The sequence below is a fragment of the Pongo abelii genome, chromosome 1 (assembly GCF_028885655.2).
Source record: "Pongo abelii isolate AG06213 chromosome 1, NHGRI_mPonAbe1-v2.0_pri, whole genome shotgun sequence".
Taxonomy (NCBI): domain Eukaryota; kingdom Metazoa; phylum Chordata; class Mammalia; order Primates; family Hominidae; genus Pongo; species Pongo abelii.
In genome coordinates this window covers 87,269,871-87,396,632 of record NC_071985.2, presented here as the reverse complement: position 1 = coordinate 87,396,632, position 126,762 = coordinate 87,269,871, and the positions used below count along the sequence as shown (strand labels likewise).

The following is a 126,762-nucleotide window of genomic DNA, read 5'->3' as shown; positions in this document are numbered from 1 at the left end:
ACAAGATAACATGTTCTTAAGTTCCTTGTGATTCCTAGAATTGCCTTATCTTGCTGATCTCTTTCTGTCCAGATTTTCAGTTCTCTTCCTATAGACTATGCCAAATGTCATTTTTAGTCCAAACTTAATTAATTTTATTTTTCTTTATTTTGGGACCCAACTGTATTAGTCAGGATTATCTAGAGGGACAGAACTAATAGGATATACATACATGTGTTTATGTATATACATATATATCCCCATAATATATGTATATAGGGGAGTTTATTAAGTATTAACTTACACGATCACAAGATCCCACAATAGGTCGTCTGCAAGCTGAGGAGCAAGGAGAGCCAGTCCGAATCCCATACCTGAACAACCTGGAGTTGGATGTTTGAGGACCGGAAGCCTCCAGCACGGGAGAAAGATGTAGGCTGGGAGGCTGGGCCAGTCTAGTCTTTTCACATTTTTCTGACTGCTTTATATTCTAGATGTGCTGGCAGCTGATTAGACGGTGCCCACCCAGATTAAGGGTTGGTCTGCCTTCCCAGCCCACTGACTCAAATGTTAATCTCCTTTGGCAACACCCTCACAGACACACCCAGGATCAATACTTTGGATCCTTTAATCCAATCAAGTTGACGCTTAATATTAACCATCACACCAACTTCTACTTCATTTTGCTTGTATTTTTCAGATGGACCTGGATAAAGACACTGCCAAATATTTTTACCCAAATTTGCTGGGACTTAAAAAAGTGTATTAGGGCTGCCATTCATCCTTAGTTCCCTGAAACATGATCACCTCCCACCAGCATACTGATAGCTAGCATACTGCGGGTATGAGCGCTTGTAGTGAACTACCATCTGAGTCCTTGGGGGCACCTTCTTTTTATGGTCATTTTTAAAAGGAGTGTTGTGGGTCTGAGTGTCTGTGTGAGTGTGTACTCCCTAAGGAGAATGAGGGGAAAATCCTCTAAGAAAAAATATCATTCAAATATGAATTCTTATACTTCTTCTGTAAAATTGTATCTGCTCTTTCATTTGATAATATCAAAATAATTACTAGCATCACTATTATTCTGCTCATACTATCCTACTTGCTGGAGCTCCAGGGGAAGCTAGGAGGGAAGTAGGCTGAGGTCTCAGTGATGCAGGCAGACGCTTGCTCACTTTCTGTTGCTCTCTCCACAGCTGGATCAGTCACTTGGTTTGGCAGTCCTAGCTCTTGTCCTTTAGTTTTGAACACTTGGTCTATGCTGTTTGTCTCATTTCTTCCATCTCACTATGAACAAATAGTCCTCAGCAAGAGTGTTCAAAAATTTTTCCAGTAGTGAATTGCATAAACATCTATACAGCATGTATACATTTTATCACTCATTTTTAAACTGATTTATTTTTATTAATAATTTTGAGTTGAGAGGGTTCATGCGAGTATTCAGTTTGATTCTAACCAAAATGTGCTATGTGTATTTGGAGTCTTTGTATGTGTATTCATATGTGTTTTCCTTTTACCAGGAAGGTTTCCTCATTGCCCAGTTTCATGCAACCAGTTCAATGGGATTAAACTTGAGTAGTTCAAAATAATTTAACTAATAACATTAAATTTCATTTACAATTTTTAATGATGGCTACTCTTAGGACATATAACAGCAACATATTCAAAATAGTGGTGGGAAGGTGGAAAAGTTAGGGTATAGTTTGCATTATGTATAGGGTATAGGGTATAGTTTGCCTAATTATGTAAAACATTTTTTTTCCTATAAATCTTAAGGGGGCCACACATGCCCCAAGCCACATTTGAGATGAGGACCATATAATAAAGACCTGTATTTCTTTTTTTTCTTTTTTTTTTTTTTTTTTGAGATGGAGTCTCGCTCTGTCACCCAGATTGGAGTGCAGTGGCGCGATCTCGGCTCACTGCAAGCTCCGCCTCCCGGGTTCACGCCATTCTCCTGCCTCAGCCTCCCGAGTAGCTGGGACTACAGGCGCCTGCCACCGCGCCCGGCTAATTTTTTGTATTTTTAGTAGAGACGGGGTTTCAGCGTGGTCTCGATCTCCTGACCTCGTGATCCGCCCGCCTTGGCCTCCCAAAGTGCTGGGATTACAGGCGTGAGCCACCGTGCCCGGCCAAAGACCTGTATTTCTTATAGTCAGTGCAATTCAATGCAATGCATCTTTATATAGGTTAGGTTGAGAAATCTCAGTTTGGTGAGGTGTAAATATGGAATGGTTATCTTTTCTTACCCCCAGTAACTATGACCAACTTTGCTTAATATTTTTTCAGTCTGATCTGATAACTTCCATGCACTTCTGTTTTAAAAGTTTTATTTCTGGTAGATATTCATTTAACTGCATTTAGGTTATTATTACTTACGGTTCTCGTCCAGTTTAAAGTCTTTCTTCTCCACCCATGGAACTTCTGTTCTACTGCAGTGGCCTCACGAAGAAAAGGAGGACCTGGCTGCCCGCTCTCCCTTGTTCTGTCTTCAGTGCCTGAATGCCTGACCCAGTAGGTGTGGATGGAGGTGAGGGAATGAGTTGGTTCACGCAATGGTCCACACACCTCTGGCTCCTCTCCATTTTTTTTTTTTTGCAATGGTTGCTTGCTATTCTGGCTGTCATTGGTGAGGTAGAGCTGCTGACATCTGTTTGGATTGGTACCCCCTGCTTCCCTGGTACTCTTGGTGTGAGGGCAAAACACTTGCCCAAGCGTGATTCCCTCTGCCCTTCCTTCAAGGCTCATTTCACCCTGAGAGGAGCTGGTCCCTCCAGTGTTCCTGGTAAAAACTTACCCAACTTTCCCCCAACACTGAGGATTGTGACACCCTTCAGGGTGTTCTTCAGTAGCCTCCAGAACCTGGGTACGCTGGGTGAGAGACTGAGCCTCTACCTCTGGAAGTTTCCAGCTGCCTCTGCCTCTAGGTGGGAAATGGAATCTCTTCCTATTGAATGAGTTAAGGCAACAAGGCAAAAGCCACTTCTTCCTCATGGGGGAGGAAATGGGGAAGGGATCATCTGTCCGCAATACATCTCTGAATGAATGAATGAATGAATGAATGAATAAAAAGTTTCCTCAAAATTGAAGTATAAATTATCCCTTTTAACCATGTGTTACTAATTTGAATGTTAAAGATTTGTATCTGTAGGGTTGAAATCATTTCTTAACTGAAAACAAGGGCAGGAGCCATCAGACATGTGTCATTCCCCATCTTCTTTGAGAGGACAGTATGGGAAAAGAGTATCCTGGTCTTTGTTCCTCATCCACATTCTGTTATGGAGAAAGCTATTTTACTTATCATGTGCCTCAATTTCTTCATCTGTAAAATGGCAGCAAGTATCTCCCTGATTTTCTGTCTCAGAAGGTTTTTTGAATATTTAACGTAATGGTACAGGGTGGAGTTTCCAATCTTGGCACTATTGATGTTTTGAGCTTGTTAATTCTTTGTTTTAGAGGGCTGCCCAATGTATTATAGAATTTATGGTCCCTACCTACTAGACTCCAGTAGCAGCCCCCTCACCTCAGTTATGACAACCAGAAATATCTCCGGACAGTGCTAGATGTTTTTTGGGGGCAGGGGGCACATTTGCTCCTAGCTGAGAACCACTGGTATAAGTAAAGTGACCGTGGACTGGTCGCCAGCAAGACATCCTAGAGCACTGTGTGCCACATGAGGATTAAGGATTTAAACTGTTCTTTAGAATTTAATGAGTTACACAAGAAAGGCTCCATGCAGCAGCGTTCTCTTTGATTGTGTTAAGTTGTACTAATCAGAGTATTACATCCATTGTATTGAAGAAGGAAAATGTATTAGACTAAATGATAAGAAGATAAAATCTAGGTGGTTAGGAGATTTTTAAATGTATAATTTTGTGGCAATGCATGAAATATTATTTAAAACAGCATGTACTAAAATATTGATTTTAGAAGTGCAGACAGATCTGGGTCTGTCAGATGTATATGAAGACACAAGCAAGATACCAAGGAGGAACATGCAGAATGTTCACTTCTGTAGATGGCAGGAGTGAGGTGGACCTGGAACAGAGGGCATGGAACCAAGTGGAGCAGAGGCCTGGGCTGAAGCTGGCTTCCTCCTGCCTTGTGATGGCCCCTTCCCGCTGTGAGAGCTAGTACAGTGAAAAGACCCACTTAGCAGTGACAAACCATTCACTCAGGACTCAGCCTTGAGGGAGAATTGTGATGACGATAGGCAAGGCTTGCGTAGAAGACAAGAAGAAAGAACTTTTAGGAAAGAGCTTGCGCAGTTTACAAAGGGGTTCTCTAATTGGTGTATGCCTATTCCTGTTGGCCCAGGCATGGCTGGTGCAAATAAGTTAAGTTTTCGTGAATCAATCAGTTCTGTCACCTATGGCCAGCCTTCTTCTGTTGCTTTGCTTCATAGAAGAAAATGTTGGAGGAAGCAGATTTCTTTTGTTGCTTTCACTATAAAGTATTGTCTCCCCATTGAAGGCCAGAGGCTGGGCTAATGAAACTGACTCTCACGTGTTTGATCTAAGTTTTTGTCTTCAGATAGGTGGTAGTGCGGTGTAATGAAAGAGCGTGAGCAAGGAAATTGAGTAGAGGAGAGATCAAATGCTAGTCTGCCATCTATTAGCAAGTTGCCACCACTCTTCCCTCAATTTCCTTATCTGTAAAATGGGGATAAAGAAAACTATTTTGCAAAGAAAACTATTTTGCAGCATTGTTTTGAGGATCAGTTGGCATGCTGTGTGGAATGTGTCAGGATGGGGGGAGGTACTGAAAAATAGGAGCTATTAGGAATTACTATTTTTAAACACAAGGAATTCTAAATCTGAGTTGAATGAAATGTTTTCAAATTAAATATACTTCAAATTTACATTTAATGAACTATAAATTTAATCTGAATTAATCTTCATTTCAGGCCCTTTGTAATATTAGTAGGTTGGGATCCTTTATCATTTCTGAGCTAAATAATCTTGTTTCATCAAAATATCCCAGGCTGGGTTACATCAACTATTGATGCCAGATATGAAATAGGCCCTCAAGTTTATTCTTCTGGAATTAAAGTTTGTTACTGGGCTGAAGATTTGAATTTATCCACCGTAGAGGCATGATTTCTTTGAGATCTACGGGGCAAGATGGTTTTCCTAATAGAGTCAGTGTAGATAAAAAGTGGTGATGATTTTATTCTACACTTCATTAGGTAGACAATAAGTTTAAAATGCATTAACAAAAAGCTATTGTTTTCTGATGACTTATGATGCTACTTATTTTTAGTGTGATATTTGGATCCATTGGATGGGAAACAAAATCTAATCGATTCTTTTACAGTGCAGCCCAAGTCATAGAGACCTACTTGAAACAATAACTTGTTAACAATGTTAGTACCTCTCATTTTACAGTGAAATCATTTTGATAGAGTCTGCTATGCATTTGACAGCATGTTGGGAGATGTTTAAAAGTTTTTTAAATCCTTTGATTCTAGAAGATACGAGAGGGAAAAGATTGCCCATTTTTCTTTCAATAGGATTCAAAAAATTTGATATGAGCAGGTTGAAAGTGGGAAGGTGAAAACTAAAATGGAGCTATCTGTAAACAAAGGAAAGAAGGAAAGGGCTTCCAAAGAGAGCACGTGGGTGTGGTTAAAGAGCAGATTTTCTTTATAGACCATGTTACAGTACATATTTACAATCACATTCCTATTCCTACCACTACTATATATCAAACTAAAACAAAGAGAATAGCTACGCCGTTTTGCCAGCAGGTGGCACCATGAGAATCTTCTAGAGGAAACAGGAAGTCCCTGAAAGCAAGACTCTTACTGTTTTCCCAAGTCCAGTCATCAATATATATTCATATTTTTGATGACATCATAAACATATCACTTAAAATATTTTCAGAAGATTCATTCCTCCTCTCCTTTTTCATATATTAGCATTGTTCCTTCAAGAAATATTATATTCCTGGAAAATAATATGGAGTTTAAAATAAAATTGTAATTCAATTATGTTTGTTTGTTTTTCTCTGTATTGCTTAATATAGTCATTTGAGGAACACATTTCCTTAGCAATAATGGCATATGTTATTGTCAGGCTATGTTAAACGGTTAGAGAGGAAGAAACTTAGAGGGCACCCTGTTTTCACACTCCTTTCCTGCCCTGGACGATGAGGATTCCACATGCCCAAATATCTCCCCAATGCTAATCAATCTCTCAGACTCAGGGGGGACCCTGTGCCGGAGATAATGGGCATTTCTGGCCTTTGAAAGCAACTCTAAGAAGGTTGGCTTTGTGAACTCGTCCTTGAAGCTTCCTGCACATTCCATGTGATTTGGGGGAATTTGTTTTCCAGTGTTCCCATCTGGATTTACAGCAACATCTTTTGATCTGGTCTCATCAGCACATGCCATTCCACTATCACTAGCTGGGCTGGAACTAGGACCTTGTTCTATGGTGTTGGTGGAAACCTCTTGATTTTGGCACAGAACAGAGATGCCCTTGCTGGAGTCTATGTCCTTAGGTGGATTCACAGAATCTTTCTCTTGGGCTTTTGGTTGCTCTTTTATGAAGCAGGCAGTTCTGTTATTTTGAGAGAGTGGCTGCTTTTTGCTCTTCATGGGGTCTTTGAGACCAGCATCATGTGAAGGAGGCACCTGGGACTTGCTTTTGTATGTGTCTTGGGTCATACGGGTTGCCAATGCTCTGAGAAAGGAGATAAAAGAAAGATCTCTGAAAACCAATAAAGAGGCTCTTCTTTAGACCTTTCAACTTATTAGAATGTGGCCCCCTTCAGTATCAGCCAAGGTAATATAGGTGGGAATGGGGTGGAGGGTGAAACTGAGTGGTAACAATGGGGTGGGAAATGTAGGGAAAGTGTCTCACTTAAGAAGGGGAACGGAGCATTTCTTCAGGGAAACAGTTTAAAGAGGTTGTTGGGAAGAGGGACTTAATGTCATACCTATGAGTTTAGTAATCAATTTCTTACCTCATCTTCTTAGCCTGTGGGGCTCTGTGCTTCTGTCCTCCCTGTGGTGAGAACATGAGAACATCTTCTGGTCTCTTCTGAATTCCATTCCCCAAATAAGAGGAGAACTTTTTCTTCATGGTTTCTGCTTTGAGTTAATTAAGAAGTGTTATGAGTTGGATTGTGTCCTTAAATTTTTTATGTTCAAGTCCTAACCCCCAGTACCTCAGGGTGGGACCTTATTTGGAGATAAGGTCTTTACAGAGAAAATAAAATTAAAATGAGGTCATTAGGGTGGGTACTAATCCTATATTACCGGTGTCCTTATAAGGAAAGGAACTTAGAACACACAGACACACACAGGGAGAGCACTAAGAGACACAGGGAGAAGACAGCCATCTATCTGTAAGCCAAGGAGAGAGGCCTGAAACAGAGCCTGCCCTCACAATTTTCAGAAGGAACCAACATGTCTGACGTATTGATTTTGAACTTCTAGACTCTAGAAATGTAAGGCAATAAATTTTTGTTGTTTAAGGCACCCGGTTTGTAGTTCTTTGTTATGGCAGCCCTAGAAAACTAATATAAGAAGAAGAAAAATAATTCTGCAAACTGGGCTTTCAGAGAACCAATGTGTATAAACCTTGGTGTATATTACACATTAGATTGATCTGGTGTGATAGATGGAAATGGAAAATTTAAAGCAGTTTTCCAGTGTTTGCCTAGTATATGTTAAAGAGGATTTAGAAACACTAAGATCAGAGGTTTAAACTGGCTAAGCCCGTGGAGGTTTCCTTTGAACATTTTACTTGGCAAGCACAATGTTTTCAAAAACAAAATGACTGGGTGTGAGTGGATTGTCTCCTTCACCACAATTATGTGACCTCCTACCCACCTGTGAGTTTGCAACTGCCAGCCATGACTAAGTGGACTTTTCACTTGTTGAGTTGATGTTTTAGCATCTTGCAGTCATAGCTGCTATGGAGAACTCAATTAGTTTTTAAGACATCTCATGAATTGGTCATTTAGAGTTGAAAGTCTTGGACTAGTTTTGCTCTAGTGGGAGAGAACTCTTTAAATCTACAGTTCAGTCAGTAGGCACTAAGCAGACGGAATATGACCAGTTAGGGAACCTAGAATTCACATTGATCCTAATACTCTTTCATATGATCACTTCTTTGTGAAGTGATCAGAGCAAGGAAGAATTCGTGAGCCTCTCTTCCTTTGCTGTCTCCTTGGGGTCTTTCATGGGGGTTTCTTCCATGTAAGAACTTCACCTATTCCATATAAATTGAGGGATTTTGAGCTACTTCTCCCAGCAAGGTCTGTTTTCTGAAGTTTAGACCTATGGGGCCAATAGGTTCAAAAATGAACATATCTTCTCTGAAACTTGATGTTTCTCCAACGTTCGCTCTGTGAAGGTATGGTACTTCTGCCCACCCAGCTACCAGATTTGACAAGCTCATTTGAGTGCCTACTTTGTGCCAGGTAATATACTTTTGATTCTGGTTTTCTTTACCCTTGGATATATATTTAGTCTTAAAGCTCCGACAATTCTACTTTCTAAATATCTTGAGATGCTCGTCTTCTCATTTTTGTCACCTAACCGATGCCCTAGTTTAGGCCTTGAAACCATGGCCTGAACTTTGTAATTCTATCAGGTCTACTCTGACTATAGCCTGAGGTCTATTTTACCTTAAACTTTGCATCCAGAATGATCTTTTTAACATTTGAGCAAGTAATTTTCACCAGTCTCAAACCCTACAGGGTGAACTCTCAACTCTTTTGCAAGACCTGTGAAGCCATTCATGATTGAATTGGATTGGAGACATTGGCTATTTTGTGTTGTCTCTGAAAACTGCACCTACACCTTCTCCTCTTCCCCACTTCCATGTCACATACCTGCAGTACTGAGCTATTTGAGGCAAGCAGTGCTCATGTATGTGCCTTTATACATACTATTCCTTCTGCTGGGAGTGGCCCCATTCCATACGTCCTCCTGACAAACTTCCCACCCTTTCCCCCATTCTTCTCCTCCTCTAAGATTCTGCTCACACACTGTGTCTTTTGGGAAATCTTAGCTAAAGTCCTTTGATAGACACAGGAACCTTTTTATGTTCCTGCCCTACTTTGTGAAGAACTCAATTAGCAGTTTTGATCATCATTTTTTATAAGCAGAACTACTGTCCAATTTAAATATGAGCACCTTGAGGGCAGAGACCATGGTTTTTCATATTTGCGTTCCAGACTACCTGAGTAGCTGTTTTGCAAAGTCTGGTCTGAAATACAGCTGTCCCAGAATAATCTACCTTAGTATCATCTCAGTTAAAAATGTGGATTTTTAAGCCTGATTTCTAACCTGCTGACTCAAAGGACTGGCAACATGCATCTTAAATAATCCACTCACTGGCATATCATTGAATCTCAATAACAATTCCATTTAAATGAATCGTGGAAAACTATTGCCTAGCACAGTGCCTAAGAAATATTGAGACTTAATACATATTGCTTCCTTCCTGTATCCCCGATTTTACTGTCAAGAAGTCTGAGACTTAGAGAGTATATGACTTCCCAAAGGACATGGAGGCAGAAGCACCTGAATCAAAGTTTTCTGCCTCCTGATTCATACTCTTTCCAACCCAACTCTTTACTCAGCCAGGACAGCCACTTACTAGGGCCTGGCCTTTTGTACACCCTCCTGAGAGTAGGCATCTGATCTTCAGTGTCCTTTTTGAATAAGAGTGGGAATCAACCAAATGGCTTCTAAGACCCTTTTCCAGTATGTAAGCTCTCATTCTAGGTTGGTTTAACCATTTATTGCAGACAGGGAAATTGAAAGCAGAGGAGTTCAGTTAGTTGCTCAGAGTATCTTTCAAACCCAAAGCTGGAGGTTAGAAAGAATTCCCAGCCTAGACATTTGGCTATTACTCTTGGCCTTTATGTCATGTATAAGCTGTGTTGACCTGAAATATTTTATGTTCATTTATAGCACCTGGCCTTCCTCTTGAACATGGTCTGTCCATTTCAGACTCCTGAGTTCTGGCACTTGCCTTCAGTAAGAAAGGATGTAGTCTTCAAGAGCCGAGATATTTCTTTCCTGTGGTGAATTTTTAAGTAATATTAAAATCTAATTATTTTAATGATGAACAAAGGAGAACCAGTTTCTACAGACTGTACAACTGTGACAATTTTCAACAAAGAAAGACAGTAGAAGGGTTTCAATTGTGTAACAATTTTTAATTGCTAAGAGTGGGCACTTATATAGCACTTTCTTTATGTTTTGGTACTATTCCAAGTGCTCACTGAATCCTCAAATAACTTCATAAGGTAGGAAATACTTTTATTTTACATTGGAGGAAGCTGAGGTACTAATTTCAGAGAAATTTTTTATTTCTTTTCTTTTTTAACTTTCATAAAGTGGGCTAGGACAGTGACTTGCACATGAGTAACTGCTCAATAAATTGTTGTTAGATCCAAAAGAGAAAGATCAGATATTTAAAAAGGGGTGAAACCAAATCAGCCCAGATAATGAAAGAAAAGCAAAATGAAAAATAAAATTTGAAAGTAGAAAATGAAGGATTTAAGCAAGGAAGAGCTAACTTGAAAGATGGCAGTGACTGGAAGCCTGAGAAATGTTAGCTCAAGAAGGCTTATGAGTAGGCTGCTGCGGGGAGCTATGTAATTGACAGGGGAGGGACAAGGAAGGTTAGGCAGCCTCAAGTCCTGGCTGTGATCAAAAGCTCTTGCTGTCTTGGCACTCAGGGCTCTGAAAGGGCCTCAGCGGAGTTATGGGCCTGCTGTCCTGCTGTGCCTCTGGGGCATCCTTCTCCCCAGTCTGAAAGTCTTACCTTGCTGCAACCTCTGCAGTTCTTTTTGGAGCTGCCTCTGCTCCCAGGTCAGCAATTTCACATGGTAGAGGCAAATATCCTTCAGTCTCTGCAGCCTTTGGTCCAGTCTGGCTTCAGCCTGCTTGGCATTCTTCCTCTCCAAATCAAAATGCTTATACAATTGTCCCCTGACCATGTGCCTCTCCATCTTCTTTATGGTCTAGAGACAATAAGGTATCACAAATAACCTGATAAATGGGAGACTGGGATAGTGACCCCCGGCTTTTAATCAGAGATCAGTGGTTGAACCTGGGTATTTCTGAAACCACAGGTGCCTAGTCAGATGAAATCACACTATTGTTAAATGAGTTTCCAGAGTAACACAGAAGGATTGAGGGTAGTCATTCCTCTGAGTCTCAGCCTCCCTGTCAATAAAATAGTGATGCAATACAATAGGCTCTCCCAACACAGCTCCCAGTCAGATTTCCATGAAGATCAAGTGAGAAGTGTAAGAACAACTCTTTGGGAGAAAAAAGGCAGTCTACATATATCAGGCATTATTCACCCAATAAGAAAAGCCTCTTTTACTGTTTCTTAAAGGCTCCCAAAGAGGCTGCTCAGAGGTCTGGAGAGGATTTAGGAACTTAGGACACAGCCATTCCTTCCCGCACCATGCCAGTTCGTTAATTCACATATGTGTAGGTTCATTTAGCCTGTAATCCTACTGTATGCCAGGTGCTATGCTAAAAGCTAAGAGTAATGGTGAATGAGACACAGTTCCTACTCTCAAGGGGCTTTCTCGAAAAGTGGAAGATTGGGGTATCCTGATTATAAAGTAGAACAGCATCCACGACGAGTAGTCTGGGCAACACCGGGGAAGCTGCTTAGATTGGGCGAAAGCTCCACTTCTCGTCCTCACCCATCTTCTCAGACTTTAGATGCTTTCCTCCCTCCATGTACCCTGATGTCTAAGCCCACACCTACTTCTTTCTCCTCTAAATAGCACTAAGTAGGGACACATTTTTCTCTCCTTTGAGTCTCTATAATACTTTTCTCAGAGCTAAGAGCACAACATGTGCTCAGGATATAAACAGATTGCTGTCAATAAAAGGTTTGGTGATTTTTTTTTTTTTTGAGACGGAGTTTCACTCTGTTGTCCAGGCTGGAGTGCAGTGGTGTGATCTCAGCTCACTGCAACCTCTACCTCCTGGGTTCAACCGGTTCTCCTGCCTCAGCCTCCCTTGTAGCTGGGACTACAGGCCTATACCACCACGCCTGGCTAACTTTTTATATTTTTAGTCGAGGTGGGGTTTCGCCATATTGGCCAGGCTGGTCTCAAACTCCTGACCTCGTGATCCGCCTGCCTCGGCCTCCCAAAGTGCTGGGATTACAGGCATGAGCCACCGCGCCCGGCTGAGGTTTGGTGATTATAATACAGAAAAAAAGCTTAACGTTAAAAAGGAAGATAAGGTCAGGACATGGGAAAGAAATGCATTTTAAGGCACTTGTTTTAGAGTCTAAAGTATAGACTAAACTTTTATTAAAGAACAGGGCCAGTAGAACTTACCTCCAAATCCAGAGTTTTCACCATGAGACTATGTCTTGTTTCTTTAGCTATGTCAGGCTGAATCTTGATTAATGAGCTTATTTTTCTTCAGTAAACTTAGGAGTCTGGTGCTTGGAGAAAGGACGGAGGGAGACCGATGGAGAGGGCTGCGAGGAGAATGTTAAATACACTTGAAAGCTCTCTTCGTCCCTCCCTACCTCCCCTGGTCAGGAATGCTGGCTCCTTGGGCCATGGCACCAATCCCTGCTGGAGAGGCCAGAGCTCTAAATAGCTCTGTGGGTAAAAGAAGCCTGCCAGCTTCTAGCCTGTCCCTAGAGGGGCCCACAGCGCTCCTTCTCGGCTGTGTCCATGGGAGCCAGGAATGAAAGCAAGGAGTGTCTAACTGTGTTCTCAATCTCTCTCTCTCCCACCCTTTCCTCCTTTCTCTCCTTTTTTTTTTTTCTCTCTTTGGCATACCTCCCTTCCCTAGCCTTCATTCCTACTTCTTGAAAACCAGGTCAGCCTCAAAAGAAAGCACCCTGTTTTTTCTGTCATGACTGTTCACACTTCGTGCAGGAGAGAAGTTAATTTGTTTATTATGTGTTATTGCACACCGTACTGACCTTCCCCAGGCCTTTCCACATGCTCAGAGCACTTTGGTGCTTATCAAGATTTTCAAAGTGGTGAAAACAGCACTAAGCAAAGTAAAATTAAAATCAACTTTTGTGCCCATATTTTGAACAGCTACAGTAGAAGGCTGAGCAGAGCTATTGTTTATATAACAAGATACTGAGTGGGATTTTTACTGTTGCCTTGGAGCTTTGTCTGAAAATAAGACGCACTGATATGCCACAGTCTAAATACAGCTGCCAACACTGGGGCCTGATAATCCCCCCAGAGTTTACTGAGAGGCAGGCAGCTAAACAGGCCCTACTAACCACAATCATTGCCCAGCAAATAAATAATTATAAAGAGATTACGAGGGGTGGCGGGGAGGAAGAGCATGCTATTTTCTCAGTGGGAGGTAGTTCCTTTCCCATCCTTTCTCATGAGGTAATTCCCTCACCTCCAGAATTTAAATGAATGAGATGGGATTCCAAGAAAATTATCTGGGAGAATGAGATGCCACACAAGGAGAGACTGGGATTGGGATCTTACCCCCAGCTAGAGGCTTGTTGACTGCAGAACAATAGAGCAGCCCCCATTCCATCCCTTTGTTGCCACTATAGCTGATGATAGTGAGGGATTTCTTAGAAAAGCTTGGTTCCTGCACGGCATTTTGAGAGGGTACTGAAGAGGAAAGGCTTGCAGAAATAATCTATGGCTAAAGGGCAAGAAGGAGCCTTAGTGTGGAGTGCCTAGGAAAAGAATGGTGGCCAAAGCCATCCTAGTTGCTCTCAGCCCTCTGAGAATGCCAGAGAGGACCATGAGAGGGAGCAGAGGGGTTATATGAGGCAGCGGAAACCATGGCATAGTCATCACATTGCTCTTCTTGGAAGACAGTGCTTCATCTGGAAGGGAAATAGAATCACAGGTGGGGCCAGAAGGAGGCAGAGACAGAAGGGATGTGAGTGAAGATGAACTCCCTCATAAACCACACATCTCGAAAGCAGAGGACATGGGAACACAAAGAATAGACAGGAAAATCTATCTATGGGAACATAGGAACACAAGAATAGATAGGAAAATACCAGTCATGCCTTAGCATCACAAATGTGGCAGTTATATAGGAAGATCTCTGCCTCCTCTATTCTCTCCTAGCCCATGACCTTAAAATGGTTAGTGTTGAAAAGACAAGGGAGAGGAGGTATACACAAAGATCATGCCTTTTCCACTCCAAGGGTTGGAGAAGGAAGAATGATAGAGCAGATAATCCTCCTTTCCCATCTCCAAACCTCCTGGAGTCCAGCGAGGAGGAGTTTAAATTATATGTGAAACTGGAGCTTCAAAGTAGAATGGACCTTTTTTTTTTTTAAATAAACAAAATGGCAAGAAATGTGTAGAATTTGCCCAGGATATCATTAAGGAACAAGAAAGAAAATCAGCAAAGATAGTGATTGAAAGTGTAAAGCTATCATTCTCAGATTATGTTCTTGCTTCCACCACCAGAGAAAGAAATAGTTCAAACTGTTCAGTAAAGTGGTTTTGATTAAAATAAAATTTTACAGAATAGATTTTTAATGCACATCCATGTAGTTTTCTATAATTCTCTCTGTTTTACATGGAATCACATCCTTTTGTAGTCAAAACACATCTGGAATCAAAGAAGCTGTCATTTATAGAATATGTGACTTTAGTCATTAATACTGTCCTATCCCTTGGTTTCTTTATTTGTAAAATAGGTTAAAAGTAACTTTATCATAGGTTTTCTGACAGAATTGAATGAAATGATGAATTTAAAGTAATTCGTGTATAGTAGATGTCCAATAAAAGTTAGCTCCTGATTTTCAGCAAAGATGGAGTAATAGGAACTAGATTTACTTTTCTACATTAAACAATTTAAAAAAGCAGAAAAAAATCATGAAATTAAAAAAAACTGGACATCAGTCAGATACGATGGTGATCCCTGAAAGAGTGGAGACAAACCAGGGAATCCTTATTATTGTTACAGCTAGCTGACTGGAAAGGGTTTCCAGACCACAGCACAAGAATTGACCAACCAGGCAGTCGTTCCTGACTTGAGGAGACAAAGGTGTAAGTTCAGAAAGGCCAAGGTATCCAGAATTAGCAGGGTAGAGTAGCAGATCTAAGAAGCTCAATGAGGCTGGGCACAGTGGCTCATGCCTGTAATCCCAGCACTTTGGGAGGCCAAGGCAGGCAGATCACAAGGTCAGGAGTTCGAGACCAGCCTGGCCAACATGGTGAAACCCTGTCTCTACTAAAAATACAAAAATTAGCTGGGTGTGGTGGTGGGCACCTGTAATCCCACCTACTCAGGAGGCTGAGGCAGGAGAATCATTTGAACCCAGGAGGTGGAGGTTGCAGTGAGCTGAGATCACGCCATCATACTCCTGTGAGACAGAGTGAGATTCCATCTCAAAAAAAAAAAAAAAAGAAGCTCAATGAATCTCAAGCAAAAGATATATGAGTTAAACTACTCCAAGGTATATAAAATAAAATTATTTAAAAAAGTAATAAAGAGATAATCTTAAAAACAGCCGAATTTAAAAAGATACATTACATACAGAGGAACACAAATAAGAATTACACAGACTTCCTACCAAAAATGATGAAAACCAGAAGACAGTGGAGCAAAACTTTTAAGATTCTGAAAGAAAAAAAATCAACCTAGAATTCTATACTCAACAAAAATATCTTCAAGAGCAAAGGAAAATTGAATAATGTTTCAGTCACACAGAAGTTTAAATAATTCTTCAACAACAGACCTACAGTTCAAGAAACGTTAAAGGTAATTCTTCAGGCAAAAGAAAAATTACACCAGATGGAAATCCAAAGCTACAAAAAGAAATAAAGAGCACCAGAAATAGTAACTGCATGAGCAAGTATAAAGACTATTTTTCTTGTTATATAAATCTCTTTAAAATGTAATTAACTGTTCAAAGCAAAACAGAAAAATATAGTGTGAGATTTACAGCATGTAAACAGCATGGGAACAGTAGTACAAAATTCAAGTGAGAATAAATGGAAGTTTACTGTTATAAGGTTCTTATAATATATTTGCAGCATTATAATATGACTTGAAGGTAGAATGTAATGAGTTAAAGCTGTATACTCTACACCCTAAAGCAACCACTAAAATAATATAACAAAGAATTATAAGAAATCAACAAGTCAGATAAAACTGAATTATAAAAAATACTAAATTTTGAAATAAAGCAGAAAAATAGGAAAGAGAAAATAAAAGAACAATTTGGATAAACAAGAAATAAATGGCAAGATGATAGATTTTAAACCCAAATATATTAGGAACCATAATAAATGTAAATTGTCTCAGTGCCCCATTAAAAGGCAGAGATTTTCAGATCAAATAAAATAACAAGGCCACACTGTATCATGCTGACAAAGAAACAAACTTTTTGTAAAGTATGAACAAATGAATAGGTTAAGAGTTAATGAATAGAAAAAGATATACCATGCTAACACTAAATAAAAGAAATTAGAGAAAGCTATATTTATCCCAAATAAAATAGTGTTCAGAGCCAATAATATTAGTAGTGATAAAGAGGTAATTTCTTAATAATAAAGGGATTAATTCATCCATAATAAAATCCACAATAGTTTGCACCTAATATGGGAAGGAAAAACAAATAGAATTACATGGAGGAATCAACAGACCCACAGCTATTGTCAGTGGCTCCAATATCCTTTTCTCAACAAGTTATTGAAAAAGTGTAGAGAAAATTAGTAAGGCTAAAGGAAATTGAAACAATATTATCAACAAACTTGACCTAATTAACATTTATAGAATGTTAATTATACCCAACAACAAAATACTCATTCTTTTCCAGTGCACAAGGAACATTTATCAAGATAGACCACAGGTGGCCCATGAAACAAGTTTTAATACATGTGAAAAATTAAAATAACAGTGTATTCTGTTTCATGTTGCTATAATGAAATACCTAAGGCTAAGTAATTTATAAGAACAGAAATGTATTTTTTCGTAACACAGGGTTGATTTGATGTTTAAAAACCAACATGATTTAACCATATTAACAGAAGATAGGCAAGAACCATAAAATCATTTGAATTAAAAATCATTTCATGAGATCCAATATCAATTTCATCAAACTAGGAATAGAAGGAAATATCTTCAACCTGATAATTAGCATCTATAATAAACCCACAGTAAACATTATATGTAATGAGAAAATACCCCCAAAGAATTAGAACAAGGCATAGATATTTACTCTTACCACTTCTATCTACTATTGTACTAGAGGACTTAGCTACTTCAGTGAGGCAAGAAAAAGATATACAGACTGGAAAGGAAAGTACAATTGTCTTTACTCACAGATGACATAATTTTCTGTGGAGAAAATAGTAAGGCACTTACATCTTGTGTGATTTTAGTAAGATCACATGATAATATATCAATATACAAAATATGTTTAGATATATTAACATAAAAATATTGTAAATTAAAAATACCATAATGAATCACAAAACATTTAGAAATACATTTAATAAAATATAGAACTACAACATGTTTTATAGGGAGATCAAAGAAGACCTAAATAGGCCAGGCATGGTGGCTCACGCCTGTAATCCCACCTCTTTGGGAAGCTGAGGCAGGTGGATCACCTGAGGTTAAGAGATCGAGACCAGCCTGGCCAACATGGTGAAACCCCGTCTCTACTAAAAATACAAAAATTAGCTGGGTGTGGTGGGTGAGGCAGAAGAATCGCTTGAACCTGGGAGGCGGAGGTTGCAGTGAGCCAAGATGGTGCCACTGCACTCCAGCCTGGGCGACAAGAGTGAGACTCCATCTCAAAAAACAAAAAACAAAAAAACCCTAAATAAATGAGGAGATATATCACGTTTATGGGCTAGAATCCTAAGTATTTTAGACTGCCAATTCTTCTAAAAACTATCCGTAGATTTAATCATGATCAAAACCCTAGCAGACTTTTTTTTTCTGGCAAATAAAGGTGACTCTAAAATTCAAATGGTAATACAAATGACTTACAGTAGTCAAAATAATTTTGAAAAGAATGAACAAATTATATAGGACTTAATATTATCAGATTCAAGACTTATTCTAACGCTATAGTCAATAAGATTGCGTAGTGTTGGTATAAAGGTGAACATGTAGGATCACTACCACAGAGAAGAGACTTTAGAAGTAAACCCACACATTTAGTCAGTTTATTTTAGAAAGAAACACCAATATAATTTAATGGGGGGAAAGAATATTCTTTTTACAAGTAGTATTGGAACAATTGGGTATCTATGTGGAAAAGAAATCAAATTTCAATTTTTATGTTACCCCCTACACAAAAATTATTTTAAAATTGATTATATACCTTAACATGCAGGCAAAACCTACAAAACTTCTAGAAGAAAAATAAGAAAAGAAAATTTTTGTAACTTGAGTTTGGCAAAGATTTCTTATATAGCAGGCAAAAAGACCAAAGAAAAAATTTGATAAAATTGACTTAATAAAAATTAAAACCTTCTGTTCTTAAAAAAACACTACGAGGGAAAACAAAAGGAAAGCAAGAACCTGTTGGAATATATTGACAACGCAAAAAAACCTAACCAAAAAACTGTATCTATATCTAAATAACACCAACAACTTAACATTAAGGACACAAATAACTATTTAAAAATGCAAAAAATACTTGAATAGACAATCCAAAAGAATATACAAATGGCCAATAAACAAATGAATATATGTTTAATGTTATTAGTTACTAGAAATTTAAAACAACAACAACGAGGTATCCCTTTTTACTCATTAGCACAATTTAAATAAAAAAAAGTGGTAAAACCAAGTATTGGTGAGAATATGGAGCAACTGGATTTTTATGCATTGGTTTTGTGAACATAAAATGATACGACCATTTTGGAAAACAGTTTGGCAATTTCTTACAAAATTCAACATATACTTACATATGACCCAGCACTTCCACTGCTGGATACTTAACCAAGAGAAATGAAAGCATGTGCTCATAAAAAGATTTGTGTAGAAATATTGTATAGCAGCCTTATTCATAATAGCCTCAAACTGGAAACAACCCAAATGACCATCAACAAGTGAACTGATAAATTGTAGTTCATCCATACAATGGAATACCACTCAGCAATAAAAATAACAATACATTGATATGGGCAAAAGCATGAATGAATCTTATAGATAACATGCTGGTGATAAGAGGCTGGATAGAAAAGAGAAGTGGATTCCATATATTTGAAATATTATAACATGCACAATTAATCTATGATGACAGAGATCAGATCAGTGGTTGCCTGGGTTGAGAGGTATAGATAAAGACTGATTACAAAAAGGAATGAAGGAACTTTCCTGGGAGACAGAGGTGATGATTACTTGCTGCATACATTTGTCGAAGCCAACAACCTAAGGACTTAAACTGTGAATTTTAATGGATATAAATTATATCTCAGTAAAGCTGATTTTAAAAAAAACTTAATTTCATAGTAAAAGAAAGTCATTTTCAGACAAGTAAACAAAAAATAGAGTTTGTCTCCACTAAATAAAATGCTGCAGGATGTATTTGAAGCAGAAAGAAATGTTTCTAGATGTAGGACTAAGATACAAGAAGGAATGAAGGGCAAAGAAAGTGGTAAACATGTCGGTACATCTAAATGAAGATTGAATGTATAAAACTGGGACTTGGAAAATGATTAATTCAAAGTAACACAGCACAGAGCTTTCAAAAAATAAGAACAGTTAATTGTTCTGAGGTTCTTTTTTTACCCTGAGAAAGGTAAAGACATTAACGTTATACTTTCATAGATTAAGATTCATGTGGTCAATTGTGAATTTTAGCTCCAGATCAACTGCCAGAACAAATCAACAATCCCAAGAGGACCCACAGACCCTCTGGAGAAAGTGGACTGCTCCTGCAGGACCCGGGAGACACCCCAAATACTGTGAGTGTCCCAACTGTGGAAGTGGGAAAGGGAGACTCTCCTCTCCCAAACGCACACCCCCACTGGAGAAAGTGAAGGCCTCTTTGTGGGAGAAGTTACCTGGAGCTGAGTCAGTTTGGAGAGTCAAGTGAAATACAGGGGTGGTGGAGGCAGTGGAGAGGTCCTGGGGGCTCACTGCGTCTCCTAGCAGGCCATTCCTGCCTGGCACGCCATTCCTGCCTGGCACCATGGGATCCATCAGGAGGGTGGCCAGAGCAGCAGGGGATAGAACTCCATGGGGAGAGGGAAATGTCTAGCTGAACTTTTTAACAACTTGGATGGGGCGAGACGCCTCAGGGTCAGAACTCAGGGGAGGGCGCAAATCTGGTGTGCAGACTCCACAGGTAGGGGACGAACCAAGCCCTTTTCTTTAGCAGCCGGTAGCCCAGGGCAAGTTTTCAACCCTGTTACAGCCTCCACCTGGAAACAGACTTGGGGCTGTTGCGGTGGGGGGGCATGGTGGGAGGGAGACTAGCCCTTCATTTTGTATGGGAGCTGGGTGAGGCCTGTGACTGCTGGGTTTCTCCCCACTTCCCTGACAACCTGCGTGACTCAGCAGAGGCAGCCATAATCCTAGGTACACAACTCTATTGACCTGGGAATCTGACCCCCATCCTCCACAGCAGCCGCAGTGAGACCCACCTAAGCAGAGTCTGAGCTCAGACTTGCCTAGCCCCACCCCCACCTGATGGTCCTTGCCTACCCACACTGATAGCAGAAGAAAAAGGGCATATAATCTTGGGAGTTCTAGGGCTCCACCCACTGCCAGTTCCTCCTGATACTACCACAACTGATGCTTTCTGGAAAGCGCCACCTCGGGCAGGAGGCCAACCAGCACAAAAATAGAGCATTAAACAACCAAAACTAAGAACCCTCACTGGGTCCAGTGCACCCCACCACCTCCGCTGGAACAGGCACTGGTATTCATGGCTGAGAGACCCATAGACAGTTCACATCACAGGACACTCTGTAGACAACCCCCAGTATTAGCCCGGAGCCGGGTAGACTCGCTGGGTGGCTAGACCCAGAAGAGAGACAACAATCACTGCAGTTTGGCTCACAGGAAGTCACACCCATAGGAAAAGGGGGAGAGTACTACATCAAGGGAACAGCCCTTGAGACAAAATAATCTGAACAACAGGCTTCAACCCTAGACCTTCCCTCTGACAGACTACTGAAATGAGAAGGAACCAGAAAACCAACCCTGGTAATATGACAAAACAAGGCTCTTCAGCACTCCCCCAAGATCACACTAGTTCACCAGCAATGCATCCAAACCAAGAAGAAATCCGATTTACCTGAAAAAAAATTCAGGAGGTTAGTTATTAAGCTAATCAGGGAATGACCAGAGAAAGGTGAAGCCCAATGCAAGGAAATCCAAAAAATGATACAAGAAGTGAAGGAAGAAATATTTAAGGAAATAGCTAGCTTAAAGAAAAAACAATAAAAAATTCAGGGCACTTTGGACAAACTTTTAGAAATGTGAAATGCTCGGCAAAGTTTCAGCCATAGAATTGAACAAGTAGAAGAAAGAAATTCAGAGCTTGAAGACAAGGTCTTTGAATTAACCCAATCCAACAAAGACAAAGAAAAAAGACTAAGAAAATATAAACTAAGCCTCCAAGAAGTCTGGGATTATGTTAAATGACCAAACTTCAGAATAATCAGTGTTCTTGAGGAAGAAGAGAATCCTAAAAGCTTGGAAAACATATTTGGGAGAATAATTGAGGAAAACTCCCCTGGCCTTTCTAGAGACCTAGACATCCAAATATTAGAAGTACAAAGAACACCTGGAAAATTCATCACAAAAAGATCTTTGCCTAGGCACATTGTCATCAGGTTATCCAAAGTTAAGAGGAAGGAAAGAATCTTAAGAGCTGTGAGAGAGAAGCACCATCATTCTTCACAGAATTAGAAAAAACAATTCTAAAATTCATGTAGAACAACAACAAAAAACCCTGCATAGCCAAAGCAAGACTAAGCAAAAAGCACAAATCTGGAGGCATCGTACTACCTGATTTCAAACTATACTATAAAGCCATAGTCACCAAAACAGCATGGTACTGGTATAAAAATAGGCACATAGACCAATGGAACAGAATAGAGAACCCAGAAATAAACCCAAATACTTACAGCCAACTGATCTTTGACAAAGCAAATAAAAACACAAACTGGGAAAAGGACACCCTTTTCAACAAATGGTGCTAGGATAATTGGCTAACCACATGCAGGAGTATGAAACTGGATCCTCATCTCTCACCTTATACAAAAATCAACTCTAGATGGATTAAGGACTTAAACCTAAGGCCTGAAACTCTAAAAATTCTAGAAGATAACATTGGAAAAACCCTTCTATGCATTGGCTTAGGCAAGGATTTCATGACCAAGAACCCAAAAGCAAATGCAATAAAAACAAAGAGAAATATCTGGGACCCAATTAAACTAAAGAGCTTTTGCATGGCAAAAGGAACAGTCAGCAAACAGACAACCCACAGAATGGGAGAACATCTTTGAAATCTATACATCTGACAAAGGACTAATATCCAGAATCTACAACAAACTCAAGTCAGTAAGAAAAAACCAAACAAACCCATCAAAAATTGGGCTAAGGACATGAATAGACAATTCTCAAAAGAAGATATACAAATGGCCAGCAAACATATGAAAAAATGCTTAACACCACTAATGATCAGGGAAATGCAAATCAAAACCACAATGAGATGCCACCTTACTCCTACAAGAATGGCCATAATCAAAAAAAAAAAAAAAAAAAAAAAAGGTAGATGTTGGCGTGGATGTGGGAACACTTACTTCTACACTGCTGGTGGGAATGTAAACAAGTACAGCCACTAACAGCCACTATGGAAAACAGTGTGGAGATTCCTTAAAGAACTAAAAGCAGAACTACCATTTGATCTAGCAATCCCACTACTGGGTATCTACCCAGAGGAAAAGAAGTCATTATTCAAAAAAGATACTTGCACGCTCATGTTTATAGCAGCACAATTTACAATAGCAAAATCATGGAACCAACCCAAATGCCCATCAATCAATGATTGAAAAAAGAAATTGTGGTATGTATATACAATGGAATACTACACAGCCATAAAAAGGAATGAATTAACAGCATTTTCAGTGAGCTGGATGAGACTGGAGGCTATTATTCTAAGTGAAGTAACTCAGGAATGGAAAACCAAACATCATATGTTCTCACTGATGTGTGGGAGCTAAGCTATGAGGATGCAAAGGCATAAGAATGATACAGTGGACTTTGGGGACTTGGGGGGAAGAGTGAGAAGGGGCTGAGGGATCAAAGACAATAAATATGGTGCCGTGTATACTGCTGGGGTGATGAGTGCACCAAAATCTCACAAATCACCACTGAAGAACTTACTCATGTAACCAAATACCACTTGTACCCCAATAACTTATGGAAAAAAAAGACTCACATTGTCATTTCTGGGGTAACAGCTAAAAGGATTAAATAAAAGGATATGACTTACAAACTGGCAGGAGACAAACATTGAAATGATAAAAAAAATCTGAAAATGGAGAAAGATAAAACGGAAAGTACAAAATAAGACAGAAACTTAAGTCCAAATGTATCAGTAATTATGTATATAAATGACAAAATATACCAATTAGAAGTCAAGAATCGTCAGACTGAAATTTAAAAAAAGAAGCTCTACTTTATACCAAAATGGTTATGAATATAAAAGCAAATGAAAACAATGAAATCATAAGGCATTTCTCAGTTAAATCACAGTTACTGAGATGATTTAAAATATTTCATTATCACTCCCAAAACATGGACTTGAAATGTATAAAGTGAAAATTAAAATAACTCTAAGAAAAAAGTGACATCCAGAATCACATTGGAAAATGTTTCTTTACTTATTTACTTTTATGAATAATGGATAGATTAAATCAGAAATCAGTAAGTACATGGGATATTTAAACAATACATCTGATGTATGTTTAAAATCACCTGTGTCTATAAAAAATCAACATGTGTTTAAGGAAGGTCCCCAGAAGCTGTTACAAGAAACTTGTTTAAAATTTATTGACTTGAACTTATTCATGTGGCCACATCTAGCCGCAAAGGAGTCTGGGCAATGTTTTGTTTGTTTGTTTGTTTTTCCTGGGCAGCCATGTACCCATCTAAATATTTGGGGTTCCACTACTTTGAAAGATGGAGAAATTTATATTAGGAGTCAACCAGGACTCTCTGGCACAGATACTACTATAAAGATAGAGAGCTAAGATTAATTTGATGCTCAGCACCCTTAATATACAATAGGCTACAATTAAATGAAAATTAATTATTATAAATATAAGTGAAAATGCAAAGTTTAAAATGATGTGGCAGTACTACCTTAAAAGATGATTATACAAACAGTCAGAATATGCCAATGCTATTTTTTTAAAGATTATATTTGAAATGAATCAAATGCACTTGCATTCATACATTCTTGTAGAGGAATTCAAAATGCCCCTCCCGACTGTAAACTTGTTCAACCCTTGTGGAAGTCAGTGTGGCGATTCCTCAGGGATCTAGAACTAGAAATTCCATTCGACCCAGCCGTCCCATTACTGGGTATATACCCAAAGGACTATAAATCATGCTGCTATAAAGACACATGCACACGTATGTTTATTGCAGCATTATTCACAATAGCAAAGACTTGGAACCAACCCAAATGTCCAACAATGATAGACTGGATTAAGAAAATGTGGCACATATACACCATGGAATACTATGCAGCCATAAAAAATGATGAGTTCACGTCCTTTGTAGGGACATGGATGAAATTGGAAATCATCATTCTCAGTAAACTATCGCAAGAACAAAAAACCAAACACCGCATATTCTCACTCATAGGTGGGAATTGAACAATGAGAACACATGGACACAGGAAGGGGAACATCACACTCTGGGGACTGTTGTGGGGTGGGGGGAGGGGGGAGGGATAGCATTGGGAGATATACCTAATGCTAGATGACGAGTTGGTGGGTGCAGCGCACCAGCATGGCACATGTATACATATGTAACTTACCTGCACATTGCGCACATGTACCATAAAACCTAAAGTATAATAATAATAATAATAATAATAATAAAAGAAAAAAAAAAAAACAAAAAAAACCAAAATGCCCCTCCCTGCCTTATCTATTTATGAACACCAGTTCGAAGAAAATTGGCTCAGAGAATGATACCCACAAAAGATTTTTCAGGATCTGGCCCCTGCCTCATCTCTCACACTTTCCCACACCTCTTCCCTGCACTGTTTGCATTTCTCCAAAGACAATATGAATTCACAAAGCTCTAGGTCTTGTATATTTTTCTCTTCCTGGCTCCTTCTCCCTACATTGGCCTTTTGTTCCCATTGGAGAAACAGGAGTGTGCCAAGAGGGTATGTAGGCAACCTTATTTTTCCAGAGGTAATTAGGCATACTTTTCTCTCTTCCCCCTAATTCACACATGTAAAACATATAGTATTGACATTACTAATATCATCATCATTATTAAGTCTTTGAACTGTAACCAGTATTATGTTGCAATTTTTAAAAATATCAGTACCCTTGCACTGTTTGTCTATTTCCCCTAATGGTGTGCAAACTGCTTGATTGGAGGGACTTATTTTATTACCATTCTTGGTATCTTCAGCATACAGCACAATGCCTGGCTCACAAGAAGTGTTCAATACATTTATGTCGTGTGAAGTATTAATTAGAAAAAAATAGCAAGTTAAATAAGCTTCCTGAGGAACTTAAGTAACTCAACGTTTTAATTTTCCTAAGTAAACACTGAAGTGCTCTTTAATGCTTCTCTTATCAAACTGAAAAGATGAGAGTGTTTTAAAAATAATGCCAAATGCCTTACTAATATTTTGAGTTGGGAAAACCATAGTCGACACGGTGTACCATGCTTGTTGAGGTCATCTCACATTCATTGTAGGTTGATTCATTTCCATCCTTTCATACTCCCTCAACTGACTCATTTTTGATTTAAAGCCGAGCTTTTTGCCCTTTGTCTTCCTATTTTGTATTGAAATAAACACTTTGTGAGCTTGTCAGTTTCCTAAAAACCAGCAGCCTTCACAAGAAAAGGGCAATGAGGTGCTAAGGATGCTTCGTTTCTAGCAGGGATGGTTTGTGCCAGGAAAGAAAGCTGGACGGACCTCTTTATTTCTAGTTATAAGGCTTCAGCCTTCTGTCACACAGTGTTCAGATAACAGCAGTGGCCACCCTTACGGAGGAAAAAGTACACAGAGTTATTTTGTGTACTTACCGAGGAAAAAGTACACAGAGTTATTGTGTGAACTAACACACTCCTAATCTCTCCATCTGTTTAATGGGTAACTTTATACAATAGTGGATCTCCATAGAGACATAGTCCTGCAATATTCACGCCACCTGGCAAACTAAACATCTACTTCTTTTCCCCTACTCTGAAGACTGAATAGAGACTGCATTAATTTGCTATGGCTTCCATAACAAAGTACCACAAACTAGGTGGCTTAAAACAATATAAATTTATTTTCTTACAGTTCTGGAGGCCAGGAATCTGAAATCAAGATGTTAGCAGGGCTGTGCTCCCTCTGGAGGCTCTAGAGGCAGATCTCTCCTTGCGTCTTCCAGCTTCTGGTAGCTCTAGATATTCCTTGGCTGTGGCAGCATAATTCCAGTTTCTGCCTCTATCTTCTCGTGGCCATCTTCCCTCTATGTCTGTTGCTGTGTTTCTTCTCCTTTTATAGGGACACCAATCACATTGGATTAGGGTCTACCCTAATTCAGTATGAACTCATCTTAACTTGATTACATCTGCAAAAACCATATTTCTTTTTTTTTTTGACCCAAACATTCTTTAATACTATTCCCATTCACAAATAAATGAATTTATTTGCCAGAGAAACTGAATTTCAAGTGCACAAACCAAGTCAGCCTTTATACCACTCTGAGTTCCTGAGTTATTATATAAATTAACAGAAGTTAGGTGCTATTTTTAACATAAGCCTTCCATTAAAAAACCATATTTCTTAATAAGGTCACATTCACGGCACCAGAGATCAGGACTTTAACATATCTTTTTGGGGGCCACAGTTCAACTCATAACAGCAACTTTGTAAGAAGTCCTGTGAAGCCCTTCACTTTTAGGTCAGTGTTATCCACTTTTTATTTCCAATATTCACAAATATATAATTTATAGATTTTTACGTTAAAGATTGTTGTTATCTTAATCTTTACTGTATTCACTACTAGGAGTCATGCTATTTTAACATGTCTTATTAATCTATTGTTATAAAATTTCCAGCAATATGACATGTGTCTTAACGTACCATCTTCACCATTTGATTAACTTATTTCTGTTGCTGATACCCTCATTATTCCATATCCTTGGGCTTGTCATCATCACTGATCCCTCTGTTTCCCTTGATACTTGTATCCATTACTAAGCCATCTTAACTGCCTCATTACAGTATCCTCTGCTTCCATTTCTTCCTTAATATCAATGCCATCCTCCTTTTAATTCCTTATGTCTAAACCATGATAATGGACTCCTAATTGATTTCTCTACTTTGGTCCCTTCTCACAGTACCAGATTAATCTTCATGTCATTCCATTGATTAAAACCTTCCAATAGTATGCCTTTGCTTGAGAAATAAAATTCTTTAGCCTTAGAATTAGATGTTTGATATGGAAATGCACCTCTAATTATGGCAGGGGTGACAAAAGGATTCAGATTCCAGATTCTTTATAAGTATTGTGTAATGAAAAATTATATTGACATCAGTGAATACCATGCCCTCCAATATCCCCATCTCAAAGAAAAGTTAAATTTTGTCACCATCTACTATCAAAGGCAGAAAATAGAAATCATTATAACTTAGAAATAAATTTAATAAATACTGATATAAAAGATTTTTTATTCATAGTCATGTTTAATATTTGGTGAGTATGAAATTGAGATTTGTTTATTGCAAGAAATCTGGAAAATAAAGTTTAGGAAAAATAGTCCAAAAAATCATTGTAATCTCATCAACCTATTATCATTTTGAAGTACTTCTGCCTGCTCTTGAAGGAGAAAAAACTTGCTAATGAAATGCTTCTGTTTTGGCCACTGGGTACCTCCCTTTTTTATTATCCCTAACCCATTTGTCTCAGCCTATTTTTTTTTTTTTTTAACTGAGCCAGCCCATGCTCATTCTATGCCCAATATTTTTTACAAATCCTCTTCTTATGCTTGGGAGCTGGGTTTTAGAGGCTTCCTCTTCCCAAACCCATCTTTAGAAGAATTGGGGTCTTAGAAAATTTCCAAAGCATCCCGAGTTTTACTGCAGCACCTGATAAAGAGAAAGAAAGTGGGGAGGATACCAACCAGCAGCACCTGTGAACCTTACAGAAGCGATCTTCTGGGAATGGAGTGCAACAGCATCAGAGAGGAGGGTCATGCCCACTCCCCAGCAAAACCCACAGGTCTCCCCAGAAAGCCTGACCTTCTTTCTTGCTTCAAGGGAGCCAAGACCAACTTTGAACTCAACTACCCTGAGTAGAGAATCTGATGTCACCACCCTACGTTTTATGATCTTATCTGATGCAGTCCCTGAAATTGACAAATTAAAGATTCCCTTAGCTTCAAACTTCATTGAGTCTTCCCTCCATTAAAGAAGAGAAGCCTGGGAATGGCTCAGAAATGCAAACAGCTGAATTTGAAGCTCTTAAAGGATAGAAGCAACCGGGGCAGAGCACCTGTGAGTGTTCCCCCACACCACATCCTGCAGATGAATTTACTGGTTTTGTGCTCTTCACTGCTGTGTCTCTCCCCTTACTTCCATCCGATTCTCATTCGCTCCATCTTTTGCACGGGGAATGCAGTTCAGGTGCTATGGACTAAATGTTTGTGTCTTCCCAAAATTCGTATGTTGAAACCTAATCCCCAATGTGATGGTATTTAGAGGTGGACCCTTTGGAAGGTGATTAGGTCATGAGGGTGGAGCTCTCTCTCATGAGTGAGATTAGTGTCTTAGAAGGCAGGCCCCAGAGAGCTCCCTCCTCCCTTCTGTCATGTGAGGACACACAGGAAAATGGCCATCTGTGAACCAGGAAACACTCATCAGACACCAAAAACTGTTAGCACCTTGGTCTTGGACTTTCCAGCCTACAGAACTGTGAGGAATGTTTCTTTTGTTTCTAAACTGCCTAGTTTATGGTATCTTGTTATAGCAGCCTGGATGGACTAAGGCATGCAACTACACCTACTGGGTTATTTCTCAAAGATGTTCCTGGGAAGAAACCTGAGCCCTTTAAGATTGTACATCTTTTGCCTTCACATCTGTTAATTTCTAAAGAAGTTCTAGAGCCAGGGATTCCGCTCCAGCGCTTGGTCATCCGTTCTGGAATTCTGGCACTGCCATGGTTGGGACCATTTGTAATTAAAGAAAAGAAGCAGCCAAATTTACTTTAAACGCAATAAAGTCAGAATAGTTATTTTGTGAGTGGAATTAAAGGCAGGTTTTTTTTTACAAGGAATATGCAAGTTAGTCGGTATGGTCAATGGGAGAAAATTTCTGATTGAGCAAAATGTGTTACCATTTTAAGTAAATTAGGAAGCAATATGATGGAGAGAGTGTGTTAAAGTGGAAACACCTACAGCCCATACCACATCATTACACTCCCCTTTACAACACCTACACACCCTCAGCCATCGTCCACTTCCTCTCCTCATACCTAGGACCAATGCACATCATTTCCTGACTCTAAATTCAGAAAATGCTGGGCCAAGGAAAATTCTTTGGAAATTCAATGGATGCTTGAGATGGCAGAATTGTTGAGACTCAACAAGGGTTTTGGGGCCAGGATTTGTTATTCCCTGAAGCATAGGCCATAAAGATGGGGAGGGTCCAAGAGAGGATGGAGAACTGCAGAGAGGAGGATCAAGGACAGGAAGACAGTGAGGGAATGAGAGGGCTTCCACTTTGAAACACCTGAATCTTTAGGCCACTTGTATAGTCAAAGGAGATCTTACTGTCACTTAACATCATGGTAATGATACCATCCAGTCTCATGATTCTATTTTGCCTAGCACAGTTTTTTAAATCATTCAATAGAGACTATTAAACCTATGTTGGAATTCAGTTGCATGGACTAGGGAAATAACCATAGGCTTGAAATTAGGCTATGGCCAGAATTTCAGTTGGATACTTCTAGTTAAAGTGATTCTTCAGGCCTTGTGAAAACTTGTTGTAGTTTCTGAGTCTGACATGGGGTGGCGCTCCTAAACCACTCTCTGTGCGCTAAAACCTTAGAGCAGGAACTCAGGACATTGGAAATGTCTGGGCCCTGGGCATGAACCTCAGTGGGGTAAGTCAGAGGAGAGCATGAGCTCCTGTTTGGCCCAACAAGTAAGACCTCTCTCCTTTCCTTCACCTTTCTTTTACATGTAACATTTGCTTCTCCTAATGCCCACAACATGCTGTTTCATTAAAGGGGGTTTTCATTTTTCTTAAGATGACTTAGCTGAAGTTATTTTTTGCATGATAGAAGTTAGGAAACATTAAAAAAAACTTTTTAAAAGGGCAAAATCATGCCATGGGTTTGAATTCTCTCTTCTTGGTTGCTAAAATGAAATGAAGACTACTTTTCTGTGTCGGTCAAAAAATTGTTTCTAGAGGGTTCTGCCTACAGGTTCATGTCAACTCTTCATGCTGAACTCTAGAAGCCATTTTGACGTTAAATTCATAAAATGTGATAATAGAGGGAAAGGACTTTTTTAAAGCCATAGAATGCCAAAGAAATGTGACTTGTGATGACCGTCATTATAACATTTACCTGGGCATGGGATTTGAGTTCTTTTAACTTGCTAAGGGTTTCCTTACTATCACTTCACGCATTTTGGTCATCAATTCCCTCTTGAAAATGCTTGTTTTCCACTTCCTAATTTGCTGGTGTTTATCCTTAATGGAGAGAATGAAGGTGAACAAGAGCTGAGTTGTTCTTCCTTCTCTCTGTTATCTGTCAAGATGATGTCCCTGCCTAAGCCGCGGAACTATCCTTTCTGTCTATCTGAATATTGGACCATAGCCTCTTCCCACTGAGAGAAAGAACCTCTGTGGCTCTCTTCAGTGTTTTCCTTCTGCCACATCTGGCTCCAGACTTTGGCCTTACTAATACCTGTCCTCACAGCCTAGGCCACATTAGATGTGACTGAGCTTCTTTTGTTTTTTGCTACTTATAACTGGAGCTCACTTCGGAGCACCGCATGCATCCACTTTGGTTTGTTTTGTGCTGACCTACTTTCTTCGTTATTTTTCTATTATTTTGAAGGACTTCCTTCTCTCTTTAGACATGTCTCTAAGTTAAATATTGCTCTTTTCTGGACTTAAACCAGCCTTCCTAAAGACCCAGCTGACCACACAGAATCACCTTCTTTTGTGTTAATAAACTCCTAGACAACAATTTTTTTCCTACATTTCTCTCTCTCTCTCGGATCAATATTTGTATTTAATTCTACTTCTACAATTAGTTCTTTTTCTTTAAGTCCTCACCTGTTAGTTTACAGTAGCAATTTTCCTTCATATTTCTGAGAGCCAAACTTGTGAGCCAGGAGAAAAATATATGATTTTAAATGTAAAGACTTACTAATTCAAGTAAAGCTCCTAGCACACAGTTATCATTCATGAAATGAAAAGTATTAGTTGAAGTTTTTCAATAAATTTAATTCAATACACTTTCAAATACACCTGCTTAATGCCAAACTCTGTACTGAAGGTGGCAAAAATGAATAAGCTATGATCCTGTTCCTTGAGAAGCTCAAATATAAGGAAAGGAGACAGGCATCTAAATTAACAACTAAAAAACAATGTGATCCTTCTAATTAGGAATTTTTAGGAAGAATGGCAATAACAAGATGAGAGAAGACTCAAAAAGGTCTTTGTGGAATAATGACGGGTGTCCCTTCTCTGTTTAATATGGACTAGACACTGTTTTAAACCCTTTACATATATTGTCTCTTAAAACAACTTTACGAAGTAACTACTATATCATCCTCCTCCTCATGCTAAAGGAAAGGCACATAGGGAGGTTAAGATTTGAACCCAGACAGTCCAGCATTCAGAGATTGTGTTGTTGACCACTCTTCTGCTTCCAGCAGAGTTGATGAGGAGGGATAGAGCAGGAAGGGCATTCCAGGCAGGGGGATGGGGCTGTGCTAGTCATGGAAGCAAAAAACATGTGAAGGCTTCAATAAAGCCTGGTGAAGTGCAGCAGGGCACTCAGCCCGTCAGGACAGGAATGAGGGGACATTCTGGACTTCTCAGGGCTTTTGTTGCCTTAAACCTTTATTTTGAACATCAGAGCTGGCACACTGAGGGGAGACCCTGGCTCCTCATTGGAAAGGGATGTGCATGTGGACGCTGCGCCATCCAGAGCAGCGGACGGTGAGATTTGCTCCTATGCGTTCCATCCTCTGAGTGCCCAACAGCTCCTATGTGGCTGCATCTGGCCTTTCACAGGATCACAGAAGAACAGTGGAAGTGAGAATGGTGTTTTCTCACAGCACTTGCCCACTCCTGGGCCTAGCCCCGAGGGCCCCAGTGGCCTCCACATCAGCCTCCTATCCCTGTGATCTAAGGCCTGGGCTCTCTGTGGACCTGACTACCACTAGTGCAGGCAGCTGTTTGCTTGACAGTCCTAGATGTTCTGAGGTCCCTCACCTCCTCTTGCTTTAAACAAAGCCCCATTTCTTACAGTATTCCTAAGAGAATGATTCCAGGGGTGTATCTGTGTGTACTTGCTCCTCACAGGTAAGCAAGGGAAGATAACAGAGCAGGGCGTGGGGTGAAAGGAAAGAGCTTCTTCACCTTGTCCAGAACCTCATTCTGCCTGCAGCCTGTGTGCCTGTGTCCATGTCCCTGGAGATTTCGCCTCCCTTTGTTCCCATGGGAGAGGTGTTTCTGTACCAAGCAGATGCTTCCTAAGTGTGTGATTTCAAGCCTGAGACAGCCAGGCTGAGAGAGGCTGGCATTTATAACTAGATTCAGCTGCCTGTTATGGCTATAATGGGCTTTCAGAGACCAGATGGCGGCCCCTATGGCCAACCTGCATCTGGCTGAGAATGCAGGGAGGCACGTAGCTGGCTGGGGTGCAGGAGATGTCCCTTTGGGGAAAGTGACGACAACAGGAATTTAAAGGAGTGTGTATGCCACATTCTGCATGTGTCTGAGATACTCTTCTCCACTCCTGGCACGCTGCCTTCCTCCTCCCATCTTCCCCCTGACCCCAGTGCACAAAGACCAAAGCTCAAACCAAATATCTGACTCCAGTGCCTCTGATTTCTGTTTCCCTGTCTGTGATGGCAGAATACAGGGCTTTTCTTAGAGAACACTTGCAAAACTTCCAATTAAACTTAGTCAACATATGTGCTCTAAGTCTGACAATCAGTGTACTCACAGGGATGGCCTTTGGTCCAACAAACAATCTAAAACACCAGATCCACTTCCCATTGTCCACGGAGATACTGAGAATATCTTGGAAATCATCGAGCCACATGCAGTCAGAGGCATGCAGGTATCCTATATAATCTGACATGTGGAAATCAGGTTTGGAATGTATTTTCAGGAATGTACCTATTGTGAGGAGCCACAGATTTTCAGAGTAGTGAGATACTTTGGCATTCCTATCCTGTTGACCCCGTTTTCTGGGAGAGGAACTGAGATGCAGATGTATAAAATGACCTGCCCACAGTGACTCAGTTGAAATCAGAGCTAGGATCAAAATCCAGATTTCCAGCTCATCACTTGGTATTTTTTTTTTTTTTACCCAAAGCACACCTAAACTTACACTTTCCCCTCCAGCTGCTATGATAGGCAGGCTATGGCAGACGGACTACAGTCACTGGGAGAGAATAATATACTATTAAAACCAGGAATACTTTTGAACATACATTCATTCAACAAACCAGTATTGAATACTTGTTACATGCAATCCATGGCCGCCCGGTCTGCCTGGGCTTTGCAACTTGGTTCTCTGTGGTCTCTCTTGTCCTGGAGAAAGCCAAGCCTAGTTTCAAACAGAATCAGTACCAGAGACATTGTACTGCAGACATCTATGTCTTGTTGTCATACATTGTTTGGATTTGGCCTCCGTCTATGTTTCTGACCCCTGTTATTGTCTATTGATGCCTATCCTCCTATTTATTACATAGATTTTCTATAATTTAACACACACCCTAGAACCCTGGTTGGTATTCCTGATGGTTGCCTTCCCATTTCCTGCATTCTTGGATGCTGCTTGCTTGCTCTGCCATTTCTGTTCTGTCTTTCATTTTCTGGATAGGCATCCTGCTTCCCATCCAACCCAACACTAATTAACTACCTGTTCCTCCCATGACCCTTTACTTCACAGATACATACCTGCCATATTTTCCTGGGCTCACCTAACTCTCAGGCCTGACATCTCAGAGTTTTGCATTTTGTTGCCACCCAATGCAAAATAGTACATCATTTTCTTGAGCTCAAGGAATATAAACCATGACCTGGATTGTCTCTGACTAAAACAGAACAGAGGGTTGTGCTTAGAAATAGGCAACCAAAAATCATTTTGAGGCTGACCTACTTGGAAGCTGAAATTAAATGGCTGAGAAAGGTTTTGATTTCAAAACAATGATACAGGTTGATTGAAGAGGAGAATTAAATGTTTGAGAGAAAGTTACTGTATCACACCAAATATTGCTCCAAATATCACTTTTAAAACGAATGGTTAAAAACTAGTAGTATTTGCTGATGTTTACTTGGTTCGATAAAGTTTTTTTTCTTTTTTTTTAAAGAGTAGCAAATTCGTGGTAAAATATCTGCTGGACTTGAGCACAGGGTCCTCCACATATTCAGTACATGAGAATAGGTTATTTAACATGTGGCTCTCACCTGTAGTAGTCTATCCATAAAAATTTTTGTGCCTACTTTTGACAGGTGAATAACTCCTTGAAAATTTGCTCTTCGAAATGGAAGTGGCTGCAAATGCTAGGTCCAATGAATGATGAGAGGCCTGTGAGGGAATCTATTCTGAACTCAGCCCAGTGGTTCCCAAACTTGGCTGCACATTAGAATCACCTAGAGATCTTATTAAAATCCTGATGCCAAAGTCATACTCCATACTAACTACAGCAGAATGTCCCTGGGGTGGGGGCCAGGCATCAGTATTTTGAAAAACACCTTAAGTATGTTAATACTTAATCATAATACCTGTAGGGGCTGTTTAGGCACAGATTACGGGGTCTCATCTCCAGAGTTTTTAATTCAGTAGGTCTGGAGTGGGGCCCAGAAAATTGCATTTCTAACAAGCTCTCAGATGATACTGATGCTGGTCTGGGGCCTCTACTTTGAAGATCACTGGGCACCTTGTATATCCAAAGCAATGGCCCTTATCATGTATGACATTATAGTTATCAGAAAGTTAACAAATGAACTCTGCCCAGAATTTACATCTATCTTTATAATATTTAGACGCTGAATCTCTTTTTCTATAAAAAATGAGTGGTCATACATCTTACCTGTTTTGTCTCTGTGAGGCAGTAATCAATATACATGCTCCTTAAAGGAAAACTTAGAATTGAGCTTTCTCGTCTTGTGTGCATTTTCCCCTAGAGGCAAGAGATCTGTCATGCACTAGTATCAAAGACTGGTGTTTCTAACAACCAGTTTATTGCTCCTTAGGTAACAATGATGCATTTGTGCTGAGGAAAAATATTTGTATTTTCTAAAACTAATATCTTATGTTTTCAAGCATCTTGATAGAGCTCATGTTTTGGAGAGTTTATGGCTGGGTTATCCCTTGCTGGGAATTGTTTTCCTCTCCTCAGAGTCATGGGAGTTGGGGAGGGAGACATCCATCAGGTCCAGGGAAAGTTTATCCATAGCTATTGCAATCTGAGCCCTGGAGATGCAGGGAAGGGTTCCAGCTTAACTGGACTTTGATCTTTTCCTTTTTCTATTTTCGTATTACTTGTAAACAGACTAGATCAGAATGATGGTATCCATCCTTCAATCACAGCCCATGGGTGATAAGAACAATACAGCCTGGAATTTATGGAGTAGGTCTGTGTTTTTTCTTTGACAGGCCAGAGCTACATCCTACTGGGCTGTTATCCATCAAGGGTTCAAACCAGGAGAGTTTCTGAAACCAAGCAGCAGCTTGGCCAACCTGACCATTTTGATCAATGCAGCCTCTACTGATAGGGATTTGTAGAGATTAGGGGCTGGTGGGTCTCTTTCATGTTTTAAACGGTGCATCATTATTTTGTTTAACCTTCTCTAACCTTATTATTCAGGCCCCAGGGAAAAGAGAGTAGGAAAGTAAGTAGTTGAGGGAGAATGCTGAGCTCTCTGGTCCCTGCTCTGCCTCAGTTAATCCTGATAGGTTTGTCAGCATGTTCTTGCTTTTATCCAGCTAGAAGGAAAGCAGGGGTCTATAAGAGTCACCAATATGGGGAACCATATGGGGGTTCTTGATAAAGTAGGAAAGGAGGCTCACTAGTGTAGATTTTACTCAGAGATTCATGAGGGCTCTGTGGTAAGATCTTATCCCGGCATTCAAAATCATGGACAAACAACGAAGTCCAATTATGCTAGAGGGGCTGGTGGCCTGACCTGACTCAGTGCAGTCACAGGAAGTGGCACGTTTTCATTTCACAAATAATTATTGACCACCTACTCTGTGTCTGGCACCATGCTCAGCCACAATATTACAAACATAAACTCTGTGTGGTGCCTCACCTTGTGAGGCTCATAGCCTTCAATTATTTGCTGCGTTTAGCTCTGTGCTCAAAAACACTCTCAGAAAAATTCTCTAAAACTAGTAGAGGAGATTTGTGTTTGGGAAAAAAAGCCCACATTATTTCGCATTATTTACCACATTGTCATGGCTGGTCTATTCCTTCTTTCCTTTCATGAGCATTCATTCTGCATCGAATACATTTCAACACTGTGCTAGGTCCTACAGATGAACCAGATGCATTTCCTGCTATTGAGAGGTATACCGTTTGACCCATAGGTGAAGCTTACAACCACAAGCTCTTTACGACTATTAGGACTTTACTGTTTTATAGGTGGAATTTGCGACCTTTCTTTTTGGAGTAGGGCCACTGTCTAAAGGGAAGAGGAAGCATTTAGGTCTATTTTAACCAGGGTTAACTCTTCTGTTCCTACTAGCAGCATCCCCACTCGTTTAGCCAATACCTTGCTGCTTGAGCCACACAGCTGGTTCATTAGAAAATAGAAAGGTGGCCAAAAGCTACAGAAAAATTAGGCAGTGAAGGCAGCCGCTGTACCTCATCCAAACCCCCCAATACAATTATGCAAAAGGAATAACATGTAGACACTGAAATTGTGACATTAAAGACCATTTGAAGCATCATGAGGAATTGTTTTTATCTCTGGATAATCAATAATAATGTTTAGTTCTTGGAATGGGTGGGGATAAGTGAAATGAAATAGTTTAGTTTGAGTCACAGTTCTTTTAGAAAAGCATACAATTCCTTAGAAAGCTCTCTATGTGTCCCACCCTGTCAGGGATGACTGTTCAGTGACAGTTTTACATAGAGATGCCGTGTGTGAACAGATACAACAGGAACCTAAACACACTGGGGAATCAGCTGCAATGAGATATTGTCTTGAGTCATATTTATTTTCTGGAAAATGATGTGGTGCTTAGATGGCTACTCAGCCTGTCTCCTAGACATGATGGCCAAAGACGGTTCTTAAAGGCTGGCTTTGGTTGTACTTACTTCTTTGTGTTTAGAAAACTATTTCCCTGCTCAAAAATTTGTAAACCTCTGTGTAGCTTATTAAATTAATAGGAGTCTTAACCTGGTATTCTTTTATTATTTTATTTTATTTTATTTTTTTGAGATGGAGTTTTGCTCTTTCACCAGGTGTTGGAGTAAAGGAGTGAAGTGGCGTGATCTCAGCACACTGCAACCTCCGCCTCCTGTGTTCAAGCGATTATCCTGCCTTAGCCTCACCAGTAGCTGGGATTATAGGCACCCGCCACCATGCCCAAATAATTTTTAGTAGAGACATGGTTTCTCCATGTTGGCCAGGCTGGTCTTGAACTCCTGACCTCAGATGATCTACCCTCCCCTCGGCCTCCCAAAGTTCTAGGATTCCAGGTGTGAGCCACCACGTCCAGTTGGGCCTAGTATTCTTGACCCTCCCCTTTCATGAAAATTTTCCTGAACAGTATTTTCTCTCATTGTTTCTGGTTGTATAACAAAGTTAGACTTTCTGTGATTCTCAGGTCTACTTACCATTATTATCATTATCACAATGGAGCCTGAGAACAATGGAATCCTGAGGGCATACTTTTAGGAATTTCATAATATATGAAATCCTGTGGTATAATCATGATTTCATATTTGCATGATGTCTGTAATGTAATAAGGTAATCACAGATAAGCTACAAACACCCAGACTAATTGGGGTCATGGAGTCTGACCATGCTCCTGTGGTAAAAATGGAGCTTTCTCTAAAAATAATTGGTGTTACCAAAGGCCAGTCATCCTGAGAAAGTGTCAGGGCTTACTATGTAATTTGCAGATGCAGTGCAAAATGGAAAGGTGGGCCCTGACCGGGAATGGGGGAATCAATCTCTCCTTGCTATGGCCCATGGCCCTAAACTCTGGTGGGCAGGCAGACACCATGGGATATGGTGAGAGCTCTTCCCATCCCGCAATCCCTTGCCACTCATCCCCGGTCACCTGCCAAGTACTCTTTGGTGCTGCCAGCCCAGGTGTGGATGGATGACTGCTGCCCTGCTCCAGCCAAGACATTCACTCAACTCTCTTCTTTCCCAAGCTCAGGAGCCCTGGGGACAAAGGGCAATGACAGAATGAATGCTGACCCCCTGCCTAAGTAATGCAGTCATCCTAGGCAGAGGACAGTATTGGTCAGGGGACTGGTATGAGGAGAGGGAGGCCTAGAACCTGTCCCAGGGAGGTGGGGAGGTGACAGGCAGCAGGACCTCAGAGCTTCAAACCCCTGGCACATGTTCCCCTGTCCTGTGGGATTTCACTTACAAAACACAAATTAAAAGATAAAATTGTTAAGAATTTCAAGATGGTAACCACAGAGCACTAAGTCTGAAGTGTGGGATCTTTCTGAGCATAGGACCCCGTGAGACTTCACCAATCATATACCCATGACACCAGCCCTGAAAGGAGTTAATCTTGGGACAGAAATAGGTAGGCTGGACTTCCTCTTCTTTTTGGGCCAGAATTAGGTCAGATCTAGACTCTAGGGTATTGGGAAGCCTGTAATGACTTTCATTGTATGGTGGGAGGACAAGGAGGGAGGCAGGTTGACATTGTTAAGAGACCCTTAGACACATCTAAGCTTATGCTATAGTTAGGCAAACCTAGGCTGCGCTTGTGATGGCATGACCCAGAGGGAAGGAGTGTTCTCTCCCTGACACAATAGGGTCTGGGTGGTGCTGGTTTAAGTAGGCCCTCAGCAAGGTGTAGTGTAAGGTCTCCACTTTTTGGCAGTTGTGCTTGCAGCATCAGCAGTGCAGAGATGCATCTGGGGCAGCTATTGTAGCCTCCTGCAGACCCCAGGGATTACATCTGCATCTTGGCTCCATGCATGCACTGGGAGAGTAGCTAGAAATGATCTTGTTATACATGCCAGTAAGCACACAGAGAGATTTGGAGACCTCAGGGAAGGGGAGCTCTGGGTAAAATCTGGACTTCTTGTTAGTCTTGGCAGATCAATAATGATAGCTAACACTCATGAGTGCTCATTATGTTCCAGAGTATTTTGTGCATTCAAAAAGTATTTTATGCATTCACTCAATCCTATAGGATAGCACTATTGTTTTCCTCATTTTACAGGTGGGCAAACTGAGCTATAGAAAGGTAACTTGCCCAGAGGTCACATAGTTCATAAGTGATGGAGTCAGGATCTGGCTCAGACATCCTGGCTCCAAAGCCTGTACTCTTAACCACTCTTCTATGCTGCCCTGTAACTGCCAGGCACTGGGCTAGTGCTTTACATATACAGTGGGAGTAGGAGTTGTATTGTGGTGTATAAATTTGAGATGCCGTTGTTTCATCCCAAGAAGGTAAAATTGGATCTACTGGTTATATGCTTGATAGTTTACAAGGTATTTTCACATGCCTGATCTCATTTTATTCTTCCTGTTCACTACAAGAGCGGTAAGGCAGGATTACTGTAAAGCTCTGGCTCTGCTGTTTACTGCCCTGTGGCATTGGGCAAGTGACTTGACATCTCTGATCATCTATTTTCTTAATTTTGCCTTTGCTTTACAGGTCACTATGCTATATGTTGAAATATAGGAAAAAATGAGTTTATAAACCTGCATTCTTATCTGGGAAGACCCCTTATGTCTTGGGGTTCCAGAATGGGGAAAATTTCCCTGTTCCAATATAGCACCAATTCCATTATACTTCCAAAGGTTTTCCTTATTCCTACTTTCTTACCTCTCAGGGGACACCCTGGAGTTACTGCCCCCACTGTCAATGGTGAAACCAGGGAGGGGAGGGCAGCACAGAGGGCTTTCTGATGTGGTGTGAGCAATGTATGATGGAGGACAGGAGGTAATTTAATATGCTCTCAAGTATGGGTTTATTGACCATATCAAATGTAGTTTTGCTTTCTCCAAGTCCAAAATTCAGGGTCTTTTTCTTCTTCATGCTTAATTACAAGTGTTTTTAATTAGATGAATTCCATTAATGGGCAATTAAGTTTCAATTTAGAGGTCATATATGAACACTGGCAGTCCCATCACAGCTTTGGCTCTCTGCAAAGTGACCTGGGTCTGGGCTTCCATCTGCTTAATGTTGCTTTGCCCATTAAGAGAAGTTAATGCTTCGCTAATTGTTTGCCTTGGGAGAGAAGCCAACTTCTCTCCTTCCCTCAGCAGCCTGCACTTACACAACTATGATAAGAGCTGTCGGCTGGAAAGGGAAGAGAATAGGCATAAGGAGATGGGAAGTCCAGGGTGCTATCAAGAGAGGAAGGGAGCCCAGAGGAATGGACTGTCAGAAGGATTTAGAGTGGCTGTGGTTTGAGAGCTGGCAGAGGCTCAGCTTATGACTATGTCTCATGAAGACAGTGATAGTTTGAGTTTGTCGGGTCAGTACCTGGAGGATGCTTAGGTGGTTTTGTAGGTGATTTGCCTGGTATTAGCATAAGCTGCAGGTCAACTGAGAGACCTGTGGGCTGTTGGCACCATTCAGATTACTGTCTTATAATTCCCAAAATATTGCAACCTGAGGAAGGCAATTGGGGATTTTCCTTAATTAGTATGTATTTACTATGTGATAGATACTGTTATAAGCACTTCAGCTGAATTATATCTTATAATTGTTACAATATTCTATAGTAGGTAATATTTTTATTTCTTTGTTTTGTTTTTCTTTTTTTTTGAGATGGAGTCTCGCTCTGTCACCAGGCTGGAATGCAGTGGTGCCATCTTGGCTCACTGCAACCTCTGCCTCCTGGGTTCAAGCGATTCTCCTGCCTCAGCCTCTCAGCCTCCTGAGTAGCTGGGATTACAGGCCCTTGCCACCATGCCCAACTAATTTTTGCATTTTTAGTAGTGAGGGGGTTTCACCATGTTGGACAAGATGGTCTCGATCTCTTGACCTTGTGATCCGCCCACCTTGGCCTCCCAAGAATGCTGGGATTATAGGCAAGAGCCACTGCACCAGCCTTTATTTCTATTTTACAGAAGTAACTGAGGCACAGAGAGGTTGAACACTTTTGGAAAGAGTGGGAATAGAATGCAACACCCGACAGCAGCTCCATGAGACTTGGGACCATGATGAGTTCACACTAGCACAATGCCTGAGTGATTGAAAGAGTTACAGATTCTTTTTATCCAAAAGTGTGAGATGTTTATTTTTGCTTAGTAAGATTAAAAAAAGCAAACGTGGCTTTTTATTTCAAGCAGTGAAGTCACATGGCCACCAACAAATTTCCACACAAAGGTAATACTCTAACCTTAGACAGCTGGAGGAAAAGGGGATAAAAGGACACAAAAGGAACAGGACAGCGGCAGGTACAGAATCCTCTGTTACATACATATTCAACGTTAAATAATAGGGGGTGTTTATTGAAACAGAGAGTAAAAAACTCTACGGCATGTCTTCTCCTTGTCACCGTCATTCCTTCTAGTTTTCCTGAAGCGGCATAATTTTTCTGGGGAAATATTTGAGGTTCACTGTCTTGTACTAAGAAGGTGGAAGACAGATTCACCAGGAGTAGGCTTAAAAGCGGAAAGTTTAATAGGCTAAAGAAAGAAGAGAGAGCTTCCTTGTGCAGGTGACGGGGGCCCAAGTGGGTTTCAGGGTTTGGGGCAAGATGCGGTTCGTTTTATAGAGGAGCTTGAGGAGGTGGTGTTTGATTTACACAGGGCATAGTGGATTGGTTGGACCAGGTGTGCTGTTTACGTAGCCAGAGAAGGGGATGGCTATCCCACCCTAATCTTTTATTATGCAAATGAAGTCTTCACCTGGCTGGCACCATGACACCTGTACATGTGGCTACAAAGAAAAGGGTAGAGAAAATCTCTATGTTAAACATACCTGGTTTCCAGGTATCCATTTTCTATTGGCATAGCTACAAGATTCTAGCTTGCTTATCTATGCTTGCAGCTTGATTTTTTAGGCTGCTTTTTTTTTTTTTTTTTTTTTTGAGATGGAGCTTCACTCTTGTCGCCCAGGCTGGAAGGCTGGAGTGCAATGGTGCGATCTCAGCTCACTGCAACCTCTGCCTCCTGGGTTCAAGCGATACTCCTGCCTCAGCCTCCTGAGTAGGTGGGATTACAGGCACCCGCCACTACGCCCGGCTAATTTTTTGTATTTTTGGTAGAGACGGGGTTTCACCATGTTGGCCAGGCTGGTCTTGAACTCCTGACGTCAGGTAATTCACCTACCTCAGCATCCCAAAGTTCTGGGATTACAGGCATGAGCCACTGTGCCCAGCCTAGGCTGCTTTTTGTTAGAAAAGAAATGATTTGGGGGCTGCTTTTTTATAAAAAGAAAAACATTACCGAGGACTCCTGTACCCTCACTAACCGCCTCAATATATTTTTTTAACTCCTATATCATTCCCTTGTGTAGGCTTTGCAGTTTGCATGCACAAGACCCTGCTAAATCCCCAGGAATCCTGTGAGGTGTGAGGCACCACCATCCCCTTCCCCTTCACACTCTGCTTTGTGCCAAGCAACTCAAGACGCAGAGTTCAGTATCATTTTACTGCCCAGTGAAGAGAGGAGGCTACTTGCAAGGTAGCGGGTGGTGGGGTTGAAGGGAGCTGTGTGGGGAAAAGGAGGTGTCCCCAGGTTGAAGTGGAAATGACATGTACTGATAGGTAGGAGTGTTGGTGAAAAAAACAGCAATAATTTAATCTCAGCATGCAAGGATTTATTCCACGTACCAGAAAAGAGGAAGTATACTTTTGGAATTTGGCTTGAAAGTATTCTTCTTGTTGTATAAACCTGTTTATTTATACATTTTAAGCAAAATATTAATTAATCTACATCCTGTCATTCTAAAAGTGCTCAAGTACTAGAATCATAGAAAATCGAAGTATGAAGGTCCTTAGAAGTTGTGACTTCAACCTCCTAAATTTGCAGTTGAATAAATAAAAGCCCCCATAGGAAGGGTAATTTGCCTAACGTTTGAAGCTAGAGAGTGGCAGAGTAAGAATCAAATCCTGGGTCTTAGAATGTAAAGCCAGTGTTTATCCCATTACATCACATTGTCTCCAACCCACATTCTTGCACAATGTCTGCAATCTTTCTAGTGGCAGAAAAGAAGAACAGAATTGCTCCCTACCTCCTAACCACCTTCTCTCCTGATCTCAGGTGTTGAGGGTTGATTTAACTGTAACATCATTGTCAACATATAAAACAAAGCCCATCTTCTTGTCCCTTTCCCTTTCTCTCACTCCTTCATCCCTTTCTCCCCTCTGCTTCTGTACCTCCTATCGCTAAGAACAAATAATTTAAATACCCAGAGATCGCTAAGCTAAGGAACAAATAATTTAAATACCAGGTAGCATGCTGTTTAAAATGTATTCTTAATTGTAAATACCTGATGCTAGATCTCCTGAGAGTGGGTTTCAGTGGGAGGAGGAAAAGAGACAGAGAACTGCAGTTGGTAAATGGAAGGGGCAAAAGGTCACAGAGATCAAAGGCTGGGCCCCCTGTAGGCATCCTTCCCGTTCCTGCATTTTGCAATAGTTCTGACTCCAGTTGTCGCATCAGACTTGCATTGTTTTAACTGAATAATCACTGATGGAAACACAAGCATATTTAAGTATTTAGTTAAATTTCAATTTATGAATTTCTACAATAAGATTTTAGTATCCACTATTTATAGACCATGCTGGTTTCCTGTGCTATAAATAGGTAATTATAGGACTAAATTAAATGTTGAGCCACAGACTCTGTCATGTTACAACTCTACAAATACAAAAGCATCACCATAATCAGATTTACAAATAACCTCCTATATTTCAGGGAACTAAAGGATGTCCCTACCTTTGATAACTCTGAGTAATTACTTTTGTTTGTTTTATATTAAAAATAGGACAATCAAGTCTTCAGAAGTTAAATGCTTTGCTCAAGATAACATCAGAATTTTGTAGACTGCACATGAGCTTTGGAATTAGACAACTACATTGAAATCCTGGCTCTGCATTTACTTCCTAGTTGTGTAACCATGTTAATTTTCTGAACTTTTCTGTGAGCCTCAGTTTCTCACCTGTAAAATGAGAATAATAATATAGGGTTGCTCTGAAGATCAAATTAGATTATATGTTTTATATATACATATATATATATAGTGATTGATGTATAGAAAGCCTTTGATAAATGCTGTTTTTATTTTCTTCTGCCTTTCTTCTTCCATTTTGTTTACAAATGAAAACTCTGAGACTTGGCCATGGTAAATGATTTCTTTAACAGCTCAGAGGAAGAATCCACTCACCAGAAAGACCTGGAGACTGTCTTGGTTTAATGACCCTCACCCATCCCTTTTTGACACTGCTTAATCTCATGGCTACTCCATAGTTGTTATTAAGCGTGGAGAAAGCATACCTTCTTGATTAAACAACCACTCCCTAAATGAGACTTCCATTGTAAGTTTTGGCTGGAGCCTGACTTCGTGTCAGCCATGGGGCTTCTTCAGATTCGTTGCGACAAATGATAAGAGACGAGACCCAACAAATATCTTCTTTTTCTTTTTCCTCCCTGTCCTCTATGCTTTCCTCTCCTCTGCCCTTTACCTTCTGATTAACTCTGCAATTCTCAAATTTGTTCAGATCTAAATTTAGGCTTTCTACTCAGGAGACAGGATCAGGGAATATACAACTTTTCTGAGTCACAATAACCCACAGTGTGATAGACCATTTGTCCTGGATGGGGCTTTAGTCACTTAGAGAAGGAAGACAATGATTTTCTGCTTTGGTATAAATGGGAATTTGGGACAAACGTCTAATTTTCTCAGGAATGGAACAGTTGAGGACTTGAAGACTTCAAGGGATTTTCTTAAATCCTGAGACATTCCTCTTGTGCACTAGCATTCCAAGGCAATTCCATGGTATATAAAAGGCTCCTAACAATAAGCCAGTTGTCACCTTCCAGAATGGTAGAGATTAAAAGAAAATATTTAGTTTGAGGCAAGTGCTCTCAAACACAGTTGGCAGAAGTAGAAATTACTATTATCTATTAGAAGAGTTATTTGGAAATATCCTAAACATGCACATCTTAATTCATTAATTTTTCTTTTATTGGTCCATTCCTGAATTGTTGAAATGGTTATCATTCCAACATTTATATAATACTACATCCACTATGTAGCCCTTTAAGATTACGTTTTTGAAGACGATGTAATGATATAGAGCTAAAATTTCATGGCTTAATATTAAATTAAAAAAATCAGGAATCAAATTTCTATATAGTGTATGACCCTCATTTTACAAAACTATACTTGTACCTAAATAAATACACCAAAAATAATAGGAATTATCTTTAACTGGTGGACTTACTGTTGATTTTTTTCTTCCATATACATTTCTGTATTTTTCAAATTTTTATTGTAAAAGATGCATTTGTAGCTTACTTAGAGAATGTTATGTAAAAAATGGAGAATTAGAAGGAAGATCTGGTACTTTTCTTTCTGATTTAATGAAATGCAAAATATTTTAGGAAGCTTTTTCAAAATTTTCCCTTATGCTTCCCGTGGAAAATAAAATTGGAATTACAGATGGTTTAGAGATTTAAACATAAAAAATGACTCATAAAATTTCCAAAAGAAAGCACTGGGTAATATGTTGCTAGTCTTGGAATGAACAAGGCCTTTAAACCAGAAAGTTACATAGAAAAAGTTTGATAAATTTGACTACATAAAGAAATCTTAAAAAAAAAATTATGACTTTAATTATGTCAAAAGCCAAACTACAAACTTAAAAGAAAATATTTGTTGCCAACATGACAGCCAACAAATATTCTTTCTTCTAAAAAAAAAAAAAACAAAAAAACCCAACTATTTTATTTTTTATTTCAGTAGGTTTTTGGGGAACAGGTGGTGTTTGGTTACAAGAATAAGTTCTTTAGTGGTGATTTCTGAGATTTTGATGCACCCATCACATGAGCAGTGCCAATGAATATTCTTAATTTATAGAGAGAACATCTAAATCATTAAGAAAAAAATGGAGATGACTTACCCATTAGAAAACATGGACAAGGCCGGGCATGGTGGCTCACGCCTGTAATCCCAGCACTTTGGGAGGCCGAGGTGGATGGATCACGAGGTCAGGCATTAGAGACCAGCCTGATCAACACGGTGAGACCCCATCTCTACTAAAAATACAAAAAATTATTAGCTGGGTGTGGTGGCACACGCCTGTAATCCCAGCTACTCAGGAGATTGAGGCAGGAGAATCACTTGAACAAAGGAGGCAGAGGTTGCAGTGAGGCGGGATCGCACCACTGCACTCCAGCCTGGGCAATAGAGTGAGACTCTCAAAAAAAAAAGGAAAAGAAAACACGGACAAATAGGATTTCTTCTTTTGGTAACAGCTGACTAGGTACTTCAGACCATCTATTGTGCTTTAGGTAGAAAATCTACCTAAAACTAATGAGAAAACTTGCAAAGTATTGCATAATTAAGGGCAAGATCTGGGATAATATGGAGTTGTGGAGGGAAGAGCCCATATTTGGAGCTCCCTTTCCCTTAGGGGGACCTGCTGATCTGGAAAGGGCAGCTGAGAGGCTGAGTTTCTGACCAGAACATTTGACAGGGAATTCCCTGAAAGGAGCCTTATTTCAGGCATTTGACAAGACTTTATAGACTGTGGAATCAGAGGACTGTCATTGAACGTCTAATACATTGGAGAAAGAAGGCTGAGGATAACTGATCACCAATTGAAGGTAAGTTGTGAGAGACAGAGAATTTCCTTTGTAACAGAAAAGGCTGGAGATAAGGCCCAGGATTTAATTATAAAGGTGGCGGAAGTCCAGAAAAAACGGAATTCCCAACCCTGAGGTGTCTGCTCTAAGAAGCTTAGATTCCTGGTCAGAAAGAGATGGGACTCTGAGCCTTAGGATGGCAACATCTGCTTATGTACAGTCACTAATCTTGAATGTCCAGATGGTTCTAGACCCTCTAGACTTACAGAAGTGGCCCATTCCTCCCTGTTGAAAGTTAGCACCTTCGCTTTCTTTGAAGACAGCTCAGAAGCCTCTGTCTTGAGAGACAACTGCATGCTCAGAACCTACTCCTATATCCCCTTCCAGGGACAAGCTCAATAGCTGTAGTAAGTCCCCACATCAACTGTCCTGGAAAATGCTGCACCTGTTAGAGGAGAAAGGGGAATACACACTGAAGGAGCTGCAGGACCTAGTCAGCATGTCCGGTAGGAGCTGTGAGAGGATAGATAGGACTGGGTTCTAGAATGCAGGATCCAGGGCCATAGAACATAAAGTTGGAAGAGAGAGAGGGTTTTTTTTTTTTTTTTTAATAGAGAATACTCTTCCGTGTTATAGAATTCAACACCTTGGAAAAGACACTAGGAGACAGATCTACACTGTTATAACGCTTTTGGAAGCTTGGAAAAAGTGATAGCCCACATCAAGTGAAGTAACTTAGCAAGAACTGTTCTGGAAGATGGTGGAGGAATGAATAAAAGGCTCAGAGAAATGAGCATGCTAGAGTTGATATGCTACACAAAGCTGGATAACCCACAAGCTATATTCTGTAGGAGGGCCCAGGCCAGAGGACAATTTATTTGCCAAATTGACAAAAAATGCACAGATAAGAGAGGTACCAGCATCACTGAAAAGTTTAGTGATCGCTTCTCCTCTGTTAGGCCAAAGCAGGTGTAAGAGCTGTTGTTACAGAATGGGGCTCCCTGATAGCAATGAGAATGATGTTATTCTGAAAGTACTAGAGTCCAGGATGGCAGTACCATAATGTCAGAAGCAATGTGAGCCCACTTATTGCTCTTCATGGCAAGGCCAGATTAATAGATTAATATAATTCAATATTCTTAGGGCAAGATATTTGGCAAGCCTGTAAGAGGATTGCTTAGTTTATATAACTAAACAAACTAAAGATATGGCTCAGAGGATTCCTTTCCAGTTTCCACATCTGTTTTCAAACTTAGAACTCATTGACTCAAGGAGAGTCAATGAGTCAATGCTTATCCCTGAGGAAGCATCTTGCAAGGGTGGCAAAGGTATACAGTAATGATTTCCCCAGATATTCCCCCCTAAGGGACCTCTGACAATTTACTTGCTTAGTCATATACTAAGGAAAGGGAAATACCAAGAAATCTAGAGGAGTTTGTGCACAGGGTCTGAATTGACACTGATACACAGGAAAATAAAGTGGCTTCAAGCCCCTACCCCCATTAGAGTGAAGACATGTGAGGATCATGTAGTAAATGGATTCCTGGCCCAAGTCTGTTAAATAGTGAGACCTTTGGGTCCATGGACTCCCCTAACAGTAGTTTCTGTCATCACTATATATATACAATTGGAATGGACATATTTGTAGCTCAGAGAACTCTCACATTTGTTCCTTAATCTATGGGATAAGAGCTAACATGGTAAGGGTGAAGAAAGGTTATGTAAAAGTTTCTGAACTTTCCCCTGTGTCACCCACTCCTGGCCAAGACAGAATAATAAAACTATGTGGTGGCTGGGTGCAGTGGCCCACGCCTGTAATCCCAGCACTTTGGGAGGCTGAGGCGGTTGGTTCACCTTAGGTCAGGAGTTTGAGACCAGCCTGCTCAATGTGGTGAAACCCTGTCTCTACTAAAAATACAAAAATTAGGTGGGCATTGTGGCAGTTGCCTGTAATCCCAGCTACTTGGGAGTCTGAGGCATGAGAATCACTTGAACCCAGGAGGCAGAGATTGCAGTGAGTCAAAATCAAGCCACTGCACTCCAGCCTGGGCGACGGAGTAAGAGTCCATCTCACAAAAAAAAAAAAAAAAAAGAAAAAGAAAAAGAAAAAAAAGAACCCCCCCGCCCCCACCACCGAAAAAGAAAACAAAAAAAATTGTATCGTATTCCAGGAGGGCTGGTGGAGATGAGTGCCACTCTAAAGACATAAAGGATGCATGGGTAGTGGTTTCCATCAGATCACCATTTAATTCATCAGCCTATTCCCTACAGAAGTCAGATGGATCTTAACAGATCACAACTCAGCCATATTATATTTGCTGTGCTAGAGCAGATTAACACAATATCAGGTACATAATATGTGACCATTGATCTGACAGATGGATTCCTTTTAAATCCCTATTAGAAATGTGAAGCAGAAGCAGTTCAAGTTTACATGGAACAGACAATAGTATACATTTAAGATCTTGTCTCGGGATCATTTAACTCTACTGCTCTCAGTTATAGTATAGTCCAAAGGGATCTGAACCACCTGAACATTATGCAGCACATCTCAGTACACATCTCTATTAAGGACATTTTGTTAATCAAGTCAGATTAGCAAGAAGTGGAAATTACGACGAGGGCCTTGGTAAAATGGTGTGCTCCAGGGTGTGGGATGTAAACCCTGCACAGATTCAGATCTGCCCTAATAATAAAGTTTTTAGGGGTCCAGGAGTCTGGGTATGGTAAAATATCTTCTCCAAAAAAAGGACAAATTGTTGCATCTTACATCTTCCACCAGTAAGAAGGAAACACTATACCTGGTAGGCCTTTTCACATTTAGAGAATCGTATCTCATACTTGAGAATAGAGCTGCGATCCATTTGCCAAGTGACATGAAAGGTTACCAGCTTTCAGTGGAGCCCTGAGCAGGAAAAGGCTCTTCAGAAAATCCAGGCTGCATGAGCAAACAGTCCTAGATTTGGGCCATATGATCTGACAGACTCTGCGGTACTTGAGGTATCTGTGGTAGGAAAATATGTTGTGTGTGAAGTTTATATTAAGCTCCAATAGGAGAATCACAACATAGACCCCTAGGGTTTCAGCATACGGCCAAGCCATTTGCAGCAAAGAATTGGACACCACTTTAAAAATAACTCCTGGCAGGCTACTGGGTCCTGGTAGAGATGCAACATCTGACCATGAGACATCAAGTGACTATGCAGCCGGAACTGTTCATAAGGAGCTGAGGTTTTTTATCAGAACTGTTAAATCATAAGGTTGGATGAATTCAACAGCAAGTTATTTTAAAATGGGAGGGATACATCTGCAATTGGGCATGAATAGGGCCAGAGGACACAAGTTGGCTGCTTGAGAAAGTAGACTGACACATAACCCACTGACAGAGGAAGATAAAGCATGAACTTAGTTCATGAATGGTGTGTGTGTGTGTGTATATGTGTATATATATGTCTTGTATATATATGTGTATATATGTGATATGTTAAATGACACATGACTTTGTCTCTATGTGTATGTGTGTATATGTATATATGTATGTGTATGTGTGTATATGTATATATGTGTGTATATATACATATATGTATATGTATATATGTGTGTATATATACATATATGTATATGTATATGTATATATGTATGTGTATATATACATACACGTATATATGTATATATACACACACACACATAGACAAAGTCATGTGTCATTTAACATTAACAAGGGGGATACATTCTGAGAAATGCATTGTTAGGCAATTTTGTCACATGAATATCACAGAGTGTACTTAACACAAAACTACATGGTAAAGCCATGCAGCCAGCTACACACCTAGGCTATATGGTATAACTCACTGTTCCTAGGCTATAAACCTGTACAGCATGTTACTGTACAGAATACTTTATGCAATTGTAACACAATGGTATTTGTGTGTTTAAACATAGAAAAGATACAGTAAAAACACAGCATTATAGTTTAATGGAACCACCGTTGTATATGTGGTCCGTAATTAACTGAAACTTTGTTATGCAACACGTGACTGTATGCATGTGTGTGAGCGTGTATGTGTATGAATGTATGTAAGTCACCTGGAACATGTGAATGTGACTTAACTTGGAAAAAGTGTCTTTGTAGAGGGCTAAAATCAAGGGGCTGGCACGGCTACAGTTCTTCTGGAGGCTTTAGAATCCTGAATCACTTTGCTTATCTTTTCCACCTTCTAGAGGCTGCCTGCATTCATTGGCTCATTGCTGCATTTCTCCATCTCCAAAGCCAGCAATGGCCAGTCCAGTCTTCCTCATATTGCATCACTCTAACACCTACACTTTTGCTCCCTTGTTCTGTATTTAAAGACCCTGTGATTACACTAGATCCACCTGGTTAAGCTAGGATACTCTCTCTATTTTAAGGTCAACTGATAGGCTGCCTTAATTCCACCTGCAACTTCAATTTCTTTTGGCCATGTAACCTAATATATTCATAGATTCCAGGACTATGCATTTAAACAACTCTGGGTGGAGGCAAACTTTATGCCTACCCAAAGACATAAAGTTTGAAGATCTTTATGTTGAATGATAGCACCGACTAGGGAGTATCCACAACAGAAGATAAACAACCAAATAAACAGATGACTTGGTGAGTTGATGTCAGCAGCTAATTAATTCTGGCAAAATAGGCTCATGAACTGAGTAGTCACAGCACAGATGGCGGCTAGCCATGCCAGTAGCATCTGTGTACTACTGCTGTTTAATGTCCAAACTTTGAGCCAGAGATCAAAGCTGAGCCCTTGATACAACACCATTTCTTGAGGAAACCCATCAGTTATTTGGTGGCAAATCAATTACAATGGACTCCTTCTGCCCTCTTCCTGCCTCCATCTGAATGTTACACTTTATTGCCTGAACTGTTTCTTGTCCTTCTCTCCAATACCTGACCCAGTTTTTCGACATCTTGCAACCTTTCCCCAGCTTGAATGTTGACCATCTGCACTCAAGAAGGCGGTGAAGCGCAGCTGAAAACATTACAAGCTTCTTTGGCTCTACCACTAATTGGTTTGATTTTGGACAAGTTAGTTAATAGTAATGAAAATAATTTATCAAAATAATTTATCATTTAGTATGGGCCAAACACTGAACACACATTTATCTTTCTCACAATTATTCATTTGAAAGCTAGAAGAACCGAGATTTGGAGGGGTTTATAAAACATGCTTAAAGTGACACAGCTAGGAAGTGAGAGTTGGGATTTCAACCCTGATCTGCATCTATCTCAAACATACCCCAGGTTGCCACAGTTAAAACCTGTGGGCCTCAGAATCTCCAGCTCTAAAATGTGAATAACAACAGTACTCTCCTGGAATTTGAAGAAAGATGAAATGAAATACATGAAAGTGCTTTGTAATTTACAATGCACTCTGTCAATAATCACTAACATTTATTGAGTGTATAATTACAGCCAGGCACCGTTCTAAGAACAGTATGAGTTCATTTCATCCTATGAAGTAAGACTTCTATTAAACCCATTTTACAGTTGAGAGGACTGAAGTGCTGAAAGGTGAAGTAACAGTCTTGTGGCTTCCCAGCTTCTAGGTGATGACACCTGACACCAGGCTTTATACTTAAACAGCTTTGTTCGTAAGCAGAGAGCCTGAGCTCCTGGCCAAGATACCTCACTGCCAAGGTAAGACCTTATTCTTTATTTATTAATTTAAATTATGAGCTTGTATTGGTTTGTGAGGACTGCTATAATTAAGTAACACAAATGGGGATGGCTAAAACAACAGAAATTTGTCTCATAGTTCTGGAAGCTATGAGTCAAGATCTAGGCATCAGCAAGGTTGGTGCTCTGTCAGGACCACGAGGAAGAATCTGTTCCCTGCCTCTCTCCTAGCTCCTGGTGCTTGGCTGGCAATCTTTGTTCCTTGTTTTATAGAAGCATCACCCGAATTTTTGCTTGTATCTTCACAGAGTGCGCTCCCTCTGTGGGTGTCTGTGTCCAAACTTCTCCTTTTAATAAGACACCAATCATATTGGATTAGGAGTGCATTCTACTGCAGTATAACTTCATCTTAACTAATTACATTTGCAGTGACCCTATTGCCAAATAAAGTCATATTCTAAGATACTAGGAGTTCAGCCTCAACATGTGAATTTTAGGGGTCTCAAATCGACCCATAACAGGGCTTAGGAGAAAAATTTCAGGGTAATCTTTTGTTGCTGCTTTTCTTCTGTTACTGTCAAAATGAGCAGATTTTCAGCAGATGGTGGTGGTGGTGTCAGAAGTGCCTCTTTGTGCCTCCAGAAACTCAGGGTCTGCTCAGACTTTTACCTTTTGACTTTTTCAACGCCAAGAGGCCAGGCTAGTGGGTCTAGTGCCTGGAGTCACACAGCTGATTGAGAGGCTGTGTACACATCATATGCCATAAGGGATAAATGTGATTGACGTGTTTTTAATCATTTCGGCTTTATTGCTGTTTGTTCTGGTCAACGCCATCATCTAAATTAAGTTCATGCTTTACATAATGTCTCATTACATAAAGTCAGAGAAAGCTTTTTACTTAAGTCTCTCTGCCTTTTAGCAGGGTCTAGTGAAAAGGGATTTGGCCTGAAAGTGTAGAGCCCATGGGCCTAGGCAAGACAAACATGCTTCAAGCTCCTCATTCTGCAGGCTTGCTGGGTGTATATGGGCCCCTCCCATCTTTCTAATCCCTCATGCTCCCTGCTCTGGCCCACACATCGAAACTCCCTGCTCCTCTCTCTCTTTAATCCATTCAGACCAACTGAATTTTATAAATTACATCCCTCTCCTTTTTTGGGACCTTACATGTAGAGGGTTGGGCATACCTTAATTTAAGGAAAACGCTCATCATTAATCTAGGCAAGGTTCCACACTTGCTTTGTTTACTTATTTTCTTTTACATGAATTCCCCTTTTCCCTTGCCCTCCTCTGAAACAATCACTTTCTGATGTGTTTGCTATATTGTTGGACTTTTACGTATTTACATATATTTAATTTATAAAGAGTATTTTGCTTGAGATTCTCTTAACCTCCCTCTTAGAAGTTATTCTTTGACTCATTAACCTAAAATGGCTTTTTATTGTCTACCAAATTCAGACATTCTAGGTTTCAATAACCCCACTTCATTTTTCAGAAGAAAGTGAAGTAACTGGGTCAGTGTCACAGCCCGTGAGGGCAGAACTAGAACTGGAACCCAGGTTTCTGAATCTCAATTATGTCTGAGTCTCTCTACTGCCCCTTGAAAACCTTACATCTTTGGACTTTTCAGTTTAAAGAATTTCTTGTACTTTGGGGGTTTGCAAAATATAAGAAATCTGTGTAAAGTAAAATATGGAAACTGAGTTGGGGGAAAGGAAGGATAAGAAAAAGGAATTGGGCATCTTAGAATATTCCAAGAGAAGCTACATCAATTCTCAATTTAGTTTCACTCAGTTTAACAAATATGGGTCAGGCCTTAGGCCAGGAGCTATTAATACAGCAAGACATATTCCTATCCTCAAGAAGCTCACTGTCTTGGAGAGGCAAACTTACAAATAAAGAGCCAAACAGTGTATCGGGGCTATAATGGAGAGAATTCACGAAACACCATGAGGACCAAAAGGTCAGAGAAGTTAGGCCTCCCTGGAGTCCAGGGTTGTTGCTACAGAGGAGACGAGTAGGGGACAAGCAGGTGGTCAAATCTAAAGAGTTCATTCTGTGTAAGTTCAAATGCATGGCAGACACAGCCTGGTGTGTTTGGGAAACTCTAGGTATTTCTTTCTGGCTGCTAATAACAAGGGGTTTGTCACTCCTTTTTTCGGCTTGGATTCATCATCTCAGCAAGCAGGTACTGAAACCACATGTTCCAGCTCTGGTCTGAGATTGTAACTTGTGGCAACTTCAGCCCAGAAGAAAGGGCTTACTCCAGGGGGATACTCAGGCTTATCACATTTGGGCCAAATTTTAACCTGCATTTCCAAGAAGCTTCATCCAGTTAATGATGGCTGGATGGGTAATGAGCCCTGTGATCTCTGGCTTGGTGCCTAACAATGTCATTGTTAAACCAGCTTCCTCAGCTCATTTAACTTCCCACAGGCCTAGGGAAGGGCACAGTCTTTGTATCTATCTTTAGTTGGTACAACAGCTTCACTGTCAACTCACATGGTTCTAGCCAAGCCATAGCCTAGTGCCTTGGTGATAAGCACTAGAGCTGTCAGGCTGCACCATCCGGAGATGAGCAATCTTTCATCCAGCCTGAGCCAGGTACCACTACTTTGTTGCCCTGTGCTTTTTGAGCAACTTAAGCTAGGCTGTGCTGCTCAGAGGTGAGAGTGTCTCTCTCTGCTCTGGATAGATCCCTAGGGGGTCATTGTTCTGCTCCCAATAAGGGATACTGCTTCCTCACTCTAGCAGGACACCCACATGCCCTCCATCTCACGTGACAGACATTAGTGCCTCTGCTTCATTCCCTTTTCTCTTATTTCTGGGATACCTTTTCACTGTCCTCTCACTCAGAGGATAATTCCACTTTCAGCTGCAGCCCTATTGCCTAGTGAGACCATGGCATATTGTATTTTCATCCTGAGGCCAGACCCAACATTGCATCACTTTCTTTCACACAGCTCCAGCCCCACAGTGCATTAACAAGGAATGGTCTTTAACGATGGGCTTAGTGGGGATGCTGGGGATGCTGTAAAGAGCATTTGCATTGTGCACCACACGACAAGGTTTCTTAAACATTCCTCTCAGACATTAATTTTGGTTCCAAATTTATTTCTGGATGGCAGCTGTCTCATTCTAATTTTTTCTTCCTCTATAACCTCTAATCTATTCTGCTTATAACCAAACATCTGCTTGCAGACACACAGAGCACAGCAGAATCCAGCCCAGCTAGCCCATGGCACTGTTTAGGAATGCATCTTGGAGGTCTCATGCTCAACTCTATCAATTTTCCAAGATATTTATCCCCCCCCAAACAGTTCTCTGTTTAGGGGTAAATGAATAATTTGCTCCTAAGAAAATATGATGAAAAAAAATCCCAGATTTAGCCTGGTATTTAACTTGCTGCTTTCTGTCCTCATGAGACTCTCCACGCTGTGAGCTTATAGCTTTTAAGGCCAATGACTCATTCAAGCAATATTTGTTGAAAGCCTGTGTGTCACTGTGTGTCAAGCTCTTGATTAGGTGTGGAACCTGTAGGGGTGTTAAGTAAAGTTTTTATCTTTATGAAACTGACCTTCTAGTGGTGGAGATAAACAAAAAACATGTAACAAGTAAATGAGTGAGGTAATTAGGGATGATGGTAAGCCCCACTTAGAAATCAATATTGGAATACTTAACTGAGTACCAGTTACTGTGTGCCAGGCCCCGTGCTAAGTGCTTTGCCCATTTCTATGATCTGAATGTTTGTGCTCCCCTCAAAGTTCATATGTTAAAGCCTAACTGCTGATGTGATAATATTATGAGGTGGGGCCTTTGGGAGATGATTAGGTCGTGTTGGGGGAGTGGAGCCCTCATCCACAGGATAAATGCCATTTTAGAAGAGGCCCCAGAGAGCTGCCTCACCCTTTCCACCATAAAAGGACACAAGTAGAAGGTGCTATTTATGAGGAAATGACTTCCCAGCCTCCAAAACAGTGAGAAATAAGTTTCTGTTGTTTATAAGCCACCCAGTTTGTGGTATTTTGTCATAGCAGCCCAAACTTAATAAGATACTCTTGTTAATTCACTTAATCTTTATGAGATTAAGGTATGTCTCTATCAACCCACTTTTATAGCAACCCTCTGAGGCAGGTGAAACAGATATTTTTATCTGCATTCTAAAATCTCATCAGAGAACTACTCAGCCAAAGCCACAGAGCTAGTAAATAGTGGGACCAGGATCTGGTGCTCTGTGGTTCTAAATCACACACCCTTAGTCACAACAATACTGTTTCATGTGCTGATGGGTTGATTAAAGAGCACTTTGACGGGAGAATACTGACCTCTGAGGTTAGGGAGGGCTCTTGTAACATTACCTGTCTATATGCTGTAACAGATTGCACATGCTCCCTGGCACTACAATTGTTAGTGTGTGTATCCATTTTTTTCCTCATGGCTGTAAGCTCATTGAGGAGCAAGAATTGTGGCTTGTGCATTTTGTGTGTGTCCCCTGTATTTATAGCTTGGTGCCTAGACAATGAACACTGAATTGGACTAAAAAGCTGTAGTAGCACTATCCAACAGGAATATCAAGCAAGCCATACATCTAATTTTAAAATTTCTAGTAGCCACAAGACAAAAAAGTAAGAAGAAACAATGAAAATTAATTTTAATAATATACTGTAATTTCAACATTAATCAATATGAAAATTATTGAGATATTTTATATTACTCTTTTCACACTAAGTTTTTGAAATCTGGTGTGTAATCTACACTTACTCCACATCTCAGTTAGGACTAGCCACATTTCATTTGCTCATTAGCCACGTATGTGGTTAGAGACTATAGCACTGAACAGCACAGAACAATATTCCTGAGATGAATGAGGTGTGGATGCATGCCAGGTAGACCAGACTAGGTGTTAGATATTCAAATTCCAAAACCACTTTGGATCAAGCCCTTGAGACCTCTCATAGGAGTAAAGGGTCTCTTTCTATCACTGGCCTTAAAAGTGGGTACCCTTCTGAAGGTAGGAGTCAATGAGGCCTAATGGAAAAGGAATTAATTTTAGAAAGGTCTCTTACTAATTATGTGGCTTGGAACAACTTACTGAATCCTTCTGAACCCATTTTCCTCCTCTGTAAAAGGTGGACCCAAAAAATCTCTTGTAGAGTTGAAATGTATTTACATGCCTGGCACCAAAAAAGGCACCCAATGAATAATAGCTTTCATTAAATATTTTATTTTGTACTATCAGATACATTCTTTATTTAATAGAATAAAAGGCCGACAATGACAAATGAGATCCCTAGATGATATGCCATCCAACAAATATTAACAGAGTACCTACCATGTGCCCAACACTGTTCCAGGCACTTAGGACATATCAGCGAACAAAATAGACCAGAAGGATGTGCTGTCCCAGACAATCAACACAAGGCTCTGATGTGAGTACCTCATAACACAATCTTCAGGCAAAACTAGCATTTTCAACATGAATCTCACATCAGAAGAGAAACAGTGCTAGAGGTGCAGCAAGAACAGAGATCCTTTTGGCCTGTGTGTGGTACCTGTAAGGAAATACTGCACAAGTGCTGGCACTGCCTTACCCCATGAGTTCTACAAGGGGAGTGCAATGTTGTGTGGGGTACTGTAGCCATATTTACATGTGGCGATTCTCCTTGGAATATCATTGTTATTTTAAGGTAAGTAATTTAAAATACTATTTTAACATGAAGACCAACACAGAAATATTTTAAAGCTAAATGCAAAATTCACGTAGAGTTTTATAATATAACATCAACTCCAAAGAAATTTCTAGGTTGTGGTGAGCATAACAGGTCACATGACAGGAATATTATGTATTGTGCTTTGTTTTTATAAGGACACCCTAGTGGGAAATTCTGGGAAGAAGCACATTATTTATTTTTTGTTTTTTCTCTAATATATAGAAACTCTTTTGAACTCTGATATTGTTATTCAGGTTGTTTCTTAACCCCTCTGTAAGCAGAGCTATGTGGACACCAGATTTAGAAAGAGGGTGTTTTATGGCTTGTTTACTTCAATCTGATGTCATGGGTCCATGATTAGACTTCGTAGGTGCTCCAGTCTCTGCCTGCATTATAAATCAATAGGCTAGGACTTTTTAAAATTCAATTCTATGTCACCTATATTCCTTGCTTCTCTTTTGCACAAAGTGAAATTGCCTAAAAGCTTCTAGAAGAATTAGGAAGAATGACCATGTTCAATTAAAACAAGTTTATCAGAGAGAAAGAACATGGATTATTCAAATCCCCCAGTGCTTGGCAATGCCCACAACTGCAACTGCTGTGGAGAGACTCCCAGCTCCCAGAGAGCCAGTGACCAGAGGACCTAGGTTTTAGGACAACTTATTGGAAGCAAGAGGCTCTTCTTTATTCTCTAATCAATTTTGTGGAGAAATATTCTTCTGTGCTTGCACTGAGAACTTGAAACCTTGGCCAGTAAATGCTGAATTCAAATCCACAGACTGTTTTTTAAAACATTTGTTCAGTTAGTGATTGAGTCAGCCTTGTAGATGGCCTGAGTCCCTCTCAACCTGACCAAATGAGAAATAATGACTCACATTTGTATAATGGTTTATGAATGGCAAAGGTCTTGCTCACATGTTATTCTATTTGGTTCCCACAGCAACCCTATGGGGCAGAGATTGATACATAGCCCCCAGTATCTGTCTCCTTATTCTTCTGCTATAACATGAGCTGCATTTTTTATATGACTTTTCAGAATAAAGACACCTCCAGGCCATACATGACCATGGTATTGCCATGTGTCTAAATTCTTGCCAATGTAATGTAAGAAAAAATGATATGTGAGGTTTTTGTAATTCCTTTGTGATTTCTTCTTTAACCTTTTGGTTAGGAGTATGTTGTTTAATTTTCTCATATCGTGGATTTCCAAAATTTCCTTCTGTTACTGATTTATAATTTCATTCTATTGTGGTCTGAGAATATACTTTGTATGATTTCAGGGTTTTTCAAAAATGTATTGAGACTTATTTTATGGTCTAACATATGGTTTCTCCTGGATAATGCTCTGCTGCACTTGAGGAGATTGTATGTTCTGCTGTTGTTGGGTGGAGCGCTCAGTAGATGTCTATTAGGTCTTGTTGGTTTATATAAGTGTTCAAGTATTGTATTTCCTTGTTGGTCTTCTTTCTGCTTGTTCTATCCATTATTGAAATTGGGGTATTCAAGCTGGGTACGGTGGTTCACGCCTGTAATCCCTGCACTTTTGGAGGGCGAGGCGGGCGGATCGCGAGGTCAAGAAATCGAGACCATCCTGGCTAACACGGTGAAACCCTGTCTCTACTAAAAATACAAAAAATTAGCCGGGCGTGGTGGCGGGCGCCTGTAGTCCCAGCTACTCAGGAGGGTGAGGCAGGAGAATGGCGTGAACCTGGGAGGAGGAGCTTGCAGTGAGCCGAGATCATGCCACTGCACTCCAGCCTGGGCGACAGAGCGAGACTCCGTCTCAAAAAAAAAAAAAAAAGAAAGTGGTGTATTCAAATATCTATTATCATTGAACTGTGTCTATTTTCCTCTTTAATCCTATAGTTTTTGCTTCAGTAGTTAAGTTTATTGGTGTTTATGATTGTTATCTCCACTCGATGAGTTGATTTTTATTATTATAAAGGGTCCCTGTGGCATAATAAGATAGATGTTTGGCCTTTGTCCCCAGTTTCTGGCACAGAGCTTCTAAGACTCTTGGAATTCTTTAAGTGATATGGATTTTGAACTGTCTTTTGTTCTAATGAGGTGACTCTTCTTGGAAGGCCACTGGATAGCTTCAGGAAGGGAGCTGGTCTCCAGAAAAGCCAAGCTTTAGAAGTTTCAGCCCCATACTCCAAACTCCAGGGAGAAAAGACGGACTAGAAACTGAGTTAATCACCAATAGCAATTTAATCACAGACTATGATTTAATCAGTCGTGCCTATGTAATGAAACCTCCATAAGCTATTCTAAATGATGAGGTTCAGAGAGTTTCCAGATTAGTGAACACATCAAGAAGCTGAGAAATCTGCATGCCCAGTGTGGCATGGAAGCTCTGTTCCTCCTCTCTCCATACCCTGTCCTGTGTTTCCCTTTCATGTCTCAAAGAGTTGTATTCTTTGTTCTGATGTGTCTCCTTTGCAATAATTGGTGAATAGCAAGTAAAAACACTTTACTGAGTTCTGTGACTTGTTCCGGCAAATTATCAAAACTGAGCCGAATGTGAGGTCTTGGGGGAGGTCATGAGGAACCCCAGATTTGTAGCCATGTCAGAAAGAAGTCTGGGTAACCTGAGGATCTATGACTAGTGTCTAAAGTGAGGGCAGTTTTGTGGGACTGAGCTCTTAAACCTGTGAAGTCTAATGCTAATTTGTGTAGTTGGTGTCAGAACTAAATTGAATTATAGGACACTTAGTTGTTTGAGAGTTGAAGAAGTGTTATTGCAAAAGACTACATATCTGGTGTCAGGAGGAAGAAAGTCTTCAGTAACAATTTTTTCTTAGAGTCTATTTTGTTTGGATTAGCTCAGTCACTCTACTCTCTTTTGATTACTTGTTGTATGATACATCTTTTTCCAGTCTTTTACTTTCAACCTATTTGTGTCTCTGAATCTGAAGTGTTTTTCTCTAGACAACAAATAGTTGAATCATTTAAAAATTTGTTCTGCCAATCTCTTTCAATCTCTTTTAATTGAAGTGCTTAATGCATTTATATTTTAGCTAATTATTATACTTATTAATTATGATTAATGCATTATAATTTATATAGTTACTGGTAAAGGATTTATATCTGACATTCTTCATTTTCTACATGTCTTTTTTTGTTTGTTACTCCATTACTGTCTTCTTTTCTGTTAAATAGATACTTTCTAGTGTACCATTTTAATTCCCTTATCAATGTTTACTATTTTTTTTTGAGTTATTCTCTTAGTGGTTGTCCTGGGGATTACAATGAACATATATTTTTAAATAATTTAGTTTGGATTAATGCCAATTTAGTTGAGACAGTATATAATATATATAGTTCCAATCTCTCCTTGTTCCTTTGTGATGTTATTGTTCTACAATTTGTATTTTTATGTATTATTTGCCTGTCAGTATAGATTTATAATTATTTCTTTATGCAATTGACTTTTAAGTCAAATGGAAGAAAAAAGAGCTACAAACAAAAGATAGACTTATACTGTGTTTTATATTTGCTTATGTAGTTACCTTACTAGTATTTTATTTCTGCATGTGGATTAAAACTACTGTCAGCCGGGCGCAGTGGCTCACGCCTGTAATCCCAGCACTTTCGAAGGCTGAGGTGGGCAGATCATGAGGTCAGGGGTTCGAGACCAGCCTGGCCAACATGGTGAAACCCCAACTCTACTAAAAATACAAAAATTAGCCCGGCGTGGTGGCAGGTGTCTGTAATTCCAGCTACTTAGGAGGCTGAGGCAGGAGAATTGCTTGAACCTGGGAGGCGAAGGTTGCAGTGAGCAGAGATCATGCCACTGCACTCCAGCCTGGGCAACAGAGCAAGACTCAGTCTTGGGGAAAAACAAACAAACAAACAAACAAACAAGCTACTGTCTAGCGTCCTCTCATTTCAGCCTAAAGGAAACACTTCAGTGTTTTTTGGTAGGGCAGGTGTGCTAATAATAAATTCTCTTGTTTTTATTTATTTACGAATGTTTTAATTTCTCCTGTATTTTTGAAAAACACCTTTACTGGTCTGCTGGATATAGAGTTCTTGTTTAATAGTTTTACCTTTTTTTCTTTTTTTAAATCTGTCAGCACTTTGAATATGTCACCTCATTGCCTTCTATCCTCCATTGTTTCTGATGAGAAATCAGTTGTTAATCTTATTGAGAATCTCTTGTATATGTGAAAAATCACTTCTCTCTTGCTGCTTTCAAAATTCTTTCAGTCATTTGACAGTTTGATTATGACATATGGATTTCTTGATGTTTTATTTGGAGTATGTTGAGTTTCTTGGATGTGTAAATTAATGGTTTCCATCAAAATCTGGGAAATTTTCAGCCATTATTTCTTCAGATATCCTTTCTTTCCTTTTTTCGTTCTGCCCTTCTTTTGTGTATGTCAGTGAACTTGATGCTATCCTACAGGTTTCTTAGAGTGTTCATTTTCCTTATTCTTTTTTACCTGTTCTTCAGACTGGATAATCTCAATTGACTCATCTTCAAGTTAATTGTTTTTTTTTTTCTTCTGGCTGCTCAAATTTGCTATTGAACCCATCTAGTAGATGTTTCTTTCCTCTTCTTTTTTTGAGACAGAGTCTCACTGTCACACAGGCTGGAGTACAGTGGCAGGTGTGATCTTGGCCCACTGCAATCTCCACCTCCCAGGTTCAAGCAATTCTTCTGCCTCAGCTTTTTGAGTAGCTGGGATTATAGGCTCCTGCCACCACAGCTGGCTAATTTTTGTATTTTTAGTAGAGACAGGGTTTCACTGTGTTGGCCAGGCTGGTCTGGAACTCCTGATCTCAAGTGATCCACCTGCCTCAGCCTCCCAAAATGCTGGGATTACAGGCGTGAACTCTCTGTGCCCTGCCAATTTTTCATTTCCGTTATTATACTTCTCAACCTCAGAAGTACTATTGGTTCTTTTTAATAATTTCTGTCTTTTTTGACATTGTCTACTTGATGAGACACCATTCTCTTGCTTTTCATTAGTTCTTTAGACATGGGTTCCTTTAGTTTCTTGAAAATATTTAAAATAACTGATTTAAAGTCTTTGCCTAGTAAGTGCAATGTCTGGATTTCCTCAGAGATAATTTCTATTGATTGCTTTTTTCTTATTTATTGGTCATGTTTTCATGTTTCCTTGTATGCCTTATACCTCTTTTTGTTGAAAACTAGGCATCTTACATAATATGATGTGGTAAAACTGTGGAAATCAGATCCCTGCCTCCTGGCATACACAGGATTTTAAAAAATTGCTGCTGTTTGTTCTATAAGTTGTTGTTTGTTTACTAACTTTTCACAATGAATTCTGTAAAGTCTGTATTCTTCACTGTGTGACCACTGAATCTCTGCTTGGTTTAGTGGTCACCTGATGAGTAGGCAGGAATTTTCTTAAACAGGCAAAACCAGTCTTCCAGTTCCTATGAAAGGGCTCTGTTTGCGTGTTGGATCATGCTTTCAACACTCAAGTAGGTAGCTGGCAACTCAGCTTAGCCTTCATTTCCTGCTTGCTCAGAGTGAAAGTGAGAGCTTAAGGCCTTATCAAGTCTTTCATGAGCATGCCCACAACCCTGGGTATGTGCGTGGTCCTACACACACGTGTGCCCTTCTATATTCCCAAGAACACGTCATCAGAGACTTTCAAAGCTTCCATAGACATCTTACTTCCCAACTTTTCCTTTGGAGATTCTCAGTTAGTCTATTGTTTGCTCCAATTATTATCCACTGCCTTAGGGAGCTGCAAGTTAAATAATTACCTATAATTGTTTTTAACCAAGGAGCCCAGGGAAAAGGCTTTTTATACAGGACAGCTCTGAATGATGCCAAATACAGACAGCTTTACAAGTGGGGTCCTCCAGGGAACCACTGGATAAGTTAAATAATGACAATTCTCTGGGAATGAGACGTTGGGGTCACTCCAGCTCTATGCTGCTTCCTCCAGTGGGCTCCAGGCTGCCAGTTTTCACTGTAAATGCAGGCTGCTAGTTTTCACGGCTACTGTGAAGCTGGAGATAGGGGAATGAGACTAGGGAAAGTTAAAAATGTCAAAAAGCTTATTGTTGTTACTGAAATTTTGTTGCTTTTCTTAAATAAATGCTTCGTGGATTGCTGCAAGCCTTTGGTTAGTTTCCAAAGTTCTGAAAAAAGTGATTCTGACAATTTTGCAAGTTTTTACATTGCTGTTTTGGAGAAGAGAATTTGTGAAGGTGCTTATGTTACCATTTTCTCTGATGGCCCTCTCCTGTTTTTAGCTTTCAAAATAGTGTCCTTATAGGGAGGGTCATCTATTTCCTCTGCTCTGTATTCCCACCTGTAACCAGAAGACAGATATCATTGGGAGCAGGTGCAATCATCTTACATCATGAGATGAAAACTGCACAATGGGGATGGTAAGATAACAAGTTACAAGGAACTCAAGTCTGATGATCACTGAGCCATCACACCATCCTTGGACCACCTACCTGAACTTCTACACGAGAATTAGGAGTGTTTGCCATTTAAGCCACTCTTATGTTAGGTTTTCTGTCACACTGAACAACCCAAATCCTAATAATGCACTAGTGAGGTAGATAAGGCAGATTTGTTACTGTGCTTTATTTTTCTTAATGTGAAGAAATTAAAGCTGAAAAGTATTCACTGACATTTCAAGGATAAACAGCTATTATGAAATGGTTGAGTCAAAGTCCATATCCAGGAGTTCTCATATCATAGTTCATCCTCTCTCCCTTTTCATAATATCTCTCTGATGATGTGCATGTTACTAGTTTTTCAGCAGCTAAATACCTCATTAAGGGCCATTCTCCCATAGAAGATGTTGGAGTAGGATGGCCTATGTATTATGATCTGAGGGGCAGTGGATGAGCTTCTGAAGTCCAGAAATACCTAATCCACAGCTTTGTAATGGGAGAAGGGAAATAGCTAAGGAGAATTCAGAGAATAGAAGCAGCCCTTCTTTCTTCAAGGACATTTGAGATACATTCAGTTGAAGTCTTATGCAGAATATATGAGATTGTTCACTTGTTTACAACAAGAATAGTATTGGGGTGCAGAAATAGAGAAAGGAATTAGAATTGGAGAAGCTGCCACAGAGGTGATCAAAATGAAATGCAAGGAAACTTTAAGGGGAATGAAGAGAAAGGAGAGGGGAGAAATTAACAGAGTTATGGCTGAGACCCAGCAGAATAAGAAATGAAGGAGGGGAAAATTTTAGACTTTGTTCTTTTTGGATGATAGCTTTTTTTGGTAACGTTTATTTTAGGTTCAGGGGTACATGGTACCTACATATGTACCCCAGAACCTAAAATAAAAGTTACCATAAAAAGCTAGCATCCAAACAAACATTACCTTTGTTGTATAGGTAAATTGCATGTCATGGAGGTTTGATGTATACATTAATATATTACCTAGGTAATAAGCATACTACCCAATAGGTATTTTTTCTGATTCTCTCCCTCCTCTCAGCATCCACCTTCAAGTAGGCCCCAGTGTCTGTTGATCCACTCTTTGTGTCCATGTGTTCTTCTTGTTTAGCTCCCATTTATAAGTGAGAACATGCAATATTTGGTTTTCTATTCCTATGTTACTTTTCTTAGGATGATGGCCTCCATCTCCATACATGTTACTGCAAAGGACATGATCTCATTCTTTTTTATGGCTGTGTAGTATTCCATGGTGTATATGTACCACAGTTTCTTTATTCAGTCTGCTATTGATGGGCATTTAGGTTGGTTCCATGTCTTTTCTATTGTGAATAGTGCTGCCATGAACATACACATGCATGTGTTTTATGTCATTGCATGTGAGATGGATCTCTTGTAGACAGTATAATCTTGAGTCTTGCTCCTTTATCCACCTTTCCACTCTGTGCCTTTTAGTTGGGACATTTAGCCCATTTACGTTCAAGGTTAGTGTTGATATGTGTGAATTTGATCTCGTCATCTTGTTGTTAGCTGGTTATTATGCAGACCTGTATGTGTGGTTGCTTTATAGTGTCACTGATCTATGTAAGTGTGCTTTTGTAGTGGCTGGTAACAGTTTTTCCTTTTCATATTTAGCACTCCTTTCAGAACCTCTTATAAGGCAGGTCTGGTGGTAACAAATTCCCTTAGCAATTTCCTGTCTGAAAGGGATCTTATTTCTCCATCAGTTATGGAGTTTAGTTTGGCTAGATATGAAATTCTTGATTGGAGATTCTTTTCTTTAAGTATGTTGAATATAGGTTCTTGATCCCTTCTGGCTTAGGGTTTCTGCTGAAAAGGGTTGCTGTTAGCGTGATGGACTTCCCTTTGTTGGTGTCCTGTCCCCCTTCACTGTAGCTGCCTTTAATATATTTTTTTTCATTTTGACCTTGGATAATCTTATAATTATGTGTCTTGGGGTTGGTTTCTTTGTGCAGTATCTCACAGGGGTTCTCTGCATTTTCTGAGTTTGAATGTTGGTCTCTCTAGTAAGGGTTGGGAAGTTTTTATGAATGATATCCTGAAAAATGTTTTCCAAGTTACTTGCTTTCTGCCTATCTTTTTCAGGGTTGTCAGTGAGTCATATGTTTGGTCTCTTTATGTAATCCCACGTTTCTCAGAGGTTTTGTTCATTCTTTTTTATTCTTTTTTCTTTATTTTTGTCTGACTGACAAAAATATTTCAGACAGCCAGTTTTTGAGCACTGAGATTCTTTCCTCAGCTTGGTCTATTCTGCTGTTAATAATTGTTATTGCATAATGAAATTTTTGTAGTGTGTTTTTCAGCTCTATCAGATCAGTTTGGTTCTTTTTATAATGGCCATTTCATCTATCAGCTCCTGTATCATTTTATTATAATCCTTAGATTCTTTGGATTGGGTTTTGACTTTCTCCTGAATCTTGATGCTGTTTATTCCTATCTATGTTCTGGATTGTATTTCTGTAATTTCAGCCATTTCAGCCCAGTTAAGAACTATTCCTGGGGAACTAGTGTGGTTGTTTGGAGGAAAGAAAACACTGGGTTTTGAGCTGGCAGAATTCTTGAGCAGGTTCTTTCTCATCTGTGTGGGCTGGTGTTCCCTTAACTGTGGTATAAATTGAGAACAGTCAGTAGACTTCTATTCTGGATGTTTTTAGAGGGCCATGGCTTTGTGCAGGGCCTTTATGTGTTGCTGAATTCTTGTTCTTGGTTTCACAGGGGGTGTTTGTTAGGGAAGTGTTTTTGGTGTTAAAGTTTGGGCTGTGATCCAGTAGGTAGGCTGTTGTTCAGCCATGTGGCTCCCCTGTATTTCCTCACGATTACAGCCACACTCCCTCTCAGTGCTGTGAATGTGTGGGTTCCTCTCCCACTCGAGGGCTGGCTGAAGATCTTGGCTTGGCACTCCTGGGCTGCCCACTGAAGCTCTGGGGAGAGCTCAGGCTTTATGTTCCCTCTGCAGTTTGGAGGCAGCAGCTCCCCTGCTAAGGAAGGGGCCTTGACAGTGATTGTGGCAGAGGACCTTTCACTTGTTTCTTGGGGCTCCACCCCAGAGAGATGTGGATCTGCCATCAATCAGTGGAATTGGCCTGGGATGGGGAGCTGCCCTGTGGGCCCAAGTGGCGAGGGATGGGCGCCCTGATAAGTGGGGTGGTGGGGGTGAGCGTGGTGGTGGAGGTGTCACATGGGAGACAGACCATCCTTTTCTCCTTAGGGCAACTGCAGCTTCCTAAAAGTGTGGTTCAAGCACTCAGGGTCTTTGCTCCTTCCCTAGCCCAAGGGCAGCAAGGGTAGTACTACTGCAGTGGCAGTGGCAGAGGGGCTTTCAGTTGCCTCTGGGAGCTCCACCTCAGAGAAAAGAAGAGTTGATGCTACTGGGAATGTTCAGCCAGGGAGTGGGATGGCTGTGCTGCTGGCCTGAGCCTGGGGCTCCGCTTGTTGAGGAGAAGGAGGTTGAGGGCTCACAGGGAGGAGAGACTGGGCTCCTGCTCGTATGGTGACAGTGGTATGCTGGAAGCACAGGTGAGGCTCTCAGGCTCTTTGTTTCTTCCCCAGGAGCAGAGTCACTGCTGTGGCAGTGGGAGAGGGGCTGTCAGTGACCCCTGGGAGCCCCTTCCCAGGGAAACTCAGAGCAACTACCAATGGGTCTGCTCAGCCATGGGTTGGGTTGTTCCCTGAACCAAGCCGGGTCCGGCTGTGTTTTCTCGAGGCCCAATAACAAGAAGTAGACAAACTAGGAAAGAAGGGAATTTATTACTGTAACCGGATACAGGGAGAAGGCCAGAGATAATTCCACCAGACCAACCCAAAGCGTTACAATTTTCTTAGTGCTTATATAGGTTGGGGTTTGTGCCTACGTGCAGTACAGCATTTGCCTAAGTCTATTGGTAACTAATTTTGTTTCAACTAGAAGTACAGAGGAAAAAGAAATGCTTGCTAAATCCAATTAAAAGGGCCCCAGTACCTCAAGGCCTGTCTACTATGGTACCAGAGTGATTATTTCTATCTTATCTCCTTTACAGCTTGGTCTGGAGAGCTGCCTTAGGCTCTCCAATCAATCTATTCAGACAGCTGCCTCTGTTCCCTTGATTTGTCTCAGATTTTGTCAACCTGAGATGGGTCCTGGCACTAGGAATGTAAGGCTGTTTCTATTAGTTTGGCTTGCTCCACAAGGGAGAAGCCCATGCAAGGGTCCTACGTAGACCATATGTTTCATTTCTGCCTTTGATGTTTGGGCACCGAATTCTCTAGGTTTAAATATTTGCTCAATGTTAAGGCAGCGCTGTGGAAATTTGTCTGTGTACCTGGGGTGCTATGCAGGCCTGTCTGTGCAATTGTCAGGGAGAATTGGCCTGCCACAGGGTGGCTGATCTGTGATCCTGAGCTGGGGGCCTTGCCTGGTGAAGAGTGGCAGGGTGGAAGCTCACAGGGAAGAGAAACTGTGGTATGGTGGCTGTGGTGTGCTAGAGCTGCCAGCATAGCGACTAGGCCCTTTGTTGCTTCCCCAGTCCAGAGTGATTAGGGTGGTATCACTGCAGCTGCTCCGGCAATGGGGGCTGTGGGTTGTCTCTGGGATTTCCTCCTCAGAGAACTGCAGAGCCACCTCTGACTGAAGTGTTCAGGCAGGAGAAGGGTAGTTGTGCTGCAGTTCCTGGTTGGGAGGCCCTGCCCAGTGAGGAGAAGTGGAAATGGAGACCTGCATGGAGAACAGTCATGCCACTTTTCCACGGGGCGGCTGCACTGTACTGGGAATTTGTGCTAGTCCGCAATCACCACACAAACTCCAGAGCCTGAGGGTAACAGCAGCGAGGGCTGCAGAGCAGCAAAGATGGCGGCCTGCCTGTGCCTCTGGGAGCCCCCTCCAAGGAAGTGCAGAGCTGCTACCAGCCCACAGCCCAGGAAGGGGATGGCTGGAGTCCAAAGTCGGGAGGTCTTGTCCAGTGAGGAGAAGGAAGATTGGAAACCCATGTATAAAACAGTCTGGCCACTTTTCCATTAGCATCTACACTGCACTGGGGATCTGTGCCTGTCCCTATTCAGCCGTACCCTCCAGAGCCTGAGGGCAACAGTGGTGAGATGAGAGCTGCGAGACAGCAAAAATGATGGCCTGCCTCTGGAAGCTCTCTCCCAGAGAAGTGCAGAGCTGCTACTGGCCCAAGAGCCCGTTTGTGGGGTGGCTGGAGTCCCAGGCCAGTGGGCCTTATCATATCAGGTGCAGTGGAGGCAAGGCAGTCCATTATTGTTAAGCCCCCTGGATTCCCCTTTCCTGGGAGTGTGCAAAGCAGACTGACCTGTTGCCAGAGCTGCAGCCACTAATGCCAGGATGCCTGGGGATCCAAGGCTCCCGGGACTCTGCATGTGCCTGAGTGGTGGATCTGCCCAGGATCCGCATAGCTCTCCATGTCAGTCTGAAGGCCCTGGTGGGGTGGGCTCATAAAAGGATCTCCTGATCCCAGGGTTGCAAAGGTCCAGGGCAGGAGTATGGGTCCCTGGGGGCTCTCACTCACTGTTTTTTCACATTGCGGGAGACTCCCCTGGCTCATGCCACTCCTTGGTGGACAATAGTCCTGTCTTGCTCCTCTTGATCTCTGTGGGTTGAATTGATTCCTTGATAAATCCCAGTGTGTCCACTGGATGTTCCAGTTGAAGATCTAGTATTTACTCGGCACTCCTTTTTCTGTCTGTGAGAGCAGCACACATGATTCACTTCTAGTCAGCCATCCTGGCTCCTCCCCTGCTATCATTTTTTCTTTTAACCAAGAAAGAATTTAATTTTAAATTATGATTTCAAATTCTAAATTCTGTCTAGGAACTTAATAATAGGAAAAGACTCATATTACATTATTTGGGATGCTGTATAACATCCTCTGTTGAAAAATTGTATAAACTCAAGAGCTCTGGAGCCAGAGTTACCATGTTCAAATTTTTGCTCAACCACTTCTAAGCAAGTCAGGGAAGAGAGGGCCTAGGGCCCCAGCCAAGGAGATGGTTATAGGAAGGTCGGCATCTTATGCCAGGGGAAAGGTCACAAGCTATAAAACAAGAGCAGAAAACATTCAATGCTATTTCTAGAGGAGTTGCGCAGGTAGGTATCTTCAAATATGCAGAGTGGTCAGTATGTAAACAGAGGCCACATAAGGTGTCAGAGGGCATGAGAGCAGCTTCTGTATGTCTCTCTTGGACCTTCAGCTTTGACCAGCAATCCTTTGCATATGTGGCCGAGGTCCAACCCTAAAAGGATCTCTCATGCTGAATTAAAAGACCAATAGGCAATGTAGATTGTTTTGATCAATAATAAGGAAATAAAACAATTGATAACACACATTGTCTTACAGATATGATTTTTCAAGACAATGTCCACTTTATAGAGAGAAAAGACTTTTAAGGGATTCTTGGTGATAACAGATTGGGAACCAAAGTATGAACTAATGATCTCTAAGATCTTTCCAATTTTAACATTCTATAAACTAAAAAAAAAAATTCTTATGACCTTATTAAGGCATGAAGTAATCCACACATTGTTTCTTATTAGGAATTCTGAAAAGCAGTCAATAACAGTGTCCCATCATTATTAACATTATTATTATATTTAAAGGTCATATAGTGAAATAGTATTCTGAAATATCATGGGTTTTTTTTCCTCCCAATATTTTAACTTATTTTATAATCCCTCCCTTATTTAGGTGGCTAGATCATAGACATTAACACATACTGCACTAGAAGCAGAGAAAAGCCTTGAATTTCAGAAGCCTAGGCTCTGAGAAGATACATAGCACAGAAAATGTGAGATGAATCAGATCTATTTTTCATGCCCCCAACTGTTTACAGCTTATCGGAATAAAGAAGGCAGTGGGCTGCATGAAGTAGGTGACAGTCACAGAGGAAGCTCGAAAGGTCACTATGTTGGTGAATCGGAGCGCTTAACTGCAGACAGGACCCACAGCTCCATTCTTGAATGGAGGCCAGTGAAACAAGACTCTCGCATAGAAAGACGTGTAGAATGTCTAGTGAGAGAGGCCTGAGAGGCTCTGAAAACTGCTACTGCTCATCATGATGTGGGGGCAGAAAATTGAGCCAGAGAGAAACTTGAATTTGATGCAGGACTGTGGTGGTCCCATGTGGTTTCTATAGCTCGTGGGCCATGAGGGCAACAGCACATTCACTCCAGAGCGGGACACTGGGATTATCTGAGAGGGCCCTGGTCACCAAGGATCGTGGATGGAGAAGGAGGGGTGATTCAGCAGGGACCTGCACTAAACCAAAGACTGGTTAGGCACAAAACCAACAAATATGTACCTGTTCGGGTGGGTAACAGCCCTCTTTGCCTCCCCTAGGCCCTACTGACCTGTCCCTGAACCCATTGTTTAGCTTTGCATAATCTGTCCTCAGAAATCAGGCAAACCCTGAGGAAGTTGGGGGATGGGGCTGATAACCAAATTGATTAAGTTTCTTCCTCTCAGCAGATTAAAGATGTACAAGTAGATTTTGAATTGAGTTATAGAAAAATAAGTTTGCATTTACATACTTTTCAGTTTGCAGATTAAAATTCTTATCTGCTATAGTTAATACCTTTAACTAAATTATTTAGAATCTTCCCAAAGATCCTGCTGGATTTCTTTCATCCCCTCATCACAGATGAGAAATTGTGACCAAGAAATATATGTAACTTGCCCAAAGGCACATAACTGGCAAATGGAAGGAGGGGAATTTGTTGTTTTGCTGATAAAGTCTCTGCTCTTTCTAGAAACCACACAGCTTTGAAGGATATGGCTGCCATGGAAAGGTGGGGTAGGCAGAAAATGAAAGCAACCAATTAAAGGGAGCCAATCCAGAATTTGCCAGTTGCCAAAATCTCTTTGAAATAACTGTGATTCACTCACAAGGAGGAAGGAAGTGGCTTTAAAAGAATCAAAATGTGTCTTGTGACAAGAGGCAATTAAATTCTGTTCCCCTTAAGTTAAATCCCCTTTATGGCTCTTTGGTGGACACACAATGACTGAAATTATGTCTAAAGAAAAGGCTGTTTACTCTTGGCTGTATATTGATGGGTTAAACACAGGGCACACTCTTAGCAAATTTGTAAATATGGTCCTTAGGGTTGTCTCCGTATAGAAGGCTTCTTTGTTTGTCTATGATTAGCAGAAACAATGCCCAGGAGGACCAAAAGCAAGGGTCCCTATTCCTGGTACAATTAAGGACAAACTTACTGCCAAAGCTGATAGAATTATTTGGGGTTTGTTTACTTGTAGTGGCTATTGAAGAGCTTATGGTGAGGCAGCTGTTGGCTCTTAGTTCATTTCACAGACTCCAGGACAGGGGATGGATATAGCCCCCTTTACTTCAAAAAGCACTGTTAATGGGCATTTAAGTTGCCTTGAATAGGCCAAGCTATCTCAACAAGAGAATGGGAGGAATAAAGAAAAGAAACACCTATAATTTAGTAGCACCTGCTTCAAGGACTGTTTCACTAAATTGGATTGTTGCTGTATGCGCATTTACAAAGCAATTAAAAAAATAAAACTGCATAAAAAACTTTGCCTTCATTTATGGTTCAAAAATACATGAATGTTTTTCTTTAGACCTCACAAATAAGTAAGACTTCAGGGTTTAATATATGGTTTTATTTGGTTCTAATCATTGCCTTTAGTATTTTTTATTTAGTATTTAATATTGCCTCCTATTTAATGTTCTGACCCTCCCTGCAGGTCTAGGACACACAGGATGTCCCTCACGTCTGCAAGCAACACCTTTCATAGTGCTGCATTTTCTGGCTGCCAGATGGAGCTTTTCTTTCACACTAAATTGATTTCTGTGAAAAGTCTTTGTCACTTGCAATATGATGATGCTTCTAAGTCTATGCACCATCTTAACAGAAGGTCCCCAGGTGGACCCTGAGCCATCTTTCTGTAACCCCTCTGTGACCTCTCGGTATTGTTGCCCTTTTTTGACATTTCTGATGATCGCCTCTGAGACTCCAGCTGCAACATCACCCTCTCAGAAGCACAAATTTCATCCTCTGGAAATAAATCCTGGATATATAGTTTTTAAATTTGCTCTCTTTGAAAACTGCCTCTACTCTCTGATTTCCTTCTGGGGTGTGTGTGTGTGTGTGTGTGTGTGTGTGTGTGTGTGTGTATAGTTCTCATCTGCCAATATGCCTTTAAGACATTCTAGAACTATTTTTGATTGGATTCTAGTTAATAATAAGAATAGTAATAGTAATAAAACACTTAAGAGATTACAAAGCACTTTCCTAATACTAGAAATGAAGCTTAAGGGGTCTAAATAGCAAAACCAGGCTACTATATTAGTAAGGGGTAGTTAGGTTTAAAATTCCTGTCCAGGAGAGATTTATTCAGGTAGCACTCTCTTCAAGGTTGTTTTTCTTTCATCAATAGCCACAGTTGTCTTAATATTTCTCAAGTAAGAAAAACAGAAACCAACCAAGCAACCCATTGACAAACCAAAACATTGTGTTAGACAGTTTTTGATGTTGCACTTTGTGGGAAGTGTGGACTCTATAAATTCTTGATTTGCATATTTCTGAGCTTTAAGATTGGAAATACCAGCTAATGCTGAGAACAAATAATTAATGATGACTACACTTAGAAATTTTCAAGAACTACATATGGGAAAACTAAGAGCTCTCTTTTACTATTATGAATAATTCTCTTTTCTCATTCAAAGAAACATCAATTCAGTATAGACAGGTGTATTGATGAAGAGTAGAGAGTAATCAAATACAGAATGATGGCAGTTACTTGTCTTAGTCAACCCAATTGTCTGATTTCCTACTTACTCCCTGAGAGAAGGTTTTAGAGTGTCCTGGCTGTGTGCATGTGTGATATGTGTGTATGTATGCATGTGCATATATATACACACACCCTTTTGCATCTGTGTGTTTATATTCAAGTACTTTAGTTGTTAGCAAACGAAGATAATAAAAACAGCTAACATTTATTGAACAATAACTATTTGGCAGGATCTCTGTTTGGCACTTTATATGCATTACCTAATTTAATTTTCCCAAAAACTCTTGTAAATAAAGCCTCTTAGCCTTCTTCCCCATGTTATCAGCTGAGAAAGGTAAGTTTTTGTTTTTTTTTTTTTTTTTTACAAAGTTTGAATTTTGTCCAAAAAAAGTGAATGTCCAACCTAGGACCGGCATGGGCTCTGCATTAGAACTCATATTATGATGTTACATAAGTCATTCTCATTGAACAGCTTTGATGTTTTTATTTTTTTTGAAGGCCAAATCAAAATCTCCTCTAAGTTATTATTTTTAAAATATATCTGCAGCAGGTAGACTGCAGTTGATAATAACCCTCAAGATTTGGGTTCCCAGAATGAATGGACCAGAGACATGTTTCCCTTATAAAACAATACTGGAATGAACGCTCCTTCTCTCTGTGGGTGACCCACATCACATTTGCATTTGCACTGTGTCATCTGAAGGTCTTCCCTGCTTTCAGGTCACTGTTCAACAATAGCGTGGCCATCTGATTTACCTTTCTATCTTTGCCATTCCGACCTGACTATTCCTCAGAATTAAACATGGCAGTCTCAGATTTGCTCATTTATGGTCACCAATGCTGTGTTGCACTATCCTAGAGGTACCATTTGCATTGTACTCACCATTCACAAAGGAAATTAATATGAATGATATTCTCTGGATTTGTGCAACCCAGCAGTTCTGCATCTCATTTGCCTTCCAATCTAATCATTCACAGTCTCATAACAGTTTCCCAATTAAATCTGAGTTCCATGTACTTTCTAGTATCAAATCCCTAACCTCTCACGTTTCTTATATGGATGAATCAGTTGTTTTCTGAAAAGAGGGCCAGTAATTTATTTATACTTCAGTGTTTTCTTCTTGCTTGATCTAAGGACTAACATCTACTGAATTATCTCCCTGCTTAATTGACCCCATAGATTGTCTTTGTAAAGCAGCATTTCCAACTGAAATTTCCACAAGGCTGTATTTTCATGATCATTGTTTATAGCAAATTCAATATCTGAAGTTTTGATGAGCCTTCCATTTTAATCAACATTTTTCTGCATAAACTGTGAAGATTTTCAATGTCAAATGTCACACTTTATGTACAAATCTGATAATTTTTCCATCCAGTTATAAAACAGATTCGTCACTTTATTCCTCTCTCCTTCCTCTGAAAGCTCTCCTTTGCACTCTAATTTGAATATCTCATCCAGAACTTATGGATCTATATATCTTGCATTATTTTCATCTTTTTCCTGTTAGAGTACATGCCCCTTGAGAACAGGGGCCATTTCTTTTTTATTTTGTATTCTTGTATGTCTAGCAAAAGCACTTGCACAGCAAACATTTGTTAATGTATTTGTCCTTTTTGTTCACTGTTTTATCTCCAAAAACCTAGAAAAATGCCTGGCACAACTATTTTTTGGATGAATAAGTTGATAGTGTTTGTAACGGGAACTTTAGTAAAGAAGTTCTAATGAATAAGATATTTATATAAAAGGCCAGACAGGTAGTAGACACTCACTCTGTCTGAATTGGAATCCATGAGATACTTTGACTGTGATAAATTATTTATAAAATGCAACATTAATAATTCATATTTAGTCCAAAATGAAAACTTGGTGCCCTTTCTGAATATTTTCCACTATGGAAACCCATTTCTCTGAAGATTCATAAGTCATAGAAGAAAGACACTGTGAGAACTTTGTATAGTTAGCCCCATCCCCACCCCAACCCATATACATCAAGTTGTTTTCAGCATGGGAGAGCACAGGAAAGCTGGAAGTTATGTGTGGCATTTTCAGAATACATGAAAGCTTCAACTCCATGCAGAACCACCTGTATAATATGTGGAGTTCAGTGCAAAATAAAAATGCAGGGCCCCTTGTTAAAAAAAATTGCAAGAATTTTAATATGGCAGCAGCAGAGAATCAAACCAAGCTCAGCACCCTTCTGATGTGGGCACAGCTCACAGGTCCATGAAGTAAGGCTGAGCTCCATGTAAGATCTGTCACTATAGATTCTATGAGGTTAGTTTAAGTTACTCCACAGAGGAAACAGTAACTGTTCAAGAAAGAGGATGTTTTTGGTCTCTCTGTGGATTTTAACACTGGGAGTACTCAAGGATCTAAATGGAGTATTTCACAGGGGAGCTGGTATCTGCTAAGGCAGGTCACTGGCTTCTGGGAAGAGATAGAATTGTTGGCATTATTAAAGCGTTGGTAGGGAGGACCCTGAGGCCCCATCAGAACCAGACAATGCCTAGAAAAGACATGGATACTTGTAAGTCTTGATCTACAGAGGACATAGACATGGACTCTCACCTGGGAGCTTGGGAGTGGCCTCGCTAATGCCAGGTTCTCTTAGAATCAGAGCCCCAAGTATCTAAAGTATCCTGAATCCAGTGCAATGTTTATTTTAACGTGAGACCTTGGGTAATAGAAAAAGAGTGTGGCCTGAGAAATAGGAGGTACACATAACTAATCCCAGAAAAAAATGTGCATGATTGCATGATGGGACACCTGGTCTCATTCTATAAATAGAAGGTCCAGGCTGCAGCCCGGGCTTAGCTCTAGGCAACTGTGACTTCTCTGAGTCTCACCTTCCTCAAATGAGGGAGTTGACCCAACTGATTCCCCAAGTTACCTTTCAGTATCTGGAGTCAAAAAATAAGTCTTGATTCTTTCTGTCGGTGTTGGTATAAAAAGCTCACAAAGCACTTCCACATATAATATTTCATTCTGCAATTGTTGAAAGTAGGCCTCCTGCTCCCAGTTTAGGCTCCTCCCACTTCACCACACTGTCTTCTGGCAAACATTTTCTTGTTATAGATTAGAAATGAGCTTCATATTATCTCCTGTTCATAATATTTTCATACTCTGGGTTTATTCTACAGGAGACTTCCTGTCTCAAGTGTACAGGTGAGGTAGAGACATTGCAGAGCTGTCTCTGCTTCAGCAGACCTAGGTAGATGGCCTCTGTGATGGAAGAGGTCTAAGTAAGTGTAAGGACAATGGCTGTGTTGCAGTCAAGCAGAGGCGGAGATACACATCCGGCACAGCATGACACAGTGGGATTGGAGCACAGGTGCACAATCTTGTGCATTATATAATCACAGCTTTGTAGCCATAACATGGGGGGGCTCATTGCCTGCCTCTGAGCCACTATTGTCTGTGAGGTACATAAAAGCAGCACCAACAGTGTGAGGGAGCTGCTGAATAAAGCCATGTCCCACCTACCTGTGGTCTTGTGAGTGTTCTTTCAGCTACCCGCCACCCCACCAACTCCCCTCAGACCTTGGCTGGTGCTGGAACCTAACAGTAAGTGTAAGCCAATGTGCCAAGGGAAAATCTCTGAAAACATTTGGACTTAATTCTAACTTACATTAAATCCTCTACATGCCTCCCAGGAAAGCAAGGAAGTACTTTCTTGCTCCTGTCCCCGAAGGGGCAATAAAACAGACCACTTCCACAAACAACAAATAAGTGACAGAAAAAGGATGGCTAAACTTTAGAATCTGACGTGACATATCCAGTGTAGGTTTGGAAATAGCTCGGTGCTCATGAGAGAACATCAGGGAAGGACATCAATGCCAAGCCAGTGAGGGAGGCAGGAAGTTGGGCTTCACACAAAGCCCAGAAAGTAAGGAGCTGTGATTTACCACAAGACTTCTCTAACAGAGTTACTGCCATGCCTAGAACCACTTGGGGCTGCTGGGTCCATCTGGCCCTTTATCAGCCAAATGTGCATCAGTAGATAAAATTTGTCACTATTTTAATTTAACTAACATCGCAGAGAGAGCATGGCCTTTGGATCAGACACACTTAAGTCTGTTTGAACTTATGGGAACTAATGGTCATAACAATGTTACTTGATTCACAGGTTGATTTAATAATGTTATGATAAATGCACATAAAAATTCCTGGACCTTGGGGGTTATAAAAAACTAAGGTGACTGTCACTGAAATATTTTAAAACCTGCAAAGGCAAGAGTAATTTCTCTTTAAGTAAAAAAGACCTGCTAGAGAGACTGCTTTGGCAGTATAAAGTCTTAGGATGCTAGAACTGGAATTTGGTATTAGATTAATAAAATAGAGCCCAGTTTCTTAAATGGTGGAAAATGAGAGCAATACAAAGCACTGGTAGTCGTAAGGAGGATGTCAGATCTGAGGATTGAGCAAGGTAATGCATTGCTTGCCCTGTCACTCAGTAAACATTTATTGGGCCCTACTATGTGCAGAGCATCTGAAGGGGCCTTCAAGCTATAATCTAACAGGAGACACATGGCACATCCCAGACATTAGAAAGCAAAGTGTCAAGAGAGGACCCCTGCAGGAGTTCAAATGGCTAGGGCCTAAGGATATCAGGAGGTTTGCCAAGGAGGTGACATTTGAGACAGTCCTTAAAGCAGGGTTCTTCAGACTGTGGGTCATAAATTTATTATGGAAGAGATGAGAGACTGCACATTGCAAGGATGAGTTTTGTTTTTTCGGAATTTTTGATTCAGTGTGTGTCCAAGGTCAAAATGTACAGTTCTTATTGTAATTCATGGTCAAAAAGTTTGAAAGTCATTGCCTTAAAAGATTAGTAAGATTTGGACACATTTCTCTGATTTCCTGTCTCTTGCACTGGATTATTTCATTTCTTGAGGTACCCTTCTGTTGCTACTCCCTCTTTCTTGCCTTTCCAACTCCAGAATGAACTGCAAAACTGAGTTTAGGCACGGCCTTTTTCCATAAGATTTTCTCCCTCCCACTCACCATCTTTACCCTAGTGTGGGTTGAGTGCTCCATCACCATGTTCCCACAGCATCCGTGCTTACACATTTCGCAGCACTTATATAGTGATTGTTTTTGCTTGCCTGTCTACCCCCAATCCAAGCTTCCTTGGGTCGGGGAGCTCATAAAGTCTGTGTCTTATTCACGGCTAGCCTTATGGGTATGCAGTCTGTGTAGTCACACAGGGATCTGTAGTTAGAAGAGCCCTGTGCTTCTAAGGCACTGTTATCACTGTTTTGAAATTCTTATTTTAAAACAGAGTCTGAATTTTTGTTTTGTACCATATCTACAAATTATGTAGTCATTCTTTTCTTATTGACCCTAAAGGTAACCAGAACCTTGCTTGGAACAGAGTAAGAGATCCACAAATGAATGAACAAAAGATGAATGATTGAGTGAATAACACCCATCATCTATTGAGAGCCTATTATGTTGTCTCAGAAACTGGGTTAACAGTGGTCATGTACATAGTGTCATCTAAATGTCTGCAGACTTAGGGACAGGTAGCACCAGGGGAAGGAGTATTATGTGAACAAAGATGGGAGGTGAGAAAATATAGGATATGTGAGGAAAGTGGGGCACGTGGTTTAGTTCAATTTAACAGCAAGAGAAGGCATCAGTGAATGTGTGTCTGGAAAGTAGGTTGAGACCAGATTGCAGAGGGAGAGGTGAAAAGTTGAACTTTATGCTGATGATAATGGAGGCCAAGGAACATTTTTGAGTAATAAGGTCTGGGCATGAGGAAAGTTTTGGAGCTGCTTAATGTCTATTCAGCTCTGGAAGAGTATATGGGAAACCTGTTTATTATTTGGGAAAGGAAATTTCCTAAGGTTCTATGAAGTCACTGTTATATTGCATTTCATGTGTTTCTCCAGAATTGTGTGAAAATCAAATGTCATGAACCTATTTTAACAATTGATATTTTGAAAGCACTAAGAGAGACAAGTATTTCAAGATATCCTTTTTTTGAACCAATAATCAATTTGATTTACAACTTTGGGAAGGCATTTTAATTGTGGCTCATCCCTGATTAGGAAGTAGTTGAACACAGAATAAATTATATTAAGTCAGTGAAATATGAATGTTCAGTTTCATAAAGAAAAAAACATAAAGATTGCCACAAAAACATATTCATATGTTTGGAATTCATATGGATTTCCATAAAAACATATTCATATTCATATTGGAAATAGTGTTAGCAGATTTCCAGGTAAGAAGAACCTGTGTTTCTGATAGAAAGAGATCAGACTGGCCATTCAAAATGTGATGCCATCAAATCGCTCAATGAAAAAGCAAACTGTGTAGATATGTTGAGGTGAATCCAGGGAGAAATAAATGGAATTGGATTTTTTTCAAAGTCTTATCTGTCCCTAATTCCTTCTTTTACAAGGGACAAAACTGAGACACGTGCAGCGTGCACCTGGCCAAGACAAACAGCCAGTTTGTAGTCAGGTCAGAACCAGGGCAGGACTAAGGCTGGTTGCGTTGAACTCTGAAGATTGCTGCTAATTCCAGTTTTCTTGGTGTCAGACACATTTCTTTCAGTGATTAATGCTGATCATAAACCCAAACATTGCCTTGGAAATAATAAAAATCGAAATCTTTAAGTCCATCTATATATGTGGTGTGTGTTTTTTCCCTTCTTTTCTCTGCCATAATGGAATCCAAAATAGAATAAACATGTTTTAGATATTCAGACTGTGCCTAGCCAGCAATTTATAGCTATCCCTATCTAAACATTGTCTATCAAATATCTAAATAGAGATCCGAGTCATTTTTCTTTTCTTTCTGCCAGTAGATAAGTAAATAGAAGGAAAAAAATAGCAAGAGAAAAAATAGAAGGAGAAAAATACCATTTGCTTAAAGTCAACTAGCTTTTACTATGGCTCTGTGAGATAAGGAAAAAGCATTTTCAGACAGTTGCTCTGGTGATAAATCATGTACAGGAGATTAGAGCTTAAATAGAGATCCAATTGGTACAAGGTGCAGGGATTCTTTTCATAAGGAACAGATCTTATTTTTAACCTTGGTAGGTTGCACGTAGCTCCTTCAGCAAATGTTATTCAACAAATTCAGACTAACAAACATTCTTGGGCACTTAAAGTGTGCCAAACCTTGTGCCAGGATTGGGAATATAGGAAGAAAAGAGGTACATTTTCTATGTTTAGGAGTTCACAGTCTAGTGAGGAAACACAGAGGTAAACAGGCTTTCATGATATAGAATAAGTGTTATGAAAAACTTGACCTCTGAGTATTAGAATGCAGAAGAAGAGCGTGTTTCCAGCATTCTGGAAATGATGACTTGGTGATATGGAGATGAAGGGAGGATAGAAAAAGATTTGAGGGAGGAAGGTGTTCCAGGCAGAGACACAGCATGTGCAAAGTCAGGGAGCAGGGAGGCCCCTGCTCATTCTGCCTGTGTAGCTAGGAAAACCTGAAGTGTTTCCCATCTGTTTTTCCCTGTGATAAAACAAAGTGATTCCCTACCCCTTTCCCAATTCAGTAAATTGAAAAAAATAGTAAATTTATTAGAAGGCTGCACTATTAAACACACAGAGTCACAGGAAAATATAAGACCAGAAGTAAAGAGAGGTGTTTCATAGGCCTGACTTCAGCCCTCATTATTTTTGTGACCTTCGGCAAGTCATTAATCTTTTAAGGCTTAGTTTTCTTATCTGTTAAGTGGAGATAATTATGCCTGCCTACATCACAGACTCCTTTTTTTAATCGTTGTCAATAAACTACCAAATGCTATATAACTTAATAGATTTTATAGACACCCACACACGTGTGCGCACATGATTATGTAGTTCATTAGACTGTAAATAGACTATAATAACTTTTATGACCCAAATGTGTTTCTCATGATTTGAGAGTAGATGTCTTCCACACTGCAACCCAAGTGTTTCACCAAAAATATAAATCTGATTTGTCATTTTCCCACTTAAATCCTTTCAGTGGCGTCTCTTTACCTACCAATATCCAAACCTCAATATGTGACCATAAGTCTCTGTAGACAGGTCTCCTTCTTACTTCTTAGTTTAATCTGCCACAACTTTTAAAATGTGCTTTGTGTTTTCATAATCCAAGAGACTGAGATGGCCTCTTTCTTCTCCCTTTCTGCCTCCTGTCCTTCTTCCCTTTTTGGTCCCCAGTTAAACTCCTGCCTAGCACACATTTCATCTTCTGTTTGCATTAGGGATTGTTTTGAAGTACACAGATGATCTGTAACCACATTTGAAATTCCTATTGATTATCAAGAAATTTCTATTTCATGTATTCCCCTTATCTGTGGAAGCCAGGATAATGCACTGTGGCCAGTTAGTAAAAATGGGTCCTAGTGCAAAATCTCATATTCCCCTCCCTTGTCCCCCGGTGTCAAAATATCCTTTTCCATCTCACTGGTGGTGAAAGTTTTAGGTGTTTTTGTTACTGAGGATGATCTTGGAATTATCAAATGTAAAGTCAATTTTTGCATTTTAAAACTTCATTTGTCTAAATATTTGATGCCAAATATTTGTGTTTGAATAAAATACTTAAAAAGTCCATTCAAAAACCAAGCCATTTGTGATAAACAGTGTTTTCCAGACTTTCTCCATACTGTGCAGTCACATTTCTAGTAAAACTCATGTGTCTAAAGGCCGCTGTCAGTTATTCTCCTATGCAAAGAAAGTATGCTGTCAAAAGGTGAGTTTAACTCTCCACTTTAAGGAAGCGGAACTGTCTACAGCTCTTCTACAGATGCTGTTTTCTTTCCACTGCCAAACTTCACTAATACCTTTCTTCCTCTCTCTTTCCCAACTTGCCTCTTTTCCTCTGTCTGGCACTAGGAGCTCAGTGGCGCTGCTCTTGTTCTACTGTAGCATACGGACAGACCATCTGCAAAGGCTCCCGTGAACATGGCAGCCCATATGTGGATTTTTCTGTCTGTGGGGAGAGGGACATAAGAGATTGAAGACTGATTAACTCAGCTCCATGTCTTTCAGAAAAAAATCAAAGGCAAGACCTCAGGCATACACAGAAGCCTCTGGTTCTAATTGTATTGTATTGAATCATTTGTGGGACTTGTTATGAATTCATTTTCATGGTCATGAATGGTAGGCACTATTGGTTAGAAGCAGTTGAAATTCAGTATGTCCCAATAATCTTGCTACTTAATGAAAAAAAAATTAAAAATAAATAAAAAAAGAATAAAGAGTAGACCAAATTCTCCCTAAATTTCCACATTTACCGTGTTAAATAAACATGTATTAGCAAGCAGGCAAAACAGTTTACAAAACTTATCCTGTAAGCTGATTCAAGATCCAGCCTCTGTTCTTTTAGATGATTTGGCCATGTTAAATCAAGGGATGACCCATTTTTACTAGCTGGCCACAGTGTATTATCCAGGCTTCCACAGATAAGAGGAATACATGATATAGAAATTTCTTGATAATCAATAGCAACTTCAAATGTGGTTACAGATCATCTGTGTACTATTCTAGAGGCAAAATTATTGTGGGCATTAGGCAACCACAATTTTCTACAAAATGGCTCAACATAGTAGCTTTTATGGAGCAGGCATCAGCCATTATTTCTAAGTGCACAGGCTATAGACCTCTCTAAATTCTTACATCTAATTTTATACAAATAAAGTATCTCTAGAATATTATAGACAATCCAGATGTTTTGAGACCCAGCTTTCATCAGTGGCAACCCAGATCTAGTATATGTTAAGCTAACTAAAATGCCAGTACTTTCACCAATAAAAAATTCATGTCTAGTATTCATCATGCTAAAAACCTCTGGAGTTAATGGACAATATTGGTAGCTAAAACTGTTGGTAGTAATTTCCTATGATGTTTGGCTTTTTAAAGTAAATATTAGCTGGCCCCTATCTTGTAAATATAGAACTGACTGCAGCAACTGATTGTCTCTACAGTATAGTTTAATCTACATCTAAAATCTTATGATAAAGTAGATTACAGATAATATAGTACTCTGGGTTCAGAAAATACAGCAAACAAACAAACAAAAACTTAGCAGAGCTAATTTCGGGACTAGACTTCTAAATAAGGTTAAGGGTTAAGTTGCCTAGCTGAAGGTCTTCTTTCCCCAAATAACTTTGTATACATTGCTAGAAAAGCAGTTATATTTTCTGAGAGCTCATTAACTCTGAAGATCACATTATCTTTAAAAATATAAACATATCTGGAAAAGTTAAAGAGCCATCAGTACTTATTCATTCAATCAAGTTTAGTGAAAGTGGTTTGGTGGAAATTAATGTTAATTAAGTGTTTTACCTCTTCCTCCCCATGCTGGGCTGGGCAAGTGGGCCAAGGGGTAAGCCAGAACAGGGGCCGGGGCCCTGGGGACAATGTGGAGTATGGTATCCCGAAGTCTGAAGTATCCTGTCTGAAGAGATCAGAGTGAAAAAAGCAGAATTGACAATGTGAGCTACGTTTTTGAGGACCCGTAGAAAGAACCTAGAAAGCTGCCTTGCCTTGTTAAGAACTCACCAGGACAGCTTGCTCTGTGGAGACTGGGACCTTCCAATTGAATGCTGTTTCACAGCAACATTTTTGTTCATCAGGGTATCCTGAAATGCAGACTTATGCAAGTTGGTTATGATACAGCAGTTAGAATTTAGAAGATGATTCTGTGTTTGGAATGCAATGGTGTGCTTGACTCTAAGTTATATATTTTCAAAGGATTGGTAGATTTCTTGCACTTGAATAGCCTAGGAAACTGAAGGCTGGTCACTCTCAGTGAGAGTCAGGACAACACTGAACTAGATTTATGAAATGGAGATTCCAAATGATCATCTCTCTGGGCTGAATGGAAACAACAAGAAATGCCAAGATGACTTGGGGAAGGCTACATTAATAGCAAAGGGCTGTAGCCTATGCTTGGTACCTCTACTCCAAAGCCCGTGCTCTTCCATACTAGGGAATGGAGGGAGGATGAACGTGAGAGGAAAAATGGGGTCAGGGAAATGAGTTTAGAGGCTTTTTCAATGGTCCAGATGAGAGATAACAGTATCTATGTTGGGAGCAGTGAAGTTGCAGAGAGGTAGACAGATTAAGAACAGATATTAAAGGTAGAACAAACAAAATTTTATTGTGGTTTGGATATGAAGGGTGGGTAATAAAGAAAAAAGAGCAATTAACTCTGAATTTTAGATTTTTGACTTGAGCAACCAAAGTGGATGATGTAGCATTTTGTGAAAAGGGGAGTGGTTTTAGAGAAACAAGAAGTTTGGACAGGGCAGATGGGAATTTAAGGAGGAAATTTAGAGAGAATTTTGTTTTGGCCTTATGTTTTTAGAGGCATATTAGACACACATGTGAGATGGCAAGTCGGCAGAAAGGTAATCATGAATCAATGTAATATTCTTATGAAACTGCCAAGTCAAGTTTGTTTCAAAATGTAATCCTCAATAATGAAAGATTGATTATGCAGTATAGAACTTTTGGGGTAAGGCAATTCCATTTTGGAGAATGTCTTGAAAACATTATGATTTGAGTCTTAGAGAAGTTTGTGGTAAACCTTTCTTTCTGCCAGTAGTTTTGTAACAGCGTATATTGTCTATTGAGCCTTTATTCTAGCACGTTAGACAAGACAAGAAGTTTTCAAACATCTTGTTTAAGGCTTTTTCTGGATCTGTCACCTCACTTAGGAAACTTTTATTTCAACTTCTAGGCACCTGAACAAAGACTATTTGTATTGAAGTTCATTTTACCTACTTGCGAAATGACCTCCATGGTCTAACCTGGAAACTGATTTATTCCTTATAACAGTTTTTATTTTATTTTTTAAAGGAAAAAGTATGTTATAAATTCCAAACAATCCATTTAAATAAGCTTTGGGAACATAGCCTGCTAGTAAAAGAGAGACTGCCTGTACTTCCTTTTTGCTACTTTTCATTCCAATTTTCAGTTAGGAAGAACTTGAAGGGAGGAGAATATGTGGAAAGGACTCAGCTGTGTATCTAGCCAGCATTTTAATTGGAGTGTGAATCATATTTAGATAGAGTAGAACCTGATAAAAGTCAGGTTCTCAGAAACCGGAACACCTGTGTTGGAGATTTTAGAAGTCAGAGGCTCAGGACTCCGCAATGCACATCCCCAAAACCACCACACACTGTGAGAATTACATTTCTTTCTTTCTTTTCTTTTTTTTTTTTTTTTTGAGACAGAGTCTCTCTCTGTCGCCCAGGCTGGAGTACAACGGCACGATCTCAGCTCACTGCAAGCTCCGCCTCCTGAGTTCACACCATTCTCCTGCCTCAGCTTCCTGAGTAGCTGAGACTGAAAGTTGTGCAACAGAGAGGCCCTGGAGATTCCCAAAATGCCATTATAAAACAAGACATAGATGAAGTACTGTGGAAAGGACTTGAAATTTAACATCATGTAAGTCTGGATCTCAGTCACACTTTGCTACTTACTAGTCATATGGCCTTAACCTATGCAAGAAAATCACCTAACCTATATATGTTTAAGTTTTCTTACCAATAAAATGAAGATAATAAATACTGTCACATTAGATAGTTTGTTTGTTGATTTACTCATTCATTCATTCAACAAATGTTTTTTGAGCATCTACTATGAACCAGCTATGTGTTAGGTGCTAGAGATACAACAGTGAGTAAGGTGGACATGTTTTTCCTTCCATGGATGCAGATGGCATGTCTCTAAATAAGAGTTGCCATAAAGTGGAATCATTTCCCAATTAGAAGAAAGAGAGATTCAAGTACACGACAGGAAGACCTTGCATAGCCTTGGAGGATGGCGCTCTGGAAAGACCAGCTAGAGATATAAAAGACTGAGTTGGCCAGATAAGGAACAGATGCAGGCAGTCTCCCTGTCTTTTATTCCTTGTATTTAATCACCCATGCCCTGTTGCTTCTCTCTTCCTAACACTTCCTTCATCATTCTTTCTTCTCCAGAGAGAAAAATCTTTGGCCATTAGGCCAATCTCATAAAATAGTTTCTAAGTAATATACAATTTATCTTTTTGAGCTGCTTCTCCTCCTGCCTCAAATGGTAGGAATTTGCCAAGGTCAAGTCTGTTGCCTTTCCTCTTCTCTCTTTCAATGAGCCAATCTGAGTCCCATCTTTAACAATGATTTTCATATTGGGGGACCCATAAACTTGTGTCCCTCAATAACACATAAATTGGAGGATTAGGGCAATAAGTCCCACCAGGAACAGCCTAGGGCAATTTTGCCCCACCAGGAACATTTGGAAACATCTAGAAACTTGATTGTCAAGACTTGGAAGGAGATAGGAGGCTATTGACAGCTAGTGGGTAGAGGCCAGGGATGCTGCTAAATACCCTACAATGCATAGAATGGTCCCCACAGCAAAGAATTATTCAGTCCCAAATGTCCGTAGTTTTAAAATGGAAAAACCTACTCCATTTCTGTAAATACCTATGGGCTTACACTCTCATGTTTCTGTCTGCTTTCTGTCTCTTTTTTCTGCAGCTGCTGTCTGCTTTGTTAATCTAGACAGAAAACTCAGTCTCTGAACAGGTTTACCCAATAAAATGCACTTACATCAGACATTTTTGGGTTTATTGTATTTCACTGAAAATGTCTGAAGAATCATAGAGAATCAAATTGCACAATGAAGCTTTTCTCTTTATCTTTCTCATATCTGTTCCCATCCGGTTCCTCTTAGTTTACCTGAAAAAAAAAAAAAAACTCTAGATTGTTCTCCGTCTAGTGGAAAAGCAACTTCCTTATCCGAAACTTTGGCATCCACTGATCCCTGAAGACCTAGTTGGGGAGTGGTAGTGTTGACTACTAATAACACTAACACTTATCAACACAGTTTTCAAAATAAGATAGTGGTATTCCTAACATAGTTTCTGATGTGTAAAATCTCTTTGTTTTTAAAATGTGCAATTTTAAATTAATTTAAACCTTATTGTTTTTAAAATGCTTTCTACTTGTGAGATTAAAAAGTGTATTAATTAGGTTATAGATTCAGTTGCCCAAAACAGAGATGTATAATTACAGGGACTTAAATGAGACAGTTTAGTTCTTACACTCTTAAACACCTAAACTAGTATGGCAGCTCCATTCTGGGAAAAGCAAGGGGCCCCAGGGTAGCCTGGGGTAGCCTTCAGCATAGTTCGCAATGGTCCTCTACCACATCCTCATTCCACTGGAGGAAGGGGGAAAGAAAGTGAAAGGCATGGCCCTTGCTTTTAGTTTATTTGTTTATTTAAAAAAATTGTTTTCTTGGCCCTTGCTTTTAAAGGTAGGACCTGGAAGTTCTCCATTACTTCCACTCCCATCCCATTGGCCAGAACTTAGTCATATGGCCACACCTAGGGGTAATGTGTGGTGGAGAATGTAATCTATATTCAGACTCATTATATATGTAGCTAAAACTCAAAATCCATCTTCACTGGATGAAGAGGAGGATGGCTGCAGTGGAATAATTAGGAATATCTGCCTCAGAGGGGACTTTGCTTCAGGAGTACCTGAGAACAATGGGGATGCCTGTGTAAACTTTATCTGTGTTTTCTTGATTCTTCATAACATTTTGCCTCCATGCTCCTGCCACAACTCAAATTCCTTCCTTATGCCAGCCCTATATTATTACAGTCAATTCCTATCAGTCTCCCTAGTATAATTCTCCTTGCTTCATTCCCTTGACCAAACCCTTGTCTTAAAACAGACCCCTATCCTACCATTAAGGGCCCTCCAGCTTTTGACTCCACTTCCCAGACTTAATTCTCTTTAACACATGTTACTTCCCTCTTTTCCCAGTCTTTCCAGACTGTAGAGATGTATCTCTTCTCTGAACTCTAATAACCAGTAGAGGTTGCGCTATGCAGTTTCACAGGTGATAGCTTATGTGCATGTGCATATGTGTGCATGAAGTGCATATGTGTTGGGGGTTTGGGAAGGCTGTTTTGTGGGAATGTTGGGAGTGAGTGGAAGTGAATGTGGAGAAGTAGGAAGGACCAGGATTGAGGATCTTGTTAAGAAACACATTAACCTATAGATACAGAGGCATTATCAAACACTCCTGGGATGAGGGCATCAAAAATTTATACTGGAAGAAATGCTAATTAGAAAAGAGTAATCAGACAAACTGCTCTTTGATCCCAGTGAATACTCGCTCAGTGCTAAGGTAAATCCTAATGAGATTAGAAGCTCAGGACAAATATGTACAGACCTTGAATTACATGTAGTAGCAACAGTGATGAAATGTTAATTGATTTGCTTGTTTTCCTATGTAGAAATACTTAAGAAAGTAGATTATGATATTCTAGAATTCCAGAAGGGAATATTTATTAATAGGCAGGCTAGCATCCCCTAGAGAGGGACAAAAATGGAGAAGTACAATAGGATGTCTAAAGAGAGAGAAGAAAAAGACTGGCTTCTTTTTCTTCTTTCCTTCCTCTCTACTCCTCCTTCTGTTTCACTTCGCAGAGGTGGGCTGTGACTTCTAGCCTTTCCAAAGCACCAAACAGTGCTCCCTCCTGTCAGGATTTTAGGAAACTGTCCTTCTTCCAACCAGATTCAATTTTTGCTCCCCATCCTCAGATCATCCAGCCTTTATCTCATATAATCATATCAGAGGTCTCAGTTTGAATTTACACTTTAATCACTCTAAGATTTAGATATGTTGTGGTGATGAAATGGGTCTGAGAAGAAGAGGCCCAATATATGAGGGGCTCAGGAGCCTCCATAAACTGTAGGTAAGAAAACAATGAATGCTAAAGAAAATAGTGTTATCTACTCCTTGTTCAAGGCCAGAAGGCCAAGGTTGAAGAAGAGAAGTGATTTTGAGAGTTACAGGCTGCAAACCAGCCCAACCCTCAAAGAACTATGCCTGAGTCTTATAATGAATTAGATATAGTAAAACTATGGGTAAAGGAGCTGTCTCCCTAAAATTCTCTGTGGTACATTGCGAGCCCAAGGTATAGTAGCATTATTCTCTAGACCTGTAGCAGCAGCAAAAGATGTTGCTAGTGACTTTAGCAGAAGCCATTTCAGTGCTTATGAACTCAGTCACTAGTAGCCTTAGGTGGTTGGCATATTAGTGTGTCTTGGCATATATAGCAGTCACATTTGGCATCAGCATTGGTAAGTATAGAGGTATCACCTCTGAGCCCCCAGCAGAAGAGGAAAATCATGGGAGACCAAAGTAACCAGGGTAATCAATTCACAAGCAAATGTAAGACATGCCTTTGGGCCGTGGTTTCCACAAATAGGGTTAGAGTGGGTGTGTAGGTCTGAAGTTAGCCTCAGGCTCTCTGGGTTAGAGACTATGACTAGATAGCTGGACTTCTGAGGCACTTAAAGCCATCCAGCCTAATCCTTTCCTTTGATAGAGGAGAAATCAGAGACCTATGAAAAGTTAAAGATATGCTCCATACCTTTAACTTTAAAGTCAGAGGGAAAAATTAGACTCCAAACTTAGGTCTTCTGATTCTTAGTCTGGTGCTCGATACTAAACACTAAATAGTTATCTTATTAAACATAAGTCTTTTATGACAAGAGCTTCATTTTCAGATGTGTTATTCAGATTATTTGTGCATAAAGGGGTACTGAAGAAAAGTTGGTTAGAAAAGGAAAAAAAAAAAACCCTCCATACTTGATGTAGGATGGACAAGTCTCACAGTCCCACATAGTCATCCCTCTTATCTAACCCAGGTCATGAGTTGTGTTCTTGGATTTTGACTTAGGCTAGCTCTTTCCCAGGGAGCTCTGTAGCCCAGCTCCTGCCACCAAGCCTCTCAAGAGAAGCAGGCATGCCTAGGTCTCTGGTGAGCACAATTAGGCTAAAACAGAAACGTGTATTTAGGTTGGTGCAAAAGTACTTGCGGTTTTGCCATTACTTTTAATCTAGGCTTCAGCTGTGGAAGCTGGAAGTCCTGGGATTTGAAGAAGGATGGCATTGAAGTAGGAAGTCTGGACCTGCAGCAGCAACACCTCAGTGGGGTACTGACAGGAGGGACTTGGGAGCAGTGTCACCTGGAAGAGAACAGGGAGTCTTAACCCATGTCTTCTATAGAGAAGAATGGGCTATGGTAGCTTTCTCCTTCCTTATCCTGCTTTTTCATCTATTCACTGTCTAAGCTGTTCTATTACCTTTCCCTTCTATCACCCTTTGATCTCTTACTTAGTTCTAAATCTGAAACAAGCCATTCCAATGGGATAAATACTTTGCATTCATTTAAAATTACCATAAAGTATAGAATCCTCACTGGCAAGAAGCTTAAAGTTCTACAAAAAATTTATAAAACAAAAAATTCATGCCCTTAAAAAGGTCAAGCTATAGGGACAAAATATGTACTTGCAATCAAAAGTATCCTGGGTACAAACTAATATAATATCTGGTAGGAGCTACTTTTGGAATACATTTCTAAAATGCAATGCTGTGTTTATATGCACTCTCTCATTTTGTTTTTGTACTCTTTGTATGTGATTTAAAATTTTTTAATAGATATGGAAATTGAGGTTAAGAGAAATTGAGAAACTTATCCAAGTTCACACACAGCAAATAAGTTCTGGGGCTAAAATTCAAACTTCAGTATTCACGGAGATCTTCCACCACCCTCAAGTTGAGTACATTATAGCTGAGGACCACAGATATTGTTGGCAATAATGAGTATGTGTGTCCTGGAAGAAAAGAAGTGTGCACTAAGCTCTGATGGTTGTGAAACTTTCTCCTAGCACCTATTATGTGTCTACTGGCTACTTTACATATAGGATCTTATTTAGTTCTAACAATCTCATGTAATCAAATATTTCAATTTTCACCTTATTGATTAAGAAACTGAAGATTGAAAAAGAAAATTAAGCATGGATGGTCCTGCAGCTACTAAGATCAGTGTGGATTCCAACCCGGTCTGCCCTCAAGTGTGTGACTTTCACAGAGGTGACAGAGAGGGAATTTCAGCGAGAAAACCATCAGGAGCATTAGTACCAGGGTAGAGAAAAAAGTCAAATATACAAAGACAGAAAGAAAAATTTGATAAAGGTGAAACACTGTGATCAAAAAGGGAGTAGTAAGGAAAGAGAGTGAAGCATTGGGAGGGAAAGTCACGGATAGGTCTTAAAGCCAAAGTAGAGGAATTGGGGTTTGATATTCCTGGCCTAGGGAATCTATTGCATGGTCTCAGGCAGGTTGGGACATGGTAAGGTAGTAGGCTGAAAGATGGTTTTACTCTCTGTGTACCAGATGGAAAACAGGAGAGTGACTAGAAACTGCGTGACTGCCTGGAAGGTTTTCCCCAGTGTCCCCAAATTAATGATGATGGTGATGGCTGTCTTTCTGGGAAAGTATCTACGCACTCAGCTTTGATCTATGCACTTTACATGTATTTACCTCGTTAATATTCTCAATTAGTTTATGAAGTACTATTGTCATCATCCCTATGTTATAGATAAAGAAAGTGAGATTCCAAGAGCTAAGGAACACATAACAATTAAGTGGTAGGGCTAGAATGTAAGAAGGTCTGTGTGACTGCTCAAAGCTTAAGCTTTCTCTTATACCATGCTGCTTCTCGCTGCTCTCCCTGTCATTCAGTAGCGAGAGTATCCTCATCAGTACAGCTTCCTACATAAAACCATTTAAGTGCAGCTGAAAAGAAGCAGCAGCAGCAGTGAACTGCTAACACTTCTCTTGTCCCAGATGTTTGACTGTCCTGTACATGTGAGCACTAGATCAGATGTTAATGTCTCTGCCTGGGCTAAGAAGTTCTTGGCATGAGATGTTTCAGGCTGAGCTTGAGATTTAGACAGGCTGTTCTGGGTGCAATGGGTGGAGACTTTCTTTGACACAACTGTAGCTTGGTAAAAGCTTCAGTAAGGGTGCTAATTGTGTAAAACTTACCTGCAGAGGTTTCCCTTTCATAAATATTCTCTTTTCCCTCAAGGAAACTGACTAGCTTCTGAGAGCCAAATTTCATTGCGTAACGGCAGAGACTTTAAAATACATCAAAGAGTGTGTCAAACTTTTCCACTCTCCTAACTGCAGGGGAACTAAATGCAAACCCTGTGGGAGCCGGGGGTGGGGTGAGGGGTTGGAAAAGAGTAGGTTAAGAACAAGACATTTCTTTGAAGTTTCATGTTTCATCTTAAGAATTTGTGTGAAGTTTCCATTCCCACCAAAGACATCTGTGTTTTAAAATTAAAATGTTTTCCTAAAACATTGGGTTTGTGAAATAAAATTAAAATGTTTTTAGAATTAGAGTCACCATGATAATCCAGGAGTTTCACGTCCTCCCCAACATAGCATCTCTTAATCCCAAAGTCAATGAAATCCATATGAGACACCCAAACATAACAATTTGCAACTAGATCTCTGTGGCCATGGGAATAGATTCTTCCAATCCTGTGTCTTCTCTGTTGGCAGGCATAGTCAGAAGGTCATAACTCACATAAATGTCATGCACAGGACAGCTGCACCATGCAGAGATTAAGTTTGTAACCAAATATACCATCAGGGCTCCTGAAATACCTGAAGGTTAGTATAGTATAGTGGTTAAGAACAAGGCTTTACACTTAAAGAAACAGTGTTCAAATCCCAACTTGGTTGGTAACAGCTGTAGCACCTTGAGTTAATTAGTTAGCCACTCAGAAAGGTTAAGTCCATGAATATGCATTATAGTGTTTAGAAAAATGCATGGCATATTTTAAGTGCTCAGTAAATGATAGCTTTAATTATAGTTAATAATTGTAAGATCATAAGATTTATTTTTTGAATGTAAAACTTAAAATATATAAAAGTATTACAAATTATTATTGCTTCTTAAAAGAAAAATAACCTTTACACAGAAAATATTTGATTATCTATTAGGTCTGGAAACCTGAAACAAAACTCTAGGTTAAATTTTTAAAAATGTACACCTACATGATCCCTGCCCTCTAGGATATGGAGAGAAAAATTGTGATGCAGAAAATCGTACAGAAAAGTTCTGAAAAAGCAATCAATGAACTAAAGCGATTTTCTATCTCTTAGAAAAGTATCAAATTATTCTTATACACTAGTCTGGATGCCCAATACTTGAGAAACAGCATAAAATTTACGGAAAAGATGAATATATGAATACTTAATGAGACTACAAAATAGTAGAGGCAAAATCTGAAAACTGAATAATCAAGGAACACAAATCGAAGGAATATTTATTATAATAATTGAATAATATAAAACATAATGAAGTCCTTTAGAACCAGTATTCTGTTCTTGGGCTGATGAGGAGTGTGGCATCTTTAATTTTTCAATCTACAAAAATTTATGGATTTATTGATCTAGATGTTGTGTAACACTCTGGACTAGAATGTGTCAGTGTTCATTCTCAAGGAGCCTGCAGTGAAAGATTGTGGCAGTGTTTTTCCTTTCTCTATGATGGAAACACAGTAGTCTGATCCTTCAAGTTTCTTCCTATTCCTTACTTATTAGATCTATGATTTCTTTTGTTAGGTCTCCAGTCCTTGCTAATTGGACAACTATGATGCTGCGAAGACATCACTTCAGAACACCCTTCCCCTTCTGAGAAATTTATTTCAGAGATACTCTGAAATAGAGAGATCCAGAGGCAGTTCAGAATAAAAAAATAACGTGTTGATTAGAGACTCCTGCAGCTACAGACACATATTTGTTAATTGGGTTAATATAGGTTGGTGAGAAAAAGAGAAATTAGCACTTACTAGATTCTCTCTCCCCATGATGTGACCAGAAAAACTGCAAGAGTTGTTTGGTGACCCAATTTTTAGAGGCATTATTATCAACTAAAACAGATATCTGCCCTTAAGGGAGATGAATCAAACCCAGAGGGCTCCACTAGGCTGCCTGCCAGAGACCCACTTCTAGCAGCTCTCCCTGCAGTATGCAAATTTGATCTAACGGATAGCAACTCAAAGAGAGTAACTGATTTCTTTTTTTTTTGTATTTATTTATATATTTATTTATTTATTATTATTATACTTTAGGTATATCTCCCAATGCTATCCCTCCCTCTTCCCCCCACCCCACAACAGTCCCCAGAGTGTGATGTTCCCCTTCCTGTGTCCATGTGTTCTCATTGTTCACTTCCCACCTATGAGTGAGAATATGCGGTGTTTGGTTTTATGTTCTTGCTATAGTTTACTGAGAATGATGATTTCCAATTTCATCCATGTCCCTACAAAGGACATGAACTCATCATTTTTTATGGCTGCATAGTATTCCATGGCGTATATGTGCCACATTTTCTTAATCCAGTCTATCATTGTTGGACATTTGGGTTGGTTCCAAGTCTTTGCTATTGTGAATAATGCCGCAATAAACATACGTGTGCATGTGTCTTTATAGCAGCATGATTTATAGTCCTTTGGGTATATACCCAGTAATGGGATGGCTGGGTCAAATGGTATTTCTAGTTCTAGATCCCTGAGGAATCGCCACACTGACTTCCACAATGGTTGAACTAGTTTACAGTCCCACCAACAGTGTAAAAGTGTTCCTATTTCTCCACATCCTCTCCAGCACCTGTTGTTTCCTGATTTTTTAATGATCGCCATTCTAACTGGTGTGAGATGGTATCTCATTGTGGTTTTGATTTGCATTTCTCTGATGGCCAGTGATGGTGAGCATTTTTTCATGTGTTTTTTGGCTGCATAAATGTCTTCTTTTGAGAAGTGTCTGTTCATGTCCTTCGCCCACTTTTTGATGGGGTTGTTTGTTTTTTTCTTGTAAATTTGTTTGAGTTCATTGTAGATTCTGGATATTAGCCCTTTGTCAGATGAGTAGGTTGCGAAAATTTTCTCCCATTCTGTAGGTTGCCTGTTCACTCTGATGGTAGTTTCTTTTGCTGTGCAGAAGCTCTTTAGTTTAATTAGATCCCATTTGTCAATTTTGGCTTTTGTTGCCATTGCTTTTGGTGTTTTAGACATGAAGTCCTTGCCCATGCCTATGTCCTGAATGGTAATGCCTAGGTTTTCTTCTAGGGTTTTTATGGTTTTAGGTCTAACATTTAAGTCTTTAATCCATCTTGAATTGATTTTTGTTTAAGATGTAAGGAAGGGATCCAGTTTCAGCTTTCTACATATGGCTAGCCAGTTTTCCCAGTGCCATTTATTAATTTGGGAATCCTTTCCCCATTGCTTGTTTTTCTCAGGTTCGTCAAAAATCAGATAGTTGTAGATATGCGGCATTATTTCTGAGGGCTCTGTTCTGTTCCATTGATGTATATCTCTGTTTTGGTACCAGTGCCATGCTGTTTTGGTTACTGTAGCCTTGTAGTATAGTTTGAAGTCAGGTAGTGTGATGCCTCCAGCTTTGTTCTTTTGGCTTAGGATTAACTGGGCAATGTGGGCTCTTTTTTGGTTCCATATGAACTTTAAAGTAGTTTTTTCCAATTCTGTGAAGAAAGTCCTTGGTAGCTTGATGGGGATGGCATTGAATCTATAAATTACCTTGGGCAGTATGGCCATTTTCATGATATTGACTCTTCCTAGCCATGAGCATGGAATGTTCTTCCATTTGTTTGTATCCTCTTTTATTTCGTTGAGCAGTGGTTTGTAGTTCTCCTTGAAGAGGTCCTTCACATCCCTTGTAAGTTGGATTCCTAGGTGTTTTATTCTCTTTGAAGCAATTGTGAATGGGAGTTCACTTATGATTTGGCTCTCTGTTTGTCTGTTATTGGTGTATAAGAATGCTTGTGATTTTTGTATGTTGATTTTGTATCCTGAGACTTTGCTGAAGTTGCTTATCATCTTAAGGAGATTTTGAGCTGAGACAATGGGGTTTTCTAGATATACCATCATGTCGTCTGCAAACAGGGACAATTTGACTTCCTCTTTTCCTAATGGCATACCCTTTATTTCCTTCTCCTGCCTAATTGCCCTGGCCAGAACTTCCAACATTATGTTGAATAGGAGTGGTGAGAGAGGGCATCCATGTCTTGTGCCAGTTTTCAAAGGGAATGCTTCCAGTTTTTGCCCATTCAGTATGATATTGGCTGTGGGTTTGTCATAGATAGCTCCTATTATTTTGAGATATGTCCCATCAATACCTAATTTATTGAGAGTTTTTAGCATGAAGGGTTGTTGAATTTTGTCAAAGGCCTTTTCTGCATCTATTGAGATAATCATGTGGTTTTTGTCTTTGGTTCTGTTTATATGCTGAATTACATTTATTGATTTGTGTATATTGAACCAGCCTTGCATCGCAGGGATGAAGCCCACTTGATCATGGTGGATAAGCTTTTCGATGTGCTGCTGGATTCGGTTTGCCAGTATTTTATTGAGGATTTTTGCATCAATGTTCATCAAGGATATTGGTCTAAAATTCTCTTTTTTGGTTGTGTCTCTGCCCGGCTTTGGTATCAGGATGATGCTGGCCTCATAAAATGAGTTAGGGAGGATTCCTTGTTTTTCTATTGATTGGAATAATTTCAGAAGGAATGGTACCAGTTCCTCCTTGTACCTCTAGTAGAATTCAGCTGTGAATCCATCTGGTCCTGAACTCTTTTTGGTTGGTAAGCTATTGATTATTGTCACAATTTCAGCTCCTGTTATTGATCTATTGAGAGATTCAACTTCTTCCTGGTTTAGTCTTGGGAGAGTGTATGTGTCAAGGAATTTATCCATTTCTTCTAGATTTTCTAGTTTATTTGCATAGAGGTGTTTGTAATATTCTCTGATGGTAGTTTGTATTTCTGTGGGATTGGTGGTGATATCCCCTTTATGATTTTTTATTGCATCTATTTGATTCTTCTCTCTTTTTTCCTTTATTAGTCTTGCTAGCGGTCTATCAATTTTGTTGATCCTTTCAAAAAACCAGCACCTGGATTCATTAATTTTTTGAAGAGTTTTTTGTGTCTCTATTTCCTTCAGTTCTGCTCTGATTTTAGTTATTTCTTGCCTTCTGCTAGCTTTTGAATGTGTTTGCTCTTGCTTTTCTAGTTCTTTTAATTGTGATGTTAGGGTGTCAATTTTGGATCTTTCCTGCTTTCTCTTGTGGGCATTTAGTGCTATAAATTTCCCTCTACAAACTGCTTTGAATGCATCCGAGAGATTCTGGTATGTTGTGTCTTTGTTCTCGTTGGTTTCAAAGAACATCTTTATTTCTGCCTTCATTTCGTTATGTACCCAGTAGTCATTCAGGAGCAGGTTGTTCAGTTTCCATGTAGTTGAGCGGTTTTGAGTGAGATTATTAATCCTGAGTTCCAGCTTGATTGCACTGTGGTCTGAGAGATAGTTTGTTATAATTTCTGTTCTTTTACATTTACTGAGGAGAGCTTTACTTCTAAGTATGTGGTCAATTTTGGAATAGGTGTGGTGTGTTGCTGAAAAAAATGTATATTCTGTTGATTTGGGGTGGAGAGTTCTGTAGATGTCTATTAGGTCCACTTGGTGCAGAGCTGAGTTCAATTCCTGGGTATCCTTGTTGACTTTCTGTCCCGTTGATCTGTCTAATGTTGACAGTGGGGTGTTAAAGTCTCCCATTATTAATGTGTGGGAGTCTAAGTCTCTTTGTAGGTCACTCAGGACTTGCTTTATGAATCTGGGTGCTCCTGTATTGGGTGCATATATATTTAGGATAGTTAGCTCTTCTTGTTGAATTGATCCCTTTACCATTATGTAATGGCCTTCTTTGTGTCTTTTGATCTTTGTTGGTTTAAAGTCTATTTTATCAGAGACTAGGATTGCAACCCCTGCCTTTTTTTGCTTTCCATTTGCTTGGTAGATCTTCCTCCCTCCTTTTATTTTGAGCCTATGTGTGTCTCTGCACGTGAGATGGGTTTCCTGAATACAGCACACTGATGGGTCATGACTCTTTATCCAATTTGCCAGTCTGTGTCTTTTAATTGGAGCATTTAGTCCCTTTACATTTAAAGTTAATATTGTTATGTGTGAATTTCATCCTGTCATTATGATGTTAGCTGGTTATTTTGCTCGTTAGTTGATGCAGTCTCTTCCTAGTCTTGATGGTCTTTACATTTTGGCATGATTTTGCAGCGGCTGGTACCAGTTGTGCCTTTCCATGTTTAGTGCTTCCTTCAGGAGCTCTTTTAGGGCAGGCCTGGTGGTGACAAAATCTCTCAGCATTTGCTTGTCTGTAAAGTATTTTATTTCTCCTTCACTTATGAAGCTTAGTTTGGCTGGATATGAAATTCTGGGTTGAAAATTATTTTCTTTAAGAATGTTGAGTATTGGCCCCCACTCTCTTCTGGCTTGTAGAGTTTCTGCCGAGAGATCCGCTGTTAGTCTGATGGGCTTCCCTTTGAGGGTAACCCGACCTTTCTCTGTGGCTGCCCTCAACATTTTTTCCTTCATTTCAACTTTGGTGAATCTGACAATGATGTGTCTTGGAGTTGCTCTTCTCGAGGAGTATCTTTGTGGCGTTCTCTGTATTTCCTGAATCTGAATGTTGGCCTGCCTTGCTAGATTGGGGAAGTTCTCCTGGATAATATCCTGCAGAGTGTTTTCCAAGTTGGTTCCATTCTCTCTGTCACTTTCAGGTATACCAATCAGACGTAGATTTGGTCTTTTCATATAGTCCCATATTTCTTGGAGGCTTTGCTCGTTTCTTTTTATTCTTTTTTCTCTAAACTTCCCTTCTTGCTTCATTTCATTCATTTCATCTTCCATCACTGATAGAAAGTAATTGATTTCTATGATTCCTTCATAGTTACACACCACACACATATTTAGGGAATTGTCATAAATATTAATATTTAGGGAATGTCCATGTATATTCAGTGAATGGCAAAAAGATCTCCAGATAGAGCTCATGGAGTTTTCTGCAAGCTCCCTCTCAGTAAGGGACAGATGAGTGGAAGGGGTGGAGGTAGATAAAGACAAAACAAGCTTTCTGTGCAGCCCTCTGAGTTGATGCGCCACCTTAGCTGAATTTGCAGGAGGATAATCTAAGCCAGATGGCTAGCTGTCCTCTCTGACACATCTAATTAGATGTGGATTTATGCTTGCTTCATTCATGATACTTGATCTCTAATATTTAGAGTTTATAGAGCAGGAAGCCCTTGAAGCCCTTCAGATTTTCCTGTGTAGCCCTTGAAGTCAGGGCGAAGGGAAATACATAACATTATGAATTGTTTTGATGCTGAGATTAAGTGTAGTTTTATATATCCTTGAAGGCCTACAATGATTTCATCCAGGAGATGCATGCTGGCATTTGAATCATCGTTCTAATTAGTATGAAAAGTAGATTAAGATATTAGCAATTTCTAATTATACTTTTGCTTTTAAATGTTAATATTAACATTTATACATTTATGACATTAAGAAAAAAATTATACTATAATCCCACTACTCAAATTCCCAAAATTTATCTTCCTCTCTGACAATCATTCAATGTATACTTAGATATATAGATGCTTTTTGTATAGATATCATTATAGCACATATGCAACTTTGGGGTTTTATTTTGCTTAATATTGTTTGATATAAGCTGTTCTCTGATTTTATTTAGGTTGGTGCAAAAGTAATTAACATTTCTGCCATTACTTTCAATAGCAAAAACTGCAATTACTTTTGCACCAACCCAATACCTAGTGCTCATACTTTATGTTGTAATTGCCATATAATCCTAATTAATGAGGAATTAAAACAATAGTATGGCTAAGAATTTATGATGGCATTTTATTTTGCCCAAACTTTGGTCAAGTTACTGATATTCTCTGAATTTTAGTTTCTTCATCTGTAGAATATAGATAATAAGATCTATCTCATAGAGAGTGTGTATAGACTAAATGAGATAAACATGTGAAAGACTGTGCAGGGTCTGGCTGACAGTAGGTGTTCAAGTCATGGATATTACTATAATTATGTTAAAGGTAGATTTCACCACCGCAATCCACAAAAGGCAGTAATAACAGAAGGCTCCTATGTATGCAACAGCTATTTTTGAAGTCTTATTTTCCTAAGTCTCTATTCTTTGCCTATTGTGAATGTTATGGATTGAATTTTACCCCTCACGCTGATTGTTGAAGTTGAAGTCCTAACACCCATTAACCCAGAATGTGACCTTATTTAGAAGTAGGTCATTACATATGTAATTAGTGAAGTTAAGATGAGGCCATTAGGGTGGCCCTAATCCAATTTGACCGGTGTCTTTATAAAACAAATATCATGTGCAGAGACAAACATATAGGGAAAATGATGTGAAGACACAGGAACAAGGCATTCACCTACAAGCCAAAGAGAGGGCCTGGCACAGATTCTTCCCTCACAGCCCTCAGTAGAAAACCACCCTGCCAAGACCTTGATTTTTTACTTTTAGCCTCCACAACTGCGAGCCAATGAATTACTGTGGTTTAAGCCATCCGGTTTGTGGGAATTTGTTACCACAGCCCTAGCAAGCTACTATAGTGAGGCTGTCTTAGTGGCAATTTGAAGAAATGGCTCAACATTATTTCATTGTTTTATAATGAGAGCACCTATTCACTTACTTAAAACAGAATTGAATTCCATATCACAGAGTGAGACTAGACCAATAAACACAGTATTTAGAGGAGTTGAACTAAACCTCAGCTATTAAAACATTCACAAACGCATGCTGCCTGACAATATTTATCATGTGAGCCAGCAGTATTACCCCCTTGCCTCTCTCCTGGGATATATTTTCTGTATGGTTGCCAGAGTGATATTTTGGAAATGAAAATCTGATTATCCTTCATTTCTGTTCAATAGCCTCCAGTGGCTTCATGTCACACTGGAAACAGAATTCTAAGTTTAAGAGAGTTTACATCACCCTACAGGATTTGACCTTTGATGAATCCTCCCACTTCATTCTTCCTCTCTCATCCTAGCTCACTGCACTCTAGGCATGCAGGGCTATTTGTTGTTTCCTCAAACTTCCAAATGCCTCCTACTTCAGAACTCTTGCACTTTCTGGTCTCTCTGACAGGACCACTGTTTACCCAGATTATCTATCTATCTGTCTAACTATCTATCTATCTATCTATCTATCTATCTATCTATCTATCTATCTAAATATCTATCTATCATCAATATCTCTGTGCTTTAATCTCTCACTCTATTCAGTCCTCCATTCAACAGGTGCTTCCTTACAGAGGCCTTCCCTGGTAATCCTATATAAAATTCCCCCACACCTAAAACAGTACCTGGAATGTAGCAGGTATTCAAACACTATTTGGTAAATGAATGCATGAATGAATGAGTGAATGACTTAGACTAGACCAATCTCATTTGCCCCGGGAGTAACTCTGAGGCATAATTTGTAAAATCATAGAACTAGAAGACAATTGAGAGATCAACATCTACCTCCCTGCCTTTATATGGATGAAATTGTCTGAAATTATAAATGTCACTCATTCATTGCTCATGAACCCATTGCTTATTATTTCAGAACATCAAAAATATTGAAGAGAATAAAAAACAAATGGAAGCTTTTACTAATATTGATGATCTTATCATCTAAATACATGCATATTTAAGAGAACTTTAAAGAATGGCCGGGCGCAGTGGCTCATGCTTGTAATCCCAGCACTTTGGAAGACCGAGGCAGGTGGATCATTTGAGGTCAGGAGTTTGAGACCAGCCTGGCCAACATGGTGAAACACTGACTCTACTAAAAACACAAAAATTAGCCGGGTGCCTGTAATCCCAGCTACTTGGGAGGCTGGGGCAGGAGAATTGCTTGAGCCTGGTTGCTGGAGGTTGCAGTGAGCCGAAATTGTGCCACTACACTCCAGTCTGGAGTGAGACCCTATTTCAGAAAAAAAAAAAAAGAAAAAAAAAGTACAAATTAGCAAGTTTATTTAGAGCAGGAAGGAGATAAGAGGATACAACTCCTTGTAATGTTAGGCACTGGTAAAACACAAATTGCCAGGGTTCAAATTCATGGTTTGACACTAGTTAGCTATACTTAGAAAACTTACTCAACCTCTCTAAGCCTCTGTCTTTTCATCTGTAAAATGGGGGCAATAATAAAGTTGCTACGAAGGCTAAATGCATTATTATTTATAAAGTAGTTAGAATAGGGTTTGCTAAATTGTAAGCTTAATTTAAATTTGTTAAAGAATAATGTACATCTATATTTCAGTACTGCAAATGTTATTTTCTCCTTGAAAACACTTTTAATGTCAATTTGTATTAAGTAAGATACATAATAGAGTGAACAAATTATCAAATTATAGCTCAATATATTTTCACAAAGTAAATTCCTGTGTAAATACCTCTCAGATCAGGAAATAGAACATTACTAGCATCCCAGAGGCCATCCTCCTATTTATTCCATGTTGCTATGTCCATCCCAAAATTAATATGATGTCTATCACTCTTGATTAGTTTTGCTTGTTTTTGAACTTTATGTAAATGGAATAATATAATATGTGCTCCATGACTGACTTCTTTAATCAACATCATGCTTATTATATTCACTCATGTGATTGCATGTAGTAGTGATTTGTTTATTTTTATTGCTCTGTAGCATTCTATTGTGGGAATGTATCATGGAATATACCGTTTTACTGTTGATAGGTATTTGAGTACATTCTAGTTTTGGGACATTATGAATTGGTCAGCTTTGAATATTTCTATATATAGCTCTTGATGGATATATGTATTCATTTTATTGAGTATTTATCTAGAAGTAGAATGCTTCTCTGGGTCGGAGTAAAATGCATATATACAATTCTAGCAGTTTTTCAAAGAATTAGTAATATTGTTTAACAGTATGTAATAGAGTGGAATATATCTGTAACCTATAGGAGTTCTCGTTGGCCTAGCACCTTTGTTAACACTTGCTATGGTCAGCCTTTTTGATATTGGCTATTCTGGTGAGTATGTAGTGATTTTTCATTGTAGTTTTAGTTTACATTTTCTTAATGGGTAATGCTATGGGCCACCTTTTCATGTGCATATTGGCTGTTTGCTATCTCTCCCTCAGTAGCTTAAGTATTATTCTTCCTGTGAAAGAAGGATTCGGCATGGGGTGGCTATGAAATAACAGCCAATTGACTCCTGCAGACTTGTTCCACTTACAAACTAGGGGTCTCTCTCGTGAGCACCAGTAGAGGCCCATAAACAAGAGCCTGTGAGTGAGTGTAAACTCTCAGTGTCTGAGGACATCAGACTGACATGCTGTTCACACTCTATCTCCAACAATTCAGCCACCTGGTCCCTTCATGCTCTGCCACAGGTGACTCAGACCATACATCCCATTACCTTTGGAGGAGTCTATTGCTCCTTGCAATTCATGCAACTTGGTTGCACTGTTACCTTAGCTCCCTAGTGGGCTTGGAAAAGTTACGATTTCATAGTTTCTTCAGCTTTTTCTCACTGTTAAGGTGAAAGCAACACTTTGTTAAATTTTTACATCCAAGGTGGAAGTAGAAATCCTGAATTTCAATTTTTTCATGTGTAGTCAAGTCTAGTTCACTCCCACTCCTCGCATATAGCATTCCAGGGACTCCGAGTGTGAACCCATGCTATTTGCTAGTCAGCAGTATCTCCAGTCAGGAGTAGGCCCTGAACTCCGATTTTTCATTTCCAGAGTATCATGAGGCTCCCCTAAACTCTGCCATGGTTTTTAGTGACTTTCTGTTTGACTTCTTGACCTTGTGTTCTAGGTAGCTTAAGAACCACCAAATTCCCCAGGAAAGAACTGGTGATCAGTGTTGAAACTTCTCTGCATCTCCTTTCTCTTGGAGATTTGGGGCCCTCAAGTCTGGATGGCTTGCCAGCCAAGAGCTCACATTTTTGTCTTCTCAACCTCAACAATTGCTGAAAGCTCTGCTGCCTCTCTGCCTCTTAACCAGCTGTCTTTTGGCTAGCTCCTCAGCTTTCAACCTTTAGTCAAAATGTGGCAAATATTCCAAGGGGAAAAGTGGCAGGCAGAAAGTTGAGCTTATCTCAATGAGCTTCCCTTCTCTCTAGGATATTGTCCTCAGTGATTGTAGCTGATGTGACAGTTCTCTGATGCTTTTAAAAAGGTGATTTTTTTTTGAATTTTTAAAATATTATGTCTGGCTTTTCTTGTTGTTCTCGTTGGGAGCGTTAGATGTTTGTTATGCTCCGTCAGAGCCGGGAGAGGAAGTTTTGAATGCATTCTTGTACTCAAGGATGTGAAACACAGAAGGAATACTGCCTCACTAAAAAATGTTCTTAAAACTTTCTGGAGGTAACTAGGTTTCAGAATCTGCCAGATGACCATTTTAATCGTTATTAACAAAAAGATTTACACAACAAATAAATGCCATATGATTTAGTTTCTTTTTTTTTTTTTAACATGAATTGGCTTTAATAGGGAAATAAATAAGGAAGAAAAAGATCAGACTCTTGCTCTTTAAAAAGATGCAATGATCTTTGGCAGAGCCTCTTGGAGTGAGCTGAGGAAGAAGAGGAAGAAGAGAAAGAAGGGCTATTTGGTCAGGCCTCATGTCCTCTGAGCATATTATCAAATGCAGCTCTGCATACAGATATTACATGTTTTATGTTAAAAAACTGGAAATGTTGAATATAAGTGTATCACAATGTTTATAACCCTATTTTGTTATATTTAATTTTTAATATACTGTGAGTCTCAAAAACTGAAGATGGTTTGGGTGAGCCCCTCTCAATCTCTGAGAAACCCTGGTTCTCAAAGTTGAGAGGTTTATCTTAGACCCAATCAAATCTGTCCTATGTGCAATATATGTTCCTTTCTTTTAAAAGAAAGCAGTACTAGGATATACATACTCTGATGCAGACAATAATTTTCTCAACTTTTCCACATTTTTGCCTTTAGCTCACAGGAGAGCTGTAGTTTATTTCAAAGTTGATGCTGATCTGGGTCCTGCACCTGTAGAAGAGAGTAAAACAAGTGACAAGAAATAGCAGATTATGTGTGCATAGCTTATTGTTTTTATTAGATGGTGATATTGAGGCAAAAGAAAGTGAGATTACGTTTCTTGGCTCAAATAACAAATTTGCATCTCAGTAGGAATACAAATCAACTGCCATTCAGAGTGATTACTTAGTTACATATATTTTAAAGGAAAATACCATTGCACAAATAAACAGTATAACTGTGTCCTTTTTAACTCAAGTATCTCTGGATTAGCAAAACACCAGGGTCTCCCATAGGCCAAACTGCCTGGGGCACTCAACACTCAACAGGTGCTGCTGCTGGTTTAGCAGCACACAAGTGTCTGACTCTGGTGGATGACTGAGCTCAAATAGGCAGGTTTCACAACTTTACTATCTGTTGTCAACTAGATGAAAGAAACGATGGCAGAAATGGTATCCTGCACCCCTAACTGCTCTACCTTAATCCATTAAGTTCTTGCCATATGATTAACTTTTTATTTTTGAAAATCTCATTGTGAGGGACAGAGAAAAACATACAAATAAATAATTGTAGGTCAATACATGCAATAGAAATATCCCAGTGGCTGAAGTGGCCATGTGGAAGAACCAGAGTGGTAAAGGAAATGAAACAAATAGAAATGACTCAGACTTCACTACCTGGGTGGATGGTGTTGCCCAAATGGAGACAGAAAATGCAAGAAGTAAGAGAAGCAGGACTTATTCAGCACTGAGAATGGTGTGGTTAACAAAGCTGTAGGGCATATCAATGGAAATGTTTAGTAGGAAGGTAGGTGGATCTGTTGCTCAGATGTAGATCTGGACTAAAACTGGAGATTCGTGAGCAATGGACATATAGGAGATAGTTGAAGCTATGGAAGGAGGTGAGATTTTCAGAGAGGGTAGATAAAGTGAGAGTAGTAAATAGCTGAGAATGAATGTTTGGAAGAAACAGAGGAATAGGAGCAGGGAACTAAAGAAAAGTCTGCTTTCTTGGCCAGGTGCTGTGGCTCACGCCTGTAATCCCCAACACTTTGGGTGGCCGAGGCCAGTGGAACACCATAGGTCAGGGGTTTGAGACCAGCCTGCCCCACAGGGTGAAACCCTGTCTCTATTAAAAATACAGAAATTAGCCAGGTGTGGTGATGCATGCCTGTAATCTCAGCTACTCAGGAGGCTGAAGCATGAGAATTGCTTGAACCCAGGAGGCTGAAGTTGCAGTGAGCCGAGATCCTGCCACTGCACTCCAGCCTCCAGTGAAGGAGCGAGACTGTTTCAAAACAAAACAGAAAAGTCTGCGCTCTCAACCCAGGAAAGAAGCTGGGGTCCTGTCCAAGGAATCCTAGGAGATAGCTATCCAAACATATACTGACTTCTCCCCATCCTCCCCTTCCACCCTCCCACCCTCAACCCCCTACCTCATCTTCCCACTCCCATACCTCCTTCTCTAACTCCCCCTCCATCCCCCTCCACGTTACATGCATCTCTTGCTATCCTTTCCGGATGCTGTTTGCCTTTACCTGCTTGCACTTGCCTCATTCACTCAGGATATCCACTGGCTGAAGTGCTTGCCCCAGAGTTTTTTCACCAGCCTTGCTCTCTGGGCTTAACTTGTTCTAATCCTGCTTTCTCTGCATCTGGCCTGTGACACTCACTATAGAACTTGGAGCTGCCTAATCTACAGCTCTACTGATTGCCATTTTAGTTTGGGTGGCATAGTGTGCATGTGCGCACATGTATGTGTGTGTGCATATGTACATTTTATTTAAAATAGCGGAGACTGAATATGACTATAGTGGAATTTTTTTTTTTTTTGAAACAGAGTTTCGCTCTTGTTGCCCAGGCTGGAGTGCAGTGGCACGATCTCCGCTCACTGCAATCTCCATCTCCTGAGTTCAAGTGATTCTCCTGCCTCAGCCTCTCTAGTAGCTGGAATTACAGGTGCCCACCAACACACCCAGCTAATTTTTGCATTTTTAGTAGAGATGGGGTTTCACCATGTTGGCCAGGCTGGTCTCAAACTCCTGACCTCAGGTGATCCGCTCGCCTCGGCCTCCCAAAGTGCAGCTATTTACAGGTGTGAGCCACCGCACCCAGCCAACTATAGTGGATTTTCATTTTCTCTCTATATTATTGTATTTTTTGTGTCATTTTTCCACCTCTAAGGACAGGCTATTGTCTGTGTGAAAAACCTATCACAGAGAAAACTGTTGTTGTTTTTTTTCCTTCTTGTGGTAAAATGCATCATTTTCTCCTTAGTCTCTTATTTTCAATCATGTTATTTCTGATTTCCTTCTTGCATGTTTACCAACAACATCAGTGATATAAATCAACATGACATCATGTTATTGTGTGGTTTATGTATCTGCTTTTGCATCTGCCTATGAACTCTTAACTTCAGATTTCACGCTTTGCTTTAGAGGCTAACTTGGTCAGAGTGAATGCCTTATTTCTTATGATGAATTGATGTATCATTTTACTTTTAAAAGCTTTTTTATTCCATCAACAGTCATTCCATTGACTATTCATTCCTCCAACAAGTATGTCTTGAGTATCTACTGTTCTTGTATATATATGTGCATTTGTGGTGTATTCTTACACTGACTTATTTGCACTTCAGAATAATGAAAAAGATGGGGCCAATAACTAACCCATTGAGTTACTGAGCTGTGGGGACATAGTGACTACACAAGGTTCACAGAGATAGCTATTGGAGATAATGTCAAAATTCACTTCCCAAGCCTCCTTTCCTAGCATCTTTTCAGGAAGATGAGCCCTGCAACCTAGAATATGAGTCAGAAAGGTAACACTATGGACTTCCTCCAGGGTCTCAGACTAACAGCAACAATAGTAATTGATACAGTTTGGCTGTGTCCCCACCCAAATCTCATCTTGAGTTGTAGTTCTCATAATCCACATGTGTGGTGGGAGGGACTCGGTGGGAGGTAATTTAATCATTGGAGTAGACACTTCATGCTGTTCTGGTGATAATGAATGAGTTCTCATGAGATCTGAGGGTTTTGTAAGGGGCTTTTCCCCCTTTGCTCAGCACTTCTCCTTCTTGCTGCCATGTGAAGAACGTGTTTGCTTCACCTTCTGCTGTGATTGTAACTTTCCTGAGACCTCCTCAGCCCTATGAAACTGCGAGTCAATTAAACCTTTTTCCTTTATAAATTACCCAGACTCAGGCAGTTCTTTATAGCAGTGTAAAAATGGACTAATACAATAATAAAAAAAAAAATCAGCTAACATTCATTGAATACTCATTATGTTCTAGGCATTATTTTATTATTTTTTCATTATTATTGTATTAGTTCATTTTTACACTGCTATAAAGAATGATTACATTATTCCACCATTACATTATTCCATTTATATTTCATTTGACATATAAAGAAACAAGACTTTGAAAGTGTAAACAATTCTGCAAAAGTTCATGGCAGAATGGAGGGTAAGGGTAAAAACATGAAATGAATGTCTTAGAAAGAGTTATTGAGCAATAATGATAGAGTCATTATCTTGAGTAATGATAATCAGTCATTATCATTAATGACTCAAGATAAGGCCATGGAATTTTAAAGTTAGAAGGATTGTAGCCACTATGGTGTGAATGTGTATGTTCTCCCCGCCTTCCTAAAACATGTTGAAATCCTAACCACCCCTGCCCCACACAAAATTATTGTTTGAGGAGGTGGGGCCTTTAGGGGTGATTATGTCATGAAAGTGAACCGCTCATGAATGGGATTAGTCCACTTGTAAAAGATGCCCCAGAGAGACACCTCACCTCTTCCACCATGGGAGGACACAATGAGAAGATTGCTGTCTAAGGCGGTGGGCCCTCACTAAGACACCAAATATGCCAGCACTTTAATCTTGGACTTAGCCTCCAGAACTGTGAGAAATAAATTTCTGTTGTCTATAAGCTACTGAGTCTATGGTATTTTGTTATAGCAGCCCTAAAGGCTAAGACAATAGGTAACAACATGTATTTGTGTGATACTGTATTAGGGTAAATCTGTATCAGTTGGGCTTTGACCAGGGAAATAGAAGCAGTGGGGTATCTATCTGTATCTGTATCTATGTCTGTATCTATGTCTATCTATATTATCTATATCTATGTCAAAAGAGATTCATTTCAAGGAATTGACTTATGTGATCATGGAGCTGGAAAGTTTTAAATCTGTGGGGCAGGCCCACTGGCTGTAGATCAACACTGTAGGTCACAGGGAGAATTTCTTCTACTTTTGGAAAACTTCAGTTTTCCTCTTAAGACCTTTCAACTGATTGGATGAAGCTCATCCTAACTCAAAGTCAACTTACTTCTACAAAATAGCTTCACAGCGGTGCCTAGATTAGTGTTTAATGAAATAACTTGTATTTCATGTGTCAGATTTACACATGAAACTCATCACAGGTGCTTTATAGTTAATGAAGTGTGTTCACATATCTTATCACTTTGGATTACCAGTAATAAATAATACATGGTCCTCCCCTCAAGGTACTACAGAAACATATAGTACCTTGTGTTGGAAGACAGAAACATGTAATTATAGAACAGTTTTAGAAATGTTATAATAGAGATATTGCAAAGTGCTATGGGAATATGGAAAAAGAATAACTTGGAGGCCTTTAAGGAGGAAGATGGGATTAGAAAAAACAACCATTTTAGCATTGTGCTGGGATTTTACATCCATTCGTTTATTAAATTCTTACAACTCTGTGAGTTTAGGTGGTATGATTCCCATTTTACAAATGTGGCAAATAAGAATGACCCAGTAACTTTCCAAACATCTCACAGCCTGTAAGTTGCTGAGTTAGGACTTGAAATGATTCTGGTGCCAAAGTCTATACGTTTTCTATTGTGTTATCACAGAGACTGTTAAACTCATCATTAAACTTCTGATACCATTGAATAGCATGCCCTCCATGTGGCTGGCACTCCTTTGATGTTAATTAAATTACAACATTGAGTTGAATTGGACTGAACTGAACTGAGTAATCACTGAAGGGTGGTAGATAGGTCTAGAGAACTGTAACCCTCACTTACTTGGAGACTTTGATATCCCCTCCCTCTATGTCTCATCTGTGCAGTGAGAGTTTGAAGATGATGTTGAAATTTATTTCAGTTATTAAAGGTTAATTTTCTATGAATTGGCTTCCCTGAAGTCACACAACTAGAGGGTGACATTACAGTGAACTATTTTCCCTTGATTTTTGTTATAAAAATGTCCCACGTATAACCAGAGATGAAAAGGCAGTAAAATAAGTGCAATGAAACAAAATACCATGAAGGAAAGAATGAGTAAATAAATGTTTTTCAGCTATCATTACTGACTATTTCCTGGCTAAAGCAGAGGCAAAGTAAAATTATAATAGGAACGCAATGAGCTGCACTTTATTTTTTGAGTGATGTTGATTTTAAATGTTCCTGTCCCCAGTTCTTTGGGCAATTGCTGTTTTTGAGTGTCCCAGTTGACTACTTTTGTTACCTGGGCTCCCAAATCTTGAATGAATTGACCCCAGTGAATGCTTCCATCAAGCACAAAGCTGCCCTGATGGTGACAGCAAGGCATATTTAGCTCTTGTTTTAACCTTTTCATCTGATTGAAGTAGGTGCTCAGAAGCCTGGGAGGACAAAACTAATTGCTTTAGATTTTTCAGCACAGGCTGTTACCAACATAGGGGAACATTGACCGTGTTTATGGGATGCAGAATGATCTCATGCCCCTGGAATTGCTTAATTGACTGTTCTTCTCTGAAATCAGCTACTGAGAATCTCTGCCATCCTTTCTTTTTAAATATTCCTTAAAGAGGTCATGCTCACCAAGAAATCCCCTGAATTCACATTTTCTCAGGTGAATGTTCCTAGGGCACTATTCCCTCTCATCACATGTTTAATATTCTAGGTTCTGACTTCTTGTTTTTCTGGGCAAGGGCTTGTACTGTCTAATTCTGAGGCATCTTTACATTATTGGCTGATTATTTGGTCTCTGGTGCCATTTGGTGCTCACTGTATAACCTTGTGGTGAGCTGAGGTGGACAATCTACCTCGGTGTAATTTAAGGTAGGAAAGTGAGTATGTTGTTTATTTGTGACTAGTATGGCCCGGAAATTATTTTGATGTTCCTTTCTAGCTCTTTCCAGAAGCTTCTGAGGGCTACCTTTTCCTTGTTTGTCTCATTGGTTCTAGGAGCACCATCAAGGGTACTTCCCATTTGTCCAGATCCCCTTTCTAACCTGGTTTGCTCCCTGAAGGCAGATCTTCGTGGGCAGCATTGACCAGCTCCCTCCCTTGCCCACTGGCTTTCAATCCCACCAGTGGGAAGCATAGGCCCATGAGGGAGAAAGAGAGGAATATTTTTCTCCTGGCTACCCTCTCCAGGGCCTCTGCTTGACAGGGGCTTTTTCTTTTACTTAAGGAGGTGCTCATTTCCTTGGTCTTCTCTCATAGTTATGAGCGTCCCTAAATTCTAGTAACCAAACTTCCCTTTGCTCTTTCAGGCCTAAGGATGGCAGTGGCTTTCTACTTTCTCTTAACTCTGCTACACTTTTGTACAAAGTCTCTTCATTAATAGTTTTTAAACAACCCCTTTTTGAGGATTTTGCTTGTTGTTGCTGAAACCCTGACAAATACAAATACATGGAAGCAGAAGTAGGTGTTGGGTGCACAGTTGTGGGCAGAGACTTCCATGATGGTCTCCATTTCTTTCCTCCAGCCATATCCCTGTTGATCAGTCTTGTCTGTAAAGCGCAGTGTTTTAAAAGAAAATACAGGTTTTCTTCATAGGTATGCAACCTGTGTAGTTTCAAAGGACCTAGCACACAATAGGACTCTGGGCTTAGTTAAATGCTCTGCTGCTGCTGCTATCTTGGAATTCTTAATAGTTTTTGAGCAAGAAGTCCTGCCTTTTCAATTTGCACAGGGCTCTGCAAATAGGGTAGCCAGACCTATGAGCAAACAAAGAATTGAAGGAGAGGACAAGTTCTTAGCTACTCTTTTTTCCTAAGGGAAAGTTCTTCCACATTTCTCTCATTCTTCTCCCCAAAAGAAGAAATATTAATCTTATTTTAAGGTTGCTCCTGGGTCGCATTTACCCCCAGGAATAGATACCTGGGTTTCTTTGCTTCTTGTTGCTCCAGCTGCTCTTCACCTGTGGGTTTTCTCTCTCTGTTTTCCCCTTCCAAGTGGCTTTTGAAGTAATAGGGTCCAGACTACAGGAGAAGGAAGAAGAGCTTGACATTGAGAGGTCTCCCTCTTTTATTCTTTCAATATTCCCAGACACTTATCTCTTTGACCTCCTATCCCTTGTGACTAACTGGAAATCTGGGGTTTGGGCTTAAGAAGATAAAGGAGCCTCACAAATTCATTTTTAGGCCTTGGTCTTAAGTCGATTAGATCCGTATCATTTATAAGAGCTATCATAACTATCATAGTTCTGATTAGGAGTTCCAACTATAATCTCTGCTAATAATTTCCTTTGCCACTGTTTCCTGTAAGTTCATGTTCATCCAGAACCTCATAGGTAGAAGAATTACTTGTTAGCAAATGAAACAAAATGGGAAAACTCTCCTTCATCTCCCCTCTATTCCTCATTACTAGTAGAACATTCTGGCATACATTCTTCCAGACTGCCTCTACATTAATATTCAAATACATACATTTACATACACATTTGAAAATACAATTGAAAAATAATATGACCATATATGTATGTTTGTATAATATCCATATATGTGATTTTTATATTTAATAATACATCTTGAAGATCTTTCCATGTCACTACGTGATGATCTACCCCAGTTATTTTTTACAGAATAAGAATCTGTAAAAATATTTACGGAATAATATTCTGTAGAATGGAGTTGTATCTTCCCTGTTAGACATTTATGTTGTTTACAACTCTTTGCTATTATATGCAATCATCATTGTACTTGTGTGTCTATAGATAAAAAAATTCTGTAGACCAAATTCCTAGAAGTAACTTGATGGATCATAAGATTTTCATCTTAATCTTTGATAAATACTACTAAGTTGTAGCTTGAATAAAACAATATTGCATAAGCAGTTTCTAGCCATGCCATTTTCTCAAAATCTCAACTCTTGACTTTTGATGTCATTTGACTTTATTTTTTAAATATTTGTAAATATGATGGCAAAATTATATCTTAATTAGCCTTTTTCTCATCACTTTTGAAAGTCAGCATCTTCTCATATATTTATTTGTCATTTATATTACTTATTCAGTAAATTGCTCATTTCCTTTTCTTTTTTAATTATTTATCTTTTTCTCATGTATTTTAGTTTGCTCTTTATTCTAAATGCAGATCCATTGTCACATACTTTGCAAATGTTCCCACTAGTATATGTCTTGTCTTTTAAGTTTTCTTTCTTCCTTTTGTTTTTTTCTTTCTTCCTTTTTTGTTTTGCCTGGGTCAGCCTAGAGTCTTTTAAGTTTTTTTTTTTTTTTTTTTTTTTTGAGACGGAGTCTTGCTCGGTCGCCCAGACTGGAGTGCAGTAGCGCGATCTCTGCTCACTGCAAGCTCCACCTTCCGGGTTCACGCCATTCTCCTGCCTCAGCCTCCCAAGTAGCTGGGACTACAGGTGCCCGCCACCACGCCCAGCTAATTTCTTTTTGTATTTTTAGTAGAGACGGGGTTTCACCGTGTTAGCCAGGATGGCTGCGATCTCCTGACCTCATGATCCACCCGCGTCGGCCTCCCAAAGTGCTGGGATTACAGGCATGAGCCACCGCGCCCGGCCGAGTCTTTTAAGTTTTCTTACGCAGCCTTTGTTATTTAAAGGAAGAAGCTAATCAAAGTAATAAGATACACGATCAGAATTACAGTATCATTTCCTGTTCTCTCTTTTCTCTGTTAGCACCTTCTCAAATAAGGTGGAATTTTTAGGTCTATACTGAACATTTCCTAATTCTACCATACTTTCTAGTCTTTCAGTGTTATGCAGTTTTGGGGGGAGAATTTCATTATATTATCTTCTAGTTTATGTCCATTGTGTTTTTTAAATTCAACTGTAAAGCCCAACTTTGTACTTCAATTCTCAAATGGTTAATTTCCACGATTTTTATAGTTAATTCCTTTAAAATCTACTTTATAAATATATACCTTTTAAATATGCAGTTTAAGGAATTTCAAAAAATTTAAACAATTTTGTAATTATCACCAGTCATGATATAGAACATTTCCATCATTCCAAAATGTTCCCTCATGCCTCTTTGCAGTCAATCCTCTCCTCTCATCCCTAATCCCTGCCAACCACAGGTATACTTTCTGTCACTGGAGTTTTGCCTTTTCTAAAATTGTACACAAAGGCAATTATATACTATGTAACATTTTGAAACTAGCTTTTTTTCACTTAGCATAATGCTTTGAGATTCATGACTTTTTGTTATGTATTTAAGTGGTTATTTTATTGTTGAGGAGTATTCCACTGCAAAGATACACCACAGTTATTTATCCATTCACTCATCGATGATTGGGTTGTTTCCAGTTTTTGGTGTGGACATTCGTGCCTGGTCAATGGCTGCTTTTGCATTACAGTGGCAAAGTTGGGCAGTTCTGATAGACACCACATAGCTTTCAAATCTAATAATACCTGTCCTTTATCCAATAATGTGATCTTTGCAGAAAGTTTGCCACCCCTTCATGCAGAGTATATTTAAAATAGCTGTTTCAATGTCTTTGATTGTTAATTCCATCAATTCTGTCATTTACGTTTCTTGTAATTGATTATTTTTTCTTTGCTTATGGGTCACATTTTTCTTTTCTTTATATGTCTGGCAACTTTTTACTGGATGCTGGACCTTGTGAATTTTATGTCACTGTGTGCTGAATTTTGTTGTATTCCTTTAAATAGAGTTGGAATGTGTAATGGCATTTGTTTACGTTACCTGGAGTCAGTTAAATTTTTTCAAAGTTACTTCTAACCTTTGTTAGAGCATTTCCAGAGTTGCCTTTGGTCTTGCAAAGAAAAATGCAAAATCTCAGCCTCCTCAAACTCTTTATGCCAAAGGAAAGATTAAGTCTGGAGGCTTGAGTCATGCAACACCCTCTTCCAAATCAATAGCTGTTACTAGCATTATGCATCAGCCAGATCCCCATGGAAATACAGAAGTCCTCAGGCATCTACAAATGACTGCCCCCACAGATCATTCATAAGTAAATTCTTTGCTTGCCCCCCATAAAAAAGGACATGCCAAGGACATTGTAACTTTAGGTCTACAAACTAAGCCTAGCTTCAAAAACAAAAGTCTGTTCCATTACACACTGGTGATGTCAATTTTAAGCTTATCTTCCCAGGTGTAGAACAAAGACAAACCAAGATTAATAATTTCTCAACCCACCTGGAGATGTCTACATAATTGATTCTTCCTTTACTCCTTTTTTTTTTTTTTAATCTTAAAGCATTTACCTTACCTTATGTAAAATGTAGATTTACTGGGCACCAGCTAAAATCCCACAAGAATGTAACTATTCACCTTATTGCCTACCTGCCCATCTTCCTGCTTGCCTCTCCTCACCCTTTAAGGGAATGTATAAATATTAAACCTCCTGACAAATCTCTTCAGAAAAAAAGCCACAGATGCATCTCATATTTTTCCCAGACATGCCCTAAAGCTGGCTCAATAAACCTCAATTGATAGAGATCTTTCCCTCAGTCCTTCACTTTTGTTATCATTCTAGGGAAAATCTAACACTATTAATAAAGCCATCATCTTCTAAAGACTACTGGATGCCACTTGTCTTATGAGGTCATTTCACTCTAGCTTTTGGGAACATAAACCAATCCTGGCCCTGTGTGACGTATGGAAATTATCTAGTGGACTGTTTTTTCCATTGCTGTTTCCCTAACCTTGCGAAGTTTCCTCTCACTCACGTAGAGATAAGCACTCAACCAAAGTGCCAAGGAGACTTTTCTACAGATCTGTGAAGCTTTCTTTCTGTGCATCTCCCTTATTTATGATATTCTTTTTCATTAAATCTAGCTGACTTGGTCTCCTTGAACTCCCATCTCTGTCTCCTTAACTTAGTAGGAGTGCTGGGCTTTGAGTTTTTCCTTTCTGTATGGCAACCTCGAAAATGCTTCTAGTTGTTTTCCTCTCTCTTAGAGATAAGAGACCTTTCCTGCTTATGTTTCAGCATTTAAAAATAATTATTTCATATAGTCTGCTTCATTTTCTATTGTTGTATGTGGAGGATAAACCCAGTCTCTGCTACTGCATTATTGTGAGAAATGGAATTGTAGCATTGAAACTACCTTTGCAAAAATGATAACTGTGAGAAAATTATGACAGTGAAAGAAATCTGATCTAACCAACACCCATCTCTTGCTTTTAAGCTCCAAACTGCTCTTAATCATTCCTGGGCTTTGGCCAAGCTAACTTGGGGAGACATTTAGTTTATAGTTTAAATGATAAAAGCCCATCCTCAAAATTAACCAACTTTGAAAAGCTAATGAAAGACCACCAGGTTAGGAGAATGAGAAGAGCCTGAATTCTGCTAAGATGTAGATATAAATGACTACCAGACTTTATTCTGGAGGTCACAAGATTTGCAACTTCCCCAATTACTCCTGCAGATAATATCACTATTGGCCTTTTGAGATGTCCTTTTCAGGTTTTTGCATTTCTGATGACCAACGCCTCTACCTGGACCCATCAACTAGTTCCAAGGCCCCACCCAGAAGTGGACTCAGGCACCCATAAGGACCATTATCCACACCCCTATGATTGCACCCCTAACCAATCAGCAGTACCCATTCTCTGGCCTGCCAAACTATTTGTGAAAAACCTAGCCTCTGGATTTTCAGAGAGACTGATTTGAGTTATGAAACTCTGGCCACCCATTCACCTGGCTCTGCATGAATTAAACTCTTTCTCTATTGTGTTTCTGCTGTCTGGATAAATTGGCTCTATCCAGGCAGCTTGCAAAATGAACCTCTTGGATGGTTATAGTGTTGTCTCTTTTTATTGCTCAGTCCTCCTTTTACTTGCTTTACTTCATCTTCTATGTGGTGGGCCAAAAAACAGTGGGCAGCTATTTCATCCTCCTGAAAAACCCAGAGAATTTCTCTCTTTACATGGTCCACTAGAAAAGTCTCAGTAAGAATTCTAATTTGCTTGGTTTGGTTCATGTTTGCACTTTTCGTCTTTTTTTTCCATCTCTTTATTGTGCTGTGTTTTAAGAGATTATCCTTACTTGAAGTTCTAGTCCTCTAATTCACTGTTTATCTATCCATTGAGATTTTTCTTTCACTTTTTTTTTTTTTTTTTGAGACAGAGTCTCGCTCTGTCGCCCAGGCTGGAGTGCAGTGGCGCAATCTCGGCTCACTGCAAGCTCTGCCTCCCGGGTTCATGCCATTCTCCTGCATCAGACTCCTGAGTAGCTGGGACTACAGGTGCCTGCCAGCATGCCCAGCTAATTTTTTTGTATTTTTAGTAGAGACGGGGTTTCACCGTGTTAGCCAGGATGGTCTTGATCTCCTGACCACGTGATCCACCCGCCTCTGCCTCCCAAAATGCTGGGATTACAGGCTTGAGCCACCGCACCTGGCCCACTTTTAACTATTAATCTGTAGTCTCTCTAAAATTGATTTGTTATGGATATAACATTATGTTATACATTTCTGAAGATATTTATATTCAAGTGACTGTATTACTTTATTCTTCCTCCTCAAGTATTTAGTTCTTCAGTTTGGGGAACCTTTTTTTGCCTGTTTTTAATGTTTTAGTTCCTTCAAGTGTCTTATGATAGATGGTTGCTCAGTTATGTTCTTGATAATCCTTGTTTGATTTGAGGGAGGTGTCTGAATAGCATGAAATGGATTTTTTCTTTTATAGCAAGGGAGGCTCTTTACCTGTCTAAGGGGTGGGGGATAGGTGCTAGAAGGACAATAACAATAAATATCCAACATGCTATCTGATGTTGTCTTCTAATGATTCTACTACTTATCCCCAAACTCATTTGATTTTTCACTTTTTTTTTTCAGTGTACCCTGTGCTTCTTTCTACCTTCACAGCATTGATCATGATGATTGTCCCGCCTAACAGGCCATTTTTCCTTCTCTCTACTTGCCAAAATCCTGTGTAATCTTCAGGCTCAATGCAAGACTCAACTCATTAAAAAAAATTTGCAAGTACTTTAGCTCTTTTAATTAATGTGTCTCTTTTGCTTAATGCTGATTAGAAATGTGACTTCAGGTTCATTTCAATTGCAGTAATTGCTACGATTCTAGGGTCTCCTAATACATGCTAAGCCCTGTAGTGGATATGTCATGTATACTATGTCATTTAATTCTTATTTAATGGGATGAATGTTATTTTTCTTTGTTATAGAAGAAGGAACTAAATTTTGGAGCAGGAGATCATCCAGCTCAGAGACCCCTGTCCCCAAATCTGGATGGTCTCTCAAAGCTGGCTGCTCTCCCATACTCCTGCACTTTCCTCCACTCAACCCATGTCCTTGAGCCACATACTTGCAGAATCTGCCAAGACTCCAAATCCAAAGAGGCATGGTAACCTCAGGATTTGCAAAGAAGATCAAAGGTATCTAAATCAAGCAGGCAAAGTTATTTAAAGTTTTTAGAACATGTTGGAAAAAGACTAGTATGATAATCTTTATTCTGGTATACTGCTCCAGAGCTATTTGACACTGCTCCTTCTTATCAGGATAACTTTCTTCTTTGGCAAGAATATAACTGAGAAAATACTGTTAAGTAAACATGATTTTAAATGAACCTTTCACTTCGTTCAGAGATTTCCTTAGACTGCACCTCTGAATTTGGAGATAAGTTAAAAGCACAAGTCACAATGGTTTGCTTAGGTTTATTCCTAGTGATTTAAAAGCGATATAAAGGATAAAAATAATTATGTTATAGACGTCAGAGGTGAAATAGTGGAAAGTACAAGCCAATGTTGTACTGTCTAGTTCGCTTCAATCAGCAGACACCCGATGGCTCTCTTCTACGGAAAGGGGCTTTAAAAGCTGCTGTCCGCAACTTCAAGTCTGTAAGCCGAAACATAGGTCTAATGCCAAACCAGATTCTGTTTCTTTTACATCATGTTCTCCTGGCTAACTAAATTTCCGTTAATCAGAAAGTGTTGACAACGAGTAGAACCATAAAGAAAAAACAAGTCTCAACAAACACAAAATGTTACTAATTACAGTATTAGAGTGCTTTCCGGTTTGCCAAAGCACTTTTATATATATTATCTAATTTGTTCTTCACAACTGTGTGTTGTAGAAATTATTCTGTGCATTCTACGATTATGAAATTGAGGTAGTTGATGTAACTCATATTCGGTTGTCCAGCTAGAAATGGCCAGAATTGAGAATTAAACCCAATTCCAAATTGCATCTTCTCCTCCACACCAGTGCTCATGGATGCTCATGTGCACACTCATATACATCACTGTTTCTGTCGATGTTTAATGTAGCGCTGTCTCTAAGCAAAATAATAAGGCAAGAAATTTATTTAACACTTCAGCCAATATTTATGAAGCTCCCACTATGTGCTATATACTGTCCTAGATGCTTAAGATAAAGCAATGAACAAATGAAAACAAACAAAAACCCCTGCCTCCTGAAACTTATGTTCTAGTGGGCAGAGACAGGCAAAAATATATAGGTAATAGATAAGAAAATAATAAGGTATTTTAATAAACAATAAGTGATATGGAATAAAAGAAGAGATAGGGGTGGGCACGGTGGCTCACACATGTATTCCCAGCGTTTTAGGAGGCCGAGGTGGGTGGATCATTCGAGCCCAGGAGTTTAAGACCAGCCTGGGCAATATGGTGAGACCCTTTCAGTACAAAAAAATTAAAAAAAAAATTAGCAGGGCATGGTGCCACGCACCTGTAGTCCCAGCTACTTGGGAGGCTGACATGGAAGGATCATTTGAGCCTTGGAGGTTGAAGCTTCAGTGAACTGAGATTGTACCACTGAACTCCAGCATGGATGACAGGGAGACTCTGTCTAAAAAAAAAAATTAAAAATAAATAAATAAATAAAAGACAGAGAGAAAGATCAAGTTTGAGAAATTTAGCATTAGGATTTGGAGAAGAGCAGGGCAATTTACAGCATTAAGTAGGATGGTCAGAGTAAGGCACTTCAAGAAGGAGGAATTTAGGCAAATCTTGAAGGACATGAATACCTGGAGAAATATTTTTCCAGGCAAAGACTGCTAAAATGTGAAAAGATGTGACAGGTATAAAGAACATCAAAGAGGCTAGATCAGAGGACATGAAGGAGAGGAGAAAAGGATGATTAGAGGCCATGGGGGAGAGAACGTGTAAGACCACATAGACCATTATACTATGAGGACTTTGCTGTTCTTCTGAATGAGATGGAGAGCCATGAGAGAGTTTTGAGTAGTGACATTTGAGAATGTTGAGTTGTTTTGAAGTGACAGGGCATGATTTACAGTGAAAGGATTATTTGGGCTGCTCTGTTGAAAATAAATTCAAGGGCCGGGGGAAAGAGTAGGAGCAGAGAGGAGTTAGGAGGCTGTTACAGTGTATTAGTTTCCTGGAGCTGCTGTAATAAAATAACACAAACTTGGTGACTTAAAACAATAGAAATTTATTACCTCAGGGTTCTGGAGGTGAAATGTCTGAAATGAAGGTGTCAGCCAGGCTGTGCTCTCTCTGTGGCGTTTAGGTGAGAACCTTCCTTGCATCTTTTAGCCCCTGGTAACTCCAGGTAATCCTTGGCTTGTGGCAGCATAACTCCAATTTCTGCCTCTGTCTTCTCATGGCTGTCCTCTTCCTAGGTGTATCCACATCATTTCCCCTCTGTGTGTGTGTCTCTCTGTATCAAAATTTTCCCCTCCTTTGAGGACACCAGTCATATTGAAAAAAGGTCACGTTCATGTGACCTCATCTTAACTTGATTCCATCTGCAATGACACTATTTCCAAATAAGATCACATTCTGATGTCCTGAAGGTTAGGATTTTAACACAATTTAACCCATAAAAGGCAGTAATCTAGATGAGAAATAGTAGAGGCTTAGAATAGGTTGGTAGCAGGGGGATTATGATGAGTGACTAGATTCTGGATGCATTTTGAAGCTAGAACCAGCAGAAATTGCTGCTAGATTGGATGTAAAGAGTGAGAAAGAAGCCAGAGATAACTCCAAGATATTTTACCTAACAACTGGAAGGATAGAGATACTGGAAGGTAAAACAAGTTTTTGGAGAGATAGGAGGATTAGAAGTTTAGTTTTTTTTATATTGAGTTTGAAATATTTATTTAGAAAAACAGGAATGTTGAATGGGAAGTTAGATATACAAGTCTAGAATTTGGGAGAGAGGTCTGGGTTGAAGGTGTAAGGGTTTAAATTTGTAAGTCTTTAGCACATAGAGGAAACTCAAAGCCAAGTAACTGAGGTCACCAAGGAAGGGAGTACAAATAGAAAAGATGACCAAGGTCTGAACCCTGGGCCACTCCAACATGAAGAGGTGATAGGAGAGGAGAAACCCATAAAGGAGAAACCAGTGAGGTAAGAGAAAAACCCAGAGAGCGAGGGGTCCTGGAAGCCAAGGGAAGAGTGCAGTAAAAAAGGGGGAAGTGATCAACTGTGTTAAAGGCTGCAGATAGCATAGGTGAGATGGAGACTGATAATTGATTATTAGGTTAGAAACAGAGGCATTTTTATGATTTTGACAAGACTTGCTATGGGGTGGTGGTGGAGAAAGCCTTTTTAGCATGGGTTCAAGAGTGAATGGGAAGAGAAGATTTGGGAACAGCAAGTAAAAAGAATATTTTTGAGGAATGGAATGGTAGCATATAAGAAGAGTGGAGTCAAGCAAGGTTTTCTTCTGTTTTCTCAAGTGTCGGACAGGAGATTGCCACCCCACCCCCTTTTCTGGTTGTCCTTCTGTTCTCCCGATGCTCCTGGTCCCCTGGCCCTCAGGCACCCTTGCTCCTGCCTGTGTCTCTGAGGCTAGCTATCCTGGCTCTTCCATGCTCTGGGCTACCCTCCCCACACCCTGGCCTCCACCCCTCACCTTCATTTGTTTTTTGTTTCAGTTCCTAAAAGTTCCAATTTATAAAACTGCATCGTTTCTGTTTCTAATGATGCTAAAACGGCATCATTAGATAATTTCTCTGCTTACCTCACCGAGTCTAGGGAATGATGGGCATCAGATCATGAAGATGAAAGTGCTCTGCTGACTCTAGAACCATACACATTGAGTTCACTGTAAAAATGGGATTTGAAAAATCTATCAACAGCATTCAGTGCCTTTATGAGCAGAAGATTTTTCCTCTCATCCCCATGGTCTTAGTCTTGGTCAGGTCTTCATCTCTTCTCCCCTTGTCTATTTAAGTAGTTTACTATATCATCACTCCTGGCTCAGATGCTTGCTTTTTCTCTTCCACATTTCACACCACCATCAGAATCCCCTTTCTAACATGCAAAACTGACCCTATGCCTTCTGCTTAAATTCTTTTGTTGGCTGAGGCTATCACAAAATGGTCATTATCCTCCACACATATACTTGGCATCTCTTTATCTTCTGTCATACTTTTTCTTTGTTTGGCCTGCCCTTTCCTTGTGTTATTCTGTGCCTAAAATGTGATTATATTTATCCTTCTTTGCTAAGTTCAAGTGACTTCTTATACATGAAGACTTTTATGAATCCTCCACCCAGCCCCACGCAGAACTGATTGCTCATGTCTCTATCCGCCTAAATGATTTTACAAATAAATATCTATAATAGTTTTTAAAGTGCACATCAATTTTTTTTTCTGTTACACTATGCCATCTGTGAAGGTGGAGACTCTGACTGATTCCTTTCAGCTTTCACACTACCTGGTATTATTCCTGGCACACAATAGGGGTGGTATGGTTTGGCTGTGTCCCCACCCAAATCTCACCTTGAATTGTAGAAATCCCCACGTGTCAAGGATGGGGCCAGGTGAAGATAATTGAATCATGAGGGCAGTTTCCCCCATACTATTCTCATGGTAGTGAATAAATCTCATGAGATCTGAAGGTTTTATAAATGGGAGTTCCCCTGCACAAGCTCTCTTGCCTGCCACCACCTAAGATGTGACTTTGCTCCTCCTTTGCCTTCTGCCATGATTGTGAGGCCTCCCCAGTCATGTGGAACTGTGAGTCTATTAAACCTTTTTCCTTTATAAACTACCCAGTCTCGGGTAAGTCTTTATTAACAGTGTAAGAACAGACTAATACAAAGAGTTTCACGAAATTTGTTAAATGGATCCTTCTCATTAGCTGACTGTGCTCCCCAGGGTAGGAGTAGCAGGCTGGTGGTGGGCGTTGTTGTGGGGACTTCCGTTACTCTTCACCGTATGCTCCTTTTCTGGAGATTCTGTTTATCTGGAGGTGAGGATTAGTATATATAGGGTCCTTCTCTTCTAATAAAGATGTCCTTGCAGCCACTATTGTCCTGGCTTCTCATGTTGTAGCAATGCTGTGAAAACACATGAAGGTCACTGCTGTCCTTGGGTCAGTGGAGCAATATTTCTGAAAGGTCATGAAGACCAGAGACAGATTGCCAGTGACTAATGTGAAGGTAAAGAGTATATTTTTGGCATGAATAGCTCGCCTGCTCCTTTGCAGGTGAGCAGAGACTCATTTACCCTTTCTGCATTTGAGAAACAGGTTCTCTTTGTCCCTGGCAGGGTCAGCAAATGAAATTTCTGTGTTAGAACTCAGCCAGCAAGACACAGAGCTTTTGTCTGTTAGTAAAAATGCAGTTTCCAAATGCAATTCATAGCTCGAGTTATTTTCACTGCCCCAGTCCTTCTTCCATTTCACATGATGGGACTGACTGCTCTGAGTGACCTTTAAGCCATCCCTGCTAATTAACAAGGAGCCACAAACACGGCAACCAAACCAGAAGCACTGCAGACTCCCAGAATGTCTACTATCCTGGAACAGTCTAAAATTAGGATGCATGTTTGTGTATTTGAATTATTATAGATCCCTGGTAGCCTCGGTCATTTAGCCACTGTTTATGTGATTTCTGTGACCAGGGGAAATAAGGCAAAGGGACACGTACATTTGATAGGACAAAAGGGTTTAAGAGGCTGCAGCATAATATGATCTTTTCATTAAGGCCACGTTAGGATGGGGTCCAGCCATGGCTTTTTAAGAAGTATTTTTAGCTGGGGAATGTGAAAGTTATTGGCATCTATTTATCTTTAGAAATAGAAATTTCTTATGCTGATTTTTCTCTTTATCTGGAGCCTGCATCATTGAATTGTTTCATGCAAGAAGAGTAGCCATGTAGCATGACTGAGAGAGTACTGGGCTTGAGTCAGGGGATTTGGGTTTGAGTACTAATTTTTTCTCTTTCTTATTGAATGACTATGAACAAATTATTTATTTGCTATGAACCTCCATCACCTCTTTTTAAAATAGTGATAGGGATGGCTGCCTACTGCAAAGGTTTGTGATGAGGAGGTTTGTGATGCTACTCTGTTTGTGAGCTGTAAAGTGTTGTTCTCATCTAAGCCATCATGAGTAAGAAGCTGTGGGCCTTTTTCTGGTGGGATATCCTCTGTCTCTATGAGGCAGCAAGGGCTTGGCCATTACTGTGCCCATTTAATAATGAAGCTTGAGTCATAGATCAAAGAGGTCACCTGAGGGGTTAATCCATACTTCTAAACACCATATTACTATTTCTCCCAATTCACTCTAAGGGTACGTGAAGGTAGGCTGATTCAGCCAACACCATTTTCTATGAATCTATTCTCTGTCATTTGGAGGAATCAATATTATTTTGCTTTTGAAAAGATTCTTGCCCTTGAGAATCTTTAAGGGTTGAGATACAAACAGTTGAAGCACACAAAATAGTGAGTCCATCAATTTGCACCACAAACTGAAAGCATGAGCCAAGGAGTTAAGTATTACTTGGAAAGCCTTCTCATAAGAGACAGAATTTAGGTCAGGTTTGACAAAAGATTATTGCAACTCATAAGCTATGTGACCTTGGGCAAGTTACCTAATCTCTCTGAACATCAAGTTCTTCATATAAAAATTCAAATATGAATATATTCTGATTAGGGTTAATATGAGGTTTAAATAAGATAATGG

General features: G+C 39.8%; 1 protein-coding gene and 1 long non-coding RNA gene across 3 annotated transcripts; one reads left to right on the top strand and one right to left on the bottom strand.

Moving 5' to 3' along the window:
* Positions 1-5,601: 5,601 nt before the first annotated feature.
* Positions 5,602-12,519, bottom strand: CCDC190 (coiled-coil domain containing 190). Its single transcript, XM_009241520.4, has 4 exons — positions 12,319-12,519; positions 10,773-10,971; positions 6,949-7,072; positions 5,602-6,665 (listed from the first exon to the last, which is right to left on the bottom strand). Exons 1-4 carry the CDS (start codon positions 12,340-12,342, stop codon positions 6,071-6,073), a joined length of 942 nt encoding a protein of 313 aa, XP_009239795.2. The 5' UTR covers positions 12,343-12,519; the 3' UTR covers positions 5,602-6,070.
* On the top strand, positions 7,279-87,299 carry LOC129049014 (uncharacterized). Of its 2 annotated transcripts, none has more exons than XR_010141298.1 (4): positions 7,279-7,434; positions 19,772-19,875; positions 52,926-53,023; positions 87,086-87,299. It is a non-coding gene; the product is annotated as an uncharacterized LOC129049014 (long non-coding RNA). The 2 variants fall into 2 exon arrangements; XR_008511729.2 differs by lacking the exon at positions 87,086-87,299 and adding an exon at positions 58,354-58,428.
* The last annotated feature ends 39,463 nt before the right edge of the window (positions 87,300-126,762 follow it).

Excerpts from the sequence above, each read along its gene's own strand:
- CCDC190 (XM_009241520.4), bottom strand. The coding sequence starts at position 12,342 with ATGGTGAAAACTCTGGATTTGGAG. Across the intron at positions 10,972-12,318 it reads TGAAAACTCTGGATTTGGAG|ACCATAAAGAAGATGGAGAG; the intron begins GTAAGTTCTACT and ends TATTGTCTCTAG. Across the intron at positions 6,666-6,948 it reads CCACAGGCTAAGAAGATGAG|AGCATTGGCAACCCGTATGA; the intron begins GTAAGAAATTGA and ends CTCCTTTCTCAG.